The sequence below is a fragment of the Gasterosteus aculeatus genome, chromosome 9, assembly GCF_964276395.1.
Source record: "Gasterosteus aculeatus chromosome 9, fGasAcu3.hap1.1, whole genome shotgun sequence".
Lineage (NCBI taxonomy): Eukaryota > Metazoa > Chordata > Actinopteri > Perciformes > Gasterosteidae > Gasterosteus > Gasterosteus aculeatus.
In genome coordinates, this window is record NC_135696.1 from 15,714,609 (window position 1) to 15,856,501 (window position 141,893).

At 44.0% G+C, this 141,893-nt stretch overlaps 8 protein-coding genes and 1 long non-coding RNA gene across 18 annotated transcripts in view; 2 read left to right on the forward strand and 7 right to left on the reverse strand.

Moving 5' to 3' along the window:
* The first annotated feature begins 235 nt into the window (after positions 1–235).
* Positions 236–11,544, forward strand: LOC120824925 (calcium uniporter regulatory subunit MCUb, mitochondrial). Of its 2 annotated transcripts, none has more exons than XM_040186090.2 (8): positions 236–830; positions 8,346–8,409; positions 8,513–8,680; positions 9,434–9,538; positions 9,663–9,835; positions 9,945–10,148; positions 10,775–10,891; positions 11,293–11,544. In XM_040186090.2, the coding sequence occupies exons 1-8, from the start codon at positions 723–725 to the stop codon at positions 11,368–11,370; spliced, it is 1,017 nt and encodes a 338-aa protein (XP_040042024.2). In that variant the 5' UTR covers positions 236–722; the 3' UTR covers positions 11,371–11,544. The 2 variants fall into 2 exon arrangements, with proteins under 2 accessions (XP_040042024.2, XP_040042023.1); XM_040186089.2 differs by lacking the exon at positions 236–830 and adding an exon at positions 5,168–5,368.
* Positions 11,545–11,669: 125 nt separating this feature from the next.
* LOC120824926 (caspase-6) lies at positions 11,670–16,313 on the reverse strand. The gene is made up of 8 exons (XM_040186091.2): positions 15,956–16,313; positions 15,738–15,779; positions 15,089–15,131; positions 14,861–15,004; positions 14,691–14,767; positions 14,345–14,520; positions 14,094–14,244; positions 11,670–13,292 (listed from the first exon to the last, which is right to left on the reverse strand). The coding sequence occupies exons 1-8, from the start codon at positions 15,984–15,986 to the stop codon at positions 13,057–13,059; spliced, it is 900 nt and encodes a 299-aa protein (XP_040042025.2). The 5' UTR covers positions 15,987–16,313; the 3' UTR covers positions 11,670–13,056.
* pla2g12a (phospholipase A2, group XIIA) lies at positions 16,273–19,796 on the reverse strand. Its single transcript, XM_040186093.2, has 4 exons — positions 19,345–19,796; positions 18,926–19,002; positions 17,878–18,043; positions 16,273–17,066 (listed from the first exon to the last, which is right to left on the reverse strand). The coding sequence occupies exons 1-4, from the start codon at positions 19,553–19,555 to the stop codon at positions 16,948–16,950; spliced, it is 573 nt and encodes a 190-aa protein (XP_040042027.2). The 5' UTR covers positions 19,556–19,796; the 3' UTR covers positions 16,273–16,947.
* Positions 19,797–20,710: 914 nt separating this feature from the next.
* dnajb14 (DnaJ heat shock protein family (Hsp40) member B14) lies at positions 20,711–27,581 on the reverse strand. Of its 4 annotated transcripts, XM_078109088.1 has the most exons (11): positions 27,315–27,482; positions 26,141–26,306; positions 25,330–25,383; positions 25,066–25,148; positions 24,484–24,649; positions 23,346–23,491; positions 22,857–23,057; positions 22,485–22,570; positions 22,200–22,309; positions 21,752–21,924; positions 20,711–21,609 (listed from the first exon to the last, which is right to left on the reverse strand). In XM_078109088.1, the coding sequence occupies exons 4-11, from the start codon at positions 25,076–25,078 to the stop codon at positions 21,485–21,487; spliced, it is 1,020 nt and encodes a 339-aa protein (XP_077965214.1). In that variant the 5' UTR covers positions 25,079–25,148; positions 25,330–25,383; positions 26,141–26,306; positions 27,315–27,482; the 3' UTR covers positions 20,711–21,484. The 4 variants fall into 4 exon arrangements, with proteins under 4 accessions (XP_077965214.1, XP_077965215.1, XP_077965213.1 ...); XM_078109089.1 differs by lacking the exons at positions 25,330–25,383; positions 26,141–26,306 and having other exon boundaries at positions 20,711–21,324; positions 21,443–21,609; positions 27,315–27,477; XM_078109087.1 differs by lacking the exons at positions 25,066–25,148; positions 25,330–25,383; positions 26,141–26,306 and having other exon boundaries at positions 20,711–21,324; positions 21,443–21,609; positions 27,315–27,581.
* Positions 27,582–28,568: 987 nt separating this feature from the next.
* On the reverse strand, positions 28,569–33,751 carry LOC120825847 (tetratricopeptide repeat protein 39B). The gene is made up of 18 exons (XM_040187695.2): positions 33,612–33,751; positions 33,381–33,412; positions 32,937–33,041; positions 32,676–32,807; positions 32,415–32,491; positions 32,019–32,148; positions 31,796–31,901; positions 31,623–31,688; positions 31,408–31,516; positions 31,242–31,309; positions 31,079–31,138; positions 30,819–30,980; positions 30,624–30,715; positions 30,411–30,531; positions 30,210–30,321; positions 30,015–30,132; positions 29,432–29,548; positions 28,569–29,265 (listed from the first exon to the last, which is right to left on the reverse strand). Exons 1-18 carry the CDS (start codon positions 33,642–33,644, stop codon positions 29,151–29,153), a joined length of 1,755 nt encoding a protein of 584 aa, XP_040043629.2. The 5' UTR covers positions 33,645–33,751; the 3' UTR covers positions 28,569–29,150.
* Positions 33,752–35,904: 2,153 nt separating this feature from the next.
* snapc3 (small nuclear RNA activating complex, polypeptide 3) lies at positions 35,905–39,792 on the forward strand. The gene is made up of 9 exons (XM_040187100.2): positions 35,905–36,218; positions 36,837–36,920; positions 37,003–37,081; positions 37,168–37,272; positions 37,373–37,522; positions 37,710–37,792; positions 38,491–38,649; positions 39,274–39,381; positions 39,460–39,792. Exons 1-9 carry the CDS (start codon positions 35,986–35,988, stop codon positions 39,605–39,607), a joined length of 1,149 nt encoding a protein of 382 aa, XP_040043034.2. The 5' UTR covers positions 35,905–35,985; the 3' UTR covers positions 39,608–39,792.
* A 390-nt stretch (positions 39,793–40,182) lies between these two features.
* Positions 40,183–47,427, reverse strand: psip1a (PC4 and SFRS1 interacting protein 1a). Its single transcript, XM_040187097.2, is given in 18 exon segments — positions 40,183–40,864; positions 41,287–41,383; positions 42,327–42,528; positions 42,632–42,733; positions 43,193–43,263; positions 43,539–43,594; positions 43,710–43,789; positions 43,872–44,046; positions 44,223–44,319; positions 44,491–44,551; positions 44,631–44,690; positions 45,753–45,854; positions 46,165–46,260; positions 46,406–46,544; positions 46,733–46,809; positions 47,010–47,099; positions 47,333–47,353; positions 47,356–47,427. Coding segments are annotated over 18 exon segments (1,617 nt in total). The 5' UTR covers positions 47,416–47,427; the 3' UTR covers positions 40,183–40,833.
* A 12,174-nt stretch (positions 47,428–59,601) lies between these two features.
* Positions 59,602–72,647, reverse strand: LOC144411604 (uncharacterized). The gene is made up of 2 exons (XR_013468802.1): positions 72,527–72,647; positions 59,602–62,575 (listed from the first exon to the last, which is right to left on the reverse strand). It is a non-coding gene; the product is annotated as an uncharacterized LOC144411604 (long non-coding RNA).
* A 60,153-nt stretch (positions 72,648–132,800) lies between these two features.
* Positions 132,801–141,893, reverse strand: part of bnc2 (basonuclin zinc finger protein 2) — a 143,565-nt gene continuing 134,472 nt past the window's right edge. For 5 of the 6 annotated variants that reach the window (XM_078109092.1, XM_040186827.2, XM_078109093.1 and 2 more), the window contains one exon: positions 132,801–138,062. In XM_078109092.1, the coding sequence (XP_077965218.1) occupies positions 137,240–138,062 (823 nt within the window). In that variant the 3' untranslated portion in view covers positions 132,801–137,239. Of the gene's footprint in view, positions 138,063–139,113; positions 139,188–141,893 lie in introns of all 6 variants that reach the window. The other variant, XM_078109094.1, reaches the window with a different exon arrangement.

Below are 141,893 nucleotides of genomic sequence, written 5' to 3' on the forward strand. Positions count from 1 at the left end.
AGTGTAAGCAAATTCAAGCAGATATAACATTACATCTCAGGAAAAACGCCTAAACATGTTTTTGTCTCTATGAAAATTCATTAATTAATTTAATTAGTACCTTGATGGAAGGTAAAACAAGAAGGCGCATATCGTGTCCATTGAAGAACTCAACAACAAAAAGTGGTTTGCTTGTACACGTCACTCGACATTTGACCTCTCCTATGAGGGTGGAGGTTGTTTCTCCACCCTTGTTGGTTTAGATAAACCTCATAACTACAGCGTGTTAGCAGCACCACGCTGTCATTGGGGTGGTGTCGAGGGTGGATGCATATGTCAACTCACTCGGGGAGACGTTGAGCTGCTCCCTGCTGGCCGCTCGGTGTTAAACAGACCAACGAGGAAGACAAAAAAAAGCAAAGGGTTTGACCTTTGCGTAACGTAACGATACGTTCGGTAACGTTACGTTACCTAACGTCACGTTAGGTTCGGTCACGTAGCTTTACGTAACGTAACGTGCTGTTGGGAGGAAACGGAATGCAGCTCAGGCGGGGCTGTTCCTCCCACCGTCCCGCAGCTGTCGTCTCATCCGGTTCATGATTATTATTATTTTTTTTTATTTGTACACCGACAACGAGCCGTTTCACAGCCGGGACACCGGGAAAGCGAGGCTCACGTTGCGGGAGTGTCGGTGACCGGTATGCCCCGTCGGCACAGCTAATTGACGCGGTCAACGGCTGAAGATGGCTTCGGTTCGGATGGTCGGTAAAGTTACGGCGAGACTTTCGGGAAGTATTCAGCCTCTCCGCCGCGGTCTCAAAACCAGCCGCCCGCTTGCCTTTCTTCACCAGGTAAAACGAGTCCTTAAACTAACGTCCATTTGCCATCGTTACACCGCGGTCTCCTGCCGTACTTTGGTAACGTTGTATTAGTCTCCACCTGACGAGCTAACGTCAGTTATTCAAATGCGACGTTCAATGACGAGCTGTTTTTTGGGGAGTTAAGCGTTTTCTGTAACACTGGACGTGAAACCTAACAAAAAAAAGGAACACGTTGGAGTACTTGCGCTTGAACGTCATACGTCTTCACATTAGCTCGAATGGAGGTGTAGGAAGGACAACTCTCAGTGTCTGCCCTTGTCTGTCTATCTGTCTGTCGTTATCTATCTCTACGTGAAGTAACGTCAATTATTCATGTGCATTATCTTCCCCCCACTGGGGCTGCGGCACGTCAAATCAAAGTGTGCAGCAATGGCCATTACAGTACCTGCTCATAAAACAGTGCCCATTCATTCATTCAATCACTCCTCCGAGGAAGCTGTTAAAGGAGAAAGAGACCATGATTAGGCTGCTGGATATGAATGTCCAAACTTTAAGTGGAGACTTGCTTGGTCCTTCACAAGGCAGAGAGACACCTCTCATGGGGGCTCTGCAGCCGACGGTGTGCTCGGCTTAAAGGTCCATGTCTTCTTAACATGAGGGACCCTAATGCACAACTCAAGCACATGTAACCTGTGCATTTATTTTTCGACACAGGTCATCATTTCCGAAGCCGTTGTCAAAGATGCAGTGTGAACGTCTGCATGTATGAAACAATAAATGCCCAGTTTGTAAGAGTCGTGCTGTAGAAAATGACCCCCCCCGCCCCCCACATGGCATCACCAAGAGGTTTCCGTGTGTGGTGTGGTTCCTCTTACTTGTGTTATTAATGAACTGTTGAGGTTGGCCGGTAAAATCTTAATTAAGTCAGCCATTTTATCATCCATTGCAAAAAAATCTGCAGAGGTCAGCTAAGTCGTGAGCAAGCCGATCATGGGAAGGACGAACGGGGCAAACGGTGCTGCTAAATGCCAAGAATGTCTCCATACTGAGTGAACGTTTGAGGGAATGAAGAGGATTTGGTCATTTCTGTTCGATGGGCGAGAGGCTATGAGTCACTCTTGAATGCAAGTATGACTAAGATGATTTCTATTTTTGGACTGCATCTTATGTGTAATCGCAGCAGCAGTTTCCCCTTTTCAAATGGCGTACGGTCAGTACAGTCTTGCTCCAACAAACCCAATTTGGACCTCCAAGGGAAAAGACCAACGGAGCATGGACACACAAAAACGTATGATACTTGTCAAAGCCCCCGTTGTTGCATTTAAATATTGGACAAAATCAAGTTAAAGAGTGTTTTTTCTCTTATTATAGAGGAAGGGCTGCATAACTGCTTTTTTCTTTTTTTAAGGCAGGTACAACACCTGTTCGGATCTATAAATACGGCTGAATACCAAACCAGTTTTGGGAAGCTACAGAGCAATACAGTAGTTTCATAGTGGATGATCTCGGGAAGCCGCATTAGCCGGTGAAATCAAAGGTACCGCTGTTACCAGACATGTTGCATAAGCAGCTTCAAATGGATCTCCTTGAATGAGCAGGTGCTTGCTGAGTGTCAAACACGTGCTTTCGGGTGCTAACGCGGCGGCTCTCGTGACACCGTAGTCAAGACACTAAAATGAGGCATCTCATCTGCTTTCATATTTCTTGTGCCCTCAGAAAAGCATTACAACTTGGAGAATCAAGGCAGACAACCTCATGTGATGTTAATATTCCTGTTTTTGTAGTGGGCGGTTTGTGACTGGTGGATGTGTTTGGTGCCCGGCAGCAGCAGAGTATCAGACAGAACATACTTTACCTTTGATTGGATGCACACAGGTTTGATCACTTCAGTGACTTCTTTCCCCAATCTGCGACTCCCTTCTAAGCATGCAGGTGGAACACTGCAGCAATGTGTAATCCTCCCTCCCTCTCTGATACATTCAGATATATTTAGTGCTGAAATATGAATGACCTGTATGCCTGGTATAAAGACAAACATATCTACATACCACAAAAAACGTAAACCCCAAAACGACAAGACAACTTTAAACAAGTAACACAGTCCATCTAGTGTCTTGCATATTTCATAGTCTGGATGCCGTTATAATGGAAAAATGATTTCATTTGAGCAAACCTGACACTTTCTCAGTGACAAGACTGGTAATGTCAGTCAGGCTTGGAAAAGCCCCCAACAGAGCTGTAGTGAGAGAATTACTGTTGAAATAAGCGTTTTACTCCAATAATATGTGATGTGAGCTCTCTGATGACATCAGGACCACAGAGAGCCTTCACATCTTCCGCCACAAACTAAAGACACCTCTTCAGACTCTACCTCCACTAACAGACTAATGCCACTTATCTATAGCAAATTATAAATTGGCTTATTTGAGGAAATTTCATTTTTTTGTTTCTTGCTCCTGAGTTTGTATCCTTATGGTTGAATGCACTTTTCGCAAGTCGCTTTGGTTAGCATCAGCTAAATGACATGTAATGTAATGTGGGTAAAGAAAGCATACGCTGTAATTGTAACATCCCCCTGCACCCCTTATTTCATGTCTGCCATCGTTCTATTAACTAAATTAATTTCCTATAAAGGAAAATGCATGTTCATTTTAGGTCAGGGTCTATTTTATGCAGAACCAGTTGGAAGGTTTTCAGATACATCTTGTCTGGAGCTGCTGCTCACCGTGTGAGAAGAACACAGCGGTTGATCACATTCATGGCATGAGGGAAATATTTTTTCGATCTGGCATTTTTTTTGATCCCTCAATTATTGTATATGTGCTCATAGTGTAAGCACATCATCACATTTCTAATGGGGAAAAAATGGTAAAAGGTCACCAAAATCCTCAGTTCTCCGTTGCCCAGCTCCATCTGTCCAGCGAACGCTGCCGCAAACCATCCACGAGCCGTTCCTCATGGGATGTCACTCATGCGGACGCGGAAAGCATAAATCAAGCTTCACCGTCTCATGGACTGTAAAAGCTACAGACAAGCCCGTCTCCTCTGGAAAGTGCAGAATAGCTTCCCTTGACTCTTAAGATGCCACGTGTAAATACAGTGTTATTATATCAGAAAGTTGAATGCGTTTCCTGTGGATGTATATTTATTTAGCATTTGTTGCCTTTTATATGTGAAATTGTGGTAATATTTTATATGGCTTTTTCAACAAGAATTTGCACAGAAGAGCAAATCGACTAAAGAACAGATCTTTACTAAATGTAAAATGAGATATAAGGTAAGTAAATAAATGCATAAATATTCATCCCCTTCAGCTCGGTGTTTCATAGATGCACCTCTGCCTGCCACCACAGCACTGAGTCTGTGTCGATAGCTGGCACATTTGGACACACTGCAATTTGTCTCCATTCTTCCATTCAAAGTTCAAGCTCCGTCGGGTTACTCGGGAATCTGGCATGAACCGCTTTTTAGTGCAGCCACAAATTCTTGACTACATTAAAGTGTGGGCTTTGTCTTCATCCCAGAACATTCTCCTTGTTGTTCTTCAATCATTTCGGTGGAGCTTTTGCTGCCTGTTTGGGCTCGTTGTCTAACTGGAAAATAAATCTTCTCCCAGGTCATTGCTCTCTTGCAGACCAAGTCAGATTATCCTGCTGGATTTGGTGATATCATTCTGCGTTCATGTTCCCCTCTTTATGGTTGTTTGCTATCCAACCAATTAGTAATCCATGTGAGTGCACTCCTTGTCCTTGCTTGAAATTGTGATGATGCATGACTCATCCATTCATGACCAGAGGGGAAAATATGATTCAACTCATTTTGCACCTTTTTTTTTTTTTATTATATTTTGCAACAATAATTTAATTTAGTTATGGTTTTCATGTTTTTGTCCTTTTGTTTTTACTATCCCCTCAAATATATATTTCTTTACATATTCTTACAGAGTTTTGCTGTTTTTTTATTCTTATTGTTAAAGCCCTGTACAGCCTCCCTCGCCAGTACCTTCCTGCCGTCGTACTGCAGTCCTCTGCATCACCTTGCATTTCCTCCCCCCATTTCTGAACCCATTGCTGGATCGCTGAAGACAAATGCTTCAATGCAAATCACTACTTTCATGGTACAGTGGTGCTGTTCCTCTGGCATCAGGGGCAAATCCATTTATCTTCTTCATAGCCTCCCCCCCCCCCCCCCCCCCCCCCTGCCTTCAAGGCTGTTCATTACCCTCTTAAAGTAATGCCTGCGGATAGAAGTGTGTGTGTGTGTGTGTGTGTGTGTGTGTGTGTGTGTGTGTGTGTGTGTGTGCGTGTGCGCGTGTGCGCGCGCGCCCGCCCGGGGAAAAGTCACGGTCCTTTCCCTTAATGAGAGTGGGAGGAGATGTCTGGATACAGCACAGCATTTGTGACAGCGTTCACAATGGAGTGACCGGCTGGGGGACTGCAGGGATGATGACTCTGCTTGTGCAGAAGCACCGAAATGCTTCACTGCGGAGGAGGGAGATGACGGTTCGTCTTCCTTGGCTCCCCTCTCCCTGTTGGTGGGGCATAAATAAGAAACCTACAGCTCAAGGGGTAAATAAATCTTTGGCTGATTGTTCCCACAAAGAACCGTGGGAGTAAATGTTCTCAAATGATTAGCAGGTGTGCCGGGTTGTTCCATGCAGCACCAAATTGACCTCAAAATGTGCAAAGGACAGTGTACAAACGGCTATTGATTAGCTGCACGATTGGGTAGCGTGTTTGGTTTTGATAAGCAAACAAATGTCGGGGAACCGGCTAATCCTTTCAGCAGGCTGTATTTGTGTCCTGTGACGTGGGACGGGTGTGGTCGCCTACTACTTGTGTTTGCATAAAGTCCTTAACCTGCAGTCTGTCACATCCTTTGTATGTGTTTAAACATCTCTGGGTGTGTCTGGTTGCACTGGGTTTACACCCATTAGAAAGAGTCATAGAGGTTGGACCTTTTCCAGGGACAACTGCTGACGCTTCTTATTTTAGTGCTTGTAATCACAGTCCTCTACACATTCTACTTGTCTAAAGACTAATCTGCGTACAAAGCAAAAAAGATGCGTATGTGCTCATTTTATTTTAAATTCACAGGGAGACAAGTTGTGTAATTACTGTCAACACTTCGTAGTCTGTGTCTGTACCTCCGCTGGAGACTTATGTCAGTGAATTGGCAGTAGAAAATGATGAATGAATAAAGGGGCTGAAAACAGCAGCAAAGATTTGCTGTTTGCAAATTGTCCCTATAAGAACATCCACTTTGTAGCACTTTCCGTTTGCTGTAAAGAGGACGGGGAGCATGTCTACTGCTTTTCAGTAGTCTGTCTGTCTGTCTGTAGTCTGACAAATACATTTCCTCAAGGGGTCATCCGTGCTATAAATATACATCCCATACTGTTGTTTAATGACTTTGTTGTGCTTTGTAAACTGATCCGTAGGCGAGCAAAGCATTGGCCATGCAGGGTGCTGCAGAGAGTACACAGGGCCAGCAGCATGGCTTTGGAAGCGGCCCACTGTTCATCACATGGTTCTCAGCTGCAGTGTTTTGCCAGAGTGGTCACGTTCTGTTGACTTAGAATGGGATTGGTACGTGTGCACGCAAACTGCCTGCGCTCAGTCGGCCATTGAATTGACTGTTAATGATCACAAATACACACACAGTAAGATCCAGTGTTTTAGATGCAAGAGCGCAAAAGGGAAACAAGTTTGACGTGTGAAGTGTTTGTTAACAAGGGTGACGATGAATAGGCATTTTATTCTGGCGGTCAGCACCTGCACCACTGTGTTGAATGAGGCGTTATGGCTGCAGTGAGAGCAAGATGCCCACAGGGAATTGCTGGTTGCATCTTTCTTCTGAATCTAAGATCCAGACCATTTGACACTCGACACTGCGCTTCCTTGGCTCCTCATCAACACACCCACCGAGGGAGAACTCGTTGGCCGAGGACAGAGAGAGACGCCTTCTGTTTCAGTTTGATAGTACTTGAGAAGAAAAGGAAGGCATCTGTAAAAATGTCTGAAAACACATTTTATGAAAGACCCCGGGTTGGGCAGCCACATAAGGCCGATGTGGCAAATTGATAAGCGGGACTGATTTATAGCCTCATGGGTTTGGCTTTCTGGTGATTTATGCATCAATGTGATCCGGCCAGTCAGATATTTAATTAGATCTTAGATCAAATCTGGGAACCGGAAACTTCCCATAAACTATTAATTGGTTGATTTTGCAGAACATTAACTGTATCAAAATACAAAACTACACCTAGAGAAATATTGTATGCGTGTGTATGCTGCTGTGGTCATCCCCATTTAAAACAGTCATTCAGAAAGTATTCATATAAAAATAAGTTTTTTTTCATTGGGAGCTGGTGTGCTGATGCGTAGGTGTAGCTTTCAGTTGTACAATGACATTTGGAGACTTCACACTAGCTGAACCGCTTAGATTGTGTCCCATTGGGATCACTTAGTTTCACTCTTCCCCTTTATGGGGACAGAGCATTTATAAAACCATGTCGTCCACAAGATCATTATCGGGCTAACAAACACTCTGGAATAAGCATGTAATCCTGCTGGCCTCGTTAACCAGCGTCCAGCATGGGTTGTTGTCTTCATGCTTCAGATCCCCCCCCCCTTCGCACAAACGCCACAGCGTTATTGTTTTTCCTGTTCCGAGTCCCGCCTCCTAACCAGTGGAGTGTGAGGGACCTCTGGCCTGTCTAGGCTCCACTCAACCACTGCGCCTCGAGGCCTGATCCATGAGAATGGACGGTTCCCTTTCTCCTCTTTCAATGTGATATCGATCCAACGGATTCCCAGCTGGAGGACAACGGGGCGAAGGAGGGTCGCTGCCACATCCCTATGTCAGCCAGACCATCTGGCGCTGTAAAGGAATCTGTTGTCGGGGTGTAGACGGCCAAAGTGTTTCAGCACCAGGAAGCTCTAATAATCTGAACGTTTAATTGCTATGAATTCTATATAGCTTGGTTTGATTTTATGGAGGTATTCAGACAATGGTCTATAGCTTGGTTCTTAAATAGCTGCTTTGTAACTCCTCCCAGAGGCCTTAATGATTGAGTGTTTGCATGTTAGACCACAACCCTGAAATGTCTGGTGCAGAGAAGTTCTTCTGCTGACTAGAATAATGAGCTTTATTCTATTGGGGCCCTCTTATCAGAAGCAGTTAGAGAGTACTGGCATTTTATAAGTGGGCTCTAATGAAGAGGAGCTGCCGTAAACAGCGGAATCCATACTATGGACTCGTCAGATGGATTGCACACCATTTAGCAAAGGAGAGTCAAGAAATTCTTTCATTGATTTAAAAAAAAATTTTTTTTACTCTCCAGTCAGTAGATTTGTCAGATCCTTCAAGTCGGGACGCTCTGGATCGACTTGTTCTTTAATGTCAGTTTACTGGGGCAGCTTGTTCAGATTTGTCTCTGCTCAAAGAACTGAGAACAAATCTGAAAAAGTTATTAATGATGTTTTTGTTCTATCTCTGTTATGTTTTAACACCATTCATTTATTTTCTTATTTTCTTTTTCAGGCTCAAAAGAGGCCATCTCTACTTGGATATTCTCATTTCTACAGTACACTTGCGCCCCCCAGTGGTAATATCCACCTACTACACCCTCTCCTGCTGTGTAAAAAAATACACGCTTGACGTGATGATCTGTGATGTAAAGAAATGATTTCCCCCTCAACATGTTGCAGACGTGTCTCTGAGGTACAAGTATGGCCGTTTGGTTCTGGAGGTCCCGTTGCCCTCCAGGAAAGAGAAGTGTCTGTTCTTCCTCCGGCCCATGCTGATGAGTGTCGGAGACCTGATCGCAGACCTGCACAGAGAAGACCCCGGAGCCTTAACTTCAATATCCTCCAAGGGTGGGACTTGTGTTTTACCTCAGTTATGTACCAGCCCGATCACATTCTTACGGGTTTAGTCAGTAGAGCTTAATAATTTTCTGTGGTTCGACAGGTTCTTTGTTGTCAGTGGTTTCAGTGGACTGGTTTGACACAGTTTACAGTTTGCATAAATCATTGTCATTCCTCCACTGACATTAACTTTCACTTTACGAGGTTAAAGAAGCCAGTTTTTCCACAATAATGCAAACATTTTACACAGTTTAAAGAACATTAAGAGTTTGACATGCAGGCACATTGTACTGCTGAAAAGGGCCTTGAAATAGATTATGTGTCATTTCAGGGGATAGGGCATGTTTCAACTGAGGCACAGGGATACTATATTCTACAACATTGGCGCCAGCTTTATTACTCCCATGTGTCTCTTTCCTTTTAAGAAGACATTTGAGTTAGCAGTGTTGAGTAACTTTGTGTGGGCTGTGAATTATTGATTTGATTATTGCTGATTTTTATGAGGCTTATGTAGGGCACTAGTTCACAGCCTTTTTCCTTGAAGCCTTCTCAATTTCCCCCTGTGATCTCCGGACCCCAGTTGGGAGGCTCTCATGATTCGTATGGAGTGTGATGTGTTTAGAATATACATTATTTTCCTTTTTTTTTTTTATTTTTTTTTTTTTTAGCCTATTTGGGTGTCCTGTTAGACACGCTGATCTATGAGAATAAAAAGTTTTGTGATTGCAATAAAAGTCCTGAGCAGTTGTCCTCTTCTGACAGACGGAGAGCCGATAGCAAACACCACGCTGATAGACTCCCTTTTGGACAAAGACTTCCAGCTCATCGTCAATGATGCGGTTTATAATGTCTGCGCTCCTGAAAAGGGTACGACACATTTCTCACCGGTCGTGATCGGTCTCCGTGCTGCCGTGTTCACATTTACACAGCAGTGGTCTTTCACTCTCGGCACGGCTCAAGTCACTTTCTCATCCTCATCCACCTTTTTTAGTGCCGTCTCCTGCAGCGCTGGCCGGTGAGCAGGCCGCGGAGTTTCAGGACATGAAGCACGTTGTGCATCTGCTGCACACGGCGCTCCACCTCCCCGAACACCATTTGCTGAAAGAGAGACAGCTGCTGGAGAGACTGGACAACCTCAAGCAGGAGCTGCACCCTCTGGAGAAGGTAGTCGACGTGCCTCGACATCCGTTTCTTCCCTTACAACACATTACATCTCTCTCCTGTTGGTTTTGTTGCCTGGTAACTCATCCATATCTGTGCCCGACCACTACAGATGAAGGCCCAGCTGTCCAACAAAGCGGATTTCCACAGCTCCAGGGTCGTGTGGACCGGCATGGCCTTGTTATCTGTGCAGGGTGGCGCTCTGGCGTGGCTCACGTGGTGGGTCTATTCATGGGACGTCATGGAGCCGGTCACTTACTTCATCACCTACGCCACCAGCATCGGAGTCTTCTCCTATTATGTCCTTACCAAACAGGCAAGTCTCAAAGCGTCAAAAGAGAATCAACTTTTTTTTTCCCAATTCAATGATACCATCAGCATGACGTTTATGCCCAGTTGTTAAATTGGAAACTACAACCACCGGCAGTTAACTTGGCATCTAGACTGAAACCAAGAAGCCTGGTTCCGTCTGAAGGTGACGAGGTCCGCCAGACGCTGGAATAGAACTTGACATCATTGCTTTTTAAAATTGACTTGCCTCCCCTCATTCATGAATCGAGCTTGGGAGCGCCTGCTCAATGGGTTCATGGATGTGGAAGATTTGGGTAATTCTTTACCTTTACAGTTTTGTCATGTGCTACGGAACAGCTTGTATAGGTATGAACAGGCCCCGCCCCCAACGCTGTATCCAGTTGTCTTTATACATCCATTGTTTGGTATCTAACGGCAGACCGTAACACCACGAATTCTTGTCTACAAAGGGAACCAGTTTCCAGTCTTTCTGCTAAAGGCCTAGTTATATATTCATATTTATGGCAGTGATATAAATATTTTCACCAACTCTATTCCTTTAACATCTGGTGTACTAAATCATGCTTGTGTGTGTGTGTATAGATGTGTATTCTTTCTATCCCACTAACATGGCCGATCTCTTTCCCTCAGGATTATTTATACCCAGACGCTAAAGACCGTCAGTTCCTGCGTTACTTTTACAAGGCGGCCAGCAGGAACGAATTCAACGTTGAAAAATACAATGAACTAAGGGATGAAATGGCAGAGGTTGGTTGATTTGTTTCACTCCTCGCTACAGAAGCAGAAACTTTAATGTCATAATCTACTTTACTAACACATTCTGGACACTTAAAGATGTAAGCAGAACGGGTAAATTGCACACGTGCTAAAATGCAGGAGCAGAAATTTGAGACTTTTATTAACCTAAAGCCTATGATAAAAATAGAAGTGAATTCTTTCACAGAAAACGCTAATTTTTACCTTTTTGTAATTTTCCATATGTTAGTAGTCATAGTTTTGCATATTCACGTGTTAACACTAAGTACAGGTGGGACCATTGGGGAAACTCATGTATGCATCGTTTCCAGGAAGTATAAGCGCCCTGTGGCAGTCCCGCTGAATTAGTCATTAGTGACACGTGATCTGTGTGACTGTTTTCTGTGGCGCAGGTGGAGGAAGATCTGAGACGTCTGAGATATCCGACTGAATTTCAGCTTCCACTGGAACCGATCCAGCCAAAGCCGTGAACGTTCCATACACGTAAACAGTATTTTACGTTTATTATAAACTCATTTACTGCTTTATTTTGATAATGGTGCCTTTCTGTCCATGTCATTCTGTCTTTTTTTTTTTACAGTCTTGATTATATCTTTGAGAAAAATACAAACACAAACGACTAATAAAAACAAAGTACTCTCAAACACTGTGAGAATCTCCTGTCTGCCTGATCTGTCTTGTAGTTGTACTCACTGCTAGAAGATGAATAAAACCTTTTTATGTTCTTTTAATGGACACGGGCGAAATAAAGATACCATAGAATACGCTATTTGCCACAACTTAGTTTTATAAAAGGTTTTCACTCAATGCAGAGCAAAACAGTAGCAAAAGTCACGACAGAATCACAAGAGTAAAACCACAAACATACAGGCTCAATGAATGCTGGCAACTTGGTCTTTCCTGAGTCTAAGGTCACGTGACCCAAGTGTTTCAGGTCTACTGTGCAGCTTTAAAAACGCCTCTTCTCCCTGAGGTACTTTGCACACAGGTGATTGTTGCCATGCCGGGTGCAAATATGCATTATTAAATGGATCAGTTTTAACTGCTACAACACAAAAGGACAAACATGAATTCCCTTTTTTGATGGAGCGAGACAAACAGCATGTTTATGTGGTGCCTGGATGTGAGTGATGGCTGATTGTCCATTGGTGCTTATAGAGACACAAAGTATTAAACCCTGATGTGAACAAAATCCTAACCTATGAGTCATGCGGTTATGTCACCAGCCTCGCAAGATACAGTAAATTGGTAACTATTAATCTGGCTTGAAGACATTCCTGCAACTGACGTTAGGTTCAAGAAAACGCCGCTGACATTTCCAGCTTCCTGAGAAAAGTGCTTTCTCTGCTTTAGGAAACAAGAGTCAACAGTGGGAGGAGGCGGCAAAAAGTTTGTGTGGTACCACGCTAATGTAGATTTGATTAAAGAAAGCAAAAGGCTGAGGAAAAGAACACTGTGGTCCATTAATAATCCTGCAGCTAAAAATCAATTTCTTGAGTGCAAACATTTTTTGCTGATCTGGGTTGGACAAAATAACAGGAAAACGTTCAAACATAATGCAATCCAATACAACCAGACCATATATCACAGTCTAAAAAATAAAATTCTCCAAATAAAAAAAACTTGTACACTGAAGGGAATCTTCACATTGGACCAAACTAGCGATCAGAGAAGTAATAGAATGATGCTAGATCTTATTGATTACTCTTAACTTTTTGAAAGCTGCAGGGATGTTGAGTTAATCGCATTAGAATTGTCACTACATATTTAAATTTCAACTAGGGACCAGATGTAACTGGATTTCTCCTCCACATACTTCTGGATTCCCTTTCATGCCAATGCAAAACCCCCTCAAACTTTTTATAGACCAGTTTAGGGTTTGGCCCACCCAATAAATCTGCTTTCTTCAGAAGAATCTTAACATGATTAATTAAAAAATCTCAACTTTGAATGGCCTAAAGCCAGGGATAGCCATTTGTTTCAGTGCATGTGAATTGAAATTGTTCCTGTTATTTTATCGATCACTAATTCCACGGTAAAATACGGCTGCCAATTCGATTTCTCAATGCATGTGTTAATCAGTATTCATGAGATGAATTCTATTGGCCAGGTATTGATGTAAAACCAGCTCGTCTTATGACTGAGGTCTCAAGCTGTTACTGTTTTGGTCGGAAGTAAAGTTTCTTGGTGAGCATGGAGGCAAAGCAAGGCACTTGCTTCTTCCCAATAGCACTCCGGTCGCTACTGTTCCCGACGCTCCTCATCGACACCTTCCGGTTGACCAGCGTCAGTACTTCTGTGAACTCGTGGGAGTCTCCGTACCTCTGGAGCAGTTCACACAGATCCTGGATATACCAGGACCCGTTGATGGTCTCTCGGTGGGAATAGTAGCCTTAACGAATAACATAAGACATGACAGTTGGTCACTAAATCAGCAAAGAGGACAAAAGGACAGTGAGGCCCTGTGAGCACAAAATATCAAAACACAAGCAGAAAAAGAAGAAATTGTTGGAAATCTTCAGCACACATGTGCAGCATATAGAAAGAGAAGATCAAGACCCAGAACAGAGTTGCAAAGTAGACAACAGAACCTCATGAGTGATGGCAGCGAGACGTCTGCAGTTGCCTTGGTGTGCGTCTGGTGCATTTATTTAACTGACAAAATGATTAATCTGACATTGATTGAATTGATACAACTCAATTTTAAACCAGGCAAACGTTTCGTCAGCTGGCTGAAACATAAACGGATCTAGTGAAGTTAAAACTTGGTAGGTTTTTCTGAAACGACATTAAATGAAACCACTGACTCACTATTTGTTATCAGTAAACATAACGCATAACTATCGCTTTTGTTATTGAGGAAAGTGTATACAGACATGGCACAAAGCGGTATGTTGACAGCATATCTGCAGTAGTATCTAACTCATGCAATTACTACATCAAAACAATAATAACATTACCACATTTTAACCTATTTTCCAAACGGCGGAAGCATCAACCGTGTCCCAGATCTCAGCGTCCTTTGCAAACCGTTTCTTCTAAATTCTGCAGATTTGTAAAGTGCACCGAGCTCTGAACGTACGCCCTTAGTAACCAATTCTAGTTCCCGAGCAAGGGATGAGGTGTGAATCTTCCCCATCACGCAGCAAAAGAACGAGTGGTTACGAGTTGTAACCATTGCGGGGAGCCTCACCTTCGGCCACAGAGTAGCACATGATGAAGTCGGCCCCGGCAGGGAGGGTGTGCAGAACGCTGGCGTCCACCACCACCTCATTGGTCTTCAGCTCGCTGTCCACAGCGTCGCACGCGGTCACCGGGTCGTCGTGCTTGTCTCCGCGGCACGCCTGGTGAAATACGCCGCCGTCCCCGTCACACGACCTCGGATTGACGGCTAAAACGGGGGTGTTGATGGATTCGACCGGGTTTTTCGTAAAAAGCACGCACCTGTAATATGAAGATCTTGGGCTTCCCTACGAGGCTCTTGCACTTGTCTCCTTTGAACAGCGACGTGATGTCCTGGACGCTGATCTTGCCGTCGTAGGTGTAGACCTGGTCGTTCTCGCCGTGGCTCAGGAAGACGAGCAAGAAGCAGTCAGAGTCCGAATGGTTTTCCTCGGCGGCTGGTGGGACATTGGGTGTATTTGTTAAACCAGCTGCTCATGAAGCAAACATGCCGTAAGATATACGTAATGATGTGAAATTTGCATACAACAATCACAACAAGGGAGCAGCAGCAGTGTTGACATTTCGCTGTCATGCGGGCGTCAGGAGTGATCGGGGCGCGGCTCACCTTCGTTGATCTTATTTAAAACCTCCTCCTGTTTGAAGTTGTCGTACGCCCGCACTTCAAAGTTCAGGTTGCTCAGTCTGAAAGAAGAGGCTCACAGTCCATGAACACGCACAGACAAGTTCTCGAGCAAACCCGCCCGGAGAACGCGACATTTCTTGTGTGCGTTTAACCTTCTCTCCAGGTTGTGGCGGTCGGCGTTGGTGCCGTGCCGGTCGTTTAAACCCAGACGCCAGAAGAAGCGCTCCTGGTTAAAGATGAGGGCGAGGCCTCGCCTTTTGTTGTCCATCTTATACTCCTCTGCAGGGTCCAAAGAGCTGTTTCATGTTGACAAAAATGTGCTTGTTAGTGCTGGTGTGAATTTGCAGCTGACGACTTAAACAAACACGCAGACTGTTTACCTTCGGATGAGGGCATCCGTCTCGGTTAGGTTCTCCGTGCATGCTATAAAACACAACACACACATTAATATCCGCACTACAACGTAGAGTTTAACGTAATAACTGCATGACATTGCACTGCAAAAATGGCACAAAAAAACACAGAGGAGCTTTTCAGGCTCCTTTGTTAAGCAGCACAACTACAAGTGCATGAATTGCAGCGCTGCTGCTGGTTTTGGGGGTCAAGCAGCCATTGTTTCATCAGCTCAGAGTCCTCATGACCTCCAATAGCTGGCTGACAGGTGGCAGTGAAAGATGCCAAAGGGCTGCCAAGAGAACACAAGCCATAAGGCGCACCTGCCCCACCCGACAGATATGCAGGGAAGCCTTTATGTGCCAGCGGCTCATACTTGCAATACTTTTATATGCCAGATAAAGTTGTACATTTTGACAGGATATATGGGGGACGTTATCTCCTGTATCAATAAAAGATGGTAATAATTAACCAAGTTGTAGTTGATGTTTAAACTCTCCCTAATAAAATGTACTGGCAAATAAAACCTTGATCGTTTCACTTTTGCTTCAGACAAAAAAAAAGATTTAAAAAACGTATTTGATGGTGTAGGAACGTTGCAGAAGATAAACAGAAGGTGTGTAAACAGGGACTCACCTGCCCTGTCCGTCGCTGCTTTGTTGGGTGAAGCAACTCTTCCTGAGGAGAGAAACAGCGATCAAGTCCCGACACGAAGACAACAAACTGACGGAACATACAAAGTAGTAAAGCGAGCTTCAATCAAACGCGGAGGCGTTTTACATCGAACAGCCGATGGATTAAAGTCCACATTTTACTTTTTAGTCATAATGGCAAACGTGTCATGAATGTGTTACCTCCACGTCCGTCTCCTGTCGTGTCGGACATGGTCACCGACCGCCTTGACTTCTTCTCACACCGTCAAAAAATGAGTTTCTTCGTTAAAGTAACACCGATGGGGCTCGGTGTGGCCCCTCCTCCCTTACACGTCATTGGCCGAGAGCGACGACCGGAACGCGATTGGCTCGCACGCGTGTCAGTCAAAGATGAACGTCCGGCGCTTCCGTGTTCGCCACATTGCGAGTCACAGATTTTTGTTTGTAAGCTTTGCTCTGCTGATTAAAAGAAACAATGTTTCTACAATCATTTCTATGACAAAAACTGACACGCAGAATTATACATAAAAGTTTCTTTATTATATATATATATATATATATATATATATATATATATATATATATTATTTATGACATGTTTAATCCACAGTGTTATCACTTTATCATTGTTTGAGTGCACTGGTGCATCCACCATCATATGATATAAATCTTTTTACGGTTTTCTAGTGGAACATTTTTTTAACAGTTTTATACATCAAATAATGTATTGAAAGTTTTGCTAAATACATTTGGTGTTTATTACAGGTAACATTACACCCAAGCTTGGATAAGTGGTTGACGATGAGATGAGATGACTTTACAGGTCTAATAATTTGGGAACTATGAAGAATTTACTAACCTATAAAATAAAGTCTTGGTTGCTACCCAAGCATCTAAGAACCAGAGAAACTGGCCAACCGGCTTTCAGTCCATTAAATGACAAAAACATTACACCTTGTAAACCAAATATAAATAATTAACTTCATAGATATTAAATATTCACTAGTTATGTTCACATTTGCTTCACCTTATGAATGTCTACATTTCAAAACTCCAATATAGGGAGGCGATGGACACAAGTCAGTGCAGGCCAAAGAAGCTTTATCCCTGAGCAAATCTGAAAGATACTATATTGTTGCTTGCATCCTTCCATCAGTGTTGTCCGTCCCACAGTCTTGATCCTGCGGTCGATGTCACAGTTCCTTCTTCACTTCATACTGACACACGCAAGACTCCCTCTGGCTGTCCAGGTACGGCTTACATCCCATGTGCATAACCGCGTCAAACAGCAGAGTCACTGCCGACTCGCAAGCTGCCAAGGACAGAAAACAAAACGAATAGAAGAACATTAGCTGAATACAAGACGGAGGACAACAGGGGTCCGATTCAAGAAGCGGGTTTAGTGAAACCCTGAGATGAGGGGAAACTCTGGATTGTCTGTTTCAGAAAGGGAGGTAACTAAACCTCAGGGTCGGCCACTATGGTAATTGAGCCGGTGAAGCTAACCTAAAGAAAAAATCCACGCAGCACAGAGAACGGTAGCAAGATGGATTTGATAGGCCTTTAATCCTAAATATTGAGGCATTTTCATGACGAATGTTGTTGATGAATTCGAGGGTGAGCGTAATGTTGTAGTTATGAGTCAAGGTTCACAGTGTGCTGAAGAAGTACCACCTTACCCTCTGCTGGACAAACGGTGTTCTACAATTGTTTGTACACATTACTTAACCTGCACCAGCTCTGTAACTCTTTTTATCCTACAGCACGGAATCATTGCTTCGTCTCAACATTTCATGTAAACGATTCACCGTATTTCAGCACTTTTAGGTAAAACACTTTTTCTGGTGCACCTGTTCTACATCAAATCATATTATATACTATTTTTACTTGGCATAGTTAAGCAGAACTAGTCACAGCCGTTACTAATAATGCTAACTGCTCTATTAAATGTGGGCGCGCCCGCATACAGAATGCCTGCAGGAGCTAGAAAAGAGCTTACAATAATCATCACATACACCCTCCCTGGTGCAACATGTCTGCAGCATCTTCAAGTCAACTAAGAGTGCAAGTGAACTGTGCACAAAATCTAGAAATCAGAAGTGTCAGTTGGCTCCGCCCCTTACCTTGGACACTTTGGGCCAATCCCAGAGTTCTTTGCACATTCCTGCAGATGGTCTCCAGACAGTCCTGGAACTGCTCATCGCAGTCGTGCTTCTCGCTGCCGCAGGTGTCGTAGCAGCGGTCATGTTGGTTACAACATTTGGTCATGGATGGGATGCCAATGTCAAACTGCAAAAAAAAAAAAAGATGTCTGTTTATAATGTGTTTTGAAATTGCCACCAGGCAGTAGAAGGAATGCATTACCCATGATTCAAAAGACGTGCTGATAGTTCAGTGATTGGTTGGTAAAACAAGAAATAATTATATACACAATACAATGAGTCAAGTGAACTTTCAAAGTAGCACTGAAAATGAAAAACAACCATCACATAACCATTGCTAAAAAAATGAGTAAAATAAAACAAATGTTATTTGTTTCCCATTTATTTAAGCCTGAGCGATGCTGGATGTTTGAACCATACCACATAATCCATATTTGATAGGTAGGAAATCCAATTACATATTGATTTTTTTTTTTTTTTTAATGAGTCTAGAACACAACTAGAACGCCTGAAATTTGGTTATTAAAAGGTTGCGTTTGGCATGTCTTTCACTGCAGATTCCTGTTTATTTCCAACACCAACATGATTCGTTTGGGATATAAAAACATTCACATAACTAAAAAAGCTAAAATATTAAGCAACAGGCAATACGGTTTGTGACTCGTGATGTGCTCACATTTCATGCTGTCTCAAGCACATGACTCCACAAATTTTGATTAAATTAATCTGTGAACGTAATCATCAAGGCCTCAACTGAGCCTGCATGGAGTGATGCAAGGTATTCTGGAAACATTGGAACAAATGTCTATGTTTTTTATTATTGCTTACAATACCGCTGTCTTGATGTATCACGTCACATTTTTCTTTCTTTGTCATTTTATATACCCTCCTGAATATGGACAGAAAGAATATTGCAGTTTTGAGTTGCTCTTTACTCCAGGACTAACACGGTGACCGACTTTTCTTTTCCCAAACATTGTAGGGAACCTCCCAAACTGTGTCAGACTACCTGGAATCCAAACAGCGGGGAGCCGCATCCGTTCGGGGGGGGTTTCTTGTATCCGGGACGAGGCGCCGGCTTGTAACCTGCGAGAGAGGAGCAAAGGTCGCAGATGTTTTTTTGTTCTGCCGATTATCTTGCCGTCAGAGATAAAACCAAATCAGGACACCACAATGGACTGGCTTACTCTGCAGCACCCAGCGGCCACAGTGCGCATCTTCAGTGTTGCGTAAACTTATTGTCCCTACTAATTATCTGTACTTCTTTCTCTTTTTGGGGGGGAAAGTACAGGTTTGAATAATGCTGGATGCATGCATGTAATATACAGCCCTGGCAATCCTACATGAAAAACAGCAAATATTAGTAAAAAAAAGTTTCTTTGCTCAGTCGCTCACATTGACATTTAATGACAGAAGAAGAAATCTTACCATCACCACACTTATAATGACACAACCCGTCATCGCCGCCGAACAGGTCCAGCGCTGCGTTCAGGTACGTGTCGATCTTGTGTATTCCGTTACGGATCGTTTTCAGAGTCATCCTCCAGTCCGGAGTCTCTGGCTCTCCTTCGCAAGCGGACACACTTCCACAACAGTACAAGCTCAGGAGCAAAACACAGACGTGGCCGCGGCGGCGCATCGTCCGCTAAGAAAACAGCGTTTCGCGGCACGTTCGTTGGATCGAGGCTGGTTTATTCGTCTAAAAGAAACAAAAATATTCCCGTTAACATCTTAGGTTTCGCTTCTGGTTGTTCCAAACTCTCACGGGCACCTGGCAGGTAAGAGAGACCAACCGCCTCAGCTGTCGGTGTCGCTTCCGGGTTTGACGCTACCACGTGACTGGTTTTATGCCAATAAAAATGATGTCGCCCGTCGCCACGTCATTAAAGGAGATATTAGTATTTGATGGAAAACGGTGATTTCATTGGTGAAAACTGTATTTAAAATGTATTTCAGCCGTTTTTAAAATTGTGTCAGCCACCATAGCAAAATCAGTAGTGTATTCCGTTGCAGTATCCAGCATCCATTATATTCATAGTCCCGCTGCTGAAGTAAAAATGTAGCAGCAACATCTCAACGAGCTAATGATCCATTAAAGTCTCCCATGTAGGCTACATATATGATGGGTCCTCATTATGGCCTCGATGCATGTGATGGTCCCTGTATGTTGACTTCAGGGAGATTTCTTCAATTGTTCAGTTCTATACTGATTTACATTTCAAAGTGTATTTTAGTCATTAGTTCATTGTATATCAGTGCAAAAAAAGTTGAGCTACCTGTGTGTTCTACATGTGCTTTTCACACAACTCATTTGACAGCTTGTTTCAAATAGTTATTGTAATAAATAGGGCAATTTATGTTACGTACATTCCCCAATAATGAATCACTATGAAAATATTTATAATGCATGTTGAATATATTTCTACTGTTCGTCTTTCACAAGACTATAGAATAGTAAAATAATTAATTGTTAAACCAAAAGGGACACAAATAGGGGTTTCCAGTATATTCTCTATGTAGCTAAAAAAAATACACTTAATAATCATGCATTTTATTTGTGTTGCATTCCACTGCTTTGCAACGAGTCACTCATATCTCGTTACTCAAGACTATACAAAATAATAAGTGTTTCACAATTTCCATTCACCCCTGATGTAGAAGCACGAATCTCAGAACTGACTTTGGCAAATAAAATGATCTGCATAACTATATAACACCAGATGTAAATGAGGAAGTGTCTTTTTTATACTTTTGGTGAATTTATCATTTGAATCAAAGACACATATACATCTAGTCATTGGTAATAATTTTACTTTATTTAAATGATTAGGCGAGCATCGAAGAAAAACACTTTCTTCTATAGTTTCTTAAATAACTGCATAAAATTTAAACATTCAAAAATGAAAATGTCCCACCATTTATGAATAACAGTTTCAATGTCCTTCCAAGTTAGTCCAAACCAACTTCACATTTTGAAGATGCCGACATAAAATGTTCTCTAGTAGCAAAATCACAGGTATCTCTTCACAATCCACTGATCTTCACCCGCACTCGGGGCCGAGTGGCAAGCTAGAAGCAGCTGTGTTATTTTCTTTTCTTCATTTGTTCGTGTTCTTCACGAAATTAATTTGGCTAGAGGACAGCACCTCCAAACAAAGTCTCTCAGATTATACGCATGTCAAGCAGATGATGCCAAAAGCTGTGATTTGTTTAGGTTCTCACGACTCAAAGCACATGCCTTTACAATCAAGTGTCCATGTCCATCTTCTTTTTCCCAGGAAAATACGAGAAAAGAAGAGTAAAAAAAAGAAAGAAGAAACGGGTCTGCGGTCGGCTTTCTACAGCGTGTGTGTGTGTGTGGTGTCTAACAAGGCGGTTCCCGCGGTCAGGCTGGAGTGAGGAAGGTGGCTGATGAAAGGTTATGAGGAGAGGGACATTTTTAAAACTTTAACAATAGAACTATGTTATTTAAGTGGCTTTTTGCTTCTAGTGTAAAGACTCTTTCTTAAAAAAAAACATTACTTACACATCTATTCATTTACATTTACACGACCTGAAAGCATCCACCTCATCCTCCTCTGAATAGGTTATTTAGTCTGTCCAGCTCCCTGCAGTTGTCCATGGTCATTAGTTCTGCCTTCTTGCGCATTCTGTCGTCCCTGTACACCTTAGCAGCGTACAGCAGGTCTGTTTCTGAAGGAGACGAGCACAAAAACAACGTCAGTGATTACAAATAAAGACAAAACGTGGTAGTGCAGGATTAAGAAGTGCAAAGCACAAACTTTGAACTACTGAAATCAGTAGGCTAGTTCCTGCGGGTGTATTGGTTACTCACTCGTCTGTCTCTCCTTCCAACAGTTATTTCTGACATTAGATACATAATCGTCCTCCACATTTTTCTCAATCTGGTGCAGCGCCGAGCCCTTAAATTCCGACTTGAAATCTCTTGAGACGTAGTAGTCCACATGCAGGTTTTCTGTCTGCCGTTTTACAGTCTGACCCGTGGACCTGGAGGAGACAGAAGTAACAAGTTGTTGTCAAAATACTGAAAAGCATTTGTTCCCCACACATGTTGCACCTTGAAGGCGTTTTATAGGATCAGCTTAACTGTGACAACAGTATAGTACATGTTAAAGGCAAATATTTTCTATTTGTGAAATGTTATGACACTACATGTTGCAATCAGTTTTACTGATGGAAAGCGAATAAGACCAAATGTGTGGCCACACGCAAGTCTTTATAAATAAAAAACAGAAAAGGCTTGTGTACGTGTGTGTACGTACGGTCTAGAGTAGAGGCTGTAGGGTGGAGGGGAAACCATCATCTGGCTCAGTATTGACACCAAAATCAGGACCACGATGGGCACGAGCTGGATGAACATCGAGAAACCCCCCTGGAAGCAAACGCTGTTCAGTAAGTATCACATTTTCTCACACACACACACACACACACACACACACACACGCACACACACGCACACACACGCACACACACGCACACACACCATTTCTTATCATAATGTACTTTAGCAAATAAAATGTTTAATTCAAAATACGATATGTACATACATCTCCCCTTTCTTCAGTTCTCTCCTGTCGGTTGTCCGTCTGATTGCTATAGCTTGTTCTGCTGTTGGTGAAGGTGTGCGTGGTTGCTGCAGACAAATTGAATGACTAAGGTCAGATGCAGAGAATATGGACTGTCACCATTTGCAGCTCGAAGATCAGCATTCCATACCGTATGTTCCTGCTGTCCTACATTAAAGGATCAAGGTGTCTCATTGTTTTTGTACAACAGGATTACACAACAAAATGCAGTTGTAGCCCCATTTTGCAGCATAATAAAAGCCCACAAAAAAGGTAAAAAGTAATGTATGGGGTAGAATAAAAATAAACACCAATCCCATACAAGTGGCGTGTAAATGTTATTGAATCACTTACAGGAAGGGAAGCCACCTCCAAAGAACATATTGAAGAGGTCTTCGGGAGTGATGTCGGCCTCGAAGCCCCTGTGGAAGTCAAAGCCTCCACCTCCTCCTCCTCCATGCGAGTGTCCCGGGCTGCTCGGCTCCTCTCCGCCCGTCAGGTCATACTGCCGTCTTTTTTCTGGGTTGCTCAGCACTGCATATGAATTACCAATCTCTGGAAGAGGAACACAATTGATGCATCAGGGAGAGGAGGACCTTTTGAAAATCTATCATTTCAGACGTTGTGATGTCTGCACTGTTAGTCCGGTTAGCGTCGCTACTTTCTAGCCACCAGCTCAACAGTCACCATTTTCACCGCCGCGTGGCGGGAATCACTAAATCATAGATACACTCTGAACTTATAATACAATGCTCGGAGATTCATCGTTTGCATCACATGCAGTATTTTTACATCACACGTGAGCCGCATTTAAAAGTACATCCGTAAATTGCAAAGATTTACTTTTAAAGGCCTCTGTTGCTCCAGGTGCATGATTTTTGTCCGGGTGGAACTTGAGCGCTAGTTTCCTGTAGGCTTTCTTTAGCTCATCCTCATTGACTTCTTTACTGACACCCAGCACTTCGTAGTAGTCCTTACACCGCTTGATTCTGGAAGAAAGGGACAGAACGTGCAGCAGCTGAAAACAATTCAGTGGATCTTCTTGACCAGTCCAACCGAGGCAGAGGAGAACAATGTTCTTTAAAGCTCAACTTTATCGGTACAACTTATTTTGCTGTCACCTTGTGAAGGTCAAACATGTATACTTTATTTGTCAAAACAGAGCAGCATATACTCTGGCCTAGGGTTGAGGTCAATGTTACAATATTTTATATCATCTTGATCGCAAAAAAGCAAACAAAAATCTACATATAGAACAAATACGCTGATTGACATATTCTGTTCAAATAGTCACGCATACAACAGACATAACTTCTTAACATGTGTACAAAAAATATACCATTTATCATTTCGTCAGTTTATGATTACAATTTGCTGTAAAAAAATAACAGAATTATATTAATTGTTAATGATTTGATCATATAATCTTGATTTAAGTTACCGCCACTGAATCCTGACTAGAGAACGGTCACTAATGAGGTCACATGGGAAACAGTTTTATGGTAAACTATTTTTCTTAAAAGACATGATGCAATAGAACTGACGCTTCCCCAAAGGATGTTGCATAAAAACACTAGGGAATAGAACGATTACATATGTATGAGCACAACACACTGGTCGGATTACAGAGCGACAAGCAGCATGTTTATCCTCTGAACGCACTCCAGTTGCCATGTGCACCTTTCTAGGATTTCACTGAGGCCATCAGCGGCGGACAAAATGAGTCGACTTGCCCGTCTCTGGCTCCCATGTTCCCATGACAGTTAGCCGTGTGTTCACACAACACTGCAGCTAGAGACTACGGTGTCCTGCTGCAGCCACACGTCTGAGGGCTAATCGAGTGTGATGGAAACAGTGCTGCCGTCACTGGGCCAAATTGTAGAGAAGCACCAAAATAGGAGCAAGACGGATTACAGTACCAATCAGTCTGCAAAGAACTACACCATGAAAGGGAGGACCCAGCGAATCCCAAAGTTCTCACCTCTGCACTCCTTCGACCTGGTCTTTGGTGAAGCCTTTAGTCGAGTCGCCTCCCCCAGACTCTTGGCCTTCCCCGCCCGGCTGTGCACCGGTGCTGTCGGCTGCCCGTCGACGGTATGCACCGTTACCCGCAGAGCTCCCGTTCTTCGTTAACGCGTCCAACAGAGCTAAAGGAGGAGTAGATGCTGAAGGTTATTGAGTGACAAACTATTTCCTTCGTTATGAGTGTCCAAGCACTCCAGATTCGGTATCAAGATTCAAAACACAACACGGTCAATAGTATTTTTATATACGTGTTCAGTATTAGTTACATAAAATGTCAAGTTTCTCAAGTAGTTAGAAACACAGCACACATGCAAATGGTCAACTGTCCAGTTGGAAACATGTCCAATGAGACCTTTTAATAGCTCTTAGTTTGAAGATTAGTCCTCAAGGCGTCACTTCACTCGGCAGAAACCACAAGTCAGATTTGGTCCAGTACAATGAGGCACTGGCTTCAATCAGAGACTGGAGAAGCTTGTAAGTATGTGGACGGGTACGACATGACGTGCAAGAACATCCAAACCAAGAGGTCGAGTCCTACTGAAAGTCAACATTGTGGACCGGGCCCGGGCACCTGTTGGGCTTGAGGATCTTCAGTGGATCACCTGGTGCATACTGAAGCAACTAAAGTTGAATAAGAACTGGTCATTCTTTTTGTACTTGATAAACTTTAAACGTATTTCATTTAGTTTATTATTTAATAAGTACAGTGTTGTGTGTTACAGGGATGACATTGTGCATTATGAGCGTGCATTCCAACATGATATAGGACATTAAGATGACTTTGGATAAAACCTGGCATTACAGTGTCATGGCAGCAGCTCCTTCATAAGCAGATTAAATCCCCACACTAGTCTTGCTGCAAAGTGAAGAAAAAACGCAAACATGAAAAGGTAAAAAAAAGCATCCTTTTCGAACATGTCCACCTGACCAAAACCAACTCATCAATGATCAATAAACTCTGCTCTAAAGGCAGGTAGGGATGAGGTGTTCCCAATCTATAAAGAATACAAGTTATTAACGTGTTTGCTGTACTTTAATCACAATGTTTCATAATCATGATTCAACTTTTTGGAGATTTCAGAATTGATATTTACTCATTTATGCCATTTGCAGTGTCTTTTCACTCAGAATTCCACAACTGCATTCAGAAACCCATTATTCCCAGCTCGAGCGCCGCAAACTACGTCCTGAGTGAAAAGCACTCACGGGTCAAGTATGTTTTCAATGAAGACAACATGGTCATTGATGCATAAATACATATTCAGAGGGAGCACAGCCATTAGCAGAGCAGCCTAATCATCCCTCTCTCTCAAAAGCTTTTAACTATTCTAATGTTCCTTTTTTGTTTATGAATGGATTATTCGTCATTGTGCTGTCACGCGAAACATAAACAGCCGTTTGCACCCTACACTAGTTAGCATGTTGACAAAGTCATAGTTAATGTTTCTCTGCGGATTACTCAAGATGCTTTTCTTATGCTGAATTATATGTTTTTGTGGGGGCAAAAAAACAAATGTACCCACACTGATCAATCATAATCTATTCATTTCACCAAATACACCCCTCTTGGTGCAGTGTTGGGATACATCATCACATTGACAGCTTCTTACAACCTTCTCTCTTCAACGTGAGGCATCAAGTGCCTACTTCTGCCAATCCTGTATGTGGCATATGTCTCGGATTGCAGCATCAGGAGAACGCACTCCCTGGTCTCATCCCCTGCGGCCTCTTCATTCATTCCCTTCGTGCAGCACAAAAGCCACTACGTTCTTTGACACTCTGCTAAAACAACAGAAAACGGATGGGTGGGATTTGCTCCCCTGAACAACAAAATCTGTGTCCTGTCCACGTGTGTGCCGTGAAGAGACATTTCGCCTTTTGACAGCTCGAGAACTGTCATTACCACACACACACACACACACACACACACACACACACACACACACACACACACCTGTATAGAAAAGAGCCTTTTAAAGCTGACGTCGCAACCGCAGATCACGCTTGTCCCTCCCGTCCTTCCGCTGTCTAACCGGTTTGCGGTCACCTCACAGACGGCCCGGTGACCCGGATGAGCCTAACCTATATTCACTGGGCAATCATTCAATTAAGGGATTGGCAGTGGGTCGGCCGGCATGAAGTCGTAGCCGTGACTGCGTCCCTCTCCAGGCTGCTGCCCTACGAACCCCCACGGCCTATTTAGCTACACAACAATAGCGTAGGTCAGGCCAGCGTGCACTTGCGTAAAAGGCACCGTGAAATGGCAGCTAACACACTCGCTGTAAATGGCAGCTAGCTAGTCGTGTAAGATGTCACGATGAATGACAGCTAGCGTGAACGGTAAACCGGTGAAACCGTGAATCCGCCGGTGGGCGGGTTGACGTTAACGTTACACGTTTCGGTGCCGTGTATTGCTTTGCGTGGCTCCGCCGATAGCTGCGAGAAGTAACGTCAGCACTTAACGTTACAATGCAAATCCAATGAGACTACTCGCTAGCGACGTGCTAGCTAGTTTAGCTAAGATAATGCTAGGCCCACAACTTAGTTAGCTAACGCTAACTCGGGCGTGTTGCTTTATTTCCGGTTTTATTATTACCGCTTAATCTCAAATAACATTAACTAGTCATGTAAATCTGTCTTGTACAATAGTCAACAGGCGACCAGCTGTGAGACTCAGACGTGAGTGCCGTTAAAAAACGTAAGCTAAGCTAGCTAAGCTAGGTCATTTCCAGTGTGGTTATTCCATCGCTAGGTTAGCCGTGACCGGTTAGTCACCTGCCGCCTTACCTTTGGCTCTGTCCGTTGGATACAGCTTCTCTGCCTTGATTAGATACTTGGACGCTTTCTCTTTATCTCCGGCTTGTAGAGCTTTCGTCGCTATATTTATACATTTTTCAGCCTCGTCCCTGTTCCCTTCCATCTTCACCCCTCTTCCTCCTCCGACGGAGTCAGCTGATCGCCTCACTGCCCACGTGGTCAGCAGCACTGACAGCTGAGTGCAGCGACACATGGACGTACGTGCTACACTATGCTAGAAAGGTGCAACTTGTCAAAGAATGCAATCAGGAAGGATGGTATGATTATTTGGAACCTTTTTGGAAAATTTTGCTGGATTGTCATTGTAATGTATCAGAATTATTTTATACAACATTTCTGTAATGTTGGATTGGATTTGACAATATTTTCTGCATGACTCCTCCTTGTGAAACAAAAGAACAATTACAATTGATGAGAAAACTCAAAATGACGATACATATTTTTTGCCACTGACCTGACCTGGACATTTTCTAAATGTAAACCTTTACATGGTCATAAAAGAGCTTTAGAAAAAAAATCAGAAAAAAGGTTCTAATGTAATAATAAATATACTGTCATATTCAAAATGGCTAATATCTCCAAAGATCTTATCCAGCAGTAGAAAGGCAAAAAAAAATTGACTTACAGTACTTCTGTACAACAAGTTTACTGAAATGTTATGTATGAACATACAGACATTGGCCAAGAGATTCTCTGTGATTTTTAAAGAAATCCAGACATATAATAAGCACCTAAATGTATTAAATGTTTGGTTTCCACTAGTCTGAAAGAAGACATGTTATTATCTTCTGTCGTTGTTTAGCAACACATTCTCAGTTATTCTGCCAATGTGATAAAAAATAAAGAAATGGAGAGAGATACCCTGACGCGGGAGGTGGTTATCAGGGAAATACAACAAGACGTTGGGAATTTTACAAACAATTTTAATTTCTGGTGAAATGTAGTAGCATTGGAAATAAAGTAAAACTATAATTGTGATCAAACATTTCTGAAGGATTCAAATGATCATATTTCATTGTATATGACACTGGGGACAGGCTGAAATCCTCTATGCCCATTGTTCCACCTGGCTTTTATTATTAAGGTTTTATATGGTGCATCGTCAAATTGCAAAAAGAACAATGTGCAGGAAACTTTGGGAGAAACTGGGGAGGACAGAATTGGAAATGGAAACATGGAGTTTCCATAAAAACAAGAAAGCATAGTTACCAACTCATTCTCCTTATATGGACAAAGAAGTACACACTATTTATTTTGTATCTTGTGATTCATTTGATCAGAGTTCATTGATCCAATCTGTCAAAACTTGGTATACACAACATTTGCTTACATTTTTTGCCAACATTAAATATAGTACATTCATTAATTCATAAGCTTAATTTAGATAATTTAACAGCAGGTATATTCATACTGCGCAGAAAAAAAGATTCAACTGTTATTTACAAGGAGATTGTTAGCAGTAGAAAATGGCTGAATTGTACCAGAGCGTAAGGTTTACAAAAACATCAAAATCCTTAAAACACGCTTAATGTCATAAATAAAACAAGACAAGTGACATTTTCTCTAATTATAAATTACATTATTAGAGACTTTGAAGGGCAATAGTTTTTTTTGTTTACTGATTGCCCTTTCAAGCGCTCGATTCAATTCAAATACTAACTAAAAAATACAAAACCTGCACAGGTTTGTAACTGTATTTTCTGTAAATATCAAGCCATTGACAGTGAGATGGCCATCAACGAGATTTCAAGCTATCAGGGTTGAGACTTGATCTTAGTTCTCTTGAGCGTCCTGCAGTGAAGTCTGTTAAGCCGGCGTGCGGGAAGGAGGAAACTTGGCTGAAAAAGAGCCCATGGTGTTGAGCGCCGCGTGGATGCGGAAGTGTAGCCTCGACTCCATGCTGTAGTCTTTGTGGTTCGCCCTGCAATTAAGATCCTTTATCAGCTTTTAGAATAACATGGCAGTACAGAATTTGACTTTGTTATTTTGTCCGGGCATTTTGGGAATTACCTTTCTGACTTTAAGAGAAAACAGCATCCAGATGCTTTATGTAACTGCACATGCAGAACTGACTCTATAACACTTACTTGATACTCTCCATCGTTGTGATGGCTGTGTTGAAGTCACCCTTCTGCTTGTGCAACAGGCCGAGCTCATACATGGAAAATGGCACCAGATAGTTGTCGTGCTTGATGTCGTTTTCACTGCCCAAAAATAACAAATAATCAAAGTCAGTTCAGTTGGTTCGTTCAGTAGTGTCACAGGCGCCCAATTTCAGGTGTAAAGTCTCAACATCTGAAAGTTTGAATCCTTTATGACTCGTGTTCCTCAAGACAAGGTAAATAATGTATGGATAAATACAAAATACAAGTAATGCAATTTAAATCACTAAAATATATATTTGACAAGACGTTACAATTGTAGGATTTAGATAAACATCTTTATGTTCAGATGCAAAAGTGAAAGAATATTAATAAAACTCATAAATCAAACATGTAACATGTTGTTTTTAACATTAACACAGTATCGAATGTGATGCAAATGAGAATCAACAAGTGTCTTTGAGAGACAGAAACCCAGTTGACGAGTTTGTTACGAATGATTAGTGACTATGTTCTGGTTTATTTTCCTGAGAGAGAGTGTGTCTCGCCGGCATTAAGACGGCCTCACCTGGAAATGACGTGATTGAAGCAGAGCTCAGCCTGCTCCAGATGCCCCATCTGTCTCAGACAAAGTCCCTTCAGCAGCTGAACAACACACTGGTCATCCACGTGATACACCGATGGATCTAGACATCAGATAAAACGCTGTTAGTGTCAAATTGACATCAGTTCATATGGTTGGAAGTTCTGCGGTTCCTCTCACTTTGATCGTCTTTGAGCTGCTCCTCTGCTTTCTCCAAAGTGGTCAAGATGCTTTTAGTCAACTCTGGTCTTTTGCCAACCACTGAGAAACCGTTCCACACGTACATCATTTCCTGTGGTTCAAAAGTTACATGTGTTGTCAATCCAGTTCTATGTTCTCGTTGTGGAGTCATCTAGAGACGGAGTGGACACTCATCCTCACCAGAGCAGGCACAACTAGTTTCACTGGGGCAGAAGAAGAGTATCGCTGGGCCTTGCTCGCTGCAAACTTCTCTGTCGGGATCGACTTCCCAGCAATCCTCAGCCTGAGGCCCTCCACCTGCCTGCAAACAGAACCACCAGAACCAGAATGTTTCATAACCCCCGTGCGACGACCGCAGAACTTCAAAAAGAAATGGCTCCCTCCATCACACACCTGAATATCTCTCCCACATTTTCTCCAAGTTCGATCACTTCTTCCTCTGGCAGCATGCTGAGGATGGCGGCTTTCTGAAATGTATAGGTGGCCTGCAGGAGAAGAGCAGTCAGCTTGTAGCAGGAGATAAAAATGCACTTGAATGCTTTTGCACTTTTGCAGCAGGTCAAAGGGAGAAGAGGTGGTACTCGTCACCTGGGACCACTTGCTCTCTTTGCAGAGCAGGTCAGCGTACCGATACGCCTCCCTCCAGTTCTGTTCGAATGAGTAGGCCCACATCAGCTCCCAGTAACACAGGTGGTGAATCTGCCGCCACTCTTCCTGTGCTGCAATGCATGCCAGGAACTTTTCCTGTGCCTGCAAAAAGAATACAGACACAAGCGTTTTTTATTTTTTTTCTTCAACAAAAACATGAACTTAATGAAAAAAAAGGAACTTGTTAGACCAGTACTCACAAAAGTGAAGTTTCCTTTGAGCAAAGCAATTCTCGCGGTGTAGAAAAGAATAAGAGCTCCCTTTGGACGACACAGAGACACGTTAAATCAAAATGATGCCGTTCCACCGAGTGAAAGTAGTTACATTTACCATGAGCAAGAATCAGCATTAATCGCTGCTCACATTGGGGAACTTTTCCACGTAGGGCTCCAGCAGGGCTTCACACTCAGTCAGGTTTCCTTCACCAGTACCTGAGGGAAGAAGAACACGAGCAGAGTAAGTATTTCCTGACCATCACAAACTACAATTTAATGAGGTATTTCAGCTTATCCCTGGATGAAAAAATTACCCAGAATCACAGTGATGTAGAGATGAAACATCAGCAGCGTCAGGGTGCTGAGGATAGAGCGCAGGCTGTTGCCGGCTGCTCCCTCCCTTAGCTCCGACAAACCTGTTTCCTACAAAAGAAAAAGAGAAAAAATTGGCAAATGGGCCTTGGGTTTTATGTTAGAAAAAATAAGAAAAAACGCTACATACACAAGCTGCATACTGAGGGAAACCTACCCGGTCTCCTGAGAAGCCCAAAAACTCCATCAGCCTGAGGACTTTGGATGGGAGCAGCGATAACATCTACAGAAAAAAAGGATCCAATTTAACAGCAATACTTTGTTTGATTAAAGAAAAAACCCATGTCTATAGGATGTGACCAAACCCTTTTGTTCTACCACGTGACTCACCAGATTAAATGATCCAATGCCCATGTTGACACCGCCCTTAAAATGTATGTACATGCTCTTCTGCTTCTCCATGTCTTTTGTGACATTAGCCAGGGCCTGGCAATCCCTAGTTTAGGAGACAAGATAATATGGTCAAATACGATGATGTATGTTATTTTCCTTTTCTCAATGGTGGGTCATGACATTATTCCCCTTAACAAAACCCCCCATTCAAGCTTCTTACTTGAAAATCTGATAACTGTTTCGGATTCTCATGCCTCCTTTGATGAAACCAATTATCGACTCGTCAAGGAATGTGAGAAAGGCTTTCTGCAGCAGGATTTCAGCATAGCACAGCTCTGCATGCATCTCCTCTGTTAACAACGGGGTGAGGGTTACAGTCAACATATTACATATACAACACACATTGACACGTTGTATACACCCTGCACTAAACTCTCATGTTGTCACTGTGCATTTTAACTTGAATCACTGTCTTAAGGTAATTAATGCAATTTGTCTCACACCCAATGTTCACCTTTTGTGTACAATAACATTTTCTTTATTTTTAATAAAACAACAAGGTACTTAACTTTATGGCTCATTCGACCTCTTTTTAGTCTGCATGCTTTTCACTCACCTTCTGTCAGGTTGTCAGCTGGTTGCCTGCTCCACAGGTTGGTTAAAGTCTCCAGGATCCCAGTTTTCTTCCGAAATCTAAGTTGTTTGAATCCACCATATGGTGAAAGATTAATGAGCACGATTAAACCATGACGGTATTTTGTTTGTATTACAAGGTGTCCAATGAAATATTCCCCATGACTCTAATTGTCTTACTCAGAAATGCACCACATTTTGTAAACATTGTTGTAGTGGGAACTTAAAACTGTAGCAGCCGTACCTTTGGCAGGTCTGCAGGGATTCGCCCAGTGATGCCATGGCAGCATCCATGTCCTTTGGTTCAAAGGTCATGCCGGCCTGCATCACCAAGATGCTGCTGTAGCCCATTGCGTGGTACGTACTCAGACTCTTGCTGATGGGGGGGGGGGGGGGGGGGATGTAGACACATTTGAAAAGTAACGCTTATAACTAAATGTTATTGTACAACCGGCAGTGTGAAGGAGCTGTATTCATATATGCTGTTTCAGTGTCAGTGACTGACCAGGGTTTTAAGAGACCCAAAGCATCAGAGAAGCGGTTGTTCAGAAAAAGGTTGAGCGCAGTGGAGCATTCCTTCAATGCGGCTTCTAAATTCATGTCGGGTGACCTGAAGGAATGAATGACAAATAAAATGAGGCTTCTACATCAAAACAGAAATATGATCTAAAAACAAATCACACACAAGTTGATGGGAGCTCATGAATATATAACCATAGAGGCCAGGCGGAACTTAAGTAAGTATATGCAGTTTGAAGAATTAATTGCTAAAGTATCACTAAGATATTTAGTGACCTCCGGTGGTTGTTTGTGTTGCTTTACAACAAACGTCTTCCATTGAATGACATCCCATTTGAGAGGGTGAAGGGTAACTATTTTCCATACTTGCCAACTTTGAAAAACAAGCACAAATTCCTGTTAAACCTCTAAAATACAATATTTCACTTACATTGAATCCTCACTTATTTTGTTTAAGTCCACCTGAAAAATAAAATGTGATGAGACGAGAGTGAAGTAATAAAATGTGTTTGTCATTCGATTTGTTCGTTTCAGACCTTAAAACATGATGCATTAAGAAAAAACTACTTTTAACGACTCTACTCATCTTAACTAATCAAATCTAAACAAAAGCATCTGTAGAAAAAAGTTGAAATAAATCAAAGTTCATCAAACCATCTACCTGTTGAAGTGACTTGTCTTCATCCATCTCCATTTGAACACTGAAAAGTAGGTAAGATAAGAGGCAAAGTCTTTATTTTCCTCAGCGATGAAAGGCTCCTCACTTGCAGACGAAGCGATCATTTATATATTCAGGGGTGGCCAGATTTACAAGTCCCGCCCAGAAAAACCTTTACAAGAACTATATTTATCCGTGGATACAATCACGCATTGATCAAACAAACTGGTGCTCACGAAACTAACCGCTGTGCGCCCAAGAGGGCATGATAATTGGATTAAGTGGATGTGTGAAATTATAATTGTTCCATAACAACAATTGTATATTCTTACAAAGTTTTAAAATAATTTGACATGGAAAACATTTGCAAAAACAACAACGACATGAGTTCGCTGAATGTTTATGAAAGTCTTAACTGGAGGCGGATTACGTGCTTATAACATTTATTAATATAAAAGTGCCATACAGCGATGTGAAAATACTGCACGTAACGTCAGTATCAGCGACGTATCATCAGCATAATCTACGGTTCTAAAACGACTTTATTAAATAGAATCGATGCAACACTAGCAGAATAGAATTGATGCATCACAAGATTTGGTTTTATCATGACATAGTTTAACTCACCGATTCACAATCAACTTACAATATTCACACAGCTGATGGTGCAAATTTGCAGCATGTTGTGCTGCACAAATCCAATCTCATGTAACAGACTTTTTCCTTTTTATTTTGACATGATTCATTATTATATCTCTTTATTTCTTAAATAAAGCCGTTTTAAGTGTCTTGAGAAAAATAATAATAATAATTTGATTTACAGAGCATTTTTCAGAGTACAGACGCTTTACACACATTTAAAATCGTCATTAAGAGTTACACAAAAAAGTTAAAACACAGCCTTAGACAGACTAAAATCAATGTTGTTTCAAAATCCGTTTCGGTAACAAGGAGCAGTTGCACCGTGTTTACGGCGTGTCGCAAAACGCCAATTAGCGACGACTGTCCCACAGGAAGCCGGAAGAAAAGCGTGAAATATAAATACGAACACAAACATACGTAACACGTCTTCAGGGGTAGCATGTGTGAGAAAAATGGTGTTTCCCCTCTTTATTACCTATCCTAAAAAAACGATTCATAGTCATATTTCATAAGGGGCCCCAAGTGGCAGCCTTTTTGTGTGGGAAATGAAAAGCCATGAACGGATTTGAACTTTGAAACGGTTTGTAATTGACATAAATTCGTTATGTGTTTTAACCTGAAGGAGAATGAGTGATTTCAGCTGTCAGGGAAATGTACTGGAGTAAAGGTAAACAAATAAAGTAACTAAAATATGAAAATAGTCATGTAAATCTGTCAAAACTGTACTTAAGATGTCCTTAAGTCCAGTACTAAACGTAGTGACATACACCACTGGGGGAAGAAGGAGAAGCAGAAGAAAGTCGTTAACGTTCCAAAAGATCAGATGTCTTCTGGGATAAATTCCTTCACTCCACTTCAATCAAAACTATAACGTCCCTTTGACAACACATTAGCTGTTTTGCGTAGATTTGGTTAACATTCATGGTATCTGCCTTCATGTGATGTCCCTGTCTAACTATTTATTTACGGTGGTTTGGTTGTTTCTGTACTCGAGTCTGTGGAGCTTCTTCGTGACGCTGTGTCATAAAAATGATTAGTTCTAAGAAAAGCGAGCACCAGCAAATGGAAGATATATGTATCACTTAAAAATGTATAGGACTTGAATAATGTGATGATTTTTCTGACTTTTAAGTTAAATTATAAGATACTTGATTGCAATTACTTGCTGTTTTTTTTTGCACAGAAGTGCATTGTGTAAAATAAGCATCTGACAGGAGGCTGAGGTCCATCAGGACCAAACCCTGACGTCACACACACAGTTTCTTCTCGGAAGTCGGGCTCATCAACAGAGCCCGGGTCCCACTGACTGACTCTGACGTCCCTTTATACTCCACACACACTTGTCACTTTAACACACGCTCACAACACAGTTGTGTAGAGTATGGTTATGTATTCGCCAGTGCACTTTATTTTTAACTTAACTTTACATTTTAATTTTCTATATCCTTTAATCTATTTCAAACTATAGATTTAAATTGTAAATCTGTAAATTGAACATTGCTTTTTTTTTCTTTCTTGTTACTTGTCCTGTTGTCCATTGTCCCACTGTCTTACTGTCTAATGTCATGCACCAACCGCCATGTCAAATTCCTTGTATGGATAACATATTTTGTCAATAAATGTCCCTGATTCCTGATTTTGGAAGCCTCCACATTGCCCTGATGCTGCGCATCGTACGTAAAAACTACATTACCCACAACCCTCCGCGCGCGTACGTAGTTCTACGCGGGGGAAAATGGCGATGCACAGTAATTCTGTGGACTCAGGCACAAACATCCCTGAATATGAATACCCTGATGTCAATACCAACATATTTCATATAGGTTCTTTCAGAAACGAGTGGTTGAAACGGCTGGATCGGAGTAACTACGCCTACGAGAAGAAATCCGAGGACACGTTTGACGCTAACTTCGCTAAAGAGATGGGGATGAGTGCGGACACCCTGGCTGACCTCAAGTCCATCTGCAGGTAACGTTACTTTAACGTAATTACGATTAGCCCCGTTGGCTAACTAGCATTCAGCAACCGTAAACACCGCTTGTAGGAGCGAACGTGTTGTGTCAAAGAATTCTGTTTGCTGGGCAAGTATCGGTGTTGGAAGGAGTACAACTTGAGTCAAGGTAACAATGCGAGCACCAAGGAGCATCTGAATGGTAACCTGGTAACAAGGAGCAGCTGCACCGTGTTTACGGCATGTCGCGAAACGCCAATTAGCGACGACTGTCCCAAAGGAGGCCGGAAGAAAAGCGTGAAATATAAATACGAACACAAACATACAAAATACAGATGTGTCTTCAGGGGTAGCATGTGTGAGACAATTGGTGTTTTCCCCCTTTATTACCTCTCCTAAAAAAACTTGAGTTGAGTTTTGCTCCTTCAACAAAGAAGACTGATAATCCTAATGTTCCTAACGTTCGTTAATGTGTTCGTCAACACATTAACTCCAATGTGTTGACTGTGTCACTTTCCTGTTGTGTGGTTATGTATTGTTATGATGATGATTGTTATTATTGCCGATGCCATAAAGTCATCCTTTGGCATATTTCATTAACTTACATTACTTTGTCTCCTGTTTTCCTTTTCAAGTGTTGGATCTCTTCGTTGCCACCCAGACGATCAGCAGCCTGACACCAACGTTGTTCCCTCTGACCCGACGCTGAGGACACTAATGTACGATTCTCCCTCACCCGTCGCTCTTCATATCGTATCCAACAAAAACAAAACTGAATGCGGTCTGATTTGTTTTTGACAGACAAAGAAAGAAGAGGCAAGATTTCAGAGCAGCCTCGAAAGTCAACAAGAACAGACACGACCTCTACGCTGATGAACTGGTGGGTTCACCCGAGTGAAAAATATATTCTACTTCACTTGTAACCTTTATTCTATCTTAATATAATATGTGCTATGTGATTACCAGGAGCGTTTAACTGGCGGGATTAAACCCAAGGCTGCCATTGACATGGTGCCTGAAGGAGATGTCATTTTAACAATCAACGTCTACTACCCGGCTAATGTTGAGAAAGTAAGCCTTCCCCTCTCCCACGGTGCCCAGAACCCTCCAATTATGACGTCATCCTAATCTCCACGGTACTGATATTTCCTCCTCCCCCGAACCCCGTCAGTTCACCTGCGTCAGACCCCACGTAACTCTGCTGATGACGGGCTCCCACACCTTGGCGGAGCTCAGGGACGGCATCTGCTGCGTCAGCGACTTGCAAGTGTGCGGAGAGTTCAGCAGCACGCCGGACGTGGCTCCGGAGTTCATCAGCAAGGTGAGTCTGTGCACAGTTGGTGTATCAGGCCGTAGCGGATTATCTAAAGCTACTCAATACGTACATCTCCTTTCAAGAATTTTCCATTCACACCCGTCTATTGTTTGGTATTGATCTCATTGATATTTACACACATGACCTACTCTTACCGCCTGAAGGTGATATATTCCTGTTTTTTGTATTTCAGGATCATTTCAAGTCAGCGTATTTTTTCTTCGAAGGAGTTTTTTATAATGACATGCGATACCCCGAGTGTCGGGACATCAGCAGGTAAGTTTTACCTGCACCACCACCGATCGCTGACAGTCGGTGACAGTTTTCTGGAAATAACTTTCCCATTGCAGGGACGAACAAGTTTTAGTCTTTCTTTGCACTCCATTCCCCCCCCAATCCATTTTTCATATGTATAAAACCTTTCCGGATCGTGAGCGTTAAACCTACAAACTCTCATCAAAACGTCCTGCCGTGTGTTTGTTAAGGGCCTGTGTGGACTAACAAAATAACTACCCACGCTGCAGGGCGGACCATGAGCCAAGTCAACGAAAGTTCAACTAAAATATATTCTTTGTATCCATCACTGGCGCCGTTGTTGTCAACACTCTTGTCTTGGATTAGAGGGTTTTTAGTCCGTGGTCAGCCTACCGGAGTTAAAGCCACACATAATTACCAATCATGATAAGGAGATTACAGGATGCGTTTAGAAATAGTTGGGGAAGAACATTGCACTTCCATCCACACCAGGGAAAGCGTTGTTGTACAAACGATTTCTAACTAACTAATATAAAAAAGAAAACTCAACTCAACTCATCTGACTCATCTGACACTGGAATGTGACCTCATTTATATTTGCTATGTTTGGTCAGTATTATTCAATTGTGCAAATAAATCAACTCTTAAGCTACAAGATAAGCTCCACGTAACATGGAACTTTCGAATAAGCGGACACGTCTTTGATGTTTACTTCACAGGACTGTCATCGAATGGCAAAAGGCCTACAACGTCCCACTCTACAGCCAAGCCAAGATGGAGGACACGAGATTTGTGGATCTGAAAGTGAAAGTGGGCTTCCCGTACCTCTACTGCCATCAAGGAGACTGCGAACATCTCGTCATCATCACAGACGTCAGGTCAGTACTGTGGTTTTCCTTTAAAGGCATTGATTACATTCACATACAGAAAAGGCCTTAATCGGTACTAAAAGTTCTTAAATTGACCGTTCAAAGGTCTTAAAAAGGCTAAGAGGTGGAAGAAAGGATTTTGCTCTGATCTTTTTTTCTCTGACGTTGCAATTTTAAAATCAGGAAATTATTTGTAACATCGATTTGTCAAAATAACTCACGGAAGGCATCGTGTAGTAACGTCACACAGATAGGGATGGCGGAACCACTCGGTTTGACCAAGACCGCGTGAGAATTGTCTTTAGCTGCCCTACTGACTATAAGGGACACACTTTAACGCTCAGTTGTACAAGTGTTCTGTTGTCTGGTTCATAAAGCGTCACAAAGCTGTTCAGGGAAAGCCGAATGCAGTACAAAATCCTTTAGATCTTTCCTCTGATTCTGTTATTACTGCAACCTTTTGGAGATAAAGCACCTCGTTGTCAAGACAGGATTCGATCCTAATTATCCGAGAGAATTTAGCGTGAAAGCCGCTCTTAATATCACGTCCCGACATCATGGGACGAGATCGGTATTCTCGGATCTCACGCGCTCAATAAACGGTCTCTCTCTCTCTCTCCGTACTTGTTATAGACTGACCCACGCCAACGACTGCCTGGACAAGAAGCTGTACCCGATGCTCGTACACAAGCACAGGGTCCCCACCCAGAAGTGTGCCGTCTGCCACATCTACATCGGAAGGTGGGTCAAAAGGCTGCGAGACGGCTTTGGCGTTTCTGTAACCGCGGGTGAAGGTTGACCGTGCCCGACTCTTTGCAGATGGCTCACGACCAACGACCAGTTTGCCCCGAGCAACCCGTGTCTCTTCTGTGACAAGTGCTTCCGGATGCTGCACTACGACACCAAAGGCAACAAGATTGGACACTTCATGGCCTTTCCCTACGTGGATCGTGGCGCATTCAACTGATTGTTTGCTTTGGATCGGATCACTTATTTATGCTGCGTAATGCACTGCACTGTTTTATATCTTAAAGAGGAATGTTTGGGCATTTGGGGAAATGTAGATTTTGTTTAAAGAGAAAATGTTTTTGTACAAAAATGCTTGTGCTTTTATAGTTTGTTTACTTAGTTAAATAAAAGGAGAAGTCATTAGTTTGTTTGAATTTAATTAGTTTAAATTTAACTTTCAAATGTTCAGTTTGAGTGCATCAAGACTGTTGTTAAATTCTTTTTCAATTTGAACATAGACCCTGATTGATGCACATTACATTTATTACCATTTTCCGATAACCACTCACTTCAAACCTGTCAATGGCGCAGACAGACAGACAGAGTATTGTGAAGTAACCAAACCTGATCATTCCAAGAAGCGTATTGAGGAATCGTTTCCTACTAGCCTAACAAATACAACACGACGAAATAAAATCAATCCGGATGAAGACCCGATTCAGACATTTGAGTTTCTCCACACAACAGCAATGCTCAAGAACACCAAATATTCTCTATGCAATCATTGAGAATGATCCAAAAGACCAAAAAAAATATGTACTACTTTTTTATTGGATGCCGAAAGACAGGAACAAAAATAATCTTATTTACATCTAGATTAAAAATTAAACTTTTAAAACAGGACACGTGAACATATTTGAGCCAACGTGGTGAAATAAACTTTGGCAAACTGGCATTTTGTTGTGAATCTTTTCAAATGTTAAACACGACACTGAAACTCTAACAAGGTTTACTTCAAAACATGGTAAGTGAAGTTGAGAACAAACTTGATTAAGTCAACGTCAGACTATTTAAATGCAACGATTGAGTACATGAGAAGCAGTTACTGAAAAATACAACCAGACGGTACGAATCCCGTCTCTGAGGGTGCTCATTAGAATCTAAAAGGTCAAGGTGCTGCAGATCTACACGTTCTCCCTCCTCAAACAGTCATTACTCAAACTCAACAGGCGAGACAGGTTCCTTTTAAAAAGGTTCAAAGGTTACACAAAGTAAAAAACCTAAAATATGCAGTCAGTCCATCTCTGGAGTGGAAGGGTTCGATGGACTGAAACCATTAAGCAGCAACACTGACGGACACACGCCGCTAAAACAGGAAACCAGTGATCTCTCCCAGTCGTCGAAGGTTGGTCCGCTCAGTCCGGACAAAGCAGCAGACGTCTTCTCTACAGGCAGGTAGGACATTCAAGTGGATTCCTCCTGAGCTTTTGTGGCACTAAAGTTAGAAAAAGAAAATAGGTTAAGACGGTATCAGATGTCCACTGTAACTTATTTGTAGCTATAGTTGTTGTATTAGAAACACCTTAAAATAGTCCCCAACCAAAAACCCGGTTTGCTAACACTTGTTGAAAAACTACATTATAATTAAAGATATGTCCTGGAAAACTCCACTTTTCCTTTTATACCAAATCTGTCATCATTTTAATATGCCAGTTGTATAAGGATAAAACCTCCAACTTGCAAATTAGTTAATCAGCAAGTTTGTGCCGGATACAGTGGAATCTTTCTGCAGGCTTTCCAGAGATATCGCATTTACCAAGAACCCCCCCCCCCGCTATAAAACATTATGCCCCGACTGTGACCGGAACAAAGCGGATTTGCACCGACGCCGCAGTGAGTTGGTGTTGGGTGAGCTACCTGTGACTCTCTCCCACCGAGGGCTCCTCCAGAAGTCTCTCTCTCTCTGGCTCCTGCCTCTTATCTTCAGGGCTGATATCACCATTTGTCATCTTGTCTTCAGGCGGTGCACACACACACACACAGACAGAACATCAGCCCAGACCTACAGCACCACAAGGAGAACTCACAGGAGCATGTGATGCCACACGCTAAGCTCCGGACCTTAGTGCGATAAAGCGGATTTTCCGTCCATTCGGGACGCTTTACTGTAGAAAGGGACCTTTCAGCGAGGCACTTTTAAGTGGAAGTGGAGGACGCACGCAGATTAAGTGCGTCAATAGAGCATCGACGCGCTTCTACTGAGAATGTTAACCACAGAGATCCTATGATGTGCCCCCCGCCTGGGATACGGGGATACATGAACAGCGTCAATGTCTCTGCTGTCTGCTTGCTTTTTTTTCTTTTCTTACTTCCATATACAAGTTGGCGTTATGACATAACTTTTATACATTGCCATTTCTCGTTATTCAGACGGCCATGTGCTGAAGTACTTAAATAAGGACATTTAAAAAAAAAAAAAAAAGATAACCAGCACAGATGCACGTGGAACACCGTCTGTGCACGAGTGCTTCACTTAGTACAGTTTTAGCCAAGAGGCACGTGTTCGGTATATTAGTAGATTAGATTACTCGATTTGAGGGCTGTGATACGGTTTTGCTCATGAAGACGGTTCCTTCACGGGTGCTTGAGAGACCTCTATTTAGGAATTCAAGGTCACACAGGTTGAGTTACAAATGGCCATTTTGTGGATTACGTTTATTCCTTTAATACGAAGAGGGTTTGTTTGTTTTCTCGTAAATAAAATAAAATAAATTTGGCATATTCTGTTAAAAAAAGGTTTATATGTACATCACTTATGTGTGTTCTGTTGTCCACGACAGTGTCATTATTTTTGGTGATGAGGTTTATTTAGCGAAGAAAACTATCATGTGTACGACGGGCACGCGTCGCCCGCCATAAATCTGCACCCCGAAAGGACTCGACTGTAAAAAAAGTACCAGAGTTGTTTTCCTTGGCTTGCTCCCCTCTCTTCAGCGCTCCTTTCTTGGCGTCCTCGTGCTGCCGTTGCTCGGCGAGAGACTTGTTGAGCACCTGGCTGAGCGCACAGTCGCCCTCTCCGACCAGGAACATGCTCTTGAACTTGTTGTACAACATAGTGGCCTTGTCCATGATGTCCTGGCTGGCCTTGAATCTGCGGATCTGGGAGATGGAAGACGAGAATTTTTTTTTTTTTTTAAACGAGCATGGGTTTGATTGTTCGACTTGCAGCGGTGGCGCTCGAACTGGGCCCTGGGCGGCGTACCTTCTTGAGGGTCGCTATCAGTTCGCTGTGTTTCTGCAGGTGCTGCGTGGTTACTTGAAGGGAGCCGATGTCATCCAGCGCGTCCAGGCACTTTTTCATGTCCTGGTGGAGCCGCAGGGAAGAGAGAGTAACAAATAGTGGACGCGTGGGCGCATCCTCATCTCACCCAACCATTGTGTATTGAAAAAAGTTCTAAAACATATCTGTCCTTCATTGAAGACGATTGACCTTTGTCTGTATTTAGGCCTGCTGGAAGAACTCCTGCTTAAAGATGCATTTCCACATATAGCAAAGTAAACATGATGTGTCTGGATGTTGAAGAATGTTACATTTAGGGAAATCCTAAATCACATGCTTTAAATCACAAGGGAGAATTGAGGATTTGGGTTTTTCCTCGTAAAAAACAAACAGACGAGGAAAACGTCGCTAGTATGCACGACGTTGATTCTGTGATGATTAACGAAAAGGGCAACAGATAAAACAATCCTCATGGCAAAGATGGGTTGGTTTGTTGGGCACCTGAAGGGGGCGTGACAGGTTTATGATCCCTTTTTAACTTACAGGGTTGTCTATTTTCAGGGAAATCTTGATCTCGCTGTGCAGCCTCTGGAGCTTCAGGTCAGTGGACAGTTCTGTGGAGAAAGAAAAAAAACATTGTGATTGAGACGGTTTGCCGTTTAAACCAAGAGTGGCTTCCGTTTCCAGGACCGGTTTTGGGTTATGAAACGGCTGTTAACACAAAATTTTTATTTTGTGGCTACGAACTAATTGTACAATCTTGAGTTGTGTAATGGCAATAAAGCTCAGCTAAACTGTTGACTCCAATATGAACAGCATCTTTAACTCTATTGATTCCAAATTGGGAGATTTCATCATTGCGTTTGGATATTTGAACTACAGCACGGACCCTTTTTTTTGCCTCCTGTCCTCTCGTCATTTTTCTTCCCGTCATCTTTGTTTGGCCTGTAAGACACAACAAACAAACCGTGTCAGAAATACATCTAGTCCCTAAATAGATTCCCCCGCGACGAGCTGATGAATATTTCACGTTGGTTCTGTACGTGGCGTGAATACGTACTCCCTCAAGTCCTCGGCTTTCCGCCGCCGCCCGTCTTTGTCCGTTTCGGAGTTTTGGGGTTTCTTTCGGCCTTTGTTTTTCTGACAATGGAAGAAATCAAAATGACGCCGACCGTTGACACGGTTGACTGAAAAGGAGGAATCGTGCCGACTCGGCGCCAACCTCTTCATCGTCAGAGCCCGAGGAGCTGTCGTCCTTCTTCTTCTTCTTGGCTTCAGGCTCTTTCCCCTCCGCTTCCTTTCCTTTGCCGTCCTCCTTCTTTCTCTTCTCCTCGTCGCCGCTCTTGGACTTGTCCTCTGCCGCCCTCTTTCTTTTCCTTTCAGACTCAGCGGTGTCCCTAGATGTGAGGGACAACGGGCTGCGGGTTAATGCCGATTTGACGACCATGCGATTATTCTTCCTCCTTCAGGTAATTTAAGGACCGTCGCACAGGCCGAGGGGCTGTGAGAGAAACACACACGCACAAGATGTGTTAAAGTGTGGACATTTCTGTGATCATTTCCATGTAGTTACATTTCACTTCCTGAGCCTTGCTGGTCCTGCTGCTGCTGAAGCAACATTAACTTCTCACTCTTTGGTTTCCTGCCTCTTCGTTTGGGACCTTCTGCACCTGGTCACACAAACACACAATCCCAAATCCAGTTTGTGCAAAAGAAGAGCTGCATGATTAAAAAAATACTTCACGATATACAAATTAAACAAAATCCAGATAGAAAACAAATCAGATTCCACGGTGCAACAGCAGAAACTCACAGCCAACATCACAGCAAATACATCTCACCTGAAGGACTGACGGGACTGACAGGAGCATCGTGCTTTTCAGCCTCCTGCCCAGTATCATTCTGAAAGAAACAAATAAGAATTAAAAACACCACATGGGAAGATGCTTCCTACAAACCATTGTATACATATGTTACCAACCTTTTTCTTTCTCCCTCTCTTGGGTTTAGGAACATCTGTAGCTTCTTTCTGTGCAGAGTCCTAAAATGAGACACCTTTTGTTAACGTTTCCACACTCCATCGTGTTGCTCTTTGGTACGACGTGGGCTAAAATAAAAGCCAGCGTCACGTGTCAAAGGGTCAGGTTTGACTCGGTATTCAGTCAGTCCGTCTGTCCTCGGACAATTGGATCGGTGCAACGAGCTCAATTTAAAATACGGGATAGCACCATCTAGTGTACAACTGTGGTATTACACTAGATTAAGTATTAAATGTGCCAGGGTTTAGTTGACAATAGTCTTCTACACACACACACTTATAGCAGACAGCGTGTGTACAAAATCGCTAAACTTAACTTCAGTTAACAAACTGAATATACTCGTTTGTTTCCTCGGTCTTTGTCGGGCGGTTTCATCTCAAGGATTTTATTTATTTATGCAGTTGTGAGAAGTTCCAAGCATACTTTTAGAATTAAGTTTGGGGTATATCGTTAGGGATTAGGATTCTGCATGTCACTTAGAATATTGCAGCGACCAAAGGGGGAAGGTACAAATTGAATAAAAATAATGTCCGTCCCATCCTAAACAAAACGCATACGGTCACCACTTACCTTTCTCCAAAGCACACAGAAAGCCATGCAAAAACAAAACAACATCAACCGGATGCAATCGGTAGCTTAGTGGATGTGTGGACAGGCACAGGATGGAAATAGAAAGCAATAACTGAAGTTGACAGGGTGGTCTCAGGGAGAGAGAAAAAAAGAAAGAAGAAAGCACACGTCCAAAATCATTTTAGTCATCGTCACACAAAGAGTTCGTGTCCCAGGCCTGAATCAATGGGATCAAGAGAAATCTGTGCTTACCGGACATGAGCTATAACTGACAGAAATAAATCGACCTGAGTGACGTCAACACAGAAAACCCCAGACGGCTCACTCGAATCGAAACATCCAAGCACCAATTCAAGTTCGTGGCCGCCGACAACGACTCAAACGGAAACAAACCACCAGTTGAACAAACCACCAAGTGTTGCATGCTTTCCCACAGGGAGAGGGTGAGGGCGACCTGCGCCGCTTTACGGGACCCCAGCATGCATAGTACGTACATCCTGGTTCTGAAGACCCTGCTCAGAGATCAGAGACCCTTCCTCCTCCTCCTCCACCTCCTCCTCATTCTCATCATCCTGCTCAGCCTCACTTCCTGGAACCTGAATGCACCCAAGACACAGCATAGGACGTAGTGTGGTGGTGTGAACGAGTGTTGGAAGAGAAAAGAAAAGTTACCGCGCGTCCTTCTCGTCCACGCACACACAAATCCTTCTAAACGCAGCGGCACAAAAATGGACATGAGTCATCTGGTGGCTGATGTGACATTCAGTATGATGCACGTACACATTGGAGGAAGAGCAGAGGTAAAACAGCAAAAGAAGAACAAAGCTGACAGCACGGCAACAAACCAGTAGCACATCGACGCAGTGAAGCGTTTATATTTGCATGAGTCGAAAAGGGAAAATTTACTTTGGGTTTGATTTCCTTCTCATCTGCTGCTTCTTCTTCTTCTCCCTCTGGGCTGCTGTCCGAGTCCTTGTCGTTGAAAGAATCCGGGGCGACCGGCTTCGAAACAAAAAACGTTCGATTTAAGGAAATAAATTAAAAAATATAAAGTAAATAGAAGTGCCAAACCACCAGGTAGCTAAAGCTAACACAAAAACATTTTGGTGGCCCACAAAAGGGAAAAATGTCCTCGGAGGAGACGTACCTTTGGTGCAGTGAGCTCAACTTTTGGGTTGTTCTCAATCTCCCACAATCCTTCATTGAAGCCTTTCCTCTTGTTGGGCTTGGCGTACTTCTCTTTATTCAGCTGGTACGGAAAGATGTCTTTCGGGCCAAGAAACGCTCTGTTTGGAAGAAGATGATCTAGAATGTTTGTTTACTGCGAGGTGGAGCGACAGCACACAGACTAAACAGAAAGCTCTAAAAACAAAACCACAGATTTGAAACTAATCGCTTCATTGGTTGATCTCCATTTGATGACATCATTTAAACCCAAAACAGGATGTTACAAAGATAGCTGTTGGTTACGAACGTTTCATGGGTGCCAAAGAAGAAGATGGGGAACTTGATGTTGGATGGCTTCACAGCACCGTCTGGGACTTCATCAATCTGCCAGAGGGACGAGTTAAACAGTTACAAGTTATATTTATAGCTACAAATGACAAAAATCCAGTGAAAACGTTTACAGTTCCTCAGGTGTGTGCTTCGTCACCGTCTATGGAGTTATTGGGTGGATGTCTGCACATGCACTTGTCTTGTGAGGCAGGTTTAGTTGTAACACAATGGTGTATACGTTGACACAGACTTACTCTGGCAGGCCAGTGTGGATAACCCTTCATCTTGGCGAAGATCAGATCGCCAGGTTTCCAATCTTGATCCATGCTGAACGTATTGCCGAGCTGGAAAGAGATGAAGACGAAGATGCAGTGAAGTTGAATACGCACCTCAACATGTTTGCCATGCGATCCATTGAATCACTACTGGGGTGCATCTACTCGAGCATGTAAAACGTGTACACACCCATTCAGTGCAAGCATCTTCATCAGCGACCTCTAGTTTGTGAAGGCGTCTTTGAGGCTGCATATTATGTAATAATGTTTCAGTTAATTGTTATTGCGGGACGAATTCTTACCAGGAAAGCACAACGCTCCTTTTCCCCTTGAGTCGGATGCACGTTTTTCCGCTCCCGCGCAGGACGTCAACAGACTGTACCATTATATGCCAGGACGGGGGGGGAGTCCATTTTATTTACGCTTCGTTATTTGGGCTGCTTATTTGTTACGGACTAGAACCCAACTATCTGAGGCAATGTGGGGGAAAAATTAAACCCTTGAAGCTATAGCGGGACGTTATTAAGCCAAGGGCAATTTAATGTGTGTGAGTAATTGTAAAAAAATAACCGTGGCTCGTCCACTCGGACGTTTTGGTTGACGTACGACTTTGAGAAAAGTGGGCGTCAACTTCCGTGCGTGCGCTGTCAAAACATTCTTTATAAATACGATACAGCCAAGCTAAAGGTCGTTGCCATTGAAACTATTTCAGGCACAACTGCAGTGAAATCCCTGCCAAAAGTATTGTCGTATGTGTATAAGCGGTTGGATTTAAATTTTGGATTTTCTTTGTACTTGTGAAAATGATCAGAGTGGGATAGCTGCAGCTGCCCCTCTTTACAGCGTGGCATTGATAACCGTACAGTGAGAACAACATGTAGAACATGACTCATATCCCTCTTAATAAAGTGTGTTTTCTTTGTTCACTTTTTTAAAACTTCCATTAAAATGATTGTTTAAAAACTTGTAATACATGTTATATATGTATGACCTAGATTTTGATATACATTTAATATTATTTACGTGCAAAATTAGGGACAAAATATGGAACATCTTTGTAATTAATTTGTATGGTATTTAGCGCCCTCTAGCGGAAAGATAAAGGAATAACCGAGCAAAGCAAAAGATCCTTGTCATATTATTTGATCCATAAAGACAAGTGCATAAGGATTAGAAACAGCAAATTCACGTCTGCTTTTGCTGTTTTTTATTTGTTTTTATTATTTTATCATATTTTTGTTAATGCTCATTAAAAGCTATTTTTGATGTAGTTAGGGGATTTACTAAAGTATATCTCACAAACCACCACATTTCTTAATTGTGATAATTGTTTCCATGATTCATCGTTAAGTCTATTAAACGTCAGACCGTCCTGGAAAATGGTCGTCACAATTTTCTGGATTCTAAAATATGTTTTTCTGCTGATCAAGTCAAAAAACTGAATTGCACAGATGAGATAAATTCTCACATATATGAGGAGCTCTAATTCGAGGTTTTGCTAAAAAAAATAAAAACAAAAGTTAAACTTGGGTTATTTAAAAAAATGCTTGAATTCTGATTATAATATAATGTCCTTTGTTTTTTTTTATCATTCCAAAAAAAGTTTTTACCCAAGGGTTTAATAGAGCTTTATATTAACAAAACGCTGCAGATGGTGAAATCTATGAAAGTGACCTCAACGTTTGTGGCCTGACACAGAGCACATGCAATCTTACATAAAGCCAAGTATACTGGGTGTACATGTTTTTGTGCTTGTGTGCGCTTGTGTGTATGTGTGTGTGCTAAAGACAATATGCAATGCTGATAGTTGAAGGACAGGCTCATCAGCCACAGGGACCCAGAGAGGGGGATAAGGGAGAAGAGGAGGCCAGGATGGGCCAGAGGCGAGGGGGTGAGACAAAAGGAGAAGAGAGAGGTGGAACCCAGGTCCTTGCCCAGGAATAACTCACATGAGCTACCAGGCCCCCCTGCCCAGCCTGCGAGGTGAGAGACCTCTGTGTTGGACCCCAGCCAGCTTAGTGGGGTTCCTGCACAGACACACTGCTGTAACACGGGCCATGGATGGAGCTGCACCGATATGACATGTGTGTGTGTGTGTTACTATGAATGAGAGTGTGTATCCTTCACCCTGGCAGACGAGGTGTTGGCATAACATCCCAACCCACTCCGTCTCAGAGGGCCACAAAGTCCTACAATCCTTCCTCACTCATTTGTTAAAACTGCCTCTCTTACTTTGCGGCGCCCTCGCTCACATGCTGAGCGAGGCTACTTTATGTACGACTAGTGCCATTCAAAATCACCTCGCCGGTACTTTATCGCTGCCCTCTGGCACATTGTGGCCCAGAAATGGGTTGAGGGTTCAGGAAAGGCAGCATATTCTACATCACGCAGCGTCTACAAAGAATTGCTGCACAGATGGATGCTTTATAGAAGCTGCTTCAGCAGCACAGAGACACACAGGTAGGTGAGCGGCAGGCTCATTTGTCAAATAACCGGAGTACCTTTTACTCGCTCACACACTTGCAAATCTGTGCAATGGTTGTCTGGCTGAAAATGTCCCTTGCAATGTTAAAAGTAAACCAAGGCAGTAACACCTGTTATTTTAAATAATGATTGAAATCACAGTATTCCGATTGGGGAACAAATAAGGCAATTAACATTTCAATTATGTTGCCCGAAATGAGAACATTCATCCCGAAGGGCTTCACAATCGGCACAATATTATCTATCAACATAATCTATCTTTAAACCCTCTTTTTGAACGAGAACAAACTCTCCCAAACTTTTAAACAGGGAAAAAAGAGACCCAACCTTAAATAACCTCATCCGCCATTACTCAGTCTTATCAATACTGGTGTAAATTTTAAAAGGTATCCCTGCTTTAAACCATTGATTTGTTTTTTTTAGTTCTTTTTACGTTTTCCCATGTGGGATCATCTGAAGGGCACCTACCCTGGACTTGAATGAGCGATGGTGTCCTTGAGCATGTGTGTGTGTGTGTTTTTGTGCGTGTCATCCACATGGATTGGCATCTTTCCCCTTACTGTTGGCAACCCTTCAGCATGTTAGTGGAATGGACGGGGCCGCCACCGCAGGATGATGAAGTAGTCGCTAGACGGGTCAGACCATTCATTAACACCACACCGATGTTTGTTGATAAATACTGCTTCATTTGGCAAGGACGCGTCGGCATAGTTGGGTTACAAAGGCCTTCCCCCCCACGGCACAGGTTGAAGGCTTCTCCTTTTGCATTATTATAATGGTTCAAAAATAAATAAATGATTATTCAGACAACGCTTATTCAACACAAATCTGCAAGTTTGTTCGTGTAGACTTTCTCTGAAGGCTCTGGTTCAACGCGGAGTCAGGATGGGAGCGAGGCTGCCGCTTGTTTCTGTGGGAGGCGTCCAAGAGCTTCACACATTCACTGGGAAAGCTCAAATAGGCAGGAGGGGAAGGGAGAAAGGGAGAGGGAGGGAGGAAAGGAGGGAGAGGTAAGGTGGGAGGAAGACAGTAAGAGTCGGGCCCTTGGACAGCAGGTGAGTGTGTGAATGCAGGGGATGACAGATGCTTCTGTCAGCGTTCCAACAGTCGCCGCTTTGTGGGAGCAGCGCAGATGCCACCCCCCTTCCCCTCCCCACTGCCCCCACCCCTCCTTCTCATCCCTCCCTCTTTTCCTCTCGACAGGCTGTGATGTGGGGATAACAAGACAGGAGCAGTCCTCTCAGCAGTAAAGTGACCACACTGGCACGGTGCTACATGTGGACGGGGGGGAGAGGGGCGAGGTGATGGAGAGGACCAGGCCTGGGCCCAAAGCCTTGAGGAGGTCTCCACGGCGGTGGGGAGGGGGGGTTATAAATGTGGGGGTCAGTGCAAGAGGACAGGGGAACGGGGCTCTCTCTCGGAGCGGTGGGAACCAGCTGAGACGCCGGGGTCCGTGGCGGTCCTACCTGTGAGGAAAGCAGATGTTTTCCACTCGGGGGTGTGCCAAGTTTGCAGAGCAACCTTCAGCTGCTTGGAGGTCAGGTCTTTAATAAGGGGGCTGGGCGCGGGACATTTCCGAGGCAAATGCTTCAACTTTGATACAACTACATATTAATTACGAAGGTAGACCATAGGGCAGAGGGTTGTAGCGGAACATCCCACCCCACTGGTCTGGAGCCTCCGTCAGGCCGACATCAGCCAAAGCTGTGTGGCAGATTTACCGCCGTACCAGCAGCCGCCCCTCTCCTCCAACCAGACATCCCCGATGCAGAGGCAGCGGTTCGGATCGCTTCGATCGCAACCCAACGACTGTTGTTTTTCAAAAGCAACAGTTTGTTTGCATTGAAAATCAGATGTTGGTGTTTAAAGTAACTCCATCACTGCTGTTGTTATCGCATTATGCTTAGAAGACTTGAGTTTGGCACTCTGACCGGTGCCCTTTGGCAACCCGAAGTGACAGCATGTCTGAGTACAAAAGAACAAAGAGGCATTGTAAGGTAGACTTAGGTAACTTAGTAAAGACACACTGTGTAAGAGTTTTAAGACACGGACAACCTTGTCAATCAGAAGGTAGCCATGTCCTAAAGCATCCCTGCTCAATGGTATAACCTGCTCTAAATAAGACCATCATTAACTAAATTAACACTATGCGGTATTGAAGAAGATTTGAAACTAGTGATTGAGACCATAAACTCATGTGGTCGATGTTAACAAACAACCAAATGCGACCAGACAATTGTAAGGACTAAAGCTGGTGAACATAGCGGAGCATTTAAACAGAGCTAAAGACTAACATTCTAACATTCTAACAGTCACCTGGTTGCTGGACCCATGACTCCAAATTCAAAATGATCCCCAGAGCAACTTTTAAAGGTCATAATCCGTCGATATGGCGTTTACAGCTTCATACGTTGCACTCAGGATAAAAAAAAAAAGTAGGTTTGCACAATATTTGTAATGTTAGTTACCCAAGCGATTCAGATAATTAACGTCTTACTCACTTTAGAGGCTCGTTTTTGTTTCGCTGCGAAAACCAATTCCAGCGGCTTTCGCCAAACCGTCCAAATGAACTGTGGGAACCTGTTTCAGCAAACAAGCTCACAGGCCAACTGTGTGATACCTGCCCTGCATTGAATAACAGAGAGACAAAATAAATGAGTGCGGAGAAAGTCAAACGTACAGTGTGACCCAGATACTTTTCTCAGGAGGTAAATAGTGAGTGAATATTGGGCTGTTATTGTGAAGTTGGGGCGAAGCGGTAGACGGGGTGTCGCTCTGCTGGTTCAGTCATGTGTTGAGTACCAGTTCGCTGTCACTTCAATTAACAGCATTTTACAGTGTTTTCCAGCCTCAACTAAGCTTTGGAAACACTCAAATGTTTTCATCAACACCTTCTACTGTTTTCCAAGTATATTGATAAAGGACAATTAAAAAAAATAAAGCTGCGCGGCTGTACGAAATAGGACAATTAGTTTCATCATGGAGCCACAGTGATTACAAAAAAAAAGTGATCCTAAGACTTTATCACTTCCCAGCCCGATGACTTAAGAAGGGAGTTTCACCTCATCTCAACCTTTGCATTGATTTTCGAGAGAGTGGGAGATCCAGGGATTACTTTGGAGAGCAGCAATGAAGACCGAGCTTATTGGGTCTTTTTTGTATTTGGCAAATGGGCTTGACAAAGATGGAGGAGACAAAATCTAGGGCTTACAGCTGCGGCACCCAATCGGGGGAACTTGAAAGCAGCGCAGGGATGGGAAGCTGGGAGAGTGGGTACCTCATTTAGGAGCGGTGAATTTGGACAGGGGGCATGGGGAAATGCTTTAACGTAAACCACAGAGGCCCCAACAATTCGTCAGGAATTGAGACGTTTTAAACCTTTAACCGGGGACTGTGATCAAAGCGGCCGCGGATCCTCACTTGAGTGTGAAAGCGGAACGGCGGGGGAACAGAGGGGATTGTGGGGGGATCACGGCAGGTTGAAAACGTAAAATCAGCACATTAGCTTTATAAGAGCGTCAGAATATAGGATGATCAGGGGATCATTGGACCCATGGGGCACCAAAGGGAATCCAGTATGTACCAAGCTGAGCGGAAGAAAAATGAGGCCACTGCTCAGAGGAAAGCCTCCCTTATCAAAGCTGCAGTTAGAGTGGGAATAATGTTGCTCGATTCCCGGAGAAAATGACTTCACACAAAGGGTTTGGCTTGACGACTCAAAAAGGACACGTTGCCATTTGCGGATAAATGAAAGGACGCGGCCCGCTTTACAGCCGAGTCACATTACAGACGAGCGGCTTTCGTCTGATCAAACTTTTCCCTCCAAAGTTCAGCTGCAAAGTCATTTACAATTCTGACGGCCATTTCATCTGATCAGAGAGAGAGAGAGAGAGAGAGAGAGAGAGAGAGAGAGAGATGCCTGCAAAACAGTTCATCCTCAAACCTCCCTCTGCTATACTCTATGATCTGACGCGCAGCAGGTCCAGGTATGGACCTCACGTCTCCTTCTCTTTTCAAACCCACCTCAAACACGGCACAAATTAGTCAGGTCGCCCCCCCCTCGCTGCAGCCTCTCCCAGTCGCGGGGCTAATTCAGAGGAGCACTAGCCCTGGGTAGCAGGGCTTCTCGCTATGCTGAATTATAAATCAAAGCGCACTTACATGAAACCACTTGCTAATTACGCGTTCACTGCGCTCCGTTTTCTGCGTATCGCGTCACTTTGCACTATGATCACTGGGAGGCGGCGAAAGGTACAGAGACCTGAAAACTGGCTTTGGTGTAATCACGGCTAAGTGACTGAGCAAAGATGATAGCAATTATTTTCCCTCTGATTACCATATGCTACGTTGATGTTAATGCCCACCACTTGCTCACACTTTGGGCTCCGTCCTTGATGTGCTCTCCCTAGACGATGCACCCAGAATAGAGGCCAAACCGCACAGCTTGTGCGTCTCATCCCCGCCGCACCTTCAGTTCATGATATTTTTATCTGTAAAATCCCTCTTCTCCTGCACAGTATTTGTGACTTCTTCATCCCCTTCACGTCCTCTGAGTGTCATTCCCCCCCGCTCCCTTTTTTTTTCTGCGAGGCGAACCAATTCATCACTGGCCAAAGGAGGGCCTTCACTCTGTCTGTTTTCCAGGCGCTCCCACCATAAGCTACTCTGCTAATGAAAGAGGGTGCGGCGTCTTTGCTCAGTCCACTGAGACATTAGGGGGCAAGAAGTCCAGTTCCAAGTCCAACTTGGGGAAATAATTACCCCTCCGGTGGACCACTGAGAGGAGCCCCTACATCTGGCCGCAGCACCTCACACACTATGTGGACTTTCACGTATAGGGCCTGTGGCCCCCCCGGCCCCCATCGTTAGGGAGGCCCCTGAAGCTGGATGTCATACGACCCCAAAAAGGGGGCGATGTGCGAAGGGGTCGTCTCAGCATGCCTTGGCCCGGGTAACCGGTATTGGCGAAAGGACACGGGAACCGGTGCCAAACTCAGCAGAGGTGAGGGGAAAACTGGGAGGTGGGAGAGGAGGGGCTTTGACAGGAAGAGGAATGAGCTGTCAGGGAGGGGGAAAATAACGAGGGGGTAGCGGGCAGCAGGTGACCCGCTGCAGGGCTGCCTCGTAGGGACAGTGACCGGCCGACCTCTGGACCGGCTCTCACGGCGGCCACCCGCTGGTCACCTACTTCTACACTGTCACTTCACATGAGAGAACCGACACGAGGGATCGGGGTCACCGGCAGGCGGCTTCTAAAGAAGAAATCAAGCGTCGATGTGCTTTAACCAGAGGAGGAGCTTCGGGTCAAAGGATTGGGGCCAGGGGGGGCCACGGCCACCATTGGAGAATGGCCACCCTTTACAAAACATGCTGAGCTTATGATGCTTAGACAATAATGCATTAGAGTTGCTAATACAATAACGTGTAATAGTGTGACATTCACAGGGTCAATGTTATGCAGATACATAAAATATAATTTGATAATAATGACACACTAAGGGATTTGAATAAAATCAACCAAAAAATGAAAAACTGAAAAATAGACTTCAGGCCAAAAACAATAACCTGATATTTCTGGAACCGAAAGTCCATAAATTGAAGAGCTGACTTATCCCCCAAAAACTCCCTGTGGCTGTTTTTTCCTCCTTCCTCTTCCTTTTTTCATTATAAATCAGTGTCTCAGTTTCTAATAAATTTACTTCGGTGAGATGCATGGAATGCCCATCATTTCCTTCATCTGTTTCTGGTATTGATCCTCCTCTCTTACCTATTTGAGATCTGCCTCCACGGGAGCTGTTGCCTCCATATCTGCACCACTGGACCACACGGGGCACCAGTCCAGCCACGAAAGCACTCCTTCACTTATGGTATCAGATCAATTGTATTTTGGACTCTGTGACTTGCTGAGTAAAACCAACAATGTTGTCCATGTTCCCTTTTCTTTTGCAAACTTGTCTCTAAACTTTTCAATCCATCAAAAGCCAAATGGAATTGAAATCTTACATGATAAGATAGGTCACATTGAATTTCGAAGGCCCCTGATATCTATTTTGAGTTTTCTCATCAATTAAACGCGATGGTTCATAGTGAGTAATCCGATTGACTTATGAATCAATCCAAAAGGATTCTGGAGACTTGTAGCATCAGTTTGGCTCACGGTCGTCTTGATTATATTGCGGTCTGTGGAGTGGGGGCCCCAGGGACATGTTGGCCCGGGCCCGGTTAAGAAAGGGGCCCCGCGTTCTCTCACAAGCACATCTTTGACCAAGGCGGTCAAATGAACCGTATCTCGTGATAGTCAGGCTTCTGCCCCGAGGAGAGGTGACAGCAGGCCAGCCTGGAGTCGTCATGGCGATGGCCGGTGTGGAAAGTCGATACTCGGTGAGGGGGGGGCGGGGTATAGAGGGAGGAGGGCGCCGAGCGAGGGTTGAAGGAAGAGCGGATCAATTTTACTGTTTGATCTAGCGCGGGCTCTGAATAAATGCATATTTTAAGATGGCCTGTTTCTTCTCCCCCCCCCCCCCCCCGTGCAAACATTGACATTCCTCATGTTGATTCCTGACTTTCGTGGATAGAGACCTTATGTTATCCAACAGCTTGGACTTGTTATTCCTGCTGCGGTTTTCCTGCACCTCTGCAGCTGGGCTCAGGTGGCTTCGCGCCGGGCACTGAAGGTTGTGGCCACGACGCCGCCGCGCTCCTCTCGGGCCGCCGCTGCTGCTGCACAAACACAGACGGCAGTTGTTATGGCCGCCATTCCACTGCCTCCCCCCCCCACACACACACATACAAGCACACCTCTTCATGGCGTCCACACCCAGCCAAAGTCATGTGGACTCACGCTCACATTGATATCAAATATCACTTCCCTCTCCATTAGTGACTCCTTTCCCTCCTGACTGCACAGACACGGATTCTCCGGGGCACATCGGTTTTGATCAGAACACTTGACTTAACTTACTTTTTAAATTTTTTTTTACGTAGGCTATAGCTCAAGGAGAGAAGTGTGTCTTTATTTCTTTATTCCATGCTCACTGATGCAAGGGTGACGTAAAGCGAACCAATGCTCGGACAGTTCCAAACACGTATGAACAAACGGTAAACAGAGTTGCGTTGGGTTGCGTTCGACTGCAGCTGTGCTGTCAGACAAATTGTATGCATGTTGGTGTTACAGTAAAACACAAAACGCCTCTTAATCCGACTGTGCGAACGGTCTGTATCTGTTTGAACTCACTTGAAAGGGTCACTGATTCCCTGTCTGGCCATTAAATGGTTAATTTTTGGTCATGAAGACATTCCTGGTGTTTGGGTTTAAAATCCACAGTGAGCCAGTGGGAGGATTTGGCCCATTTACAGCTCACTCCTCCTCCTGCGTTGGCTATTCATGCTACATCCCTTCGTCCCTGCAGTCCTTCTTGTCCTTGATCTGGTTTAAAAGAACAGCCACTGCTGCCATAATTATGATTTCATTCTCATCTCCTTTAAAATCTGTGTGGATTAAAGTGTTTCAAGGTCGAACACGTTGGAAATGAAGAGGGATCTGAGCGAGAGTTGATGAACTACGCCAAACGGACATTTGTCTAAATAATTCATTGTCCCTATGATATTAAAGATATGTGGTGATTAGCGATTTAAAAATCTTGAGGGGGGGGGGGGGGGGGGGGCTATTACGTTCTATATAGGGAATATCCAATAAAAAAAAAAGTGTCTCTGTAATGTGTGTTCAAAAGGCATATCCTCTCATTGCTTAAGATGCATAAATTATGTTGTTTACTGAGTGTGAAACGGTTTCATTTTCTAGAATACTTCAGTAGTGCTGCAACACTCAAAGCAAGATCATATTAAATTGCACTAGTTAAAGGAACCAGGGATCACAACAGCTGACCAGCAAAATTGATTTGATATGTGCGTAAAACAATACCAACATATATTAGCAAATCACAGGTTCTTACTTTATTGTGACATGGAAGGCACAATCCAAATCTCAAAAGTGATCAAAACATTTCTCCTAACAGAAATGTATACACACAACTTATCGTGCTTAATATCGTGCTTTTCCAAAAGCTGCTGCTTCAAGATCAATTATGAACTTTGAAATCCGAAAAGGCAGCATGAGTGAGATGTATCCAGAAAAAAATGAAAATGAAAAAGTTCACAACTTCGTTACAAATGATGGAAAGTAAGTTTCCAAACAGATTCTAAATGTTTTTTGAGTTGACATACCTTCTATTTGACTATATATAGGTTGTATATATAGAACTCCTGAAGTATATGAGTGGAATAAACTCAAATTGATATGGTCACTAAAACGCTTTGCCGCTTAATCTGTGTTTCACTTCTGTAATGCTGTGAAATCTCCAGAGAATGCATGTTAGCATGTATGTACGTGTGTTCTCCAGTGCAATTGAATTTTAAAGCATGGTAATAAAACTGAATGATCCACACCCAGAGGAATATTTGACATATGGAGAGAAGTGGGGTGCTTATGGGATTCCACTCTGTCAATATGGATCTTATTAATACCGCTCAGCCTTTCCATTTTATGTGTGTTTGTGTGTGCAAGTTTTCACTATTTTCTGGGAAGCACTCTCTGTATGCACTGTATTTGGTATTCTGCTGTTCCCGGGCCTAGCGTGTGTGTACTCCTGTGTGCTTTTGTGCGCGTCTGATCCTCACGGGCTGCGGTGGGAGCATAGTGTGCGACCTGCACCGGCCCTCTGCAGCATGACTGCGAGCTAATAACACGGCGGCGGGGGCCCGCGGGACCACCTGTGTGTGCCGGCCCCCGTGCCCCGCGGTTCCTGCGTGCCGCGGCTCTCTTGCAGCCTGACCTCCTTGACCTCGTCCTGAGCTAATGAGCAGGTAGGATGGCTGATCTGGAGGGCAGGCTTACAACACCTGACTTCTGCCTTCGGCTTTCAGATGAGGACAATCGGGCCCTTCGCTAACTGTGACTGTGAAGGAGGCGGCTCCGTGTGAATGTTTTTTCCACTCTGAAAATCGCAGAAGGTGGCCAGGGAAACATGCAAAATCACAAGATAGGGCTGCATGAATAATTCACTGTCATTAATCATCACATGCCTGTATCTCAGTTTGGGGGCCTTGCTGAGGGCATGTTAATGTGACTATGTCTGCGAGGACAACCCCTTGCTTTTCATTACCGCCTCCATCCTTTTCTCCCATTCGTGGGACCAGCCACTGCTACCAGCCGGCCACAGCCACAGGGACCTAATTAACACAACGTAAATGATGGGCTGCTGATAAAGCAGTCACCGGTGCCATCGCAGGGCAGCACGCTGCTGCGCGGGCTTTTGCTGTCCACGCAGCAGTCCGACGTGGCCGACTGTGTTACTCGGTAGAGGGATTCTGTTTTGCTCGCTTGCAGAGATGTGGAAGAGAAATGTGTGTGTGTGTGTGTGTGTGTGTGTGTTCAGTGGCCAACCTCAGTGAGGGTGTGATTAACGCGGCTGGCAGTTCACAGAGGCTCTACTAATTACTGCTCCACACATTTGAACAATATAACCGCAGAACCACCATCATCTTCATTTTTATCATTGTTTGGAATTTTAGACATTTATTTTTTGGTTAATAAACTCGCAGAATTTATGAAAAGAATATTATAAAAATATCAGAAACAAGGCCAGTAAGGCCGCTGAAAATGAAGTAGGTCTCTGACTGTCTATACATCACAATACATGTTGCCCAGAACAGCCCCACACACATGATTTGTAGTGTTATGTGTAATAAAAAATAGGGTGTCATTTTTCAACCAATGGTTAAGATGTTAGACTGGTTGGAGTGTCGCGTATAGCATTCAGTGCAGAAAAATAATATTTATTTGGCCACTGTATTGTCCTCACTCTCTGGTTATATAGGAGGAGGAACACAATGTAAGTAAAGGGGAAGTGTGTGATGCTCTTTGGCTTTTAGGATCAGTAAATATCTGTATTTGTGTACTCAGGGACACTCAGCTGTCTGGCAGAAATTTGTCCTCCTGGAAAGTGAACATTGCATGGTTCAAAACAACTCCCCCAGCACTCTCAGATGTTTGCTGTTTCATTGCACAAACAGTAATCCACACTAGAAACATGGTGACAGGGCTCCTTTGCGGCTTTATTGCAAACACAGGAGCCTATTGCAGGCATTGTCTTGTGACACTTGTTTTACAGGTAAACGCATAATATAAGAGAAGAAATCCCTAGTGGTACCTGTGGTAAGTGTTTGCATCCTCACAGTCCTCTTCTGAAGTGTCATTTTGGTGCCGTTGACACTCTAAAAACAAAAGGGCATTTCACCCATGAAAATATATGAATGTTGCATGACCAAGAAAACAAAGAAGGCAAGCAGACGAGAAATTCCCAGTAAAATCAAAATTGACAAAAGATAGGCCGACTATTTTCTCTGAAATGAATGCAGTACATGTTGTATTTATGTTTATTTCTGTTATGATATACTGTATATCTACACATTTCTCAAAAGAATGGTTATGAGAAAAAAAGGCTGAAAATAAACCTACTCATTGATAAGAGCCCCTCTTTGCACACACAACACATTGCCTGCTGTCTGGCTCCACAGTTCTCCTGAGGATGTGGGAAAATGTCAGCAGGGAGCCAATCAGAAAGGGCACTCAAAGGACGATCCTTGGGTAAAAGTAGTGGTGGATCAGAGCTTTAGGTTTGCTGCGAACCCTTATTGACAAGAGTACACATCAAATTAAAAGAGTGGTAAAAAACTAAATATATATTATTTTAAATTTGGTCACAGATCTCTAAATTACTGAGTATTTTACCCTTATTTGAATTTAGAAAGCCTTATTCCATTTAAAAACCTTATTTCAAGTGTCAGGCTGAGAAAGGGAGCAATGGTAATGATTTGTAGACAACAACAGAAGACAGCTAATATGAAATTGGCCACAAAATTGAAATTAAACAAACGAAAGTGTGATAATTCAAATATCAAGAAAATGATAGCACCTTAACAACCACAACTTTACAACCATCGGTTTATTTTTTCAGTGATTGAAATGATTTCTATTCATGGAAAAATTAGCCGATCCTGCCTTGTTAGGACGGCTCACAGAAACATCATCATCATTTCTATGATAAAAGCTGGAAACAAGCTCGGCTGACGTCAATGCAGTTATACTGGTTGTTGTGAATCAATTTGCAAAAATAACAGGTAAGTAATTTTGTTTGCCGATCAGGCTATTTTAAGACGGTTCGACAATTACACTCTTTTTACACATTGTCATCAACATGCAGTCTACTGCTCTTGAATGAAGCAGTAAGGTTTGGAATAGCTAAGGATTAGCTGCAATTTATGTGCTGCATGTCTTTTTTTGTAATATTGAGAAAGAAATGTGTCGGGAACAGGCTCGGGAGTATAAAGAGAGCAAAAATAGGAAAAAACAGCAAGGTGCTGGTCGATAGACAAGATGAGAATGGAAGTTTGCAGCCATCCGCTAACCTCCAGCAATTGAGGAGACAAACCTCGGCAGTAGTTAATGTAGACATGTTGGGGACCAGCAAAGAGAGGCAACACAGAGGACATAATAGCTAGTTCAGAGAAATAAAGTGAACGAAACGGTGCTAATGAGCCATGAAAAGAAGGAACCCACTGGCACCAACACCTCTGCCAAAAAAGACGCAAGTAAATATTAAAAAAAACCAAAAAAACAAAGAAAGACTATTCCAGGAGCTCTTGGCTCTTGAGGAGAATCAGGCAGTGCTCAGGTAGCCTTGTTCTCTGTTTATCCAAGAACAACAGAGAAATGCACCGAGGTGTGTTCCTCCAGGTGCATTGTGGGCATTGCCCACGGATGCGCTGTTTGATTTGCGCTCGGCCTTGCTGTTGTGCTTGTCTGTGGGCTCTTGACATGTGCACTGCCGCATGAATAATTGAGGCCTCGCACGCAGTCAGGGTCCAGCAAGCACTGCTTGCTCTCTCTCTTTCGCTTTCCCTCAGTCCTCTCTTTGCTCTGTCTCCCCCTCTCTCGACCTCTCCCGAAATCTCTTTGTCTCATTTTCCTTTCCACTGGAGTCCACAGCCAGTCCTTGACAGGCTCTGTCTCCAAGGTGTTGTGACACTGAAGTTTTAGTGAGATTATAACTGAGCAAAATTGTGCGTTGCCCTCTGTCATCCATAACTTCGCTATAGTGTTAATAGCCTAAATTCTTCCCTCTGGCCCCTCGACTTGAGTAATATCTGTTTAAATCACATTAGCAATAACTGGATACCTGAGAGACAGTATATTATTAAGTCTAACTTTTTCAATCTCCACAACAACAGATTTTTGATAACAAATCCATGCAACATTTTTAATATTGTGTCCATGTCCTGATAAATTATGTCCCGGGTCCTGTTTACTCCACTTCCAGCTGCTTTGACTGACGCGCGCTAGACGGGTGCTCCCGCCGAGTCCGCGCCAGAGGTCTAAGCTGGAGAGTGCGATAAAGAAAAAAAGCTGCACCTGGGTCAGACTGTTGATGAAGACACGCTAAATCAATGAGAAAAGACTAGAGGAGGTGAGAATATATGAGTGGTCTTTCTGTCTGTATCTCCCTCCCACTCTCTTACTCCCTCCCCTTGCTTTCTGCTTCATACTCAGGCCGGTGCAGTTATCAGCCCCAGCAGATAAACAAGTCTGGCTGCCAGATATAACTCCAATATGTGAAACTCAATCATAACTCCGGAAACCGACTGGGAATATGAAAGGAGGAAAGAGGAAAATGAAAGCTGCCATGCCCACAGGGCAAAACCCAAGGTCCCTTTTGGCAAAGTAAACCTCCCTCTCTCCCATCTTTTCTATCCTTTATTTATGTTCGAAAGTTAAAAAAAAAAGTGACCCCCCCCCCCTCCTTTAAATTTTTTGGTGAGCATGATCTCGGTTGTTGCAGCATGTAGCAGAGAAGATGTGCCTGGTGTCTTCATTCTGGAGTTCAGGACACTGATAGCTGTAGGGTACACGTCTCTGAAGTCTTCTCCACTCTCCATCTTTTGCCAGCAGGATCTCTGTGATTTCCACTTGTCAGTGAGGGCCAGTCATGCAGAGGGGAGGGGACCTGTGCATCAGAGGGAAAGAGAAAAACTTAAAGGGAGAAAGGGGCAAGGGGGGGGGAACAAAACAAGTGTGTGCGTGTTGAAGGGGGGGGGGGGCGACGATAGCTTTGACTGGACTCACTCATGCTTTGACATTGACGGCCCTGGGAGAGGAGAAGAGGACCAGCTACCCCAGAGGACCGTGGAGAGGGAGGGAGGGAGGGAGGGAGGGAGGGAGAGAAGGGAGAGGAGGGGGTGAACTGCCAGAGGCTGCTTTCGGCTTTGAAGCGGCGACTAGAAAGGGCTGAGGGCACCGTTAGGCGCCTTGAAGTGGTTTCAGCACTTGTCACTCTTTCGGGCATCGCCTAGAGCTGTGGACAGCTCGGCTCTTTTAAGGATGAGGTCCCACAATGGACTGTGCAGCACTGATGCTCCCCTTGATGTGGTGACTCGGATCAATAGTCGGACCAGTGAGCCACTGGCACCAGCATGTTGTGATGTTAGAAAGTAGCTGAAGTGCTTCTCAACGTCTGTGCGCCGCGCAAGTGAGAGGAAGCGGTTCCTGTCAAGATCATCTCAGCAGCACACTGCAGGCTACAAAGTGCTGGAAAACCACAACGGATCAAACCAGACCAAGCTGCTCCGTGAATGAAAAAGAAAATAGATACAAATAACTTTAAGTCTCATCTGTGTATTTTTAGAAAAAATAAATTACTCCACGCTTGTTTAAAGTCACAATTTATCATTTTTGGAAACAAAAACTGGCCAAAACACGACATGAACTTGTTTATATGTCATTTCGTTGTTGCCGAGACATATGAGCAAATAGTTGCCAATTCATACATCCAGCCGTTGCAGGAATATTTGCATTAGTACGTCCAGCCCCTATCAGACTGTGTTCCCACAATGCATTTCAGGCCACACATTTCTCCCCTATTGCCTATCAAGACTGACAGTTTAACCAAATTCACACTTCAAACTACAAAATCAAATTCTTGTGCTATCGCCTACAGATTCTGAATATGCATGTGAAATATACCAGCTAAGCAACAGCATTGGTAGAGTATTGTAACTTGCTTTCATTCATACGTATAAAGCATTTTGTCTCAAATAACTTTTCTAGATTAACTAGCTGTATAATCTCTGCAGTCTTCTACTTGCTGTTTTAACCGAATGTCCGAACTTCCTGAAGCTGCTCGACTCGAGCGTATAACAGAACCAGAAGGTTCCGGTTTCATAGTACGTTGTCTTTCTGGCTACCAGAAAGACATGTTTTCGTCTCTATTAAGTCCTTAAGTAAACATCTGGCACTTTAGCTGCTAAATTGCTCCTTTATCTCTCCCACCTAGTTATTTGCAGCATTTTCTTTGCAAAAAATGAGCCATTGCTTTGGCAAACAGCACTGACCAGAGCAGTGAGATTGAACCAAATCAGAACCAATTGTGGTCTTAAAAAACAAAATAATGAGCTTGAAGACAAACCTCAAGGGAACTGCAGAGTCCGAACCGCTCTCAACCGAAAATACTATATGCTGCTTCAAATATTGGTTAATCCAGATGCAATTAATTTATCATATATTCCGTTCTATCTTTTCTTTAGTAGGCCAGCTCAATAAGTAGCCTGAAATACTCCTGCTCCCAAAGTACCCACTAAGTACTATTAGTATTTACTGCCTTTGTTTCCTCTGGCCCCTCTTTCGGCCTCTCCTTTCCCCAAAGATAGATTACATCCTAGACAGCCTATGACCGATGGATAGGGGGCACAATGCCTGAGCCTTTGGAGAAATATGTGCTTATGAAATCATAAATATTATCTCAAACACTAATTAGCATTAAGAGCACTGGTGATTTTATTTATCAACTTTAGCCACAATTAATAACCACAGCCTTGAGAAGAGCACGAGGCAGATAGGCAGGACATGTTTGCCGCGTCAAGGCCGTAAACCCATTACACACATAGACTGATTGAGGCAGCCCCACCGGGGGAATAAGTAATTGTGCCTGAGAAATTTTAATTGCCCTGAAATGCATTCTAAATTACACCACCTTGTTTTCAGACAGAGGTAACACGGCTGAAGGGCTGGGATAATGGTGGAGTGCCGTGGGTCCAGTAATGGGTTGATAAACACAAGACGACCTTGCGGTTTTTTTTTTTTAATACAGATTTTATTCTGTGCTTCGTACAAAGCTCAGACTGAGGTGAGGTGAGTGAGGCCTGGAACTCAGGAACGAAGGCTTAATGCGTAATGTTTCACATTGTTTTATCGTTTAGCTTAGTTTGACAGTTCCGGGATATTCACTTCTGTGCTCTGTTGGCAGGTGGTGGATGAGGAAGATTGATACAGCTCCTTGTATGTCCTGTAATTACGAATTAACAGCAAGTGAGTGGTTAGCTTAGCTTAGCTTAGTTTAGCGTAAAGACAAGCAGGAAACGGCTATCCTGTCTATACGTCCAAAGAAAAGAAACTCCATCTACCTGACTGGTTTGTTCAATCTGTGCAAAAACAAGTTGTGGTTTTCCTGTCTTTGTTCTAAGCTTCTGCATTTAAGACGATTTTCTTGATCCCAGCAGGGAATTTACATGTTACATAGACAAAGAGCAGCAACAATCTACATCATGAATGAAAAACATTCAACAGGATCCGAAATGAAAGAAATAAGGAGGTTTAAATTAAAAAAGTAAACAGATATGAGAGTGGTCGCCATCCTTTCATCCAACCCTCAGCATTAAAACAAATGTGCCGTCTATACAAAATGTCCAACAATTCCTTTAACAGTCATTGTTGAACCACCCCTGCTCCACTAGCTGGAGACATTACCCCTCAGATGCTTATTGGACTGACAGATACTGAACATGGTTAAATGGAGGAGGGGAGCTGGAGCGGAGGAGTTAAGCACAGTTTGAGGATGAAGCGGGTGAGATATCAAGGGGATACAGGGCTGGTGGTGGTGGTGGTGGTGGTGGTGGTGGGACTACGGGCGGCTAGTGGTCTCACTGCTAATTATCTTTATTGTGCTCGGCTTGCAGTTTTTACTGTGCAGGGCCTGTCGCTGGCTCTTGTGTGGGAAGGTCTCCAGAGCTCTCCTTAGCGGCCCCTGGCTAATAACCGCTGGAGGACTTAGCGTGAGGTCACAAGCCGCGGCGCTGTCAGGTTTTAATCTCTGTCGGATCCATCGCAGAGCCGGGAAAATGGCAACATACAAGGACCGATTCCACAACTACGTGATCGACAAGCGGGCAATTATAGGGGGCTGTTCGTGGAGGCTCCGAGATGTAACCTAAATGTACACTCCAGATAGGCGAAAGTTGGTAGTTGGGAGAAAGAGCCGGGGCCCAGGAAGCAGGTGAGCCTCTGTCTCAAGCCTTGTAAAGTGCTGTGACCACCGGGCAAAAGCTCTGACAGCTCTTCTGCATGTGGGAGGCGATCGCTAGATGTTGTTTTATTTGCGATCCATGACAAGCACCGCGTTGAGTTGCTTTTCATTGAAACGATCACATGCCCGCTCTCTGTCTGGCGCTCACAGCGGAGTACTCCACTGGTGATTTGTTTTTACCACAGATCTCACAACCCTCTTTTAACCCTGTGGTTGTTGCTGGGGTTTGCATCACCTCCAAATATTTGTGTGAAATTCAAGAGGGGAAACCTATCAGATGGATGAAGATTGGACTGATGTGTTTGCAGAAAATCAGTAAACAACATTAATTTCATATGAATTAATAAGAAAGCAGAAAGTGGCAATTCTCACATGGTTGTTTTTCAATCAAGTTAATACACTTTTAAGGTAAAAGTAAGATATTATTCAAAGTTCTGAGCTGATGACTCAAAGTCATTTGACGGTAAGAGCTATGAAGGCATGTAAATATATTAACTGAGTAATTTGACATTTCAGCATTTGTATTTTTCATTCTGATTCAAATGCCGATAAGGAGCACGCCAACTCCGCAGTGACGACCTCTGTACCGTAAATTCCAACAGAATAACCTAAAACCCAGTTGGTATTTGTTGCTTCAGGGGAAAGCGGACGCCATAAGTACAGCCAGATATAGTTTAAAAGCAGCCTAAGATCATACACGGTCTTTAACATAAAAAAATGTCCGCACGGATATTCTTAATGGGTTTAACTCAAGTGAATTATTCATCCTCCCCCAATGCCTGTTTCTGACAAGTGATGGTCATGGCTAAATGTTATCACTCTAATGAATCTTTTTTTGTGCGATCTGTCTTCGGAAAGTTGATCCAAATTTTCTTTAACTAATTGGACTATTGAGAGTCAATAGAGATCCAGAGGGAAGTAAACTATTTTTCTAGCTGGACCATGGTATGAAGTCTAAATGATGCCTTCAAATTCAAAATGCACTTCACTTGATAGCAGGATGTGAAAGTTATGTCATCATCAAAATCCATTTTAACACACATTCACTCAATTGTAATCTCCGCCGAGACCATAACTTAAAACTCTGTTGTTTACAAATGTGGTTTGCCTGAACATAAGTGTAAAAAATGCATTCACGTGAGTGTAAGTGGCTTTAATTCACTGATTAGGGTCATATCTCATTCCCTTTATCACTCAGCTTGAATGTCTACATTATTCATATTTTCACAAGCTGGTTGGCAAATTAAATCTGAAGCAGCAAACTTTGCAAAAATGGTGCAGAAACAGCGACGAATTGGTCTTAGAAATGAGAAACACGGCCACCTGCTGTGAACTGTCAAATCATCCAGATTGCTTTACTTTTTGAAGATCTTGCCGCATGTGAACTTCTTTTTGAGGCAAATGAAGAGGGAGCTCTGCTAAAGCTCTGTGGGGCCCCCACTTTGATACCCAACCCAACATGACTTACTGTGACAACACATTACAGGGGGTCTTTGTGAAGCTTATCGCTAATAAAGGATGAAGCGTCGCTTCAGACGAAGCCGCTGAACGCCAGGTTGATCTTTACAGAAGTGCTTCAAGATTGACTGTTGATAATGACGTCTCAAGATGGTTGAAGAAGAAGGGTTAATCAAGGACATCTTGCTCCCTTTGCCGCATATCTTTTATTGAATTTAATTACATGTAGTTTATTATTATGTAGTTTTTGTGATTATTCATTTTGCCATTCATAGCAGGAAACCACACATAATAAGCTAACGATGGCTGAATTCCATTCGAGCGGGATCCTTTTGTTTTCGGATCTGGTATTTTGCATGCTGGTTCACTAAGATTGTGCAAGGGGGCATTTGAATGGAGCAGAGCTATATTCATTTGATTAGTACACCCCTGTACTGTCCACAGAAATCAACTCTTATTAAGGAGAATTCAAAATGAACATTTTAGCTCCTTTAACCGTGGTGCTCAGTGACTATAACCTAAAATAATTGCCGGCCAATTGTTGAATAGATTGAACACCTGAACTAGCAGTCCATCCACACCGCCTTGAGATTTTCCTTAACTCAAAGTCGAGCAAAAAACGGTCTCTCAGGCGCGACGACTTCTTTCATGTTAAGCCGAAACAAGAACCAAATGGACAATAAACGCTGCTGATGATCCCGCTGTCAGAGCTCGCCACTTCGTATGTAACAGATCAAATTATGAGAGACCTTGCGGCGCGGTGCCGGGGCTCAGCGTGGGATTAGGGGGCAACTATCTCAAGGCTGCGCTTCTCAGATAACCGCACCTAAAGCAACCTTTTCTCCAACACACAATTACCCGTCCGCTCCAACTCCCCCCCCTCCAATCCCCTTCACCACCTCCCTTTTGAATTTCATCAGGGGCTTAATTAGTATACAAATAAAACTTCCCTTATCTCGCTCTCGCCCTAATTGGCCTGTCTTTAGCTATGCCTGGCGAGTGTGTGTAAGTGTGTGAGAGAGCTGGGACCCCTGTAATTAGGGTGACCGTGTTCACCTTTCCTCTCAGACGCACGGGTGCTCAGGCAGCCCACGGGGAAGGATGGTGGGGGGGGGGGGGGGGGGGGGGGGCTCTAGAATGTGCTGCATGTTCACATGGACGTGCAAGTGTATGTGTGTGTTGGGGGGTGGGGGGGGGGGGGGGGGGGGGCGCCTAGGATTATTGCTCTGCAATCATTCTTGGACCATCCCAGCGGTGTTCTCATGAGCCAGGAGGGCTTTGGGTGCTGTGCTGGTTCCCACTGAATGGAAGGGGCATCTTACTTTTATTTCATTCTCTTTTTTTCTCTGCCCCCTCCCCGCCTACGACCCCCCCCCCCCCCCCCCACAACTAAAGTGTTTATTGATTAGCTCGTCCCGCTCTTCAACAACTTAATATTGGGTGACAGTGCACTGTGTTCTCACCGTAATTAGAGTTCAGCTCCGAGGTAGGGGTGCAGGGGGGGGGGGCAATTAGAACCCTTTGTTATTAAACTTGATTCATCTTCCTTCTGCACGGCTCAGGCCCGCTCCACACTGGTCTCCTCTGCTCCCGGATGCTTACCAAGGGTATCGGGCCATCCAGCCTCCTGAAATTGGCTAACTCGCAAATTATCATGTTTGCTGCTAGACCCCCCCCCCCCCCCCCCCCTCTTCTCTCCTCCCAGGCCTCCCCTCCCTGCGATGCCAATAACACACAATAATAACTGTAAAGATCCCCAGTCAAATTCACCCCGGTGCCTGAACTTAAAATCACAACAGAAGTCCACTCGAGCCACTGAGACCAGCCTTTACTGCCTTTACAGCCTTTACAGCCTTTACCGCCTTTACAGCCTTTACAGTCTTTACAGCCTTTACTGCCTTTACAGCCTTTACAGCCTTTACCGCCTTTACCGCCTTTACAGCCTTTACAGTCTTTACAGCCTTTACAGCCTTTACAGTCTTTATAGTCTTTACAGCCTTTACAGCCTTTACTGCCTTTACAGCCTTTACAGCCTTTACCGCCTTTACAGCCTTTACAGTCTTTACAGCCTTTACAGCCTTTACAGTCTTTATAGTCTTTACAGCCTTTACTGCCTTTACTGCCTTTACAGTCTTTATAGTCCTTACAGCCTTTACAGCCTTTACCGCCTTTACAGCCTTTACTGCCTTTACAGTCTTTATAGTCTTTACAGCCTTTACAGCCTTTACTGCCATTACTGCCTTTACAGCCTTTACTGCCTTTACCGCCTTTACAGCCTTTACTGCCATTACTGCCTTTACTGCCTTTACTGCCTTTACTGCCTTTACTGCCTTTACAGTCTTTACTGCCATTACTGCCTTTACTGCCTTTACTGCCTTTACTGCCTTTACTGCCTTTACAGCCTTTACTGCCTTTACAGTCTTTACTGCCTTTACTGCCTTTACTGCCTTTACAGCCTTTACTGCCTTTACAGCCTTTACAGCCTTTACTGCCTTTACTGCCTTTACAGCCTTTACAGCCTTTACTGCCTTTACAGTCTTTACAGCCTTTACTGCCTTTACTGCCTTTACTGCCTTTACAGCCTTTACTGCCTTTACAGCCTTTACAGCCTTTACTGCCTTTACAGCCTTTACAGCCTTTACTGCCTTTATAGTCTTTACTGCACGGCTGCCCACAATGTTTGATCCAAGTGTTGATTGTCTTTCTTAAAACTACAGTTTTTTATTTTGAGGTGAAATCATATTTTTTGTTGGGCCAGGGTTTCAATCTATGTTATCTATCATTTTATAGTTTAGCTCGGCTCTGCAAACAAAACCCAATTTTCCTGTTTAAAAACCCATTTTGTCATTAGGTTTAATTATATTCTATAAGCTGCTTTGAGCTGGTATTAAGTGGTTAAACAACGCTTAAATTCCCCCCTTTATATCTCCTAAAATATCTATTTTCAATTGCTTTGTAAACATCTTCAAAAAACTGCATTCCTGTCAACGCTCAATTGTAAAAGATTATTTGAACCCATCTTGATGACGTCATAACTTCAAGCATTTTAATATAAAATAAAATATATAATCTGTTTTTGCATTCATTTGAACTGCGTCTGTGCTGAAAACAACCCGTTCAAATCACGATAACTGAGTAAATTGAGCATTTAGAGCTTTCGGATGGTTGCTCTGCCCCTTCATTAAGGTTTCAATGGACAGTTTAGCGAAAACAAATTTATACTGTGATGTATACAGTTACTGTGCATGCTTCAACATTACATTATGCTGCAAGTGTGCCCTCAAAATCATGCCGTGTGCACATTCATTTAATATTGTGACTCAGACTCACATCTGGGCAGCACTCACTCACTGCTCAGGATTTTGGTTCTAAGATTATGGTGTTATGGTCTATTTACAGAAATATGCTGCTTAAACTATACTCTTTTTTTAATACTACTACTTCTCAGCTTCAGGAAATGGTTTACCATTGAGGCTTGTGCATGAAAAACAACTATAAAACAGTTCGTAGCATTAGGAAATCTAGTTGTTGGCGGCGTGACACTTCAAGCAACAATTTAGCAAAAAGAGTAAACTTCCCTCTACCACTACCAATAAAACTGTCAACTTTGTTCTCTCTATTCCTTCGCCGCACTAAACACTGTTAGTTTGAACCGAGGATGGGAGTTGACAATATTCTCCCTCCTTCCCCCTCTGCCCATTTTGTCTCCTGCAGTCTCCAGAAGCTTGATAAGGAGCTTATGGGGAAAAGGAAGAAGATCAATCCTGGTGTCAGCAGCTCAGCGCACATCTCTCCCAGTTACGGCAGGACAAGTGTCAGCTGGAGGAGAGGCAGCCGCCATGCAGGGAGAGGGAGCGCATGAGAGGGGGTGAGGAGATGCTGGTGGTGGTGGTGGGGAGGGGGGGGGGTGAGGATGAGAAAGAGAGCCCTCTGCATGGCAGCCAAGCGAGGTGAGCAAGCGAGCGGCCCAGCCCAAGGGAGTGCACCTCCAGTAGACAAAAGATCAATTCTCTCCATTTCACTCTCAGCTCCTGATAACAAGCAAAAGTCCAGCAAGCCCAGGAGCTGTCTCGCCTTTGAAATGTGCATCGTGGTGTGCTACACACATGCAGTTGCACAATTAAACTCAAAATGGGATATGCCCACAAACCCAATCACACTCATCATTTTTGTTTGCCAAGAGGTATCTTTTGGCAAACATCAAATGTAATATTCATCATGTTCTCAGTCGTCGTATATTCACCTGGAACTATGTGGTGAAACGCGGCGTGTCCATGGCAACAACACACCCAACGTGAAGCACGTCGCAGCTCCGGTGACACTATTCTTTTGTTGCCTCGTCGTTACATTAGATTCATATCTTTATAATCAATTTGTTAAAGCACAGAGTTCATACACGTGAACACAGGGTTCCATTAGGTTTGCTGAGCGGATAGTGTTTGTTTCTCGGAAGTTCTGCAGTGTTTCCCCACAGGATTCTGTGAAAGTATGTTAAAAGCATCAATCTGGTTTTAAAGCAAAATAAAGAGGCTGTATCTAAGAAAAGAAATACGTTTGCTTGTTCCAGCAGTGGTTGGATATAACTAAGTAAATTCAGGATTGTCAAGTTCACTGTACTTAAGTACAATTTTGAGGTTTGTGTACTTAATCGTTTCCATTTTATGTCAGCCATCTAATCGACTGCATCTCCAAGGGAAATACTGTTTTTTTACTACTTTGCAGATTCTAAGTACAACATACAAAATCAACTAATGCAGTGGTTCCCAAACTTTCTGTCATGACCCCCCAACCGCACCCCCTGCAGACCCCCCCACCACCCCCGCAAATAAGTTTTGTTCCTTTCTTTTTTTTTTAAATCAATTGCATCATAATATACAAACTATATAAGAAAGTGTTATTTATAAAATAATTACATATCACTAAAATGTTTATATTTTTAGGGTGGGTGGTGAAGATGTGACCCCCCCCTGTTTATAGCTTAATTACTGATTATAGTAAGTAATGAAAATTAGCGCCACCATCTCCACCTGCAACATTAAATCAATGCACACAAAAGTAATACTTTTGAAATTTGATTTAAGTAGAACTTTTAAGCAGGATTTTCACACCGCGCTACATTAAACAATTGAATAGTAAAAATACCTGAGCAAACGGTCACACCCACAGTCGTTGTTTCCTTGACGAGGATCCGCAGCGTCCAACGATTCCGATATGTTACTACACATCTGCAGTGGAAACCGCTTCCCTTGGCATTTGGTTCTGGATGATAAAACGGACAGTGAGAGAAAACCGCACCAGACGGGGAGCTGTTGCATTCGGTCAGAATCAAAACATAATTTGGGACAAAGTGCAGTGCCAAGGCTGTGTGGTTTTGATTGTGATTGCGGGAAATATATTGTTATTGGCAAAGGGCTTTGGTCATTGGAAATGAGAAACATGCGTCTCGAAGAGCTTCATTTTGTTTTTCCTCCAGACACAAGTGTTATTGATAACATTCTCATTTGGGGGAGTTTATAGAATATATTGTTTCCTTCCTGTTTGTGCTGTTGCTCAAGTCGCAGCACTTGTTTTCATTAGAGTTCCCTCAAAGCCACATGTTTGTGGGTGAGCCCTAACATGTTCCTCATTAAAAGTAACAACTTTTTCAATCTTGAATTATTGAAATATAAGTGGGATGAGATGTCACATTCTTCCGTCCAAATCTGACACACACTTTTGTACCATCTCCAGTTCCCATAAAACCTCTCAAATATATGGCCACGGTTTTATTACTTTAAGTCAAACGTCATCCTTCTTGCGAAAGCGGCTAAAATAGATCTTCTTTCCCTGTTTCGTGGTACGTGATGAGTGGCCGTCGTCTATTTTGATTGTCAATCTCTCCATGACGTTTTACAAATCTCTGCCGAATTCTGGAGAGGCTGATGGTGTGTGACAGTTCCTTTAGCTGGTTCCGTTTAAGGCCGCCACAAGCAAGAGAGCGATTCTGTGGAGGTTAGAACCTCGTCACTTCTCATCAGAGTGAAACCCAGAATAAGGGTCCCTATCTGCTGATGTTCCGGACAGGCACTGACCCCCCGTGTACCTCAGTGGACCCTTCACACAGGCGCTGCCGGCCTGCCGTTCAGCAAATGCTGTTTGAAATGAGATTTTATTTACATCCCCCACTTACAGTCCTCCTTCATTTGGAGTCCAAATGTCATAACAGTGTCTGTGTAATGTACCCAATGATTAGGTTTCTTTCTGGGATCCCCATCCATGGCCTCCAACAGATGGCCCACACCTCTTTTGTATATGGAGATTTATTCCCTGGGAATGTTTACAGATCTCGTCATTACATGGACATTCATAGCTAAATGGGCAGTAATTGCGGCAGAAGCTGTCATCCAGTCGGTGTTGTCTTTGTCATGTTCTGGCTGAAAGGAACAACTTGCAGAGAGGGACGGCCAGTATCACGCTATTGACCTTTTACATGATTTTCAATTACCGGAGAGAAGCTGAGGGGTCCCCGCGGTGCAGCTGTCTCCGCCGCCTCCCCTCCAGAACATCTGCCCATCGAACGTGGCAGCGTCTCCTTTTTCTCCCCGTGAGGTCGCCCGCCTCGCTCGGGACGGGCAGGTGTGCGCCTGGGCCGGCCCCCGTCTGTCATTAAGCGGCCCAGCTGTGCTGTCACGTTTGGCAGAGAGGCGGGTGTCATCCATGACCCTGTCTCAGCCTCCTCCGCGGAGGGGCTCACACACAGACCTTGACGGGGCAGCTGAGGGTAAAGCCCTGCACGGAATATCTATGAAGGACGGCCACGCCGTCCCCTCCTCGCGCCCTGGTGGGCGCCACCGCCGCACGCTTGCCTGCTGCCAAAGTGGAGGACGGGCCCTCATCAGACGTGTCGGTCAATAAAAAGAGATGACATCACGTCTCCCCTCCTGCTGTGTCTTTGTCAGAGGAGAGTTACACACTGGGACGGAAGGACAGAGTGAGGATGGATATTTTCAAATATTATTCACTGTGAATTTTACTTGAATTATTTGAAAATGGGCCATACAGTGCATGCTTCTTAATCTAATTGGAACTTTAAACAAATCAGGGCACCGTAGTATGAGTAAAATACAGTATGAAAAGCACACAGTCAATTATTTAATTCGGGTCTGTACATGGTACATTTTGCGTGTTGTGGTTTTTGTTTCAATATTTTCACCGTCCAAAACTTTGAGTAGTTCTGATAAATTTCTCTGATTAAAGCGGTAAAAAGGGATGGGAAGGTAGGGGAGTTGGAACAGTTGAGGGTGTGAATGAATACCAGTCAGAGTTGGCAACTAATTATGGTTTAGTTTTGTTTGTTAAGTTTGTGAAGGCAAAAGAAAAGACCCAAGCACCGCTCCTGTTGATGAACTAATACGAATGAATGCGTTGCGCTCTTGACCAATTTGGTACTAAATTATAAGGAGCCTTTCTATGCCTATCAATAGCTCTCACAACATGTCAATGGCTTAGCAGGCTGCTCGCAGCTAACATGCTAACAGTGCTAATCACAGCCAACAGTGTTCACCTGGGAGGGGGAGGGAAGGGACCGGAGGAATGGGGCTCCGCTTTGAAGGTGAGCGACTTCATGCTGTGCTCCAGCAGACAAAAGTTAACTACATCTTTAAATAGTGTTGTTTGCTGGCGTACTTTGGCTGTGAAAAAAATGTTACTAATGATAGAGAAATTGACATTCCTGCTCTGTATTTAGTCCCTACTTGTGCCATGGAAGGAACTTCCATTTGAATGTAAGGACCTGCGCCACCTCGGGTCAATGTATTTATTTACTCCGTATTTACCGAGGTGCTGATTCAGCTGCAGAGTTGCAATCCCACTCAATAACATCACGCTTGATAAGGCCGAGGAAGGCACAGATGTTCATGGGAGAAAGACAAACGCGAGAGATAGAAAGAGTGGGATTGAGATAAACACTGTTGAATACAGCGGTCAGCAAACGCAAGTGGAGAAACCAACCCATTAGGTGGACATCAGTGGTTGCGTCGGGTTAGATGGTGGGTGTTCTGGTCTTACAGCAGTTGTTGCTGCACTGAGACACACAGACATTGTGATCAGAGCTACAGCCGCAGCAGGAAAACAGATGCGTTGTAAATCAGTAACTGATGGTCGGAAAAAGGAGACGTGCATTTTCATTTAGACTCGCCATGTTTTCTAGTCACAGCGGTGCCAAAAAAACACTCGTTCCGTTTTCTGATTGGGGTAATTTTGTGCAAAACCCAGTTGCGTCTCATATGCCTGACCTAAAAAGCCGACTATTTTGTTAAATTGGGTTGATTGACGCCAATACGCTAGTGCTATACCCTTTTTAATTTGTAAATTGACTATTGACATTGTTCAGACGAATAGTCAATAATGGCAGAGCTGCTTCTGCTTTGTGACACACAACGCACACAATTTCCTGAGACAGATTACCGTCCTTCAATGAATTTAGGGATGCGCAATGAAACCGAGAAACACTTGTCTTGATATTTCCATCACCGGCTCCCCCCCCCAAAGCTATATAATTAAGTTCCCAAATATTGTGCTCTCCTCTCCCGGGCGCATGTTGCTTCGCCTGAACCGCACCGCGTTTGACCAGCAAGAAATCCCCAAAAACGTGATGTTGTTTGGTCATTTTTGAGTTATTGGATTTTTTTCCCCCACGTACGTAGTGTTATTCCCAGCTTCACCTTCAGTGCGCACGCACACACACACACACACACACACACGTCTGGTGTTATTGGCAGCGCGCCTTCATCCACCGACACCTCCAGCGTCCCTGGTGGCCTTTGTCACAGAAGAAAGAGAATGATCAATATAGCAGTTAAACTAGACTTTCAAAGCTGATCGCCGGGCCTCTTTCTGGGGCCATCTTCTTTAATGAATTTTCTTTCATTCCCCAGTAGTTTTTAAACATCAAACAATAAATCGGCCAGGGCACAGTAAAATATTTAGATCTATTGACTGTGTTTGAAAAATGTAGAGGGCAAAAACTCTAGTGGTTTGATGCTGATGCATTCTGAACACTTTAATCCACCCGAGTGTTTCCTTTTATCTGCCTGGGTTTTCTCCAAAAGAGGGAAAAAGGGCCTAAAGAATGTTCTCAAAGATCCAGCCACACTTTCTTAAAAGCTCCCTACCTTCAATTGCTCTATTCTATTGCAGCGATTGTCAACATTCTTGGTACCGAGGCACGCACAAAATTGTTTAATTTTCCGAGAAAATCTGTCCAGCCTTTTATTGTCGCTGTTCACCTTAAAGGACAGTGGGCTACGTAGAAATGTATGAATTAATTGCGAATGTTTTGGAATTAAATACGTAGTCTGAATTAACCCTAACCGTGCCATTCGTCCATAAAATGTGTTTGTTACAACATGGCAGTGCGACACTACAAATGTGGAAAGCATCTGCTTTATAATGTCTGCAGTTTTATTCCTCATACCCACCTTAAAACAACTTTAAAACAAACCCCAAAACATCTAGAATAAAACCCCATCAGTGTGTAGTATGTCGGTGGAAATTTGCCTTGACAAAATATCTTTATACTGTCATGAAAGGTCCCACAAAAGAAAAGAATTGTGTGGGAGGATGCTGGTGGAGTTTTCTAAAAAATCTTTCAATATTGACAGGTTGTGTCAGAATGCTACAAGACACAGATCAAATAGTGTCTGAAAATACATTATTCTGTAGAAACATTTCATAAGGCTCAGTGAGTTTGAGCAGAACTGTATTTTTGTCAGCGCATTGTGTGTATTTATTTCACTTTTACAAAAGAATGTCTCTAGGTTTAGTCCAATCCGTATTTCTGCTTTTTTTGTCGTCAAAGTCACATCGAGGTGAACGTGGTCGTCTGATCCCTCGCGGAGCCACATCCTGATGTAGTGATAATTTGTACTGCGTGCATGCGTGTCTTTGCACCGGCTGGTCGGTGCACGTGCGTGTCTTGGCCGGCGTGACAGCCCGGCCTTGACGTTAAACATCTGTCCGGGTGATTCATTCGGCCGCGCATGTGGAGTGACACCGAGGCACATCTGCCGAGGTGCAGGCGATCCCTGCAACCTGCCCTTCCAAAGGCCCTGCCTCACCACCACGGCTTGTTTGCGTCATTTCCCCAACTCTCCACCACTGCCGGTTCATAAAAGTGACATCCTGCTCCCCCACCTCCCTCTCTCCCAGTTGTGCAGGCTGGAGAGCAGCAGATGCACAGCCTCGGGGAGATTTAGAAATGGCAAACACAATGAAACTCATGCACCTGGGAAAGCGAGTAATCCCAGATAAACCTCATCTTGTCCTTTTTTCTTTTTTTGCCGAGGCAGATTCGCTGGGCTTTCATGCATTGTGAATGTACGTACATTAAAGTGGACAAGATTTCTGCTAAAAAACATTTACAAATGTATTGATTAGACCATTAACATAAAATAAATAGCAAACCATTTTAATCATCCTGCAATTGAAACGTTTTTAAATAAGGAAAATATTACAAATATTTGGTTTGAGCCTCTTAAAAGTGAAGATTTGCTGTCTTTTTCTTTGTTTTAGAATATGAAGCCATTCATTGCCACAGATGTTACACATAGAGGAATTTGACGTGGATGATTATAAATTACATATATTCCCATTTTCTTGGGGAAAAAACAAGCAATTCTTGTGACTTTCAATTTATTACTTTTTAAAAAAGTTTTTTTCAAACAATTTTGTATACTATTTGTAAGTTAAAAAAATTAAATATTTGCCTAGACAAGATTTAATTACAATTCTTTGGCACGGGATAATCATCAGATTATGTTATATGCTGTTAAACATGCAGTAAATGTATTTCACTGAGTGGAAAGATTGAAAAATCATTTGAGTTTTAGTGACAGATGCTTCTCTTCACTACTGTGAAGGCCATTGTGATCACTTGAATGAATACAGCTTGACTAATTAAGGTTATGCAGTTGGCTGGCTCTCTCCAAACAAGGCCCACGTAATGTGGATTGTGTTGCAGCACCTCCAGCCCCCACAGTACAGTGCAGTGCAGATGAAAGCCGCGTTGATGAGCGGTACAGTCCGACGTGTCAATTGGAAAGTGCTGAAAAAGATCAATCAGTGTAGTACTTGATTTTCAAAATCACATTCAAGTTTACTCTTACACAAAGATATTATTTTATTGCGGGGTAATAAGCTCAGAAATGTATTCACCGTGTTTTCGAGCGGCGCTGTGCTGCTCCCAGCCCCGCTGTTACCATGACGAAAACACCGAGGAATATGACTCCTAACGAATTAAATAGAAAATTGCTGATTACTGACAAACGCAGCAAGTGCAGATGATGATGACTGAAATGCGCTTGATACCCGTTCTAGAGCTTGCGCTGCATGTTTGGCACAGATAAAGTCCAAGGACGCGCAAGGCCTTTGATCCTGTCTCTGGGGCGTCCCAGATGTTCCCGCGCAGGGAATGTCAAGGCTGGTTTATTTGCTGAGGTAATGCCCAGCCATTATACGTACAACCCATCCATCAAACAAAAGGGAACTTTTCACATACACTTTTTTTTTTTGCCCAACTGAGGTCAGTGAGGAGTCTTGATGGAACAACTACATCTGTAAAGCACCCATGATGATTAGTCCAGGCATCCATGGGACATTTCCTCCTCGAGTCAATGCAGATGTCGGACGATATTACCCTTCATTTGAAGTAAAACCAAATGTAATATTTCATTTCCATAGATGTCATTGGTGCAGTGGTTGTCCTTCCTGAAATGACTGAATAATGAGGAACTCGTGAGCGTTCTGAGTGAACATCTGACTCTAAGGTCTCAACCAGTAGGTGGCAGTATGATACCTGAATCTACAACTTCTCAAATCAAGACTCCTCAATCATGACCGAGAATAAGCGTGGTGACTATTTCATCTGACAACTTACCGCTAAATGTATTATATACAATGTGCAAATTTTAACCTTTATTATTATTATTATTATTATCGATGTCTTTTATAGATACAATATTTACATTCAAAGTCAGATTTGGACACAGCAGAGATAAAAACACGCATCCGTTTTTCCATCCAAAAAGATATTTTATATTTTACAAAGCCGTGAGTTCTCTTTGAGCAAAAGAAAATTGAAAATCAAAGGGAAAAGGCCGATGAAATAAAATAAAGAAAACTGTAACATCTGAGTAAAAGATCAACCTGAACTTCAGGATCCATTGATTAAACGGCTCGCTCCAGAGTTTTTCCACTCTGACTAAAATAAGTGTCTTTAGGCGTGATAGCTTGTCTATTAAAATATAGCTTAATGAGACGCTTATACTTTATGGTCCTGTGAAAACTTTCTAAATGTAGATTATTTTTGTAAACTATCCAATATTCTTCTAAATAGAGAAAAGCGTAGTTCTGTTTTTAGTCGATACCAGTAATGTGATTTTCTTTTGTAATACAGACATGCTCACATTTTCCGTCTATCGATTTGAATAAAGCTAATGGCAGTTCGTCTTCATTCTCAACATCATCTTCTACTTTGTGAACGCGATGCAGAAGCAACACATATGCCTGGAATATTTAGTAAATGCTTTCTCCTGAAATTGATTGCATCACTCTTCTAACTGGCCGGGCGAAGGCGTACGGAGCTCTGTAGATGCACATGTGACACACGTTTCCCGTCCAGCTATAACTTCAATCCCCACAGAAAGCAATTAAAAGGTACCTGAAATCCAGAGGAGCTTATGGGTTAATTTCTGGGCTTGTTGCTCCAGCAATCCTCACCACAATGCTTCTTCTTTTTTGTGCAGCAACTGAGGTCGAGACAGACTATTATTTTTTTGTAACTCTTGTCGCAAAACGATAAAACTTTATGGCTGCACTGAAACAACAGGCGTCCTGGATCAGATGGTGTGAGAGGACGGCAAATATTTTTGTCCCTCATTAAGGCTCGAAATGTATTTTCCTACAGATGAAAAAAACAAAAAAGGAAGGTGGTTGCACAATCTGCTACATTCACTGCCTCTGCTCAGAATTAGAGATTTATTTTCTAAAGAGGAAAAAAAAAAATCAATTAGTGCTAAATTTATTCATGGATTTCTGCGATCAATGCGAGTCCACTCAGAGGGGCTCGCTGGGACCCAGTTCATCCCAGTTAATGTGTTTGAAGGGGAATTACCATTGATGTTGTTTTTCCCTTCCTCTCAGGTCAGAGAGCATCTCGGAGCTGTCACGGCCCGGCTGCCCGCCGCGCGGGACCAACTTCCTTCCCGTCCTCGCCGATACCGACAAGGCACCTAGGCCGCGGCGAGGACGGCGCGGAGTGGCGGTGGATGTGATGGGGGGGGAGGAGGAGGCGATCAGGTGTTGGCCGCGTTGAATCCAACATGCCCAACTGTCTCGAGCTAATTGCGAATCCAATCAAGGCCGGGAATACGGCCTATTGATTCACCCCACTAAACACAGACTATAGAGGAATACTGAGGGAATACATTATGTGTAAATTCACTCACAAACGGCTTCCACCTCCACAGAATGCTCATATGATCTACAGTAGTTTACTCCTGTTTTCGCTGGTCTGCAAGGTGAAGACACGCCGCTCCTCACTCGCTCTTAATTCGCCGCAAACACTGCAATGTTAATTCACATGACCTTTCATGACTGCATGATTGTTTTCATAATCCTTGCATACTTGATAATGCCGCTCGGAGATGCACGCAGTGTGATCCTCTGAAATGTTTCCTTCAAGGATATTCTCCTCGCTCTTCCTATTGATTTCAAACAGTTCCTGCACACAGGCTATATTTCAGGTCAATTAGACATATTTGGGCATTTGCAAATCATTTTTTTTCTCTCAGATCCTGGGGCTCTAAAACTGCACTTTTGGCCCTAACAGCACTGCTCACATTCTCTGTGGAGCTTGACATTTTGATCCGCAACAGAGACTAAATGATAACCGTTTCCTTGTAAATACGGTTGCCGGCGGGGGAGGGTTTAAATAGACTAAGAAGGACTTTTCACTCACTCACTTGTTTATGTTCACAACTCATCTAAATATGAACGGCAAAACAACCATTAAGGTTGGTGTCAGGCTTCAGGGTAAGCAGAGGTGCAAGGGGAGACCCCAATCACAGCAAAATAATATAGTTGGTCATTTTCTAAATTCTTCTACTTTTACGCTTACAAATGATCTAACGGGTTTTAATTGTTCAGTTTGGACAACAGAATTCTACTTTTTTTTCTCTCTGAGTATTTGTGTTGTCTTGTCTGTAAAGAGAATATCTTTAAAGGTTCTTTTTAGTTCATGTATGAAAGAACGAGCTGCTTTTGTTTGAAGTGTTCGGTCTTGGCATCTGTGATCACTCTAATTAAGGCTCTCCTCTCACTAAGAGCAAATACACGTCAATTCATTTATTTTTATTCCACACATATCCTTGACTGCTCTCTGAGCTCGCGCCCAAATCCAAGAAAAAAAAATAATTGATTTAAACCGACCAAACGTCCCGCTCTTCAACAATCTTAAATAGAAACGGGGGATGACTTCATTAGTCAGTCGCTCAATTGTGTGTTGGTGTTTTCTTCCTATCGCAGAAAAAAAAGATAAAAACAAGTATATGATTCCCAACTCACCAATACGTGCAAAGATTGGATCGGGCATTTATTTTAGTCAGTGCTGAAGTTGTGTACACGCATGACAACCTCCGGTCCCTGACACCTCATGGCGCCTGCATGACAACGCCCCCGCGACCGCGGCGTACGCGGTGAACCGGCGGCGCCCACACGGGGGGGAGATTGACATAAACACTTTTTAATTGAGCTGCAAATGTTGTCAAAAAAATGAAGTCATTATTTTAGCATCCCTGAGGGGGAAATCTGCTCATGCAAAAAAAAATAAAATAAAGATATGTATAATTGAGGCTGCGCGGCGAGGATAGCATCACATTTTTACCGCGGTACTCGCAGCCTTTTCTCAGCTCGCTGATAGTGCTCAGCGCGATCGGCGCCTGGCTCCAGGGGAAGATTGCTCCTTGTCACATCCTTATCAAAGAAGCGTTTTGTTCCTTCTCGCGCACACAGTTCTTATTCCACAAGAAGGCCTGTGTGATCTCTTATACGTGTGTAGATCTTTCTTCAGCATCCCCCCCCCCCCCCCCCCCTCCCTCCTCTCCTCTCCGATGCTCCGCTGAAGATCAATTGTGTTTGTACTGTATTTGAGTGTGTATCAAAGAGTCCCCACAGTCAATGCCTCCACTTATAAGGTAATGTACTGACACGGGAGATTCCACGGGGACCGTGCGGAGCTCTCCGTGTACAGAGGCTGTGCAGCAGAAGGAAGGCTTTGGAGGAGGAGGAACACGGCAGTCACAGAGCGTGGGAGGAGGGAGCTGGATTGATACACACACCACCACTTACACCATACTATCTTTCCATGGAAAAAAAAAAAAAAAAAAATATATATATATATATATATATATATATATATATATATATATATATATCTAAATGCACAAAAACATATGCGCATAGAATGTTGTCGGATGATTTCAACAAGAAGAGTGCTGATATGGCTCCCATCGAACTCCAACGCTGTTTGACAGAGCCGCGAGGGGATGAGCGAACTTTCATAGGGGTGAAAAAACACTCACCCGGCGGTTTTATTAATCCTTCAGATTTATGAAGGTAGCTGCCAATGCAGGAGGGGAATTATTCCCATGCATTTCAATATTATATTGAGCTTCTAACGAGCTAAAGTTTAAGTCAGAAATCCATAGTTGCTCCTGTCTGAGAAAGGGGAAGCTCCGCTCCGCTCGCCAGCTCCTTTCCTTCCTTGCACTTCGCTCTCCTGCAGCTGAGGTGGGAGGCAGGTCAAACACAAGGCCGGGGGTTTTGCTGGATGTGACCCAGCCAAAGGAGGGAAGTGGGAAGATGCAAGCGATGGTTTGTAACTGCGTGTGAGACTGTATGGGTTATTTCACAGCAAGAGGATGCATTGTGCTTTTGATGTGTGTATGTGCTTTTCTAAGCGTGCTTGTGTGGCTTCTTAGCCAGTGACAGAAGGTGACCCCCTCTGCCAGCGGTGTATCATGTCCAGTTAATTTGCCAGGCCGGACTCCATTGGTTGTCAGTTTCACTGTCTGACTGCGTCCGCTGGACAGTGTTACGTGTGATGCAGTGTTTAGTTTTTTTTTGCCTCCGAAGCCATCCTGAGCAGGAAGGCAGGGAGAGCTATATAACAGGCTCAGTGACAGGTTCTCAAAACACGCGGACCATGAATATGCAAACAGCCCAGGAAAAAAAAAAATGCTTGATGTGGCTGAATCTGAAAATAAGCAGTTTTGCCATTTTTCAAGCAGCAGCATTGACACTTTCAGCATATTTCCATGAGAGTCTCCCCGTCTCTTCAATTTTATTTCTGTACCACAAGTTAGAGGAGAGAGTTTCTTGCCTGTTTCATCACTAAATATTAAATAGTGTTTCACTTCTACTGCCACAACATAATGAAAACGGTAGAGGCATGTGCTACGGGATAAAAAGAAGTCATAATTGGATATTTTTGAGATGTTATATTTGTGCATTTTTTATTATGTGCTTTTGCGAGGGTAACATGTCTTGATTGATTGGGATAAGGACCTCCTTTTAGCTCCAAATGTGCTTCCACCCTCCCCTGATTGATGCAAATTAAGCAAACATGCGCCTTTGATATTGAAATGATCTCACTGCTATCCTACAAACATTTCAGCAGACGAAATGGAACTGCGTCTGCGCTGTCTCACAGCAATGTAATTAAATGAACCTCACCACGGTCATGAGCTTTGTCGTGACCCAGAGTCGATGCTTTCTTGGTTCAAAAAAACAACTATTCCAGCTAAAAAATCATCCAAAAACCAAAAAATACAATTATTTTATCAACTTCTGTTAGACCAGCTCACTAACTTTTAACAGTTCGAATGAACAACATACGTCACTGATAACAAAGCAGTAACGGTAATTAATTAATTTCATGCAGCTTTTATTGAGTTGAATAGTTTACATTATAAACAAATATCAAAAAGGCTCATGCTCAAATCTAAGAGACATGTCTTTTTTCATGGAATATTAAACTTTGATGTAAAACAAGAAAAGGCAGAATAAATGACCTCATTTGTAAAGCTTGAACAATGAAATTATTGGCATCTTGACACCGAAACCTAAAAACGTTATGATAAAATGAAAGCTAAATAGTAAATTTAGCAAAAATTTGAATTCAAGCTCCCTTCTTTTGAAACCTTTTGCTACTCCGTGTTCCACATATATTTTGGTACTGCAGAAATATGTGGCTTTGATAACAAAGCTTAGAAGTGAATCATGGAATAAGGAGGAAAAACGCTGCCTCGTGGGATTTACTGGAGTTCATGTAGGAGTTTACAAAAGCATGAACTCAATACTATTTCTTTGGTAGACTTAAAGAAGACACGTCATTGTGTGTGACTCCCAGGAGTCACAGCGTAGCTCTATGAGGGAATAACAGGACTGCGTGCGTGTGCGAATGTATGTGTGTGTATAGGAGTGTTTTTGTATCACACGGTGAACGCTCTGAAGAAACAACACACCAAATCACTATTTGCGTACCATTGTCGAGATAAGCCACGGTAGTTATTGGCTCGTCCTTCCCTCAACTCCCTTTTTCTTTTCTTTCTTTTGCGTGTTTTTGTATATTTTGAAGATCTGGTTGGCAAAAAAAAGTATCGATAAGGATGTTTTTGTGGCTCCTGCGAGGGTGTTTGTAGATAGGTAACTAGACGTTGTGTGGGCTGTTACTGTGAGAAAAGGCTGCGTGTTGAATTGGTTAAAGTTTGGTGCAGACACCGTTCTGTACGAGGGGGAAAGGGTGGTGATGCTTTTAACTGTACTCCTTTCCTGTTTAGAGGAAGGGACTGTACATTCCAGGACACACACACACACACACACACAGGCACTTAGGAAGACATTTGTGTACATGAGCGCAAATACTTCAACGTGTACCACCTAAACAAACGTTATACTACTCTATACATTTTACTGCACGCGCACACCCACACATTAAATGCATGCACATGCCTTCCTGTTTTCCGACACACTCGCTCCGACACACTCACTCGCTATCCTCCTCTCCTATTTCGCCCCTCTCTCTTTCGCTCTCTCTCCCTCCCTTTACTGGAAGGCCACTCTGATAGGCCCCCCTCATAAGGAGAGACACACCATCCCTGATTCCAGAGGGAGTCCTTCAGAGGGAGCACTTCCAGTGGCTTCAGTGCATTAAAGCTTTTACCTTTTGCTTCAAAAGGCAGCGGGACAAAAACAGGCCGAGCTCTTTCTCTCCACCAGGGAGAGAGGGAATGCATTGTCTTGTGAGGACACTGATTACTTAGGAATCGGTCATCAATTATTCAAACGATGGCATACTGTATGCCTCCACCTTTAGTGACAAGACGGCCTTTCAAGGCTGGGAAGTGCAGAGACACTCCCTGCCTGGTCCACACGAATCGATACAGGACCGGGTGGTTTGCTTCCTCGTCTTTTTTTTTTTTTTTTTTTCCGGTGTCTCGGTCTTCATACCAATGTGAACTTGGGGCCTCCACATTACACATGTGGGGAAAGCTTGAAGTGCCAGCGGCTGAGAAGGTCACGGGGCTGAAGCAGGGCCACCGTGGAGGCCCGCAGGCCCTGGAAAAGCGCCGTTTGGCTTGTCCCTTCCCCTTCGCTCCACTGCCTTTTTGTCAAAGTTCTACTCCCTCCCTTTGGTCTCCACTGCCTGTTGTCTTAACTCTCAGCTGATGTGCTGAAAGTGAGCCTGATGAATGTTTTGCCGTTCATCCACAACACCTGGTTCTCAGGAGAGCGGATGTTGAAGTTGCCTCAAGGACGGAGACAGACGAAAGAAGGGGACTTTCTCTTCGACCAGTCCATGGACTGGACCACCCAGGATTTGCATGCTTGAGGTTTTTACTTTGCTTTTCTTACATGCCTCCACTCAACGGTGTTGCAAAGTTTTCCCTGGACCAGACTTGTGGTATACTTTGCACTCAGGCTCCTTAGTCACTGTCACTGGAACACAAAGAGGCCGACACACAGTTCTGCGTCCTGTCCCAGACTGTCTGACCTCCCCTCTCTGGAAATCTTCGTTGCCTCGCGATGTTTGCTGGAAGAATATCCTCTTACTCTGCCGCAGAGCCAGAGCCCTTATTTTGAACAACCACAGACCACTAAAAGAAGGTCGAGCGACTCCGGTCAAACAAATGAAGTGTAATTCACACCTGACATGTTAAAGTGGATTTTGTCTATTTCTTTTTTCTTCTTCCTTTTGCCGTCATGTGTTCCCAACATGTTGGCTTTCTAGAAGTTTTTTTTCCTGGCGGTGTCAAGGTCAACGGGCCCCGCCACTGCTGTTTATTTGGGGGCCATTTGGCCTCCGTTGCAGCGCCTGACATGAAAGAGGGAAAAGAAATGTGGATGGGGAGAGCAAAAAGGGCGAGCAAAAGCATGGGAGGGGCCAGAGGGCGGGCGGGCGGGCGGGGGGGGAGCGAGTGAGGGAGGGTCGCTGGAAGAGTTGGATAACAATGGCTGGAGTCCAAGGTTGGCTAATAGTATCTGACACACTGCAATTTTGAGGCTTATATCAACATTGTTTTTACAGCTGTAATTAAGCCACCTAATCAGAAGCACATTGGTCGGGACAGTCTGGGGCGGCCGGGGGGGGGGGGGGGGGGCAGACACACACACACACACACAGTGAGCTGTGTTCAGCCCTGCGGCGAGGCAGCAGCAGCACCACCGCACTGGGCCCGGGCTAGGTGGAGGCCAGCCAAGGGAGCTGTGGGTGGGAGAGCATCCTGAGTGTGACACACTCGCGCACACACACACGCACACGCTGATGTATAGGGCTGTGCAGTGCGAACCACACTGAATGATTGTTTTTGGAAGGGCGCAGTTTCTTTCTATGTGTATGTGTTGAACGATATGCGTGCGTGTGGGAGATTTCCGTGGTAACACACATGTCTTACTGGGCTGCGTGTGTCGCAACAGTCTCCCGGTGGCTCGCAAATTTGTGTTTATCAAGCGCATAGTTATGCCCAAATGTTACTTATGCACGCATGTGTGCTCAAGTGCCTTTCCATGTTGGTTCAGTTGACAGTTTAATGGTGTGTGTGCCTTTTTGTGCAAACGTGTACGCGATAGAGAGAGGCAACGTGTGCATGTGTGCGGTCACCTCAGCCCCACAGACCTTCACCCCACCCATGTCAGGGCACCGTGCCGAGTCACCCAAGTCTCAAATGGCAACAGCACGCACACACACACACACACATAGAGAGAGCAGGACGTGGAGCTCAGCCGGGGCCAAAGTCAACAGATGAGCTGGTCTGAACTGGCTCGCTGTGTGTTCTGATTGTAAATTGCGCTGGTGATGATTAGAGAACTCCAGCACAGGATGTCGACTCTTAAAACTGTCCAGAGAAAATAATTTTCTACTATGTTCAGGAAACTTTTTTTTTTTTTTTCTTTTTCTCCTTTACACTGCTTCCCATTTCCACCACCACTCCCCAGCCCCTTCATCCCCCGCCTCACTCCTCCTTTAATCTAAACATCATGGGGCTAAATGTGCGGAGGTGGAAGGGGTTGGTGTGTAAATTGGTTTGAGGGCCTCCAGAGTAGGAAAGAAAAAAATAATAAAAGCTAGAAAACGGAGGCTGGTAACATTTTTGTCTTATCAATGCAAAGTGAACACACGGACACAAAAATGTCATACGGTGCATCCACTATTGTTTGTGCTCTACATCTGCAAACACTTTTCTTCATCCGCGTATGTTCGGTGACAAGAAATTACAGTGTTATATTTCACCCGTGTGCATTACCAGCAACACTGTTATTCTTATTGCAGCGTGGCCATTAGAAAGTGGGAAGGAAGATCAATGAGGGTTTATGTAACAGTGTCAGGAGTTGATGGGGATGAATGATTATTTTTTTGCTCTTTACCTCCTACTCACTGAGTCATGATGTCATCATTTTGAGACACAGTATACCGCGCTAGCCCGGCTTGTTGTTGTTGTTGTTTTTCTACATCTGCACAAAAAAAACAGGCTTTCTGACTCATCACTCGCTGGCTCATCCGACGCACTGTAAACAGAAACAAACCTAAGACGATGACGATGGATCCCTTCTGAAGTTGCTTGTAATGATTCTCAACGGTAGTGATCTGGGTGTCGTAGGGGTCCGGTCTGAAATGCACGCATGACATGGCACCAGGGTCAGCATATCGTAATCCGTGGTCAGCTGGCAGATTTTGGTCTCTCCCCCCCCTAGCAACTGCTGAGTCCTCTCACTGCAGCTCAGATTTATGTCCCTTTTTAAACATGTTGCCATTTCCTTCCTCTACAAATGACCTTTCTGCTTCTGCGCGTCACTTAGTATATAGATTGATTCATTTTCCGAACACGCAATGCTTTCTGGGAAATGGAAGGGAAGACGGAGGAAGAGAAGTTTGTGCGACTTCATCTGGAACAGTGCGTCGCTGCTTGGCTAAAGTTTGGGTGCAGTCCCCCCCCCCCCTCCCTCTCTCTCTCTCTCTCCCTCCTCTTCAACCCCCACAGAAATGTCCAGCTTGATTTAACCTGCGAGCCAGAGGGGAAATCAAACTGGGCGGGGGACCAAAAGCCTCCACATGGGGGACAGGCCCGGTGCTGCGACCTAATTGACCCCGGGGGCCGGCAACAAAGGCAGGCAGTGAGTTTGTGAAAGGGAGTCTCTGTTTACATTTGCGCAACGGTGTCTCTGTGCGTGTGACTTGAGAAGGAGAGCGAGCCTGGCGGGGAGCGGGGAGGATGTTAATGTGTCACTCTGGCGGCGGCAGCACAGTCGCACACAGACGTCGTGTTCGACATGAAGAGGGTGGGGAGTGTATTTCCTATCCGACAACCCCCCCCTCTCCCCACTTCACTTCCTGCTGTGCGGTTCAGACGGCATTAAAGTCCCGTCGACAAGCTCCAGGTGGGGAAAAGGCCACGTACGCCGTTTGCTTCTGCCCCCGGGCCCACAGTCGCTGTCTACCCCAAACGTGCTACACCTTTTGTCCTCCCCCCCCCCACGATCCCACATGCTCCTCTCTCGCCTCCTCCTTGTTCCCCTCCTTGGTGTTTTTTGCGAGTGTTTACGCGAAAATGACGGCTCCCCTTCAGCTCGCCGGCCGCCAGCTCACAGCTAGATGAGAGACGGAGTGAGAATGTAAGCTGCAGGGAGAGAAAGTAAATTGAAAACAAATCATGGCACGACCGTGGAATGCGACCAGGCGCACGGGGGGGGTGGGCGACTAAGTTAACGTCGGCCATGAGACTCTGTGGCCCCCCCCCCTGCCCGATCCGCGTTAAACGATTATCGGGAGTACGGTCGAGATTTAACCCCGCTGCAAATAATTCAGGTGTGATTCATTCTCGCAGCGCTAAAGTCGACACCTGGTTCTGAATTTAACTTGGTAAGAGGAGCAGCACCTTGTCTCACTGAAAGCATGTTATTATAGTCTCAATATAACCCGGCCAAGGGCCCAGTAGTGTGAAGTATGTATTCCAACTGCAGTCATAGGTCCTGAGGGACTTTGTGTGTGTGTGTGTGTGTGTGTGTGTGTGTGTGTGTGTGTGTATGTGAGTTGAGTGATATGTAGAAGCACTAGGATGTGGAAACACACAGATTTATACTTTTTGCTCTTGGAATATGCCAGAGATGTGTTGGATGTCGGGAGGGGGATTTCATAAAAGTCTCCTCCGGTTTCACTGGTTCAGCGTTTTGTCGTGGTGAGGACATTACGTGGTGACAACAGGCATTAAAACACGGCCCGCCCCACTGCTCCTTTTTCCCCATTCACACACGTCCGTCTCGGTTTCTTACTCCCACTCTTACTTAATTATTTTTCCGGACTGTTACCTTCAAAACCGGGGTTACAGCAAAGTTACAGCAAAGCCATGTGTGCTCAAACCTTTCTTAAATGTTAAATGAATGTTGCGGGACCAAAATGGCATTTAATGCAGTGAACAATGTTATTCACAGAAAAACACCGGGACCGTAAACATGCAGGTCCCTGAACGCAAAATCCGTGCTGAAATTGTTCTGAGCAACTTGCTGCTGCAGCAAATAATGAGTCTTCCCCTCTCCTATCTGACTGCTACTATTACAGCAAGGGCTTCTTTTAAAACGTTTTTTCCTTGAAGCTAAATACTTATCGTATTCTAATGGTACTCCTGAGAACAGACTGCTTACCCTGATATGAATTGAATATTCAGAAAAGAAAGCCGCCATGGCGTGCGTTTGAACATAAAACAGGCCGCTGTACTTGAGGGGCCGATGCAAAAATATTGACGCTAAGTTCCAATTTTAATTATTTTCTTAATACCGGTATGAGCAAGGTTCCCTCACATTGGATGTTTGAATCTGAGGAAAGCTGCAGGGTAAATACGGGCCAAACTGGTCAGGAGCATATTTCATTATGCAACTACTGTACCAGTGCGCGCGTGTGTGTGTGTGTGTGTGTGTGTGTGTGTGTGTGTGTGTGTGTTCGCGGAAGACCCTTTGATTAAAACCGGACTCATAACTCCGGTTGCCGTTTCCACAGCGGCATAAAGAAATGATTTAGGTCCGAGGAAATGATCGAGTGTTGATAATATTGTGCCAGCGCTGTCTTCTCGGATATGGACGCTAAAGTGAACTGGAAGACCAAAGCGGCCTGCGTGGGTGGTTGACTAGACGTCAAACCGCACAAGTGTCCTTGAGACCGGCTAGCTCTTTAGATGGTGCGTATAAGTATATGTGTCTCCACCAGCTCTGGCAGGAACAGGGGGGGGGAAACCACCGGGAGCTCCTCCAATAGTACCTCGTGTGGACTCATTTGTTGACTCAGTGATGGTTAAAGGGACAAGTGTTGCCATCTTAACACGCTCGCACGCACACACACACACACACATTGAGAAAACACCAAGTGGTGCTTTTAAGAGGCTCTGCTGTACGGCCTCCTCGTCATGTTAGTCCACAGTGGATTCATACAATGACAAACTTCACTGTCAGCCAAAGGTGCGTATTTGGTTATGGGGAGGAGAGCGACTGGGACTAAACCGCAGCTCAGGTGTGCTGTGCGTCTCCGGATGAAGCCAGATGCTCGTTAGGTAGTTGCTCTCCTCCGCTCGGGGCCACGAGAGAGTGCACTTTATTTTCCCTCTCCTAAAATGGAATGCAGTGCAAAAGATGTACTGATTGACACATAGCTGGCTGTGTTATTTTTTAATTTATTGGCCAGAGCGTCAGCCGGGGGGGGGGGGTCGTCAGAAAGATTTGTGCGCTTCCCTAATGCAGCCCCTGATTTTGTATTGATAGTTACAACTTAACAGCACAATAAGATGACAAACCAAACAACTCTTATTTCTTAGTGATACTCTGCTCGCTCCTTTTTTTTTTTTAGCAGAAGTCTTCAGTGAGCATGATGCCCAGAGGCGTAGCATTGAAAGTGGAAGGGTTCAGGAGCATCACAAAATCCGACAAAATAAAGCGTTGTTGTTGCTAAGATTATTTATCCTCATTAACATTTAAGTCATCTCCATTCGGGCAGTTTTACAAATGTATGCGTGCTGAATAGTTACAAGTGTTAATTATGCCCTTTTTATATTTATTTTTTCTTAACATGCAGTAATGGGCACCACGAGGGAGACTATTGTTTAATAGGGAGGGCAGATCTAATTTTTATTGCACTGTGCTGGAACACAGGGAGTTGCATCTGGTGAATGGTCAATATCCTCGATCGATGCTGCTCAGATTTGGGATGCCATAGGGCCTGTCAGCAATGAATTGTATTATTTTGGGCTGAGGGAAGAATGTATCAAGTGTGATTGTTATGTCATGGGAATTTAAGCCCAATATTTATTTTCTGTACATACAAAAGATTCGGAGTTTGGTGTGTGAGGAATGTGTTTTAGGTCAAATCACTGCAGGCGCATAAAACTTCTGTATTCTATAACGACTCCAGATATAATTTTGAAAAACATACAATGCCAACTACGTCTCGGCGCTTTTGTTACTGCATTCTCAAAAAAGCAAAACAGGCACATTATGATTATAATATTGAGTTTCTTATTACTTCCTGTGTCTTCGGGGAAAAAGTTAATTTTCTTTTAAAAAGGTAAATAAGATCCGATATGCTATAAATTGGGAAACCAGACAATTAGGTCCGGCTCGTGGTTGTCAGTCAACCCACCGTTGCAAGGTGTTCTATGAGGTGGAATCAAGCAGACGAACTAGGGGAGAGGTGGTGTAGTGAGATGGAGAGGCCGGGCAGTCTGAGGGCTACACTAGAGCAGCCGAGTGCTGGGGAGGGAAACACCATTGTAGTGTTCGTTTGGAGACATTCTGTCAAAGCCGGGCCGGGCTGACACCTTGGATCACAGTTTGATAGACGGAAGAGTATCTCTCGCTGACTAGGTCCTATTAAGGTGGGTGTTTTCAAAGTTTGGGCCCGGCACTAGGGAAAAAATAGGAAGGACACAGAGGGGAAGTGGAGCCTGAGCGGAGCTGACATGCTTCAAGACCCTCTTCCCCAAACGCGCAGTCGGGGGTCAAATCGCTTTCCTTCCTTCCCCCGTCTGGCCCGGTGTCCAACTTACTGAATGTCTAATAGAGAGAGCTGGAGATAGCAACACAATGCTTCACACAAACACACACACACACACACACACACACACTCGCACAGTCACATCCTGGAAATACACAGCGGCATGATGCACATGCACACACCAGACTGCGGAGCGTGCATGGATGCACGCGTACACGTGCTCGCGGGCGCTCATGCGAGCGCCAATGTGCTTATCTGCATATGTATTCCAAGAAGACGGAGTCGTGTCCAGCAGGATCAGTGTTGCTAGGTTTCCGTGCAAGAGCGTTTGTACCCCACTGCACCCCCCCCCCCCCTTTCTCCCCCATCCTCTCCTGGATCAATGCCCTCCCGCAGTCACAGTGCAGCGAGCAGGCAGAGGCAGCCAAGAGAGGCCTGCTAGAACCACGGAGGCACAAAAGCATTGAGAGGGGGGGGTGGTGGCGGGTGGAACGCTTGAATGTGTGTGTGTGTGTGTGTGTGCGTGTGTCTGCACTGCTAGTCGTCAGAGAGGGGCGAAAGCAGACACACTGCACCTTGACCACCTATTATGAAGCTCTTTGCCACGATGTCAAGTGAAAGCAAGTTAATTGGGTGAAGCTGTAGAGCATGTTAGGGCGGTGGTTGAGGGCTCGCCGGCTTGACAGTTGAGTGTCAGCGGGACCCAGTCAAGTGTGGCTGAGAGACAGAGCCCTGTCACCGGGCCTAAAGCAGGGCCGCTGGGGCTGTTAGGGAGAGAGACCGACCCCTACCAACACACATACACACACACGCGCGCATTGACACTCAATTACATTCACTCATCTCCTCTGGCGAACGCCCACGCTGTCTCAGATGAAGATTATTTTAGAAAAAAAGTGGAATAATTACCTTTCTTTTAAGAATTTATTTAAATGTATTTATTATAAATTTACTGTTAACTGGGACATTTCTTTCATAAAGACAATGAAAATATCTTGTACTGTAGTTAAGAATTCCATACGATTTAACATTCCTTAAATTTACTCTCAATGTTATTGACCCAGAAAATGTATGACAATACAAATTTGGACCTTTGATTCAAAAGCTTTTTTTTTATTGTACAGCAACTTAATTGATCACCAACAGCTCTGAATGTATTGTATACCGCGGGTAGAATTCCCGATTTCCCTCAGTGTGTTCACTAATTTAAAGGCAATGAGTAGGGGCACCTGTCAAGTTATTGACAAACCTAAGCACAACTTAACGAAAGAGGCCCCAAATATTCACCGTTAAGCAATCCCCCGGGGAGGCGTGCCGAGCGGCTCCGCAGACTCTGTCGGAGGGTTGCAGGATGCCCATTTATCTTCCTAAAGCTCACATCCAATCTCCATCACACTGTCAGATGGAAATGAGACCCTCTCTTTTGTACCATTCACAGCCCCCAAAAGTGCTACTCAGTGCCCGGCTCTCTCTCTCTCTGTATGACAAAACGACTCCAATTAGAGAAGATTGAATGATAGATGAGAGCAGGACGGCCGTGGCCCCGCGGTCATTGTGCTTTACGCCACATCATGTCCGTGACTATAATATTTGTGCTGAGCAGTGTGGGAATGGAGCATGGCAGCAGATCCCCTGCTATGGGTGTCTCAACATACTCAGCGATCCATAATGTAGGCCTTATGAAACTGATGGGCCAGAACACGGTCTCTATTCTGAAAGGCACAAAGCATTTGACAAGGTTGTTAGGACTTTGTCCAGCCACAGTCACCGATTAGGCTAATCCTTTGGATTTGTGTTTTGTACCGAGCGACGCAGAGGCATAAAAAAAAGATCGCTGCCCACGAGTTTGAATCAACGTGTGTGAACGTGTTCCTGCATTTTTCAATTAAGCCAAAATGTTTCCCTTTTTATGTATTTTTTATCCAAATTTGGGCAGTTGACCCAAGTATAAGGAATGTTTGGGATATAACTGATCGAATCCAACCCTGCAGCCAGACACAAGCCCTTTGACACAGAATGGACCAGCGCTCTGCCTGAGGCAGCTCTAAAATAATGATGTTGATTTTATTATTCTGCAGTACAGTATTTACGAAGTAACACGTTTCATTGAGCCGCGGTGCTGAATTTTTAAGGAGGGAGTGATCCTAAAAAATATTTATTTGAATCAAAAGCCTTGGATAAGCTCCATTGGTGGAATCCTCAAATTGGTTGTGAGTGTTTCATATAAAGCGCGTGGTTATCGGTGCCGTGTAAACCTCATGAGGATCACCTAAAACCTGAGCTTCAGCTTAATGCAATCGGATACACTCTTAAAATCCAATTCCTCAAACATTTCTACCATTGTCCAAGTGTTTGGCCCCTGTCTGATTCTGCTTCATGACTCCCTGCTCCTCTAATAACCGCTTCGTAAACTGCTTAAAGCACCATTATGTCTCCTTACTTGCTCACTTATAATGGGTTAAATGTGCTATAAGAAGTCAAGTCAAGCAATTAAGTTAAAAGGCTATAAGCCATCAAGTAGTTAACAGAATTAAATACTTTTTCATTGCCATTTGTGTTTTCTATTTTTGTCTTTGATAATATTAGAAATGATAGAAACAACTTTAGACCAACAAAAAAAACAACTTCCCAGCAGAATATCCGTTTATACTGACCATGGAATATTTTAGTCACCATTAAATAGTAGATATTATGTTGGATGAGTCATTGACTTTGCATGATAATGATTATTTGTGATAATTGTGGCATGAAGCTACATATTTCATGGGGTTATTCTAACTCCAAGTGTTGGCCTTGTTCGTCAGTTGTGCATTTGAGCCAGTTGCGGCTTATGATAAACTGGATTGTTTATCATAAAACAGCCAAAACACAACTGAAACTATAAACAACGTAGAGAATATAACAAAGTGTCAAACTGCTATGATAAACAATTCTAATTAAGGTTTTGAATATTCAGTTCACCCTCATTTTATTTGTTTATATATTGTCTTTTTTTTTTACCATACCGTCGTTATTAATAATGAGGTTTTTATTTCCTCATTCTTCCCAGCATTCTATTTATAATATACAATACAGTACATACAGGACAATCTGTACGTGGATCCATGTGCGGTATTTTTTCTTGAATTTCATAACAATGTAAACATTTAAATTAATTAAAGTACACAGACACTGTGATGTCACAGGGGACCGTTTACCTATTTATCTGTTGTAATTAAAAGAAAAAAAAGATAAGTTTGAGGCCTAATTTTTAAAAGTTCCTAACAACGAATAAAGGGTGAGAAAATCAATAAGCCATTTTAGTCTCCATCTATCAAAGCGGATTCCTTCTTGTCTGTTTTAAAGTGGGGATGTGGCACTTTAATAGGATATCGCGAGGCTGTTTGAAATGTATGCCAATGATTCCTGTCATTTCATGGCAGCCTGGCCATGGTTCACTGAGCGCCCACTTCTCCCCTGTCAGCTCGACTGAAGACAAGCATTTAGTTGCAAACTTTGAGCAGGTTGCGCAAACCAGAAATGATGTGACTGCTACTTCCAATCCCCATCCTTCTCTTTCATGCTGCAATGCCACTGGCGGTCGAAGAAAGGGGAAAGGAGTGGGCTCTCCCTCATTTAACTGAAGAACATGCTGATTTAGTAAAAAAACAACAACTAAAGGTGAATAGAATAGATAGGGGTCAAAATGACAAAAAGGAGCGGACGGGTTGAAGAGGCGAGGGTGGGAGGAGGCGTTGGTGCGGAGGAAGTCAAAGGTTATCGGTTGACCTTTTGTGTCACATGTCTTCTTCCCGGGACACCTGCTCCGTTCGGTTTGTTGGCGTCATATTAATGAAACCAAACGCTGTACGTGGTCTTGCGCGGTTCACTTTCTTAACTCTCTTAACTACACCCAGAGAACACAGGACCAGGCCAGCCTCATTACCCCGGTATTCAAGTAATGTCCCAGCTACATTTTTTCAACTCCTGTGTTTAACACTGGGCCAGTAAGTCAGTATCAAGTAGCCCTGCTGGCTAGCTGACAGTTTGTGTGCGTCAAAGCCGCGGCCACGGCCGTGTATTTTCTGCCTTGTAGCACACCAAAGTAAAATCGCTTGTCAGGCCGAGGTGTCTGTGAGCTGACAAGATGCCCCAGTGACATTTCAGCTCGAAAGAGCAAGTGTCTTGCAACCGAGTGGTCAAATATCAGAGAATAGGTCAAGCAGGGCGGAGCTGAGTGCTATCCGGAAGGCCGGTCTCTACCAAACGCCAAACGCCCCCTTGACTTTGACAAGTGGGACTGCTGGGGGGGTCAGCGAGGGCAGCGAAGGGGGCGGCTGTGCGACGGAACAAACTGATGTTCTGTTGGGCATGGCCAGACAGTGTGCACCTTATTGGCTTCAAAAGGGAAAAGACATTGACATTGATTAATCTTCTTAACCCTCTTGAACATGGAGAAGGGTGGGGAGCTTCGGGGCGGAGGGGGTTTGGCAGCCCCACAAGATGGGCCACTCCAGTGGTTTGTACGGAGCATGGCCCCCTGAAATGTACTCTGACATTCATTAGAATATCTTTGACACCTATCATGGGGGAGCCGGCAAGGGCTAGGGGAGGAGAGCACCGTCTCCAGTGATCTCAGTCGCCCCCCAAAAGCCTTTCACATTGGGTCACGGGGGGAAGGAGGGTGGGGGGGACCATCTGAGCAGAGCGACGGAAGGTGATAAAGAGACGCGACACGAGGTGCACGTGTTTATCGGTAGACTTTCAGCGGAACACAAACTTACGAGGAGTCCGGTGAATTGTACCTTGTTACGGCTGGCGCGATTATTTTCATCCGGCCTTTGGGACGGTCTCCATTATGACGCTTCCACTCGTGCACGGCGATGCATGGAGTTGGGAATGAAGCAGAGGCGCACGTGGGAATAGTGCGTGCCTTTGCATATGAAGTACCGTGTCAACTCTTAACGGCCAGAGGCTGTTATGGATACACAAAAGCCTTTAGCGGATGCCTTTTGTGTTTTTCTGTTTTTGTTGCATTTAATTGAAATTGGAGGAGAGAGAGAGAGAGAGCGAGCGAGAGAGGGGTAAAGACAGAGAGCTAGAAAGAGAGAGAGAGAGAGAGGGAGAGCATGTGTCAAAGTCTTGACAGCCATCAAGGCAATACGGCAGTGCTGACATAAATATTTAACACTGAGGGGCAACCTACAGCATGTCATGTCACGGCCGTGATTAGGGTGAACGGTGACCCCCTCTCATATAACATGGTTTTATGTTGGAGAGTGGCGGGGAAGGCGGGAGGGGGGGGGGGGGGGGGGATGTGTCAGCGCTTCATAGACTCCCTATCAGATGGCGGACGACGCTCCCTTTAACCCTCATTTCCATAAAGCCATTCCTTTGGAACAGTGTTCCCCATAGGTCTCGACCCGCCACCGGCCCATTTCTCCGTCTCCAGGTGGTGTAGTATCCTCGCGGAACGCTCCGAGACTACGAGATCAGGCCCGTTGGACGCGTGTGTGTGTGTGTCTGTGCACGCGGGTGGGGATGTGTGTTTGTCACTCTCCTCGCCGTCGGACGTCTGAAGAGCCCGCCGCTGTGGGTCCAGGGAGAAGAGCTGTTTATCATTCAGCCAACATCATTTGGTTGTTTCTCATCGACCGCTTTCAAAAATGTTTTTCCAATGTTATGTCATTGTTTGCAGGCCGTCAAGGCTGCGCCCCCGGTGAATAATTCCAAGCTTAATTGGAAAGAAATCCATACGTGGAACTTCACGTGCGCACGGGATCACAGTACCTTGAAGAAACAATTACAAAGCATAGAGAGGTAATCAATGGCTAAACCTCGGCATGAAATGTCACCACACGAAACTGGTATTACCATTTATTAATCATCTTTTCTTTTACATAAGTATGAAGTAAATAATGTATTAGTAAAGACAGCACAGATATTCCATAAAGGCTATTTATCTTTGCAAGATTAATTTAATTCCTGCAGGACCTTAGTTAATGAATCATAAATTCACCTTAGCAGCTGTTGTCTAACAGGACTTTGTTTTTACCCTCTAACCTGCACCATTCTATATTCTATAATAAACTAAATAGTAGGCAAAAGTAATGGACCTGCTCTCTATCTGAATATTTTAGTGCAATAGGCCACAGCTGCATAATGTTCTAATTTATTCAAGATTGATAGGGGTCAGGCCTACATGTGTTAAGTCAACACGTTCTTCACACTAATACGTTAACTATATAACTATTATATATTACTATTGATTATGTCACTGGTTTCCTCGGACAAAAATGGATAATGCTATTAAAAATAAAACATAAAAAAATAACATTTAGTTGGTAAAAATGATAGTAAAGGTAAAGATTCATGGACAAACCGCTTAAATAAGAAAAGTTTCTACCTTTTGTAATCCAATTGACATGTATTCTTCTATATAAATGGTATCTGTATAAAATAAAAACAAAAGACGTTGTCTTTTACTTTCGCTTTTACAGTTCTTCGATGGGCAAAAACCTTGTGATATAATGACGAAAAAACCCGTTTGTCTCCACTACAAAAGTAGAAGAGAAGCACTCGACACTATATAATTTACCTTCAGCACTTGGGAGTTTACTCCTTTTCCAGTAGGCTGAGCCGATAGCTCTTCCGGTAGATGACATATTACACCGGTCCTGTGGTCATGCCCAGGCTCCATCTCCCCAGTTCTTTGTTCAGTCACAAATCATTCTGTGGGCTCCCTTAAGTGCATCTGTGTTTGTTAAGTGCCCGGACCATAGACCGTGGTGTTAATCCAATTTGCCCTTAACATTTCTTCTTCTTTTTTTTTTTGAGCAGTTGCCATGTGGTTGGGTGGTTAAAGGGCGATCGTGACACACCTGGGAGGAAATGAAAGAACTCTCCCAAGGTACAAGAAAGGGATGAACAAACAAGACGGGAGGGGATGAAGATGGGCTATGAGTGCTGTTACCTGTCCCTGTAGTCATTTACACTAACACACACACACACACACATCGTCACATGTAGCGAGAGACAAAAGTCCCTGATTAAATTTTAATGCGATGCCTTTTTAGGTCCGGCCCTATTGTCTTTCCCATTAAAGTCTCGGGGATACTGGTGTCTCTCTAGTGAGCGGTGACAATAGCAGGCGCTCACATGCTCTCCTCCCCTCCTCTCTGGCAGGGAGACGGAAGTGCGATGTTATTATTATTTCATGCCTTGGAAGAGTCCGGCGCTCACTTCAGGGCTCGGTCACAGCAGCGGAGCATCCTGCTCTGGGAGCGCTCTGAGAGGGGCTTTGAGTGCACACGCCATTGTTTCGCTTCGCTTTTGTGTGCCGTTCTCTTACGTGCCACTTGAGCGGAAGAGAAGCGTTATTTCAGCCTTGTTTCGCATGGCGAGACAAGAAAAGCATTTAGCGCTCCAGAGGGGGTCAAAGGTGACGGGCGGAGTAATGGACAAGCAAACTGTGAGATCCTGCTTCACAAGGCCCGCCCACGATGAGTAAAACAGAAGTCTGAATTACTGAATTGGTTGGTTAGTTAGTTAGTTTGATTACTAGTCAGTCAAACCAGTGTTTAGTCTGAGTTCCATGTAACCAGTAAGAAAATAGGCTAAAAAAATAGTTAGCAAAGCACAATATTGTTGGTTAAGGTTCGACTAATACTTTAATGTCAGAAAGTAATGACAAGACTTCTTTACAAAAGAAGTATCTGACGTTACTCATTTACTTATTAACTGCAGGTGACTTTCAGGCCAATTGACCACGAAACAACAGTTGAAAAATCCTTTTCTAATCACACAGGAAGTCACAGAATGCTATGATTCGGTAACATAAGGCATTCTGAAGTACTCCTTTTAAGTACTGATGCTTTATAATCTAGATAGAGTAGAAGAGGTGATTGCTGTCCCTTCAAATTGGAGAAATCATCAGCCCGAATTCTAATGATCAATTTATGTATGTATTCCTCTCTTACAACCTTTCGGTGGTCGTTGTTTAGGGAGCTGCGATTGTTAGGTGTCTGTGCATTCTGAAGATATCTGAGGGTATAATTAATGAAAAATAGACTGGCTGTGACCTTTTTGAGCAGAGTGATTGACACAGATAGACAGTTACAGTCTTTTAACCTTCAGAAATGTCAAGATAGACCCAAACTATGTGGCTGGGCCGGCTGACACCTGTCCTCCCTCCTTTTCTGGGCTGCATGCCACAGGGTGAGCCTCCTTATGTTTACTATCACCTTATTGATTTGTTTGCGAAGAGGCTGCGGCGCCTATTAAATATTCACTGCTTGTTTTTATTCCCTTTCACCATCACTCTATTCTTAAAAGCAATTTGTCTCACCGACTCCGTCCTGCTTACAAGTTGTAGAAACATGAAGTCAAATCCTTTCCACCATTAATTTTTTAACTCCATTCTTTTGAATCTCTAAATCCCCTTTATCTCTTTTGGCAGTTAGCTCATTTTGTCGGGAGCAGTGCTTCAAATAATAATGTGGAAAGGGGCCCTCCTCACACTTACAGCTCCGATAACTACCAGGGCCTGTGCTGTTACTCGGTACTCTGAGATGGTTCATAGGAGGGACCATCCCGTCCGGCCTTGTAATTGATTCATAAGATCATGCTATGGGTTTTCTGCGGTGGAGATATGAAAAGATTGAAGATATCACAGCCGGAGTCGACTTCATCCACCCTCCTGTCAACCAACTCAAAGTTCCCTCATATTTATTTCAGAGGGCGGCGAAACTTTTTCTTCTTCTGTTGTTTGTTGTTTTGCTTCAGCATAGCATTGTTTAAAAAGGTGGAAAAGTAGCTGAGGCAGATTAAAGCACTTTTTTTTATTTTTTCTCTCTCCCCCCTAACTTTTTTTTCTCCTCATGCTTAATTCCGATGTTCCCAGTAGAGCAGAGACGGAGTCTTTGCTGCCGTCAGAGTGATTAGGTGTGGCTGCGGAGGCCAGCTTGCTTCCCCCGTCTTCAGCAGGTCCTAATTTCATGTGAGTAGCTGAAAGGATGTGTTTGCGTTTATTTGCGCCTTTTTATGTCGGAAAAACTTCAAAGGCACCCCTCTCCTCTTCACCTATCATCAATGACAGATAGCGCACCCCGGGAGAGGGAGGGAATCGCTCTCTTTCTTTATTTATTCGCACTCCATGTGAAGATGAAATACACCACACTCCCTCCCCGAAAAAAATAAGAGGCGCGCGGAAGTGATATTAGGAGGTCTGCAGGTGAGGGGCGTCCGTTAATATGTTAATGTAATCCTCCTGTTAGGTGTCTCCAATCCCCCGAAGATGGGCAGTAATCAGTTTGTTCCTGTCTGCTGGCTTTCTGGGAGGGAAAGGCGGCACTAATCAGAAGTGGCACAGCGCTCGCAGATGCCAGGCAAAGGGGAGGGGAGCGAGATGACACCTCACGGATTTATTACCTCCCCATCTGCATCCTGAGCTCGGCAAATCCTGCAGGAAATGGGCAAAATAAATAAAGCTAACCGCCGCGTTAACCGAACGTGGCAAATGCACGCTTGGAATTTTGCGTCCAGAGACACCCCCTCTTGAGTGTTGCCTTTTGTGCTGAGGCTGTTTGTATGTTTGGCTGCTTTGCGTTTAGGAATTATTATCCTCAGTTCAGTTTTACTATTTTGTCTTTATTTTGATTTTGTCTACTGCCTCCTCGTTTCATATGTGATTTAATTTCAGTAGAATGAGAATGATACAGTGCTGAAGACCAAACTCGGCTAGGGTTGTATTTAAGTATTTTCATCAGTTGGTTTATTTATTCAAAGATGTTTGGCCTACTGACCTTTTCTCCCTGACCACCTTAGGGCAGCACAGTCACTGCGCTCTGGCCTAAAAACCTTTTTTATTCAGCTTGTTTTTACTAGCTTTTACTTCATTTTAAGTATGTTTTAACTATGTTTTGGCACTTGATGAAAGGTCCGTTATAATTAAAAATGTATTATAAATATGCGGCGAAAAACAATTTATATATTCAATAGAAAACCATCTTTTGAGATGTGGAGTACATGTATTTGTAACTAACAGTATTTTCCTCATGATTATGAGTACATTGTTAAAAAACATAATTTAAAGTGGCAAGAACACAAAATGTATAAATTTAAAAAATGTCTGTTTTACTGTTTTCTGTTCTGGGGCTTTTATCAAAAGTTCTTTCCTCTTTTGTTCCCTTAAATATGTTCAGTTTGGATAATCCAAAGTGATGTTCCCACACACTTTGCGGCCTGTTTGTTAGGCCATGCCCCTAATAAGGTTTACAATTGAGCATCACATTAAGGCGTTGACCTTTTGATGTAACCCAACTGGCCTTTTCACCCATAGACATTCACCTTTGACCTTTGTCATTCTCAATACTCCGTGAACAGGTTGTGGGTTGAGTATCGATTATATCTTGTCTTTAAGGTGCTCAGGTATTGAGCCCTCTTCAGTTCATCGCGGATTGAATGGGAGATTACATATTGAGGGAATAATCTATGGAATACATTTCATAACATGGGGCCTTTGATCTGTGGTGGTTTCAGATGTCTGATTTGAGACCTGTCTATTTCTCACACTTCATTCTGTGTCACTTTCAGCTCAGGGAGAGGCAGAATTCCTTTTCTTATATAAAAAAACAAACACAAAACTTTTGTTTGTTTTTATCCGTCTACCTGTATGTCAATGTGTCCGTCTCACTTTTTCCTCTTTCTGCCGTGAGGCATTAAGCAATGAAGTCGTGTGTGTACGTGTGTGTGTCTGCACACGCACACTGCGCCTGGCAGGACGGGACGGTAAAGGTCAGTGCGATGAGTTCAGGAATGACAGGAAACAATGGACCTTCCTGGGTCCAGTAAATTAACCCATGTCACGGGCGGCTCATTCCTACTGATCAATACTGAACACTTTGCTTTCAGAAAATGAGGGTCATCCTCCCTGGGCCCCGGCCTCCCGGGGGACGGACAGGAACGCTGATAAAACAATCACCATAAAGAGGTTCCAGACTCGCAGCTAAAGAGCGAGTGCTGGAGGCTCCTTCAGTGTCAGCATGTGTGCTAAGAGCCACTTGTTCTCCTCCGACTCCCCCCCCCACCCCACCGCTCACCCCCGACCACCGCTGCTAGCTCCACTCCGACAGGGTTGCACGGTCGATAAAGTGGATTTGAGATATAAATGTTTCCCAGTGCCCTCTCCATCACTGGGAGACACCTGCAGTCCGGGCACAGTGACACGATCCGTGTCCCCCCCCTCAGATCAGCCCGTTCACAAAGTTAGTCCCAGGATGCAGCGTGTGCGCTGCTACAAGTACGCCGCGTATTCTCTCACAGCTTGGCTGTGGAGTGCGGAGGAGTGCGGAGGTCTCTTTTTGGTGACCAAAGCGGTTATTATTGACTTTAATGGGCAGACAGCACACTGTGAAAGAGTTGAAGCTTGAAGACAAAATCACCCAATGGCGTGGTAGCAACTTGTCAATCAGCTCGGGCTTATTGCCTTTTAGTTTTTTTTACTATAAATGGAAGCACAATTTAGTAAAAATAAATCATGGCGTATTGACTACTACTTGCAGCTGGCAATTGAGACCAGCAACTCATTTTAACAATGTTTACTGTGGTACCACTGCCGTGTTCTACAGTAGAGCTACACACTTTTTGTGGCTCAGCGGTCGAGCGGGTCCTCCTCCATGTCGATGTGTCCTTGAGTAAGTAAGACTAAGCAACATGAAGTGTTTTAAAGCATTGATTGCTTTAATAAATGAATGAACCTGCATGAGGATGAAACTCTTTGAGTTACACAACACGGTTGTTTTTCTGGCAGAGACATACCAAACTTTTTTTGTTGCCGTTTAGTTGAACGGAAAAAGTATTTTTCGGGTGTTTATAAGCCTCGCAGCCACACGGACGTCGCGCGGCCAGGCGTCCAATCGCGTTCCTTTTAAATTCACCCAGCTTTGTGCTTCTCTTTTTGCATTTCTGTTGTTTCGTCTTGACATTACAACAGTATGCTTTTTAATAATTTCCCTTAATCCAACCGTCTCGTATCAACAGTATTTCCTGCTGTCTACCACTCTGTCACACACACACACACACACACACACACACGCACCATTGCCTCCTGACCTCAGCTTGCGGTCGCTGCTGGCTGCCCAGAGAATATTAAAGGCTTAGATAAAGGGAGCTGGAAACCGGTTGGGGCCGGCCCATCGGCCTGTAGAAAGTGCTTGTAGCAGCAGATGCAGCGGCGGCTCAGGGAGCCCTTTTTCCATTAGGAGTCGTTTCCAGGTCCACCCTCCGCCGGTGACAAAGTGGTCTCCGCGTCTTCATTTTCTGCTGATCTCGTGTGAGCCGAAGGGAGGGAGGGACTGTCATCAGTTACCGCCGCCGCCGCCCCCTAATTGCAGCCGACTGTCGATGCGTGCATTTGGACCTTTTTCTGGCCTACATTATTTATTGGAAGAAGAATATTGTATTGATTTTGTATGGCACGGTGAGGTATAAGTGATGTTGCTAAAAAGCTGACAAGACAATCTATAAACTTTTAGAACGGGGACATAGCGGTACTTTGGTCACGTAAAATGAACATGTTTGAATATAATGTCGTGCAGAATTCGTCTGCAATACGGGAAATCACAAATGTGGATTTCCAGCACTGCTGCCAGATCTAATTTGAGATTTTCCTTTCGTTTAAACACTGATGTGACATAAAAGCAGCAGATGTATGTGTCTTGTTACAGTTTCTTTCACGTAGTGGTAAAAAAAAGAGGTTTTAGAGTATTTTCGGAACAGCTACAGTTTTAAAATTCAAAATAAATGTCAATGACAGCACAGTGTGCGTGTTAAGAATTACCCAATCAGATGTTGGAATGCTTAAAGTCAATGATTATTTAGTTTTTACACTCACTTCCCCAAACAAATAGCTGCCAATGCCGGTTTTAACGCACCGCTTGCTCTAATAACAGAGTAGTTTAAAACCTTTGTGACATTTCGTTACAGCGACTCCGAGGTTCACAACAATTTCAATGTTTTAACCTAAAATCTTGTTCAACGTTCGCAGTCCTCTTTTACACCTTTTATTTATGTCCTGTCTATTAGTTTGAGAGGGATACCAGGTTGGAATTGAATGTGTTTTATCCATCGGCACGTGGCAATGCCTTTAAGCTACAGTTTGCAAAAGAACAAGAATTATCTGTCGCCTTTGGTCTTATTTGGGACTTTGTATTACGAGTGTGATTGAGAGTAATGCTTGAGCAGTAGGGCGTCTTCTTGACTTGATCCTGGAGCAGTTTGCTCCAAAGACACAAAGTTAATGTATAACACATACTACCTATACTTTCCTTTCTTCTTTCTTTTTAGGGCATATTACCTCTCCTCGTTTAGGAGAGAGTGCTTTGTTTTGCAGATTGTTACGCTGGATTGGCTGTGCAAACACATAATATTCTAACTGCGTGTGCTGCGGTGGACTCACGACCTTATCATAAACCTGGCTGCCATTTTTACGTCTCTGAACACCTCAGCTTGGCACCTAACCCTCTGGAGTTTTCTTGTTTTTCAGTGTGCCGACTTCTTCTAATTCCCTCCATTTGGGTCACATTACAAGAATGCATGATCTCGTTCCAATGCAGTGACCTCATTACCTGTAAAGACTCCTATTACATCAGAGCTGTTTAGTGATGTTGGGGGGAAAAAAATAAAAATAGTTTCAAGGCTCTAACTTGGCACAAGCCGTGGGCACTCCAGGAGTCCCAAGTACAATGCAAAGAGTATGAGCGGAGAATGCTGCTCTGCATTTTCACCATCGGTCCGAGATTCATAATGGAACACATGCATGTGGCGAGTGACACGTATAATCCAACCCTAATCTTTCCAGACATTTTAACGGGGCTGACAAGTCATGTAAAATCAAGGCGACCTCACCATAAAACTGTGCATGTAATAGTTAGCAAAGCTTTGTAAAAGGAAAAAAAAAAAAATGTAATCACATTGTTCCTGAAAACTCAACTCTTTGCCAAACTACCACTTTCTTTTGCTGTACGATGGTCTTCAAATAAAACCAGGCCGCTTTTTCACAGGCGAAGGAGGGCATGGGCTTTGTAAAACACTTTCTCCCTCCCTTTCCCTCTTTCAACAAAGACCCTGCGCCCAGCATACCTGCAATGTTTGATTCCCTGTAATTGAAACAAGGCGAGAGTGGGTCCTTGCCAGCGCATGGCCTCACCATTTAAGGCAATGTTTGCGCTGCTAAAGCGGCTAATGAATCCAAGTCCTGGGAGCTTGGCACAGCGACTCCGCTCACCGGGGTCTGCAGGCGCCCCGGGATGCTGTCCCCTTCTCTTCCACGCAGCTGTGAAAAGTTTAAAAAGGCCGACCCCGTAACATGAAACGGTGAGGGCGAATACAACTGCAATTAAAAGGGGGGGAGAAAAAAATATTGCTTTGGCATCCTGAGGTCATTATCTGCATTTTATTGCCATTTGTACAGTGCTTTTTATTTTGTTTTATATGAGGAGAATTGGGCTTTAATTGCAGCGTTTGCTTGTTTTTCCTTGCAGTGTTTTTAATTTCTGCATTTTTTGCATCAGGGGAAAAAGCCTGTGCACCTTCAATGAACCTCTGAGTTTCCCCAAAAGCATTATGAGTCCTATCTACAAACCCGCTACTCCCGGGATTCCCCACAAAGCGTATCATGAGTAGAGCAGCTGACAATAAGGTTTCTTGAAAACGCTATACTCCTAATCGGTGCAAATTGACCCTTGAAAGAAAGCCAAGTGGCTTCGTGAGTAGAATTGTTTATTCAACGGTTAAGTAAAGCAGACAGGGCAACTTGTGAGTTGATATGCTAAAGATCTCAGGAATTATAACAGTTCGGGTTCAAGGGTTATACAGGAATATTTCGTCTAAGAGCGGCACTGGTACATATTTAAATCCAATTTGTTTCTCCCATATTTTCTGTGAAGAAACGTAACAAAACACAGACTTGCTCCAGACAGGACCAGACCAAAGTCAGCCGACTGTACAACAATTACATCTGTCCTAGGAATTAAGAACACATTGGAGACCACAAGCCACCAAAACAGCACAGAGGGAATGCTGCTTTTCAGCTACGCTACCTTTCTTGTGTGGCTTTCCCTCTATGGAGCCTTTGGAGAGAGGGGCTTAATCCGCTAACCGTAGCAGAGAGCATCCTAACTGACCTAATCCAGAAGCTCTCTGGGGCTCGCCCAGGTACTGATTGACTGATTGGTGGAGATGGATGCTATCTGGTGTAGTGCAGCTCCATTGGGCATTTAAACAACATTAACGTTGCTGGATAGGCAGACAGAGGGCGAGCATTATGAACTATGAATGATGCCCTCCTGACGAATCACCGCGTGGCGTGACAAATGCACACTTCATGACACACTCCAGTTGCTTCTGTCAAAAGAAATGACGAATGCAGCTACTGTCTTTTGTATGTGGTGGGCTCTATGCAATAATGTTGAGGTCCTCGCTCCTTTTCTAGGAATTTGGCGAATGTGAAGCAATGATCATATCTTTGCCGAAATAATTTCCTTTTCAGCACTAAATGTTCAGACATGAACAACGGCTTGAGGCATTGTCATATTTGAGCAGAAAACCATATCATGGTTTGAATGATTGATCCTTCCGTTGAGCCGTTGGTGAATGTTGCCTCCTGCCATATAGTATGACATCATGAAGTATGCAGATCATGGAGACGGCATGCCTCATGATTTTCAGCATCCTTGCCTTTAATTTGAATTGAATTCTGATTTACTTTTGTTGATGACTTGAGGTCTTCTGAAGGTTGGCGTTGTGTCATCAATATATGCACGTTCTCTAAAGCTTTGCATTGAATTGTTACGCCCACAATAATCATATTCAGCATCAACTCGGGATTCTAAAACGGTAAATTTGAACACTATGAACCCTATTTTTATATATGTGCTGATATGTCAGGTGTTCAGTGCTTGTAACCAATCTGAGATGGGACAGATCAAATCAGACATTTCTTCTTCCAAAGTTTCTTGTAAAATACGTCTCTGTCCTGTGGTCATTAGAACACACTGCGGCGTGCGAGCCCCCGTAAAGCACCATTGATGTAATTAGAGATTGGTTCACATTTTTTGGCAAAGCAGGAAAACAACATAATCTGACATTGTAATCTGTAAGTGATTCCCCCCCATTTTCTGACTATATTAAAACAACAATTAAGATAATAAAAAGGAACATGGACCATAATTGAGCAAAGCAATATTGGATTCTAATTCAATTACACCCCTCCCTTTTCATAGCTAAACGATAATCATCACAAAGATTCACATTCCCATTTGCTAATAGATACGTTGAAGTTATTAAAGTAATCAGCAGCAAAGGAAATCCATTTTGAATAGATTGTGGAATATGCTGATTGAGGCACGGTATTATTTGGAGGTTGGGTCCGGTGTGGGAGTGATCATTAAGAGATCCTCCAAATGAATGGGAATTATCCTGATTCTGGAGAGGGGGCTTACCAGAGCGAGGGCTTCTCACTGAAACGCTCCTTAATTAAGAGCCGCCAGTTTGTTATCGTGCAATAGCGAGAGAGTCGCGGATTTCTTTCTAGCCAAAGTTACCTTAATACAGTAATAGATAAATTAGAGTCTGGGAATTATTTTCAGCTTGAACAAAAAAAAAAAGACTCTCAAACCTCAAGTGCAATCTGTCCTTCAGATTCCCTCTCTACATTGTTTCTCATGGTTCAAATGATTTTTATGGTATTTGCATGCAAGCCTTTTTCCTATTTTCTTGATCCGAGTAAAAGTCGATGCTGATTAGCTTGGTAATATGATTATGTGCATCTGAAATTGATGTTTACCCTTAAACCAGTCAATACCAGTTAGGTATGAAACCATGCATTGCTTCACACTAAATCACATTAATACCTAATCATCCGGGATGAGGGAGGAACTCAACTAGTGACAAACTCACTTTAAATTAATGGCTTTTCCAATTTTCTCTTAAAACTAGAAATCATGTTATATTTAGGTGTTTTTAGAATAGAGAGGCCCCTTTTGCTTGAATTGTTTACAGTAATTCAAACTCAAAATAAATGAAACCTTCACTTGATTCACTTTGACCTCAGAAAACAAGTCATTTCCATGACTCCAAAAATGATTTTTTTATTAAACATAAACTCATAAAAAAGTCTGATATGATCTGTCCTTTTAAAAGATTGTGAAGCAACCATTAAATGTTAAAGTGGCGACGCCGCAGCTCTTCAGTGTCTGCGGCCCGTTTTCTTCTCGTACCGTACGAGCCCTCAGAGAGCATTTCTGACCTTCCTGCTTTGCATTAAAGTACCAACAAAAACAGAAACTTTCTTCCTTTTTTTTTAATTCACAGGAAGTCGAGAGTAAGATGCTCAGGAAGGGAAAGGGGAAAATAAAAAGCGGGCATTGGCCATTCAGTCCAGTCTAATGAGATCTGTTATTCTGGCCCGTTTCGTACCCACCTAATCACACGCTCAAATAGATTCTGTGAAACCCAATCTCCCTTTGAAGACACTCCCACCACTCATGTGATCTGATTAGTATTTTACATGAGATACCAGCCCAGGCCAATTATAAGAGCTGACCACAATGTTCCAGTCCAGGAAATTATGATTCCAGGAATCATAATTTACGGCAGTTATAGACGAACCGCTGGATCAGTGGCTCCCACTGCTGTGTAAAAAAAAAAAGAAAATAGGTGGCCCAATTAGTGCCTGCCCAGGAGCGTTTTCAGTCTAACCTGGCTTCATGAACGCCAGCAATTAGTCTCAAAATCCTGTATGGGAGTTTCTTAATCCTTCGCAGCCCTTCACAACTCTATTTTAATGTTAGAAGTTTTGTGTGCAGAAGGTTATTTTTTAATAACCGCATTGTTTTGACAAAATAATGGTGGGTTGTTAATTGAAAGACCACGCCGCACACCGTGTTTGCGTTGGGTCTGAAAAATAATTTTAGACCGTCTCCCCATGTGTATTGAACTTATTTCTTCATAAAGTATCAGAAAAGTACCGCGGGTCATTCCGTTTAGCTGTCTTCTCTGTGGAGAGGGAAGTCAGAGATCCAGGGTCCAGAAGAGGGTGCCATAGATCAGAATCCAAGGACGCGCTGCCTTTTCTTTTTCGCCTTCTTTACTGTCAGCCGTGGTGCTGTCTGGAAGCGCTCACACAAACACACACACACACACACACACACACACACACACACACACACTCTCACTCAAATCGGATCAGCTATGGTAGCACGCTGCCTATTCTTCTGCAGAGTTCATAACTGTCAGCTCCTAATGCAGTACAGTAGAGCAGTTTTAATTATCATTCAGCAAGACGCCAGAACAGGAGACAGGGGGCCACAAAAGGCAGAGCAATTTGGAAAGTTAGAAATGTATTTGAGCTACGAGGGCAGTAATTACGCTTTTATCCTCGACAATATATATTTTTCCTTTTCTCATTCTCAACTCTTGTCTCTCTCTTTTCCCTCCAAAGCAGAGTGTGTACTCTCCCACAGGACCTAGGTGAGGAGTTATTTCTGCATCTGGCTTGAGGTTCCACCGAGCTTTTACATAATCAAATCAATATTGCTATGATTCACCCTCTGGCAACGACTGCCTCGTGCAAGTTTCACTGGTGATGTTTGGCAGCTTACGAGATAAAAAAAGACAGAGTGAGAGAGGGAAAAAAAAAAACCTTAGTTAAAAATCTGTGGGCTATTGATTTCTTGCCTTGTTGGTCCTCTCGCTACCACCCAGCTTCTCATCGCTCTCATCTCTTCCTCCCTCTTTTCTTTGTTGTGTCCTCGGTGTTGCAGGTGCAATTTTTCAGCGGGATAAATAAAGAGGCGGTCCGGCGGCGAGGTGGGGCAAGGTTGTCATGGAGGAGGAAGCGCGGCAAACCCGCGGCGTGATCCGTCTCGATAGGTTGACGGGCTACGGACAGGAGCAGCACACCAAACGGAATCCTCGGCAAAAGCAAATATGACAGGCAAATGTTAGAGAGAGAGAGAGAGAGAGAGAGAGAAAAGAAACGCACCCACCGATATCCAAGACACAAAGACAAAGCCCTTGGAAATACTACAGTGAAAGGCGGATCTCTGCGTACTAGTGTTTCACCCGCCATTGAACTGGTGTGGTTGAAGGGGGGTGCAGAGTGACAGATATCGTGACAAAGCGCTGAAATGACATGATGAAAGGCCACAGGAACTACTCGGCTACAAATAAGCAGGCGTTCAAAAGACAAATACACAAAAGAAAAAGGAGCAATTAAGTGTGCGGTGAGTTCACGGGCAGAGCCGGCTTGTGCGTGTTGAAACTCACGTTGGCCATCAAGTGTGCTTTGGTTTAGTACCGAGGGGTTGATGATACTCACAGCGGAGTATTTTTTTTTTTACCCACTTCTATCTTCATAAATATGACTTATTTAAAGGGTCGTTGAGGGTTTGATGCTCCGCCAGCCTTTTCATCTCCAACGCACTTGTGCTTTCTGGACAAGTTTGGTGCAGTCCTGTTAGACGCCGCAGCAGAGCATAAATCCTTCCTCTTTGTCACTTTGATCGGCCTCCCTTTCCTTTCCTCAAGTGTCCGTGAGGAATGTGATAGGGTGGGGGACAGCGGGGATGGGGGGGGGGGTGGAGACAGGAGGTGGGATGACACAGAGAGAGAGTGTGTGTGTGTGTGTGGTGGTAGTTGGGTTGGGGGGGGGGGTTATATAGCACATATCGCATCGCATTGATTCGGTCCATTTGGTGGACTGAACATGAACCCAATAATCAGATCTTGCTTAAGCACGCGCTTCCTCAGTAATTGACTCTCGCATATTGATTAAGATGTTGATGTGTCCCAGTCCTGCTCCTGTGCTAATGCAACTGAGAATGAGCCTGACCCCCCAGCGCTCCCCTCTCCCCCTCCTGCACCCCACTGGCAACACTGACACACAGGCACATGACACACAGGCAAACACACACACACACACACACACACACACACACAAACGCGCATGAACACACAGCCGGAGCGAGGCTGTCATTGGGCTCAGTCTAATAGATAAAGCTGTCATGCCGACGCTGCAGCGTCTCACAGGGCCAGCAGACCAAATTAGCCAGTCAATAATTTATGTAGAATAAGAAATAAGAAAGAGGCCCGGACAGAAAAGTGAACAACACGGGGTGGAAGTGTCAGGGACACACAAACAACTGGTGGATTTGATTGTTGATTTAAAAAGGTCAGTCCCTCAGGCCATTTGCTTTTTTCTTTTAGCTTTTAACTTCTTCCATCCATCCAGAAGGAGCTTGTTAAATGATCTGCTCTGTTCTTCATGAAAATGAATATGTTTAACAGCCAAACATCACACATTTCTTGTATTTGTTACTATTATGCACTGTAAAAGTGTAAAGTATAAACATTATGGGATTTGAATACCTCAGATTATCAGTCACAACATGAAAACTAAATAATAACAAGTAGCCTATTCTACATTAGAGCCTGAGCCTTTTTTGTAAACACACTATACAAAGTCCTTACTGCACGTCTTTAGTTAACGTAACCTTTTCTAATTTCATAATATTTCGCTTTGCAACACTTTAGTTATGGTACCCAATGATCAAAGTTTTTTTTTTTTTGTATTGGCCTGATGCTGTGCTATAAAAGCCTTGACGTGAAGTGTGCTTTTTAATTTCGAAATCTGTCATAATATTTTTTCTATTTTATGTTATGATGATAACATAAAGGCCCTGATGTGTGGCACATCTGATCTTAGGCATTTTGTGACATAGTATGTAATATTTATGGCAATGTCAAAGGGAAATCATGGTCGGACTGGTCAGATGATGACAGATGTTTTCTTTTTTCTTTTCTTTAATGACATAACGCTGTTTCTCTAATGCTACTATAACAGCCAAAACCATGTACGACACCAGCTTATTTTAACTTGACTGACAGTTAGACTCATCATTGTCTCACTTTCCAAGGTGCTGTATCCACGTAAAAACTCATTTGCTTATAGTATAAAATGTGCATATTGTAATTGACGGATTTCTCCATATAGAGGAGACATGGTAGAAGACTGATGTGTAAATGTGATGTGATATTTAAAATTATCTCTACATTCATAATGCAGTGCTCTTTTTTCATCTCACCAAATCACATATTTAGGCTAAAGATGGGATTACATTAATATGAAAGACACAGGTGGCCAAATGCTTTTTGTTCCATATATTTTTCTGACATTGTCATTTTGCTTTTACATGGAAATTAATGTTATTAGCATGTATGCTTTTACTGTGCCGTTTGGAAAAGGTTCTATGTTGCCGATCTAAGTTGCTCTTTTGGAGTTTGCTGAAACAAATCTTAAGATGGCGTGATACAAATCCCGTAATGATAATGTGAAATGACTGGCGTGATGAGCCTCACAACACCATGGAATATCATGTACAACAGTTGGTACGAATGTGAAACAGTTTGACTTTCTGACACATTAAGCTTCTTCTCGGCAGATAAGTGAATATATTACTCTCACCCTCGCGTAGTGTTGATGCCTTTTTACATTTTACGGATCTCCCATATGGCTATTTTGATGAGCTCTTGAATGACAGTAGTATCTGTTTTCACGTTGTGCTGTTGGACAGTGTTGAGGATTCTTGATTTCCATGACCTTTGACAAACACACACACACACACACACACACTCACTCAGTTACCAGTATAGTTACCCAGACAGAACTATTTAACAATGCAGGGTTACAGTGGCAAAGCACACTAGCACTCTTGTTTGATATTAACCCTTATCTTTTTGGGACTGCAAGTCCCATGACTAGAAAAAATCTTGCCAAGGATCTGGGAGAAAAGCCGGATGATACTGTGTGTGTGTGTGTGTGTGTGTGGCCTTCAGGCCTCTCCTAGCCTGCTCCTGCCCCAATGGGAGGGCCGCCTGTAGCGAGGTGAACCATCACTCTGAACCACCCACCCCCTCCCTCCCTTACTCCTCCATCTCTCCCAGGAGTGGACCGACACCTCTCCGCTGGCCAGAGGGAAGACCAGCGCCTCTCTCGGGCCTCCTTCCATGTCTCCAATCAGCTTGCGCTGCCATGGCCCTAGGGCGGCTGCAATGTGATAATCTCTGCCTTTTGCGTTATGCATTGCCCTGATGAATTCATCTTGTGACCACCTGGCACTCGCTGTTAGGAATTCAAGTGCGTGCTGTTTTTTTTTTTTTGTAGCAGCAGCAGCAGCAGAGGCTGGAGCGATCGCTGTGAGGGACTGTTTTCTGACTGTCAGACAGACCCGCTCCTCCTCCCTGCCTTTTCCCTTCATCTCTCCTCCTCCAACATCGGCAGAATGTTTTAACCTCTCGGAAGACCCTGGCGTATCTGCTGTTGTGGTGGCAGGAGTGGGATTCTTCACCTCAGCAGGACCTGTGTGGGAAAAAGCCCTGCTTGGTATTTAAAAGCGGAAGGGCTTTTTGCTGTAAGACAAATTGAAACGCAGGAGGCTAGAGAGGAATGTGGCTGTCAGAGTCAACAGCTGCTAGTTTTTCGCTGTGAATAATCATTGAGGTTGACCCATGGAAGCTGAGGATTGTGTAACACATATTTCACAAAATTAAAGGTCAATGCAAACATATGGCAAAGCTTTTGCCCCATAACTTTTGACTTTTTTCAAAGCTGCTTTTGTGACCTCAATTAAATTATGGAAATAGAAACTTGAGGCGGACAGAACCACTGTTGTGTTTCAGTGTCGGGTTTTATAATACAGGTTCAATCGAAATAATGAATTAATAGATGCATTTTTCATAAACCTTCATCCCGAATGTGCGCCCCAATGCTGTAGAGTCCAAATTTGAATACGTTCTCACATGTATAGTACGCTATGTAGTCGCACTGCACTTGAAATAGCTTGTGGCACAAAACATTAGAATTTCATATTTCCATCTTGGTTGCTTCTGTGTTCATGCGAAAGTGAGAGAGAGATAGAGAGATCGAGAGAGAGAGAGAGGGTACAAGCAAGAGAGCCATAGAGTCTTCATGTTCCTGGCATCAAATCTATAATTTACACTTTTAAATAATTGGACTTTGCATTTTCTGCTTATTGATTGTTCATCCTCGTCTCCTCATTTTCTCCAAGTGACAGAGCGGTGCGGGTAAATATTTACATTAACCATTTAGGCGGAAGACACTTCACTAAGACATGTCCCATGTCTGAGAATGAGAAACACGTTCAGAGAGACGCATAGCCCAGCCACGTGTGTCAGTGCTTTCGATTTCACACTCATTGTATTTCTTTTGAGCCGGGACACTAAACAGAGGAACGGGTTTCCCAGCTGCGTCCCTGAACAGGACATTTCTTTTAACCCTCAGGTTTTTTTCCACAAGATGAAAATAATCCAATGAAGGTTCGCCTTGTTTATCACGCCTCATTTTGTCGTGCTGTAAGTGGATATGATAAATTGTTCTATATGCCAGGCACGCTAGCCAGGAAAATCTGATAAGAGAAATATTTACCCCGAGAGCTGCCAGTAAACCTCCGATGATGAACGAGCAAAGGGCAGAGCGCCAGACGGGGCGTTTGTGGCCCAGAATCTTTAGTCAAATTACAATTACAAATGGGTTATATTTGTAAATTCTGGCTCTGTGCAGTAGTAGTTGTTTTTTAAATTAACATTTTTTTAATACAATTTTTTTTATTTTGAATATATGTAGTTCCTTAAAAATAAAATAAATATGAGCTATGACCATCAGGTTTAAACGCATTGAGCAACGCAGCAAGCGCCGCTTTCTTTGTTGGTGAAAGCCTTTGACTTGGTGTTGAAGTGCTTAGTTTTGTGGTCTCAGCACCATCGAAGACTCCCAACAACTACGCAACATCTCAGGCCTCAAGTTGCGAGATGAAATACTGATCAGAGAGAGGTAGCTTGCCAGGACGCTGTCACTCTCCTGTCATTCACAGGACTTTGGACTTGTTAGCCCGGTAGCCACCGGCGAGGCCCCCCCGCGGTTAAGAGTGTAGCAGGAGTTGCTGAGTGGGCAGGTGTCTCTGTGTTAAACCTCTCTCTTGTTTCCCTGGACTAACTGTTTGTATTGCGCTGCCTCTGATCATGAAGGGTAACCTTAATCGCGGTGGGTGAAGCCAATCTTGGTGAGCTGTCATTAAAACGGCCCCCACGGGCATGGTTGTGCGCTAGTGATTTTCCACTCAGGGCTATTGAAGTCGCCATCTGAAAGATTTATTCCTTTATTTTTTCTGCTTTTCAACAATCCACCCGCCTCCCTCCCCCCATCTCGAGCCTCGTTTGATTGAACATGACAGCACTGTAACTAAACTTGAAAGGGGGCTCAGAATACATGCTGCTCTTGTGACTTTTCTTTGGAAGTAGCATCAGCTACTTTTCAGGACGCTTGAGGAACCAAAATTTGCTGAAATCCCTGATGTCGAAAAGATTTTCCTCCTCCTTGCGCCTAATAGACGCGTAGATCCCGAACAGCAAAGTTTGCCATTTCGTTCTGTATTTTTTCCGTTGCTGTTTTCATTTGGTCCCTTGCGTTTGCGTCGGTGGAGAAAACAAAAGGAGAAGCTTCAGACCAAACCGTGATGGACTTGGTGCAATTATGCTTAATTGGGTCCGATTGGTTCCGTTTCAGCTTGTCCACGCACTTCCCAAGTTGGGACTGATTTGGCCGGCAGTCAGGACTGGCGTGATGCCATTGCTCCTGGCATCTGGTGAACTTTCACTGAGCACCGGCTCGCATGGTTTCTCCTTAACCAACCCTCAGACTGTGGGACTACGCCTTAATGCAGCCTCGCTCAGTCACAGCTGCTTACCTTCGGGAAGCACTGGGCAGACTGAGGAACGGGGTTTGCAGCAATGTGCTGAAATAAAAGAAATCATTTTAAAAATCCAAACCGAGAAACAACATGTTGTGATCTTTTCTTAAAATATTGTGCATGAGTCCATCTCATCAACAGGACACATTTCAAATAATTCAATATGGTGAGTATGTGTTGGATCAGAACAGAACACACCCGTGTGCTGCTGCCTTCCAGTAATCGCCCACTACACCGCGCGCTCTCATTTAGGGTCTTCCACCCGCTCCTCGAAGCTGCTGCGGACTAATAAGCTTGTCCTGAAATCACGTTAGCCGCCCTGTCGGCCCCAGCCAGGGGACCTAATTGGGACGGAGCCTCGGACAAAGTGAAAATTAATAACTTTTGTCAAGCTCCTGGCGCATTGTCTTATGAAGCAGCGCAGGTCAATTATAAAGCGTGATACGATAAGGTCCAAGCAGCAGAGAAGAGCTGACTCAATTAGGACAGTGACTGGACGGGTGAGCCCGCAGTCAGAGAGAGAGAGAGAGAGAGAGAGAGAGAGATTTCATCCCTGAGCTGCCGGTTAATGTGCTGCAGAAATGGGCCGTTAGTAGCAGTTCAATGTCTTTTGTAAATTAGGAGGATGTGGCATCATACAAATCCACTGAAGACATTTACCCTCCAGAAGCATTTTCCATCTCCACATCAAACATCTTTTGCGTGTGCACGCTCATGTGTGCAGCTGCCACTAGGATAGACTGCCCCCGAAGCGCGTATCCACGATGCTTATCAAAGGGACGTGTCAAAGGCTTTTTATAGTCGTTATGGGTCTACGCGCAACACTAGAAAACTCCCATCTTTTCCCTTCCCTCCATTTGTTTCTCCCACCTGGAAGTGATGTGTGGCACCAGGTCCAGGAACAATGTCGGCCAATCTGGGCTCACCGGCCCGGTTATTGCCGCTTTGTTTGTCGTGGGCTTTATAACACAGTCCTTGATAGAAACGTAGAATCCTGCAAAGTTAATCTGAGCGTGCACGCCGCCTCAAACCACAGCCTCCCGCCTCCCTCCCCCTACATGTGCTAATGATTCAGAGTATCTCAGGACTGCCACAACACATGTAATTTAATTATCAGCTTTGCTTTGTGTCAATAGTGTCTGCACAACACAACCGGCTGCGCAGCAGCAGCCAAGAAGTGCAGATAATTGTCTCTGGAGAGGAAGAACATGCTTTTCTTTGATTCCACTTATTGTCCCCACGTTTTGCCTCATATGACCACCTGCCTGCCGCGTTGCTTCGTTTTGTTCACAACCTACTACATTATTACAGTTTATTGTGGTAATACAGTATTTATCCATCTTTTTGGCCGAGGATGTCTGGATCTCCTCACCATGTCCTGGCTTAAATATCACCTGGCAATGTAGGTTGTAATGTATGTTGTTTTTGTGGATTCAGGCACTTCTGGTTGAGGGTAATTGGCTTCCATAACCCAGAACCTGATGGGATGTAGTGCACTATGCTGAACCCGCCAAGCCAACTCGCAAACAGAGGCAGAGGGAGTCGAGCGAGGCCACTTGGCCAGATACCGACTGAGCCCACGACTCCATGAAAGATTTCTTATTTTTCTGTTTAGTTTGTAGATAAAGCAATAGCAAGCTCAATGCAAATTTAAAAAAAAAATGAATTGAACGCAGCCGGATTAAAGTGGATTCAATAGGGTGACTTGACTTGAGCGGCATCCTCCTGCGAGCGGCGTATCAGATCACAAAACCGCTAGAATGTTGTATAGTCCCAATGCTTGAGGCCCCGGCCGCCGCTCTTCCTCCACCCCTACGAAACCGATCTAATAGCCAGTACACGGTCACATAATGTGATGGTGTACGCATCACGCTGTAACATGAGGCAGATGTCTCCATCCGTACTTTCCAAGTGTCCCAATTCAATCTTGGGCTTCATCTGCGTGTAACCTAGTAGGCAGTCCCTCCTGCAACCGCATTATTGTTCTCTCCCATCGCTGTTCCTTCCCGTGGAAGTCTCAACTCCCGTCCATACAGGTAATGCAGACAAATGGGCCTTTAATGCTATTCACGGTCCCGTCCTACATTCCCTCGCTTTGTCGTCAGTTTGCCTCCCGTTTAAACGCATTTCTCGACCTTAAGCAGCACTTTATTGTGGCGTGTTATTTTGCCCAATTGGATTAAACGGACTGTAACTAGGAATCCGTTTGAACCTGATCCTTTGCTCGAGCCTCCTCAGCCAACTCCATTAACTGTCCTGCTTGTCCAGAGGGCCTCCTGTGCAATGGCCAAATGTGTAAGTTGATTCATCATCAAGAACCATGGCGAGAGAACTGCACAGTCTTTAAAAAGTAAAACCGTATATTTTACGTCTTCCCTCCGAGGCAGCAGATCGAATCAGCAGCAGCGCAGGCCCCACGCTAATATGTTTAAACACTGATGAGACGCAACTCTAGACTCCCCTGAATGGGACCACGGCACTCTCGCTCTCAGTGTCTCAGCGTAAAGTGGTCTGATCCGCAAAGTTATGAGTGTAGACACAGGCACCGGTGCTAGTTTACCCACATTAGAGTCTCCTTATCGGGGCTTTCGAGACCCATCCCCGTCTCACATCTCCATGAAATCCTTTTCCTTTCCTGTGGAGTGGTCTCGCTCTTGTAGCTTTGAGAGGGGAGAGGCAGAAGTTTGGGGCGTATGAATCCCTGTGGTTAGTTCTCTTTGGGCGTATTCCATGGATCTCCCCCTGCCGTCTGTTGGGACTCTTTCTTGATGCTGGAGTAAGAGGACACCAATGCCCCGAGCAGCCCCTCAGATTTATTGAAACTTCATGTCCCGTCCCGATTGCTCATTTGTCAGGAGACCTAATTTACACCGGCCCTTAAGACTAATTGCAAATTTGCGGAAATATGCTGATGTCGTTGGAACCGAGGAGCGCCTTTTTGCTCCTCCCTCAGTGTCCCTTGCCATGCATTTGCTAATGCGTTTCATCTGTAGAGCATAAAATAGACAGTGTTTTTCTTCCCAGTGTGTGTGTGGGTGGGTGTGAGGGAGAGTGCTTAGAGAGAGAGACAGAGCAGTGGAGGTGTGTGCGAGAGACAACGCTCCTAACAAACAGGAAACCATGACAAAAACACAAACAGTATTTAAAGTTTAATTCAATTCTGGGAGACCAGTGTCCTCCCGTCTTCCCATCGAGTTATCAAAGCTAGAAACAACCCCCGAGACACAGGGCCACATGGCACTGTCTGCTCTTGGCATGCAGCAGACACCACATGACAATTAGCAGAACAATTATCCGCGCCACTGTGTAGCTCTGTGTGCAGATGGCAATTGCTCCTGATGAGCAGACTTTAATAAAGCAGAATATGTGCATATGAACTATAGAGGGATCCTTTATTAAAATTGCCATTACACATTCAATTCTGCGTTTCCACATGTTATTTCTGCATATCCTTTGCATCCACACAGAGGCATGACTGCATGCTGTGTTATGCAGATGTCTGCGGGGCAGATTCCTGAGGTTTCAGGAATGTTTTTTCATAAATGCATAATGTTTAGGAGAGGAACTCTGAGCAGGAGGAAAGGTGTGATGTTAAAGGCAGATCACGGTTTCACCCTCACCGTTAGATCCCATTTCATTTGTACGTCTTCCAACAATAACGTTTTATATCCTTTAAGAGGATGTGAAGCGTTTCGGGCTAAATGGTCGAGCTTGTGGTGGCCAGTTGATGCGAGTTCTATGTGCAGATGTGAGTGCGGAGCGCGTGCTGGTTGATTTGAGGGATAATATGCAACCACATGACTCAATCAGGAGATCTCCTCCCTTCATCAGAGTTTTGACACATTCTACATACTCTGCGGCCGTTCCACATGCAAGCATTTAGAGACTGGCAGATTTTTGTTGTGGAGTACATGTTTCAGGAAACCTCTCCATGTGTGCTCACTTTTAAAAGTGAGGCCACGAAGAATTTTGCGTCGAGGGTTTCCAGTAATTGTTGTTTTTCCGTCTCTCATCAATTCCCGTTTTAGTCCTTCAGCGTCTCGAACGCCGTCCTGCAAGACATGTTGCTTGAATACGGCACACCGAGACACAAAAAAACATCCTTCTTCTTAACGTTTGCGTCTTTGAAGAAGTCGTTTTGGCACCGTATTTCAGGAAGAGAGCGAGAGAGAAACACTGACGGTGGAGTTTGAAGGGTTGAGCAATTATCTGATTACCAAAAACATTATATGTCAAAAAGAACAACAACATGTAATTGGCTTGCTGTGTTCGAGCTGCAGAGGGCCAGATGCAGAAACGTGCACATGCCTGTCAATGTAATGGCTTACAGCTTGACCACGTAGTCCATAAGGCTTGCACCGGGAGGGCTCAAACAGCAATAAAATCCAATGCTAGCATTTGTTAGTCCTAGACACTCCAATTTGATTGGTAAAATGTACACCCTAATGGCCTTATAAAGGATTTCTTGGGCGCAGAACAATGAGCTGGAGGGCTAGAGCAGTGCCAGGTCATGGACACCCAGCGATTCACAACATCCCCCCCTTCTGGGCATGCTTAGTTTCCTCCATATCCACCGGTTACCCTCTGCAGCTCTTTTTAAAAGCCATTCGGGATGTTCCAAAGGTATTTAATAGTAGTGGAGGTGGGGGTGTGAGGAAGGGGGAGGGGCGTGGGGGGGGTTCTGGACCTCCCACACACAGGTTCAACCAAAGAGCGCTGGCTTTTTACATTTTTTTTTTTATCACCTTACCCCATCTCTGCATCTCTCCCTCATTCTCTCTCGCCTCTCGCACCATATGTGTAAGTGGATAAAAAAAAAAATCTCTTTAACCAGAAGCACCTTTCTTTTGCACCTTGCCTGGTTTCACCCCCGTCCGGTGAAGACAACACAGAGGGATAGAAAGCCCACACATAGGGAACGCATTTAGCCAGGCAAGGGGCCAGAGCATTGCATTCCCATGGACCTGAGAGGGGAAAGAACCGCACAGCACATTTTACACGTAAATATTCAAAATTGGATGTGGCACCACCCCTCTTTCTTTTTCCTCTTTTCCCCACCGCCTCTCTTTGTCTCTCACGTCTCATCCCCGTCACTCAAATCAGAGTTTTTATTTTTTGACTGGCCACATTGGCCACGGTGGCCAAGACGGGAGTAAAACCAAAGCAGAGAAGGGCTTTGGATTCATTTGATTTTGATTCGTATTGCATCAGGACTTCAAACTTACATTTCATGTCCATTTTATGTCACAAAAAGCAGCCGGTGTTACCTCATGGCGTAGATATCTGGGGTTATGCAGAAGCGGAGCGGCATTCATCTGTAAAACCGTGTGTTCCGTACCGCTCCGCTTTTGCGCATTTTGTGTCTCATCGAGCTGTCGGACGTGACTTGAGGCCTGAGGGCTTTGTGTGTTTTTGCACAATGTGTACACGTCCTGCGTGCATCCTGAGACCATTCAGTGTAGCCACATCTCCCCGTTGTGCTACTGATCTTTCACACATGTAGCCCGTCTGTCTGCTGTTTGTTGCGGCTGTCAGTCTTGTCTCGTATTGGCTCTGTTGCTGTGTTTAATACATGCTGTAAAGCTAATAGCCTACAAGTTAAGGCTTGAACTTAAGCCTGGCAGTATCTGGGTGAATGCGTATCTGTTTCTGTAATGGCAATTTGGCGTTTATGTGATTTCAATTTTAGTGTGTGTTCCATCCCCAGTGGCGGTGACGGTGGTGGGATTGTGGAGTGGGTGTTTGCTCCCTTTCAACGGTCTCTCCACATGGCCTCCTGCCTCCTTTGTCTTTTTATAGCCTCCTTCTGGGAGACGCTTCCCTCTCCCCGAACGCAACACAAGCCAAAACACCTCTCAGTTCCTTCGCCAGAGCCGTTACCCAGGGAGTACTGCTATTCCTCCCCTACTTCTCTGCACAGACTTTCTCTCATCTCGCACACCTCCCCCCCCCCTCCTCCCCCTCCCTCCCTCCTCCACCTGCAATCCCTCTCACTTCAACCTGGGCTGGACACAGATTTTTTTTTCTTTTTTCTTTGGAGCATGAGGGTGAAATGTGAGTCATAGCGTTGCATCTGAAACTCGGGTTTCAAGTATGACAAGTTTAACCTCCCGTGTTCCTGAATTATTGTGGTCACCTTTCAGTCACATTCATTTCATCACAGTACATTTGCAGCGGGAAGCATACGCGTCGTTCTTTGCACTACGAAATCTTTCGGACAACTTCATTCATTCATTCATTCATTGTGGATGTGTTAGTAATTGGTAATTTAGCGTTGTCAGCATCATTGTCTAAGAGAAAGCTTCTCTCCAAAATGCCATTGTGATTGTGTCGTGGTATAACATTCTGGTCTCAAGGGTCATTTTTCGCTTTACCATATGAAAATCAACCTGCAGAGACCTGACACTATCACAGTAAACAATTTGCTCAACAAACAGTCACCTTTTGTATTTTTGTGTAATTGTGAGCGAGGAAAGATCTCTCGGTGAAGTGTTCGTGCATGAACCACTGTGCAGGTTTCAGAGAGAAATGTGATGAAGAGCTATTTCGTCAGAAAGCTATAGCACCTTTCGGAACACTGTAAAACAGTGAATATTATCAACAAATATAAGCTTCATGCAGATGTGTCAATATTGGTGTGTCAGCCAATAATAAGCTAATAAAATCCCAAATAGGTTTCATCTTTTCATCAGAGAGAACTGACAATTTTTCACATTTACGATATCCCATTTGCCGTGTTTCTTGTAATACAAAAACAAACCAATGTTGTTGTTGGCTGAACTAATGTAAATATTGGGCCCCAGAAACTCTGTACTCATTAAGATATATTATAAAAGTTGTGAATATTCAGCTAACTGTAATACCCAGTGTGGTAATGCACCTACAGAAAAAACTAGTTTTCACCATCTGCATAAATGTAATAAATCATACTCTGTTTAATACTGAAGCACTTGAACGTGTACTAGTTCATTTGATCAAACCTCTGGCTGAGCGGTGACTGCTGGATCGGGCGCCGACCAACACAACCCGCCACAGATAATACGTAAGAAATAAAAAATGGATGCAGAGGTGGCGAGTTGAAACTGACCAGAAGGTAGACAATTAATCAAAAGAAATGACGATGTGCCTTTTGGCAGAGGTTAGCAATCAACGGCATAACCCACTGAATGTTCTAAGTTAATGGGCCATAACAAGCAAAACCAGCCGGACGGCGCGCAGGCTGCAAGTGTTAGCCGTGTTTTTCTTTGTTTTCCACACGGGCCTCATTGACCACATGAGCCGTTTCTTAGTGTGTCTGTGCTGGCTGCTCTGCACACTGGGACGAGGGCCTTCTTCCGCTCTCTCTGTCCCCCACCGCGCCCGCGGCGCACCCCTGCGTGGCATCGAGACGCCCGGGGCGTGCCCGACGCCGCTGACGCGGTCGTTTGTCTTCTGGCCGCCGTGGCATATGGAGAGGGCTGGCACCGCACACAGATGTCCACTAAGTGCTGATGAAGGGAGTGAGGAATGGACGGGCTGGGCCTGAGAGGATCTTTGCCCGTGCTGCCGGATCCTGGTACTGCTCTGCCCTGCTGGTGTTATTAACTTTACAGTTAAAGGAGGGGAGGGGGGCGAAGCTGTTCAATAAAGTATGTGTTTTCAGACATCTAGGAAATCCAGTGAGCGCCTGTTTGCCTTCTCTCTCTCTCTCGAGCTGCGTGTCCGTATCTCTGTGTTCGGGCTAGTGGCTGCAGCCCGGTGGAGCCGCGGCGTTCTGAGGAGAAGGAGGAGGAGGAGGGTGTGCGGATTAAAGCCGTAGGTAGAGCAGAGAGAGAGCCTGAAAAGAATAATTTGCAGCTTAAGGGCAATAGCTTCAAAGTCATGAATCCTCATGGGTGAGCCGGCCAGGCTCTGAACCTGTCAGTGGTAACTTACTCCTCGGAAAGCACGCCAAAGACTTCAATAATGACATCACCCGGGCGCGGGGGGGGGGTAGCGGGTCGGAGCCGGGGACGGGGTGAGGGAGAGCGGAGAGAGACGGGGGCCGGCCTTCCAGGGGTGCGAGCGCGGCCCTTCAGAGTACTTTGGAATCCCGCTTGACGAGGGCTTTGCAGCTTCCTGATACCCGCCTTGTTGTTCTCCGTGCGGATTGGCCACGGAAGCCACCAGGGTGGCTTATCAGATTTATCGAGGCTTAGCGGTTGGCGTTCAGAGTGTGCATGTGTGATGAAGTGCATGTGTGCGTGAGTGTGTGTGTGTGTGTGTGTGTGTGGAGGGATTGGATGAGTACTGAAAGGGTCATCCCTCTAACAATCCACCCGTCCCAGTTAATTTAGACAGCACCCGAGGGTTTGACAGTGAAGAGGCAAGACTTTGCAGCGCCCCTCGACGGAGTCCTTACGACTTGAGCCCAGCAGAGCACTTGTATAGCTTCTCACACGAAATCCACTTTTCTCTTTTTTTTAAAACTTTTTTTTTGATAATGCCGTAGTGGTAACAGTCAAGAGGTGAAATTAAATTTGACTGAGCTGTAGTTGTCTTACAACGGTGCACCTACTCCGCGTTACACCATGGTCAACGTGATCAAATCACGCACCGCCTAATACCACAGTCTGTCTGCATCCAATTGGTAAGTGTACCGCAAACTAATAGGATGTGGATATGTTACCTTGAGTCGCGGTGCTGCTGGAGAAGAAAGTGCGCACCGCAATCTTGATTCCTTCAGGTTTCCCAAGCTTCGGTTTCAGACGCGCACTTCAAAGTCCCTCTAATGAGTGGAAAAACATGGCAGGCTCCTGCACGACATTAAAGAGTGCCATTTTTTCTTTTTTTTTTCTGTGTGCGTGTGTTGTTGCGCCGTTGTATTTCACAAGCTTTCCCTTCCAAATGTTAACAACTCATTTTCACCTCCAGCGCAAACAAACAGTGAAGTTTCACCCATTGCAGCCGGTATCAAAGGCAACATTTGTTTGCAATAAAATGCTGGTTTGAAAGAGCTCCAACACAGATTTTTGTGCTCAAAACACCGCGCCAACAATTTTTATACCATAGAAAATCCAAAAAGGGGAGAAAAGGCTGGGAGAAAAAGACCGCAATATATAAAGCATGAAGTGACAGACAAACTGCACGTAACATACTTCGGTTTTTATATAATTGCTCAATTGCAAAAGCTTTGTTCTTGCTGCCGTCATCTTTTCAGATATGTTATCGTCTTCGTTTTGATCGGCACCGCGCTGTTTGGCGAACCTGTTCCCTATTAAAAGCATATCGGGTTTTGGGACATGTTTCCGAGCCTCCGTAAACAGATACGGAGAATCGATAAGAGCATGACAAGGCTGTGACAGAGTGACCCCCCCCCCCCCCCCCACACACACACACACTGCTCCTCTCTCCCCTAAAAGGATGACCGTGTGACAAAAGGGGTCTCGCTCGCACTCCCGGGATCCTATCCAGGACGGATCACATTATCTGCCGTGTGGCATGAGCGGTCATTAACCCTTTGGTGACATCGTGGGCAGAGACCGTTCTTCCCACTCAAACCATAATCCGATCCGGCCAGAACCTGTTTGAAAACATCAAAACCTGGAGGCTCTGTTAATGTTGCCTTTCTTCTATCTTGCCGGACATTTTCTGGCCTCGTCGGGAGCCGTTTCTCAGTTCGCGACTGAGCCGCATTTAGCTCCCTCAGCATCAGTACCGATTCCATTTAGGGGTAAGAATGTAAAAATTCTCACTCTACTTATTCCCAGGTGGTGTATTTTGCGAGGGGGAAAAAAGAGAGGAATAGTTCAGCAAGACACGCAGAGAGACGGAGGGGATAAAAATGATCAGTGGGGTTTGTTCAGGTTCAAGATGCATTGTGTCTGTTGGCAGCTCGTTGGGCCAACATTGTTTGACGTTCTACCCCTAGTGCGTTTGTGAGCCTTTGAGGGCTTTATGGCTCGGTGTGACTCTGCCGCCAATAGGTTCCAGATGCCGCCGGTGTGGGAACCGGGGAGCGGGGAGACGGGGAAGAAGCATAACCAGGTGTGACCCATTGCGATCTGGGACGTCGTCCATGGATATTCAGACCCGGACGCATGGGTGTGTCGAAGAAAGCGTGGGATGCAACGCGTTCCCGATGTGACGCTGGTCAGAAAGAAATAGACAGGTAGACGGACTTGTTGGATACAGAAAAAAACACTTTCAGAAGTAATATTTCTTTAGTGAACTGCATGTTTCTTTACTCCTGCAAGCAGCCCGTGCAGCGACCCTCTGCCAAGGCACGGAGTTCATGGTCTGAGTGTCTGTTGTTCAGCACATTTGCTGCTGGCACCGTTGAGGTCCAACACATGGCAGCACTCTTTGAGAGTTCAAGCCCAGCGCCGGGGCTCTGAGCTGGACCTGCCAGCTCCACAGTGGCCTGCTGTAAGGGAAAATTGTCAGCGGGACCTTTTAAGGTCCCAAACCACAAGCACTGATAAATGGCTGCATTTCTCTCCGCAATTACCTTCAATCCGAGGTCCCTTTTTCCGAGGGGCCAGGAAGGAAACGGCACAGACCAGCTACAAAGTGTAGTTGGTAACTAAACACAACAGAAAGGCTCTGAACCCTTATTAAATGAAGTATGCTTCTGCTGTGTGTGATTTAAAAATAAAGATGGGGGTGGGAGGAGGTGGAGTCGAGTTCAGCCAATGTGTTTTTCATTTGAGAAAAAGGTCAAATATACTGGACTGGACATTTGTCCATTTGTCCTTTTTTGCTGCCCATTATTACTGTGTGTATCATTGTGGTCACAACATACAGTGTACACGAAATACAAGAGCAGTGATTTGAAGAATAGTGAACACTTAACTGCCCACTTAAAATCCAATAGGAAAATGTGCAGATTCAATTGAGATTAAAACAATAAATGCGTGTGTTGTTTGACATATTCATACAATTACTGCACAGCTGTTGTAACATATGTGCAGTATTGTATTGTAACATTGTCACCTTTTGTGTTAAATATTTGTATTTCATCAAAAAGAATAAGCTGTTTCATCTTTAACCAATTTGTGTTAACTAGACTAGTTTTTTTAAGGAGATTTACCTTTTATAACTAAAGTTTTTTTCTTTTTCTTATGACGCAAATGATTAAACCTTTGCGAATGATGGAACTAAAGTAACCAATTAACGTTGTGAGCCTTGATCCACATGCATTTTGAAATAAGTGCAGGATGCTAGCCAAAGTAAAACTTGTCCTCTAAGGCTTTTTACAGCTAAAATAGTACCTACTCCTGTTCTCCTAAGGCTGCTGCTGTGTCGATAATCCTTTCCTCTTCAATCCATCATCTGCAAAATAAACACAGGCCGCCCCCACCTGTGTCTGCCTGAGAGGGGGCGAGGGCCCGTTAACCTGCTCACACAGGCCACCGATTCCCCGCCTCGCCGGTCAGATTATTTCCACGGAGGCGGGTGACTTTCTTGTTGTCACTGATAAGAGCGCGGTAGGGTGGCGGCAAGAGGGTCAAACCACAAGGGGAATAAATAAAATAAAAAAACTCTGGAAAAAGAGCAGAAAAAAATCCTTATCCCCTAGAAATAGTGCTTTTCCCCCCCAAACTTCTTCACCGTGGCGCAAGGCTATTACACTGATAGAAATTCTTCTCCCTCCTCGACCGTCTGGCCCTGAGTACGCGAGGGGGCCCAGAGTCTTAGCCGCATCTCAAGCTAATTTACAAAGATCCCGAATTATTCTCTTATCTCGGGCTTTAAAGGTTGTAAGGTTGATTAACAAGGCTCTGTCCTGTTTATCAGTTTGGGAGGGGGGGGCTGGGGTGTGGAAAATAGCCTGCGATAAGTGCACAGACCATTAAACATTCTATTTCCCCTAATATTTGTCGGCAACCATCTGCCTAACTGATCTCCCTTCACTTTAATTAAAAGGGATTCCCGTCTTGTTGGGGTCATTATGCGCTGGCGGACGCCAGGAGAGGAGTTTGTGATGAGTTCAGCGTTCCCTCTGTCCCTGGGTTGCCAGAGGGCTTCTTTTTTTTCAGCCTCTCCTCCAACCTCGTCTGAGTTAACCCCTTCCCACCCTGATGCACTTACACCTTGTTATTTACCGGGCGACGCAAACTAGGGAGACTTGGTAAGTCCAACAATTTTAAAAGGGATATAGCATTTGCAGGTGCAAACTTTTTTTTTTCTTTTTTTTCCCCACCGGGGCAGTGGAAAGATATTCACACTATCTCCCTCCACTCCGGGGCGCGAGACCTCTGGCTGTAATGGTTTGATTTGCCCAACACTAGTTGGATCGATGCAGCTGTTTACAGTTTCTCCCTCTCTCATCCCTTTTGTCTTTTTTCTAATTTAGTGTTCCCAAACCATGGACAGGGGTCTGAGTCGGTCTGCTGTGCTTGCATCTTTGCACTCCTCCCCACTCTCCATCACTGTCCATTGATGTTTTTCCCCTCTCTTTCTTTTCCTCCTCTTCCTCTCTCCTTCCTTGGTTGGTCTTGGAAAAAGAGCTGCATGCCTCCACACTTCTGGACAAGACTGATGGCTCGTCAATAGCATTAGCCAGCGTTGCAGGCCTCACTGGTGTAGAACCAAATCAATAAGAGCCAGTAAAAAGTTGTGTATGTGTATGTGGTGTGTCCTAGCCAAGGCTCATGTTACCACAGATGAGTTTTTATAAGAATTCCGGGGTGACCATCTATTTTATTCTCTTTTAAATTCACATTTCATGAGCAATGCACTAGCATTTCATAAGTGCTTCTGCTCACTGTCATCCAGTCTCTTTTAGTATAATTATGAATTCCACCCTTCAAAAAGTTGAAAGAAATGTCTCTATTAAGTGTTACATTAAATATGAATATTTCAACTTTACAGTTATTATATAAAGTAGTTGAATATAAAAGTATTTACTGCTCTTTCCCTCTAAAATATGGAAAATGTGCCTTTAATTATAGTTTACATTTACAATCAATTAAAATACTAAATAGATTTATATATTTTCAATGCAGTGACGATGGTGGTTGGTTTGTAAACATATTTAAAGGATTTTTCAGACGATTGCACATTTATGAAGTAGAGTATACTGAATATAATTAACCCACAGAATTATTGGTCTGTATTGTCATGACCCCGACATACTCACCTATGTTTTTACTGATAATTTCATACAACACAAATAAACACATGCTGACCTAGTTGAGCCGTAGTAGATTCACAGTGTGACTGTTGACAGTGTTACACATCCTTCACTGACTGACGTCTTCTATTGTTGTGGCTTATAGATTAAAACAAGTTTTTCAGAGGGTAACTGGTTTCTTAAAGGCATATGGGATTTTGGTTTAACAAATCTCTCTCTCGTGTGTGTGTGTGTGTATATATACTGTATTTACAGCTATATGCATGCTGCTAACTAGAGAATGACAGCGGCTTGTTTTGCGTCTCTCATATAATGACAGAACAGGTTTGCCATGTCCTATCTCACCATACTTAACTCTGATATGTTGGTCCAATTTTCTTCGTTTGTGTCGGAAACCGACGTCAGAAAAATAACATCTAACCCCAGCAAATCATTTATTTATGCAGAAACTCCAATGGACTGACTAAGGTCAGACGGACTGATGGACATCTCTGCCCCGTTAACCTCTCTACCCCCCCCACACCTCCCACACACTCTCCCTCTCCCCCTGGTAGCACCCTTTCCAGTTCAGACACAGCAAAGCTCGCCCTGTCTGTCCGTTTGTCTGTACGTACACTCACACACACACACACACACACACACACACACACACACACACACACACACACACACACACAGCAAAGAGCGCTGCTCCTCAAAGGTCAGCTGAGGGCTGTAGCCTGTTTGGCGGGCCAATCAATGGCTCGCCAGAAACATGGACAGTAGCGGGGAAGTCATCTCAGCGGCGGACGGCGCCCACCGCCTCACTGGTGGGAGGTCGTCACCAAGAAAGAGAGTGTGTGTGTGTGTGTGTGTGTGTGTGTGTGTGTGTGAGTATGTGTGTTTTGAAGATGGGGGGGTGAGTATCTTTTACAACCCTGTTTATGATCAATAGCATCCAGCGCTATTATTCTGAAATCCTGTGTGTGTGTGTGTGTGTGTGTGTGTGTGTGTGTGTGTGTGTGTGTGTGTGTGTGTGAGTGTTTTGCGCTGTTCTCAACAATGACAGGATCAAGGAACTGGTGTGTGACAAAGAGGAGTGGTGTCTAATTCAAGGTCAATAAGGCCCGTGTCACTCCTTCCCTTTCACAGACAGGAGGAGGCATTATGTTCCCGTTGGTTACCAGAGCACACACGACATCCCTGCTGGAGCTCATATCAATTTGTAATTTGACCCCCAGTCACAGCGAATGATGTCAGCACAGGTCGCTTTTGCAAAGTGTCCCTGCATTTGTCCGTCGTCGTTGTCGATCTATGTCAGCGATGTTTTGTTCTTCTATTGTTACGTGTTTTTATCCCCGTTGACTGATGTTAATATTTATATATGTTAATATTCTTCATAATTCATTCAATTCAATTGTCGATGTTTTGCTAGATCTCTTTAATAAAGGGAGGAACGGTTTGTTCATTTCAAATGACATTTCTTTTTATGGCATCTTCTGTGCTTCTTTTTTTGAATGAAGCCAGTTTTAAGTACTTTTAGTACATTTTCTCTCATAACCTCTAATGGTTACCTAATAACCCTTACGAAATAAGGGTGTTTAATTTAATTCCCGCATATGAGGCTGCATGTCCTTTGTTTCCCTCGTCAGTGACCATCTTACTAATTTGCTAAGACCAGCAGCACCTTCTCCTCATGCCAGTACATCTTTTAATAACTCTATTAATCTAATCGTCCACTAATTGGTCAAGATAGCCTTTTCCCTTGTGATTTTTATCACAGAGCAATTAAGAGCCCGGTAAAATCTGCTGAAATCGGTGTCTTGTTAAAATGGCTTGATTGACACATTGTTTCGGAGCTCTGCATTTTTTTTCTCATGACATGACGGAGAAGCCTGTCTTTTCAATCTACTCTCATAAACTTAAATATAATTACAGAATTTGAAAATAATTGCAATGACAAAATGCCAGTGACTGATAAATCTTTAATATAAAAATTGTACAAGAATTCTGATACAAATTACAAGAGGTATTTGGACAAAATATGAATAAAATTCCATTTACATCCCAAAACCCTTATGCATTTTATGCAAAAACCATAGACAGTTATAATACAGAAACAAATACAAGAAAGGCAACAAAAAAAAAGAAACAATAGAAAGAAACAAGTCTTTTAAAAAGAGGACTATTTTTCCCGTCCTGTCTGCAAATGGGAAACACCTGTTTAGGGACATACAGTATTCATGAGGCTTCCGAATCACCATTTCTACGCAAGCTCCTCTGCTCGGTTCGTTCTCTGCAGTGTGACGATGTAGCCATGCAACGCTGTCGAGTGCCAGTGCACCAGTGTTAAATGAAAACAGGACTCTAAATTCACCAGGTCTTCAAGTTTTTTTTATACTTAAAGACTGTAAAATATAATTGGCACAATGGAAAACATGAAATGAATTAATTCTTGATATTTCACAGGTTCCAGTTTAAATTATTGAGGGTATATATTTTAGGATATTTCACATGAGACTGCAGCATCTATACAAATATGCGTGTGTATTTCTCTTCTATCTGCATATTTCTTGTGAGGTCCCATCTTTGTTGAGCTACATTAACTGGAAAGTTTGCATTGGGGTGTCACCTCTCACCCTCGCCGCTTAGACCCATTGTCCTCACTCGATCCGTGACGTGAACAAAACGGACCGTGAATAACAGGTCAGCCGCTTCAGCCGTTGTGTGCTGTGTAGAATTACAGAATAATTGATGCCCGGCGCTCTTATCAAATATTAAAGATTCACTCCAGCGGTCGGGGGGCCGGGGGGGGGGCAATGGGGCTCTCTGTGTGACGTGTTCTCGCGAATCCGCCGGCCTGCGGTCGCTAGGCAGCACAACGTACCTGGGCCCATTGCGCTTGGAGAAGTGGGAAAGACAAAGATTGGATTGAGGACAGGACGGGGTGGGTGGGGCCTTGTTAAGTGAATGCCGCAAGGCTCCATCCAGACCACTTTCTGAGCCCGATCTCCCCCCCCCCCCCCTCTCTCTTTCTCTCATCGTTAGTCTTTCTTCCTCCCAGAGGTTCGCCTGTTCTTTGCTCTGTTTTCAGCCATTTGCAGCTCCCGAGCTCTGCTGGCGTCACCATCACCATGCAGGACCCGTAAGGAGCCCGTAGGAGGAGGGTGCTGTAATATTTTCTGTGATTATTCAGGGTTTTTTCCCCGGCCCGGCACACACGAGAATACAAACTGAGGTTGTGCACTGAAGACTACTCTCAAATCAAGACGAGCATAGAAGCTGAGGTTAATAGGGCAGTGTTCACTGATGTTAAGATAACAGCTCTTCTTATTCTACGTCCAAACTCAAAACGCTTTCTGAATTAAACAGAGACCTCTTTAGGTAAAACATCTCCATTAATTTGCGGATGGATATTTGATTGAGATCATAATAACAGAGGCCTTACGTTCCGGACGCGGTGCTCGCTCACACCCTTCTCCATAACATGACGTTGGCTTTCTATGTCGTGGCAGCTGTGATGTTTCCTGCGGCTAGAATGTTTCTCTGTCCCCATCTCCTCCGCCACTAGAGGTTAACAAGTCATCTTGTTCCTGTCATCTCTCTGGCCTGTAAGTAGGAATAATGTGTGAGTGTGTACCACTCTCCTCTGTGTGCGCATGTGTGTTTGTACGGTTGTGTGTCGGAGAGACAGCTGTCAGCGGGGTTCCTGGACTAGCACTTTTTTTCTTCTCTGTCACAGCGAGAGCCGGGGGGGGTGGAATGAATGAATGAGGCGGCGAGCGCCTCGGTGAAACCCACTCCTGGGAGAAGGCAGGGGTTCCTGTACTCAATTTTCCCTTCACTTGGGATAAACAGGCAATTACCCATCCCTTTTTTTTTTTTCCTATGCCATGGCCGTCCGGTGAACTTAAGCATACACTATTAGTGTGTGTCCCTGTAGGACCTGCGCTGTGGGGTGTGGCGGTGGATAAGTGAGTGGCGGGTTGAAGAAATGGCTAAGGCGGTCGTTAAATGACTGTGTTCTGACTGACAAAGAGAATAAACGCAACGCGCGAAAGCAATCGAATTATCAGAATGAGAACAAGCACGCACAGAAAAGGAATAGATGAATTGGATTCAACTTAAAACGAACGGGTCAAATTGAATTGTTCTGAGCGCGCGATGTCTTTCCCACTTTTTCCTCTTTCGCTCGGTGTCACAGTCTTGTCAGCAACCTTGGAGCCTGGCAGTGTAACGAAGTGACAAGTGAGTTATTAGACAGAAGAAGCTGGAATGGCAGGGACGCCTCCAGGTAACGGAGAAGCAGCACATTTTTAATGATCGTTGCTGTCATCCTTTCCTCCCTAGTCAGCCTTCCACCTCCGCAACCTTTCCATCAGCATCAGCTCTCTTCTCGCTCCCTTTATCTCACAGAAGAGACTGAAAACTGCATGTGTCATAAGGGTGGAGTCTTTAAAAAACAAAAATGAGGACATGAAATACTTTACTACAATAGGTCATGTCTGTATTGCAACATGGACTTAAGTATGAAATGAATGGAACTCAACACTATTATCGATGTAAGGTGTTAATACTGTACAGCACACCACATAACACTGCATATTTTCCCCTCTGTGTGTAGCACCAGTCAAGTAAGAGAAGATCTCCATGTATAGTAACACAACGCATTGCTAATACATTGATAAACGAGTCGAACTGAGGAACAATCTCTTATTTTTTGTCTTTTTACAAAAAATATTCTCATACTGGACAAAAACATCTCGATGAAGATACATCACCCGCCAATAAATACCCCTTCCCTTGGCTACTTTGCCCAGTTACTGGAAATATTTGTACCGTAAGACAGTCATGGACATGTTAAAAATGTCTGCAAACAACAGCCAGGAAAATGGCAACATTTTTCAAAAAGTACATTTCTAGCCGACACTCAGCAATGGCAACCGATACCGAAAATATTACAGCAAAAGATTTAAGACTGAAGTGCATCATATTGATTCAATGGGGCATGATTTTAAGCAAACACTTTTGTTTTGGTCACAGTTGAAAGACAATTCTGATCTTTTTCTCTTTTGTGAAAACAAACAGTTGTTGCACTGATAACTTTGTTTGACAATGTGACAATAATGTCATGCTTTACACAGATTTCCCCACTCAACCTCCTGAAGGATTCGCCGGAACCATAACTGGCCACCGTACACAAATTTAACAAAAAGACGAGCAGGGACTTTATCAACACTTAACTCCTGTGTGTTTGTGAAAGAGCAGTTTGTGTTCAGTCACACTTGGATTGGATTTGAGGCGCTTTCTGAATACTTTGTTTCACGACTTGGGCAGATCTCAGATTTTGATCGGGGAGGCGAAACGTATTCTGTGTTTGAAACCGAGCACGTGCAAAAAGAAACTGGCACAAGTATGTTGAAGGTATTGTCATTTACCTTTGCACTGTAGCCATCAATGACCCAGAATAACACCTAAACTCACCATTGCAAAAGTCCTCATTATAATAATATTACACATCCCCTTGTATAGATGCAAAGTGCAAAAAATGAATTTGTATACTAAAGCTCATAAACATAACAGACAAAAAAATAAAAAGTGATATCAGTGTAGGAGCCTAAAAAAGCATGCCGGCAACCTCTGAATATCTAACAAGTAGATAAAACAAGTCACATGATATTCTTTTTTTTCCTAGGACTCAGTTTAAAATGTGTCTTTGAAGCTAACATAAATGAGTCAAGCTAGTAAGATGCTACCTCTTTCTTGCCTATAGCTGGAAGTATTGTACTGGACTGTAACATAAAACCATAACGAGAGAGAAAAAAGAAGCAAACAACCATCAACACAACTCTTTTACACCAAAAGCCTCTTGGGACGTTATTTACAGATGAAGCTGTCATGCTTTTGTAACGGGTTCATTTAAAAGCTATCATTACACAAATACAACGAGAAGATTTTCTTTTTTCTTTTTTTCTTTTTTTCTCAGTACTATCAATTCTGCAGGCAAAGTCACAAATAAGAGTTTGAATAGATTCTTTGGAGGTTGGCATGAAAAAGTGGGGAGAAGTCTGAAAAGGAAAGACGGAGTAGTTTATGAAAAAAAAAAAAAAAAAAAGACTGGAGTTTTGTTATAAAGCAAACTCCATGCGCAAGAGCGTCTTCCTTTTCCTCCAAAGAAGGAAAAGTCAAAGGTCACAATAATAAACTGTATTTAGAGTCGATGAATTTTATAGAGGGACATAGAAATGTCTTGCAATGACTTTCAGAGGACGGGCAGTAGGCATACAGGCGTTTGGCTTGTATTTGATGGCCCTGGGCTGGGACTAAAAGCTAATTTGAGGAAGAATAAGGGTGAGGAATGAAAGGAGGAGTGGGCCAACTGACAGCAGGGTGGAGTAGCGGGTCATTCTTTAGTCTATCATTGTAGAGAAGGGCATGTTTTTATGGAGGTTGGGGTTCTGAGAGTGTCGGTTACGGCTGCGCACAGAGCTGAACAACATGTTGCAACCGGGGATTTTGCACTTGTGCATCTCGCGCAGGTGCACAGTCTTGTAGTGCACACGCAGGGTTCCTTTGTTGCTGTACATTTTGTGGCAGATGTTGCAGAGGATCCCGCTGCTGCCACCGTTGCTGCCCCCGGTGGGCAAAAAGAGGAATGGCGAAGAGGAAGGTTCCGACCCCTCACCACGTCTTTCTCCTCTTAGTTCTCTAGTCTCATCCCGATGCCTTCCTTCTGCCTGCCCCTCGGCATGTTGGGAGTAGTCCTCCCCCTCGCTGTTGCCATCATCCTCTTCTCCCTCCTCCTCCTCCTCCTCCAAGTCATCCAACAGGATGCCTTCGTCGCTGCCCTCGTCTGACTCGTGTGAGGAGTGGACACTGCTGCTGGATTGAACGCTGGATGTGGTGCTCAGGTCCAACACCATGTAGTTGTCTGGCTGGCCCCGGGAGAAGCCGTTGGCGTGGGGGGTTTTGCGGTGGTGGTTGAGAGGGTGGTGGGGGTACTCACTGCTCATCAGGGAACGGGCACTGTGGTTCAGGCCAGTGGGCCGGAGGCTGCCGCCTCCGATGCCCATCCCGGCGTACGGGTCCAAGCCCATGTGGTGCCCGGCGTAGATCTTGGCCAGTAACTCAGCTCGCAGGTCCTTGGGCAGTGGCGGGAGTTGGGGGTCCAGGACAATGTCGTCCAGCTCTTTGGTCAGCAGTTTGCGGTGCAGGTTGATGTTGGAGCTGTGCCTGTGGGGGGGGGGGGGGGGGGGAGGGACATAGTCGTAAATCAAAAGGCTCAAGCGTGTGAGGAATTTAGATTACCTCTTAAATACAAAATAGAAAAACGTCTTTTTGTTCTTCCTCGTTTCCAATCTTAATTCTATGAAATGGTACCTGGCTGCAAAGGCTACAGTATTTAAGAACAATGTCACACTGTCGTTACTAAGCTGTACACACGGGCAAATTCAACCTGCATCTCTTCTCAGAAAAACATTGCACATTGGAGCGAGCATCCTGCTAGTGTTTACCGCTGTCAGCATGTCTGCACTGCACAGCCCTCAAATCCAATAGACTGACTCAATTAAATACTCCACCATATTGAATGGGAGTTTATCAATTGATTCGAGCTGTGGTAATGTGATAATCGAGGGGAACTGGATAGCATATTAGCACTAGGCCCCGACAGCATTATTGCATTCGTTCCCTATTGGAGGTGGCTTAATCGAGCACCCCAATGAACATGTCTTTATGTAGCGCTGGATTTAATTAAGATGGGCATTTTTCCCAAACACCAGGCGAACAGTATCACACAATGTACTACAGCTGATGAAAGCAGCAAACGCCATGCTTAAGCCAAGATACAATTAGTGACAATTTCAGTTAGTAAATAAAGCCATGCTACAAGATGCAAGGTGAAATGAGCTTACAAAGTCCGAGTCAATCCCCTTTTTTTCGCTGGAATTTCACAGTTACCAAGTAGGACTGAGAAAAAGATGACCCACTGCACACACGTCACAAAACAACCGCATAACACAAAAGCAAAACTTAAGCAGCTAAATACCTGCGTCAGGTATGACATACACAAGGCCCATTCCTCTCATATAAGGTAAGCACTGACATCAAATATGAATAAAATATATGCAAACACTCCGGCCCTTTTAACGTGAGGGGTTTCCATGCAGGGAGGGCACAACTGTGTCAAACAAATTAAAAAAACAAAACAAAACAAAACAAAAAAAAAAAGGTCATCCTTAGCAGGATGGGCAAAAATGGAGTCACAATGGATAGTAGAGCTTACCAGCAGTGGCAGGGTTGATGCAGTCAAAAAGGGTCCCTTTCCTTTAATTATTTACTTCCCTATCCGACATTGTCCTGCAAGAGGTAGAAATACATTCATTTGAGGGACCCTTTTCTGTGAACCAGGCAACCAGGAACCCGTCCACTCAAGCATCGTCAGCATTGAGGAGAAAGAGCGTGGCAAATTGATCGGCCGTGGCTGTCACTGCATGGGTGTGTATGCACACACATGCTTCTGTGTGTGTGTGTGTGTGTGTGTGTGTGTGTGTGTGTGTGTGTGTGTGTGTGTGTGTGTGTGTGTGTGTGAAAAATGGAAAATATACTACTTCCATACAGCGGGGCTTTGATGAAAAAAGGTTTACAGATTCTTTGTTCTTCTTTTGTCCCTTTGGTCAGTACAGTTACACACATATGGTGTTAACTTATGGCTAAAACATGGAAGTCGTGATTCAATGTCAAACACACGTGTGTGATCGCTTGGCCGTAGGAGGTCAGAGTGTTTTGAAATAGTCTGAAATGTGCTGTAGTCAGTGATCAGTATATGAGGACGGGGGTACCAAACGGGTTCCAACAGGGGCCACAGATTTGCTCAGTTAAGCCTGAAGCTGATGATGCTCGGGTAGGCAGGTCCTTTGCAACATGTCTCCATCTCTATAACAACACCGTCTCACTGCTAATAAGCTCTAAATTAGCCATGTCTATGTCAGTTTTAGATATTATAGTTAAACATGCTAAATATCATGCAGTAAGTAGTCTAATCTAAAGCTCTTAAATACTACACGTACACAATAGTATTAGAATATTACAACAATATCTATATAAATAATATATACATTTACTGTACAGGTATATGAAAAGAAAAGAAATGGAAGAAAAAAAGGCATTTCATGAAATATCATTTGCAACCATTTGTAAATGATTTAATCTCAAGAGATGAAGAGAAGAAGAGGAGCCCAGTTTATGATCCTTTCCATAAACATTTCTATTTAACTCCTGTGCAAAAACCTCCCTGACCTAAAAATCCAAATAAGACGTCTGAATCCACTCACAGTGGGCATAATGCACTTCTCCCGTCATTTATCAGGTTTAGACTTTATGCTCCCCCCCCCACCCCGCTGTATCTTTCCTCCCCCCTCCCTCTGCCCTCTGCCATCTCCATCCCGTTGGCCCGTGATGTGGCTGGCAAACCAATTTGACTCTCTCCTCTTTGCCCAAAAGATGGGGGAGGCCTCCAGAGAGCCTCTTTCTGGCTGTGCAGAGGAGGGAGAGCGAGAGTGTGTCCGTCCCAACCGGCGTTAATCATCTTTAGGTTTGTCTGATGGCCCTCAACCTTGTTTTTTTTTTTGGTCTGTGTGTGTGTATGTGTGTCTATATGACTCATAATGTGTAAATGAGATGGAAAGCTGAGTGTTGTTAAACTGACACCAGTGGTTCTTTGTCTTTCCTGTCATTTGGGGTGCGTTATGAGGTTTTAGGTGGGAGGAAAATAGTTTCAGTAACATTTATCACTCTCTGACACTGTTTTATCTGCTGTGCAGTGTTTCAGTGTGCTCAACAGCACAAGCTGCAAACAGTGGTATAGAGATCATAATCTCCAGATATAAATGAATGCACAGTAAGATAACATAAAAAAAAACATTTTCATGTACTAGAATTCTAATTGATGGCGTTATAAATCTACAAATTAAATAATCCCTCAAAATGCAGTGCAAAGATAATAAAGGGATGTTACATCATTGCGTATTTTAATTAACCGATATTTTGATCCGGAGTGCGTGGCTTTTGCTTACATATTCTCTCTATGAGCAGCAGGCCCTTCACTGATAAGAGACAAACAGAAAGCTAATTGTGAAGCAGTGGAGCCGAGCCCACATGCCGTAAGGGGACCGGGGGAAAGGAAGGGAGACGGAGAGGGGAAGGAGAGGGGAGGAAAGAGACTCTCCGACATAATTAACCTTCACTCTCTCTGCAGTGGCCCGTGCAGGGACCATAGCTACTCGCCGTAGTGACGGAGGGGCGCCGTTTGAGTGTTTGAGAGTGTTAGAAGAGAGAAGCAGGACATGCAGATGAAACAATAAAAATAAAAGAAACAAGGCAAGTGTCTTCAAAAGTTTAAAGGAAATATGAATAACGAGGCCAATAACTGTGATGATCGCTGGTACGCGTGTCTACCCAGCAGTTAATCACGCAGCTTCTTCAACACTTCTGCCGACGCTGCTCGCTCCCCACAATAAATATGCAATCATTTACCGCCGGGCGGCTGGCAGCTTGGAGAAAACACCCCAGCGTAAAACCACACACACCCACATTCTCTCGTGTTGGTCCGTTTCACACTTCACAACAAAACCATTACATGCTTGCTCAAGGGCACATTAAATCCTTTTATCCTTTCCTGCATCGCTCAGTGTGAGTTTGTACGGTTCAGCATGTGAACTAATGTTTGTTTATTTGCGTGAAATCCTACAGTCTCCTAAATTGGGCGGGTATCCAAAGGGAACGAACGCTGGGGATACTTTTGTTTCCGTGGCAGCAACATGTCATTGGTTTTTCTCAGTAGATCAAATGACCTCTCGACCGTTTTCTTTTTTACTTTGATACCAGGGCTTTTGATGCCGGTGTCGGGTGGTGTGTTAACGTGCCTTTTCACTCGGTCAATGGGCTAATCAGATATGCAGAGGTGCTTGGACTTTTCACGTGGCTGTATGTCTGTTTGGGAGGAATCGAGAAGAGGAAACCAGGCTTCGTTGCATATTAAAATACTGCCTTGGCATGTGTTATTCC

Coding starts and splice junctions, on each gene's coding strand:
- dnajb14 (XM_078109087.1), bottom strand. CDS start 27,537: ATGTGTCGCTGCACTCAGCTGTCAGTGCTGCTGACCACGTGGGCAGTG. Junction 24,650..27,314: donor TCCAACGGACAGAGCCAAAG/GTAAGGCGGCAG, acceptor CTCCTCCTTTAG/CTCTGTTGGACGCGTTAACG. Junction 21,610..21,751: donor TTGGAAGGAGAGACAGACGA/GTGAGTAACCAA, acceptor CGTCTCCTTCAG/AAACAGACCTGCTGTACGCT.
- pla2g12a (XM_040186093.2), bottom strand. CDS start 19,555: ATGCGCCGCCGCGGCCACGTCTGTGTTTTGCTCCTGAGCTTGTACTGT. Junction 19,003..19,344: donor TCATTATAAGTGTGGTGATG/GTAAGATTTCTT, acceptor CCTCTCTCGCAG/GTTACAAGCCGGCGCCTCGT. Junction 17,067..17,877: donor ATTGGCCCAAAGTGTCCAAG/GTAAGGGGCGGA, acceptor TGTCCTTGGCAG/CTTGCGAGTCGGCAGTGACT.
- LOC120825847 (XM_040187695.2), bottom strand. CDS start 33,644: ATGGAGATGGATGAAGACAAGTCACTTCAACAG. Junction 32,149..32,414: donor AGCTGACAACCTGACAGAAG/GTGAGTGAAAAG, acceptor CGTTGTTAACAG/AGGAGATGCATGCAGAGCTG. Junction 30,532..30,623: donor AATGTGGGAGAGATATTCAG/GTGTGTGATGGA, acceptor TTCTGTTTGCAG/GCAGGTGGAGGGCCTCAGGC.
- snapc3 (XM_040187100.2), top strand. CDS start 35,986: ATGGCGATGCACAGTAATTCTGTGGACTCAGGCACAAACATCCCTGAA. Junction 36,219..36,836: donor GACCTCAAGTCCATCTGCAG/GTAACGTTACTT, acceptor TTCCTTTTCAAG/TGTTGGATCTCTTCGTTGCC. Junction 36,921..37,002: donor CCGACGCTGAGGACACTAAT/GTACGATTCTCC, acceptor TGTTTTTGACAG/ACAAAGAAAGAAGAGGCAAG.
- LOC120824925 (XM_040186089.2), top strand. CDS start 5,243: ATGATGACTCTGCTTGTGCAGAAGCACCGAAATGCTTCACTGCGGAGG. Junction 8,681..9,433: donor AACTTCAATATCCTCCAAGG/GTGGGACTTGTG, acceptor CTCTTCTGACAG/ACGGAGAGCCGATAGCAAAC. Junction 9,539..9,662: donor TGTCTGCGCTCCTGAAAAGG/GTACGACACATT, acceptor CACCTTTTTTAG/TGCCGTCTCCTGCAGCGCTG.
- LOC120824926 (XM_040186091.2), bottom strand. CDS start 15,986: ATGTCCGACACGACAGGAGACGGACGTGGAG. Junction 15,132..15,737: donor AGCAGCGACGGACAGGGCAG/GTGAGTCCCTGT, acceptor TGTGTTTTATAG/CATGCACGGAGAACCTAACC. Junction 14,521..14,690: donor TTTAAATAAGATCAACGAAG/GTGAGCCGCGCC, acceptor ATGTCCCACCAG/CCGCCGAGGAAAACCATTCG.